Source organism: Chanodichthys erythropterus, chromosome 20, assembly GCF_024489055.1.
Source record: "Chanodichthys erythropterus isolate Z2021 chromosome 20, ASM2448905v1, whole genome shotgun sequence".
In the NCBI taxonomy this organism is placed as follows: Eukaryota; Metazoa; Chordata; class Actinopteri; order Cypriniformes; family Xenocyprididae; genus Chanodichthys; species Chanodichthys erythropterus.
In genome coordinates this window covers 9,124,632-9,268,810 of record NC_090240.1, presented here as the reverse complement: position 1 = coordinate 9,268,810, position 144,179 = coordinate 9,124,632, and the positions used below count along the sequence as shown (strand labels likewise).

Below are 144,179 nucleotides of genomic sequence, written 5' to 3'. Positions count from 1 at the left end.
AAAAATTGGTGTCACTGCAGCTACTTTCCAGTCGGCTGGGACTACAGAGTGTTTAAAGGACATGTTAAGGAGATGGGTGATTGGTCGTACAAGAGGATCTTTGAAATCTTTCAGAAAAATTGAGTTAAGACCAAATGCATCTGGTGCTTTTGAGTTTTTTAGGCCAGTAATAATTTTGGCCACTTCATGATATGAAATCTCAGTGATTCTGAACACAGCCTGATCAGAGTCACTGATATTATCAGAGCAAACAGATGGACTAAAATGTTGGGCAATCTCCTTTACCGAGGTTATGAAATAACTGTTTAGATTAGTATCTATGGAAAAGGGGTCATTAATAATAATGTTATTTACTTGAAGCTTAATTTTCTTGTTATTTTTGTTTGATTGACGGCCAAACAATTTGTTTAGATGTTGCCATATCATTTTTCCATTTCTTTTTGCGTTCTTTATTATATTTATGAAGAAATTAGCTTTTGCCTGTCGTAGACTTGCTGTTACTTTATTTCGCATATGAGTGAATCTCTGTCGGTCTATAATAAGACTGGTTTTCAGAAATTTGTCTCTTCTTGTCATCATATTTTTACATTCTTTGTTCAACCATGGCAAATAGCATCTTTTCTTTAGTTTGTTTCTCCCTCTAATGGAGTGTGTTGATATAACTTCTTTGACAGTTTTGTTAAGTTGACTGCAACACAAATTGGGATCATCACTGGACAGGATTGGCTCCCAGTCCACTGATGATAAAGCTATGGCCACATTTTGTCGTTGATTTCTAGGGAAAAATTCAAATGGCGACCTATTACTTGATGGATTTGAGAAATCATTATTGACCCTTGACCTGGTAAGTTTTCTAGAGAATAATATGAGGTTGTGGTCTGAGATACCAGTCAGAAAATTATAGGATTTAGTAATTCTTTCAGGCTTGTTAATGAAGAGCAAATCTATTTTGGTTTTTGACTGTCTTGTGATTCTTGTAGGTTGCTCAATGAGTTGAGAAAAATTGAGGGTGTCCATAGTACGTTTAAGTGTTTTTCTATTCTGCTTACAGTCCCAATTCACATCAAAATCTCCAATGACAATTATTTAATTGGATTTGTTGTATAAACTGTGATGTTTCAATAAAGCCTGAAGTTGCTTATAGAAGTTAATTTTTGCTGAGGGAGGACAATACAAGCAGATCAAGGTAAAAGCCATCTCTTGAGAGAGAGAGAGAGAGAGAGAGAGAGAGAGAGAGAGAGAGAGAGAGATTTTTACTGAAACATTTTCTATTTCAACCTAATCTGGTACGCTAAGTTGGGAGCATTCTAAGTTGTTTTTTTACATAGAGCAACACCCCTCCTCCTCTTCCCTTGAGTTTATCCCTTCTAAACACCTTATAGTTTGGGAAGACAACACCAGATTCAGCTGATGAGCTGGTGAGCCAAGTTTCTGATAGTCCTAGTATGTCAATGTTAGAGTCACTTAAATTATGATCCAGTTGCTCACGCTTAGACAGCATATGTATATTTATATGGGCACAGAGTAGCCCTTTAGGTTTGTTTTCAATATCCCAGATTAATTTAGCCAGGTTTAGTGTCTTTAGAAACTTTGTCTGTCTATGCCTTTTCATTACAGGATTTCTAGACTTTCTTTCAGTTTGGCAATGATTTAGGGGAGGCTGTGTTTGTGGTACAGACCCATTTATGTTCTCGTTGGGCATTGGCATCAGGTTGGCTGTCGCGTGTCCTCCGGTGCACGTTGTTTATAGCTTCCCAGCTACTCTGCTAGCCATGCCAGCCACAGTCGTGATTGTGTAGCTCGCCCCAATTTTCAATGACTGATCAATCCACATACGGGGATTTCTGCTCGGTTGCCAATCCACGGGCATAGATGAAGGCATCCCCACTCAATGCCCCTGTCAATGCTGGACATATCCCAAGCGAAGAAATCACACGCGGCGCCGCCACACCAATCACCACACCATTCTCAGTCACCAATGGCTCCCCACAGTTAGCCCCAGCGTCCGTCCCCACAACGCCCAACGGAAAGATGGAAGAATCATTCAGGTAAGTGCATTGCTCAGGCATATAGCTTAAGGTACATGAAGTGCATACCTGAAAGTTACCGGTGGTGCTCTTATCGGACGTTGGGATGTAAGGGCCATCTTGATCTTGTGCTGGAAGGTTAAACGGGCCGGGACATTGGTGTATGTCACCAGATAGCAGGAGGCAAAAGGTAATTATCAGTGCGAAGCTTTGATGTGGTTTTAAGATAGTTTTGGAATGTTGGGCTGCTCTGCTGTGCAAATATGGATGGATAAAAGTTGCAGCCAATACGTATCTTCCAAGTCCAAAAAGCTTGTTTATGTGGATCGGCACTAAATCCTCTGAGGTTCGACTATATGATTTATTTAAAATTTGACCGGTATCGGTATAGTTAAAAAACTTGTGAGCAGGATTAAGGTGACAAGAGCTACAGTTTCACCTGTAATACCCGGTGCTGCCATCTTGCCCAGTTCTGACTGCATCGCGGGCAAAATACAAACAACACATGTGCTGCTGGGGGAAACATACACACGGCTTGTGTGTTTGAACGCAGCTAGAGCAGGCAGAGGTGAATGAGCCGCATTTTTGTGACATTTGAATTCTCCGCTGTAATGCGATCTCACGCGAACATATTTTCCATTTGTGCTGGTAGATTACAGCAAAACAATCCACATGCACACAAACCTCTGATCTGGTCGCGTTGCAGTAAAAAACATTGTGTTGTAGCACTGAGGAAACGAACACCAATGATATGTCTCTGAATGACAAGAGACCGAGGTGAGAGAAGTGATACTTCCTCATGCATAATACCGCAATTATAATCTTATGCATACTACAGCGCAGTGATTGGATTAAATGAGCTTCATGTCAAGAATATATGTTGAGAATCGCTCGAAACGGTCTACGTCAACATGTTCGACCATGCCCATACTTGGGCCGAAAGTACACGATGACGTCAGATTTTGTGACGTTGCTCCGACTCAGCTTTTCAAACAGGAAGACAGAAATCGCTCTGAAAAAATGCAAAAATAACTATTTTTCACTTACGAATAACATTAATGAGTACCTTTAGTGTTTTCAATGATGTGCAGCCTATACATATCTGTTTACAGCTCAAAAAAAGAGTTTTGGGGTTTCATGACCCTTTTAAGTATGCTTGACTTATACTGACAGAAAAGTAAAGTATATTTGGCCTATACTTGGACTCAGTCTTTGATCGAGATATACTTAAAAAGTATATTTATAAAAGTATAGTATAAAAGTACATCATTTGAAAATATTGATTTATAAAGAAAACAGATATATTCCTAATTCCGAGTATCTGAATTTTTGTGTAAGCTAGTCCTCTGGTAGTGTACATAGCAATTTACTTCAAATCTTGGCTGAATTGACTGAATTTTCAGGCTATATACGGTAGGGGGCGTTGTTACGCATCTTCTGAAATAATACAGAATCTCCCTATCAAAATGCAGAAGAAGAAGCTGAAACAAGCGATAGAAGATTACTCACACAAATATAAAATAAAGTGATCATCATACATTAAACAGCATATAAATAAAAACTGGCAAACGTTATGTGGACAAATGAAAATTTGTTTTTTTTAAAGGATACACATAACCACTGCTTAAAAAACAATAGTGTACAATCTGACATTTATAGGTACACTATGTAACTTTTGGTGCTCTAGCGGTTAATAAACAGAACTGCATGCGTCTTGCGGAAGAACATTATAGCCGGAGCTACTTCTCTCTATGTCTATGACGAGTCACGCAGATACTGTGCTACTCCACAGCGCTGCCAACCAGAACCATTCTCAAATAGTCCCAATATGAACTCGCTTGTTACATACATTTTGAACAACAACAAAAAAAGTTATGTGTAGGCAAAAAAAAAAAAAAGTGCTTAAATTTTGCTAGCCAGGCAATATTTATTACATTTACTTACACAGGAGGAACTTCTTTGACACGTTTTGTGTCATAGCCCCCAACAGTTGCAAGGGATAAAATATAACAAAAATCCTGTCAATTTATTATAGTTAAAGGGTTAGTTCACCCAAAAATGAAAATAATGTAATTTTTTACTCACCCTCATGTCGTTCTACACCCGTAAGTCCTCCGTTCATTTTCAGAACACAAATCAAGATATTTTGATTTAATCTGATGGCTCGGTGAGGCCTGCATAGGGAGCAATGACACTTCCTCTCTATGATATAAAATAATGATCTGAAACAACATTACATGAGGTGGAGAATTGTCAAATGTAAACAAAAATAGGCTCAAACTAGTATACTAGAACTAAAGTTTACTGATACAAGTGGGTTTTTAAACTACAAAGTAGGTTGTGAACATAAAAAGTAGGTTTTTAAACTTTTACCCAATAATTTTAGATATGAATTTTGAAATGGCACAATTATTACATGTTAAAATCTGTAGTTGTGGACCATTATCAGTATTTGACAAAATAGCTGGCTAAATCAAGTTTAAAACAGTTTTTAATCTTACTTTCCTCAGATGTTTGGTAAAGATGAAATAGAAAGAAGAATACTCCAAAAACACACTGGTGGCACTTGATTGAGCTGTAAGCTGCAACAGAACACACACACACACACACAGTAACTTATTAATTATGAATTAATATGATATGAAATAATGATCTGAAACAACTTTACATGAGGTGGAGAATTGTCAAATGTAAACAAAAATAGACTCAAACTAGTATACTAAAACTAAATTTACTGATACAAGTGGGTTTTTAAACTTTAACCCATCAATTATAGGTATAAATCTTTTAAAACTGCACATTTATTACATGTTAAAAGCTGTATTTGTGGACAATTATCGGTATCTGACAAAAGAACTAGCTAAATCAAGTTTAAAACAGTTTTTAATCTTACTTTCCTCAGATGAAAGATGAAATAGAAAGAAGAAATACTCCAAAAAACACACTTGAATGAGCTGTAAGCTGCAACGGAACACACACACGGTAATTTATTAATTATGAATTAATAGGATATGAAATAATTATCTGAAACAACTTTACATATGACTATTCTCCACCTCATGTAAACAAAAAAATAGACTCAAACAACTATAAGTTCTGTGAAAAATAACAGGTAACGTTGGGCCTAACATTAGCTTATCTCGCCTGCTATTTTACTGGAAAGGGGTGAAAATTTGCGTTTAGGATTGGACTGAAACCCAAACAGTTTATCACCCCACCTCCCAGAAAGATAAAGAAATTCTGTCCAAATAGTGTTTTACTCAAAAGGTTATTTGCCAAATTATTTTTTACTCAAATCTAAGTGTTTGATCGGATTAGAAAAGGAATAAACCACCCCTTCCAGTCCAATCGAAATTTCATTCAGATCGATTAAAGTTGCCGTAGAACGTCTTTTTAAAAGATGTAATATAAGTCTAAGGTGTCCCCTGAATGTGTCTGTGAAGTTTCAGCTCAAAATACCCCATAGATTTTTTAATAATTTTTTTAAAACTGCCTATTTTGGGGCATCATTAAATATGAGCCGATTAAGGCTGCGGCCCCTTTAAATGCTCACGCTCCCGCCCACGGAGCTCGCGCTTGCCTTAAACAGTGCATAAACAAAGTTCACACAGCTAATATAACCCTTAAAATGGATCTTTAAAAAGTGTTTGTCATGCAACATGTCTAATCGCGTAAGTATGGTAATTATTTGGATGTTTACATTTGATTCTGAATGAGTTTGATGGTGCTCTGTGGCTAAACCTAACATTACACACTGTTGGAGAGATTTATAAAGAATGAAGTTGTGTTTATGCATTATACAGACTGCAAGTGTTTAAAAAATAAAAATAACGACAGTCTTGTCTCCGTGAATACAGTAAGAAACGATGGTAACTTTAACCACATTTAACAGTACATTAGCAACATGCTAACGAAACATTTAGAAAGACAATTTACAAATATCACCAAAAAATCATGATATCATGGATCATGTCAGTTATTATTGCTCCATCTGCCATTTTTCGCTGTTGTCCTTGCTTGCTTACCTAGTCTGATGATTCAGCTGTGCACATCCAGACGTTCTGCCCTTGTCTAATGGCTTGAACATGAGCTGGAATATGCAAATATTGGGGGCGTACATATTAATGATCCCGACTGTTACGTAACAGTCAGTGTTATGTTGAGATTCGCCTGTTCGTCGCAGGTCTTTTAAACAATTGAGATTTATATAAGAAGGAGGAAACAATGGTGTTTGAGACTCACTGTATGTCATTTCCATGTACTGAACTCTTGTTATTTAACTATGCCAAGATAAATTCAATTTTTAATTCTAGGGCACCTTTAAGGTGTTTACATGGACATTTTTCAATCCGATTGAGCCATCAATCCAATTACAAATGGATTATTTGGGTGCATGTAAACGTAGCCAATGTTAACTTCAGTGTTTTGAAGTGTTAATTTAAAATCGCAACAGTTACAATAAAATTAAGAAGGTACAAGTTTATTTTTAAATTAATTTTTTAATTGTTTTTATTTCTATTCAAAAGAATCTTATTTGTTTCTATTCAAAAATCCAGTTTCTCTCTTAAAGCCGGGGACACACCTAACGATTAGCTGAAACATTCTAAGACTGAACTGAACACACATACCGATTGTTTCCTTCGACTGGAGCCGATTTTAATCGTTGACAGTCGGAGAAGAACACAAACGTTTAAGATTGAGACCGCTCAATCAAGCAACACACTGTGCGCGGGATCTTGAAAATAGATGTAAACAAACAGCTGGCGCTCTTCATCTGCAGCTATATTTGTGCGGAAAATAACAAAAAAAGACGAAAAACCAAGCGGCAACCTCTCCCTTTCTCTCGTGAAGCCAATACAGAAGTAACTTAAACTGCGATTCATCGACTGGCCGCTAGGGACAGGCTCCAAAAGAGAGCAGAATCTCATAGAGTCCCATGTTAAATTGGCCAAGTTTATAGCGGAAAAAAACATGTTTACAAGTTGGTTCAAATTGTGGTTTTGGTCTGTACTGCTATTTTTGCCCTTCATGACAACTCTGAGGGGGGTGAATTTTTTTATAATTTATCTGTACTGTTCTCTTCATATGTTTTGCTTTCCAAGCGTGAAATATAAATAAACAGCAAGCCAAACTCTGTTCAAGAGCCAGGATATGAGCGCCTTGCTCCTTTAATATTTCAATTTGTGGTTTACACAGGCAAACTCAATGGCCATTGAACAGAGTAAAACTGTAAATTAAATAAAAGAAATAAGGAAAAAATATTACAATCAAAATTAAATTATGCTTATTAACAGTGATGAGCGAAATGTATATAGATACATCGCTAACTCAGGTTAAGAGCATTATCAATACCCCACGTTAGTACTGATCGCCAAAAACAAACATCTTGATTAGATCACGTTAAACTCTTGCAACATATCAAACAGATGGATAATTAAAATAAACTTACAGCCATCGCTTTCGACAGGGTTTAGAAGGATGATGAAATCAGATGCAACAAAAACATGTCAACAGTTTGCTGCACCATAAGCTCGCTATTTCCTGTTACCCAATGTGCGGTGCTCGTGGAAACACGTCAAAATAAAAGTCCTCCCATAGGAACTTGCATAAAAGCGACAGATAAAATAAAACTTATAAAGAATATTAAGCAATCATGAAAATATAATGTTTATACATGCAAATGTCCATCACAAATTATGCACAACCTCTAACAGAGGCAGAACACTCCCCGCCTGGCATTATTACTGCCATTATAACGATCTGTTTTTAGTCTTACTTAGTCTTCTTTAGCTAGCAGTAAGATCAAATCAGAAATTGGTCGTAGGAATGTTTTCATGTTACCACTTGAGGTTGTCTTAACCTCTACCTTGCGGACCTTTCCGTCACTGCTTGGGAAGACGGATGTGATTAAGCCCAAAGGCCAGTCGTTCCTTGAGGACTGAACTTGCTTCAACAGCACAACGTCTCCAACATGCAGGTTTCGGTGAGTCTCATGCCACTTGCGTCGGGGTTGGAGTGTACCGATATATTCTTTTCGCCATCGGCTCCAGAACTCGTTGGCCAATGCCTGTACTCGCCTCCACTGACATCTCAGGAGGTCTTTTTCAGCATAATTCTCACTCTGGGCAGGTACTCCTGGCTTTTGAGTTAAAAGCATTGCTGGAGTGAGTATGCATGGAGCATATGGATCTGACGAGACAGGAACCAGAGGTCTAGCATTTATGATTGCCGACACCTCTGCCATCAAAGTGCAAAGTACCTCATGAGTCAAGTGAGCATGTTTCTTCTGCAACAGCATACCGTCTAGAATCCTGCGGGTTACACCGATCATGCGTTCCCATGCTCCCCCCATGTGGGAGGCGTGTGGAGGATTGAATTCCCACGTACAGCCATTCTCATGGAGGTATTTCAGAAGACTAGTCTGGTTTTCTTTTGTTGGCTGCATGCCCAGTTCTTGGCTAGCTCCCACAAAGTTGGTTCCTCTGTCTGATCTGAGCTGCTTTGCTGGTCCCCTCACAGCAAAAAACCTTCGCAGAGCATTGATGCAGCTGGCAGTGTTCATAGATTCAATGACTTCTATGTGTACTGCTCTTATACTCATACACGTGAAGAGTATAGCCCACCTTTTGTTTTCAGCCACACCGCCTCTGGTGCGCCGAGTGACAACTGTCCATGGACCAAAAACATCTAACCCCACGTATGTAAATGGAGGAGATGTACTGAGGCGCTCAGGTGGAAGATCTGCCATCTTTTGAACTTCCAACTTTCCTCTGAGTCTGCGACACATAACACAATCCTGAAGGATGGAGTTTATCAGTCTTTTCCCGCCTACAATCCACAAACCAGCCAGTCGGATTGCTCCTTCTGTGAATTGTCTGCCTTGATGGTGCACCTTGGAGTGGTAGTAACCTACCAACAGCTTGGCGACATGACTTTGCTTTGGGAGGATGATAGGATTTTTCACCTCTGACTCAAGAGAAGAGTGTTTCAGACGTCCTCCAATTCTCAAGAGACCGTCATCGATGTAGGGGTCGAGATTCCACAGCGTGCTTGAATGGGAAACTTGTTGATCCTTCTGCAGAGCAGCATACTCATCTGGATATAGGTCTCTTTGGACATGTAGAAGTATAAGTCTCTTTGATGCTGTCTGTTCTTCGGGTGTACGTGCTTCGCTGCACTGATGCCATCCTCTGCACGTATGGGATGTGCTTATTGAACTTGACATGTGAGAACGTGCTTGATGAATCAGAAAAGAAACAGCTCTTATCAAAGATTCCCAAGTAGAAAAGCGCTGAAAACGTTCTGAGAAGAGGCTTCTTTCTACTCGAGTAGTGAAGCTGGCTACACAAGGTCTGACTTCTGCATCCGTCTCAGGATTTATCAGTTCGAAGAACTCACACTGTTGCACTTGGGGCGGTTCGTAGAGAAAGCTGGGTCCTGTGAACCATATGGTGTTATTAAGCTGTGATGCACTCACAGATCTTGTTGCCAGGTCAGCTGGATTCTGGACTGTAGGCACATAACTCCACTGTTCTGGAGAAGTCGAGTGACTTATCCGCTGAACACGATTGTGCACATAAACGAAAAAACATCTGGACTGATTGTAGATATATCCCAGGACCACTTTGCTGTCACAGTAGAATTTCACTGCATTTGGCTTGTGGTCTAGTTCGTCGAGAATGTGTTCAGCCATCTCTACAGCCAGCACTGCTCCACACAGCTCCAGGCGAGGGATAGAAGGTTCAGGACGTGGTGAGAGCTTTGCCTTTCCCAACACAAATCCCACTTTGACCTCGCCTTCATCAGTCTGAGCTCGGAGGTAAGCCACTGCCCCTATGGCCCAGTTTGATGCATCTGAAAAGACACACAACTCAGTGTATAAAATGTTAGAGAGTGAATGGTGTACATATGTGCGTGTGATGTGAAGGTCACTTATCTTTTGAAGTGAGGTTTTCCATTCTTCCCACTTGCTTCTCTTCTCTTCAAGAAGGACCTCGTCCCAGTCATGTACTTCTCTGGTCAGCTCACGTACCAGTGCTCTGCCCTGGATTGTCACTGGTGCCACAAAGCCCAAAGGGTCAAAGAGGCTATTCACAACAGAGAGCACTCCGCGATGAGTGTAGGGCTGGTCATTAGCTGCGACTTTGAAAGTGAAAGTATCAGTTTTTATGTCCCAGTATAAACCTAGGCTTCTTTGAGTGGGCCAACTCTCATTTCCAAAATTCAGATCTTGAAGGCCAGAAGCGAGGTCTTCTGGTGGGAACGCTTTCATCACCTCAAAACTGTTTGAGGCTATTTTGTGGAGCTTGAGGTTCGACTTGGAAAGTGATTCTTGGGTGCGTTTGAGCAGGTCAATTGCTTCGACTTCTGTGGGAAAGGACATCAGTCCGTCATCCACGTAGAAATGTCTGTTGACAAAGTGCAAAGTATCAGTACCATACTCTTGCTCACCTTGCTGTGCAGCTAACCGCAGACCATATATCGCTACTGCCGGTGAAGGGCTGTTCCCGAAAACATGTACCCTCATACGGTACTCTACCACTTCCTTGTTCAAATCGTTGTTGCTGTACCAGAGAAATCGCAAATAGTTTCTGTGGTCTTCTTTCACCAGGAAACCATAGAACATCTGTTGGATGTCTGCCATAATAGCAACAAGATCTTTCCTGAACCGTAGCAGCACACCCAACAAGGAGTTGTTCAGGTCAGGGCCTGAGAGCAGCACATTGTTCAGAGAAATACCTTGGTGTTGTGCGCTGGAATCAAACACCACTCGTATCTGTCCCGGTTTTTGCGGATGATACACTCCGAAGATGGGCAAGTACCAACATTCTTCATCCTCGTGGATAGGTGGTGCTCTTTCCGCATGATGGTTCTGGAAGAGTTTCTCCATGAAGGCAGAAAACTGTTCCTTCATCTCAGGGTTTCTACTTAGCGTGTGTCGCAAAGAATTAAGACGAGACAAAGCATGAGCACGATTATTTGGCAGTAATGGTCTGGGTGATTTGAATGGCAAAGGAGCGACCCAGTTTCTCTGTTCATCCTGGTGGAACTCTGCTTGCATGATCTTCAAGAAGATCTCATCCTCGAAGGACATGGCATGTTTGTTATCATTTTTGGTTCTCTCAAATACTTTGAGCCCAAGTTCATCTTCGACTTGCATGCAACGAGTGGCGTGATTGAACGAATGGGGAAAAACAACAGACTTATGCTCCCCGCCATGGAACAATTTCTCTTTCACTTTGATGTGGCTTTGGCATGGAGTGAGAAGAGACGGACGACCATTCTCTAGGATGTTAGTTTTAAAGACACTCACCATCGGCTTATGAGCTTTGTCAATGCAGACATCACCTACAATCACCCAACCTAAATCTAACTGCTGCGCAAAAGGTGCATTGTGAGGCCCATTGATCTGTTGTCTTGCTTTGTGTACACGGATCATGTCTCTTCCCAACAATATTAAGATCTGAGCATCAGGATCTAGCTTTGGGATGAACTGTGCCACACGTTTCAAGTGTGAATGAGCAAGGGCGACCTCTGGAGTAGGTATTTCACATCTGTTGCTCATCATCTCGTTACACTCAATCAATGGTGGGAGATCTAGACATGTTTTACCATCCAGTGTCTCTATTTGGAAGCCGACCGCTTTCCTTCCAGATATTTCTATGGAACCAGCACATGTTCTCAGCAAATATGGAGAGGGGTTACTCTGGATTTCAAACAGCTCAAAGAACTCTACTTTGGCCAGGGAGCGGTTGCTCTGGTCGTCAATTATGGCATACATCTTAATAGCTCGTTCCCGTTGCTCATGAGGAAATACACGCACCAAGCACATTTTCGCACAGGATCGCATTGGAGCACTTTCCCCACAAACTTCTGTACACTTTGAAGTTACCTCTGGGGTAGCATTGTCCTGCTGTTCTGTATATGGTTCTTGCATCTGAGGTGTTGAGCGAGGCAGAGCTATGTCTGGATGCATGACTGTGCAATGTCTATCAGAATCACACTCAGCACATTTGAGGATTGCGAGACATTCTCTGGCTACATGATTTGGAGAACAACACTTGAAACATCTTTTCTGTTCTTTCAGGATGTTCTTGCGTTCCAACAATGACTTTTTCCTGAAGGCTCTGCATTTTGACAGTGGATGTGATTTGTTGTGAATAGGGCAGTACTTCAACAAGTCTGTTTTGATAGTCTCTTTCGAGTTTGCCGCATTTGAATCATCATTTGCCGACACATCTGTCTTGTGTACTGACACAGGAACTCTGCTAGCACCATGTTTATACAGCAGTCTTTCACTTCTGATGACTGTATGGCTACTACTTGAAAGCTTGAAACTTGGATCATTCCTGGCTTTAGCTTCACTGCAAATAAAATGAGTGAAGAATGAGAATGGGGGAAAACTGACCTTGTTCTCTTCCTTGAAACGTGAGCCAGCGAACAGCCATTTCTCCTGCAAACTTCCTGGTAACTTCTCCACTATAGGATTAATGCCACGAGGGGTATCGAGATAAGCTAGTCCAGGTAAGTATGTGTCTCCTTTCGCTGCAAGTATCTCCGTGAGCAGGTCTGCAATCTCCCTGAGTTTGACATTGTCTTTTGGAGATAGACGTGGAAAATTATCCAGTCGCTTAAATAAGGCACTTTCTATCACTTCTGGAGTGGCATAACATTCTTGAAGTCTCACCCAAGAAAGTTGGAGAGCAGCTTGTGGATTAGTGACATATACAGCCCGAATCCTTCTCACATGATCTGACGATTCCTTCCCCAGCCACTTGACTAATAAGTCTAGCTCTTCACCAGCTGAGAGCTGTAAGTCTTGCGTGGCATTAACAAACGAAGACTCCCAGGCTCTAAAGTTCTCTGGATTATCGTCAAACTTGGTAAGCCCTGTGGTGACAAGTTCTCTACGTGCCAAGAATTTAGCAAAGTCTAACATAGGCTCAGCTTGGCTTTGAGAGTAATGTTGCGTATCTGAAAGAACTGCATACCTTTGTGAAGCAGGGTCTTGTTGGCGTTGGGATGCTTTAGATGCAGTATTCGGTATCGGATGAGGCAGATTATACAGTGAATCTGGATATCTTGTGCTCTGCAGACATTTATCATCACATATTCTGCTCCGTTCATGAACTGTATCACTATCATATGCAGCGCTCAATCTCTGAGACTTCTCGATCAAACTCGGAGTTGATTCCTTTACACAGGCTGAAGATATATTTAGAGGTAGGGTGGAAAAGTCAAGAGTTCACCTGAGTTTGGTGCTTTACATATTCCTCTGTTCTCATTGAAATCACATGTGATGAAAGTGTGCTTCTCTCACTGCAACCATCATCATGTTCCATTGCTGCTGCCGCTGTCTCTAATGCTTCCGCTTCTGCCAGAGCAGCTGCAGCTTCTTTTTCGATTTCTAATGCTTCTAAACTTGCTTCCACCATAGCTCTTTCCTGTTCCAGCCTAGCTTTCTCCTTTTTCATTTCAAGCTGTCTTTTTGCAAACACCATCTTGGCACGAGCAGCTTCTGCTGAGGCTCTAGCTTTAGCGGCAGCGCTAGCAACTGAACACTTGGAGGAAGATGATGATCGTTTAGAACTGACCTCTGAAGATGCTTTTCCTTTTCCTCCTTTCACTTCAGTTTGCATGTTTGCATCTGCATGTTCCTCTTGCACCCGCTGATCCATGGCTTTTTACTGTACTGTTCTCTTCATATGTTTTGCTTTCCAAGCGTGAAATATAAATAAATAGCAAGCCAAACTCTGTTCAAGAGCCAGGATATGAGCGCCTTGCTCCTTTAATATTTCAATTTGTGGTTTACACAGGCAAACTCAACGGCCATTGAACCGAGTAAAACTGTAAATTAAATAAAAGAAATAAGGAAAAAATATTACAATCAAAATTAAATTATGCTTATTAACAGTGATGAGTGAAATGTAGATACATCGCTAACTCAGGTTAAGAGCATTATCAATACACCACGTTAGTACTGATCGCCAAAAACAAACATCTTGATTAGATCACGTTAAACTCTTGCAACATATCAAACAGATGGATAATTAAAATAAACTTACAGCCATCGCTTTCGACAGGGTTTAGAAGGATGATGAAATCAGATGCAACAAAAACATGTCAACAGTTTGCTGCGCCATAAGCTCGCTATTTCCTGTTACCCAATGTGCGGTGCTCGTGGAAACACGTCAAAATAAAAGTCCTCCCATAGGAACTTGCATAATAGCGACAGATAAAATAAAACTTATAAAGAATATTAAGCAATCATGAACATAATGTTTATACATGCAAATGTCCATCACAAATTATGCACAACCTCTAACAGAGGCAGAAAATTATCCGTTAAAATTATCTTAAGCCTTAAAGTTCTGCATAATTAAGGGCGTGGTCACTTGAGTGACAGGTAGAGTGCGCTGCTGTCTGTGAGCTGTTACCTCAGCTGCCGCTGAATTTGGCATCTCAGCCGTTTTTGTGCTTTTTTTCTCGATTATTTTATACAATTATAAAATATAGCTTGCTGCATAATATTCGAGATGTGTGTCATAGATGTGCATGCATGCGGAAAAGACACAGAACACACGTTGTTGGATCGTGGCATTGGCTGAAAGTTTTGGTTGTGAGATTTACAACAATGACAAAACCAGGAGGATATACAACTCTGACAGCACTGCTTGGATATTATAACTAAAACTGCTGCACTATTTTGAAAAAAATATACTTTGGACACGGGCTCATTTGTTTGTTAGATACGCTGCTCAGATTGCATCCTTTCTTGAAGAACGATGACAGATCATTCAGAAGAAATGTGAAATGTTTTTTTTTTTTTTTTTTTGCAATGGACATTTATATCAGTTATCCGGGAGTGACGTGCGGTGACGCGCAGCTAAGATGGTCGCGGCCTCATTTTCGCTTCAAAACTGCTGTTCAGAACTCTATGGGTGACGTCACGGACGCTACGTCCATATTTTTTTACAGTCTATGCGAAAAACGCGCAGGATCCTGGCTGGAGAGGCACCATGGACTTTGTTCTCTACAGAGAGAATTTGAGGTGAGTAAACTTTGTTAAATTAATATTTTTAGAGCTTGCACTCCGGTGGTGTCGGCCGTTGTTAAGCAACGATAAGCTGCGATCCTCAATGAAGCTTGTTCGACTTGAAACGGCACTGTACAGACCATTAAATTACCACAGAAGTATACTACTACAATGCGACCTCAAAGGGCACTTTCACTTTCGCGATCAAAGGGTAGGGCTCTTTATATTCTCTCTGTATATTGTATCATTAACTGTTAATTTTGATCCTTATCTTTCCAGATAAATAATATATACAAAAACATGATAAAAAAAAAAAAAAATCAAACTTAGCCATTATCTTTATCACTTGTTGCCCCCCTAATGGCTGGTGCCCCAGGACACTCGCCCAATCCCGTCTATGGATAATCCGGTCGAGTATGTCCAGTACCTAACACGTTCAAAGCTTCCTTACATTTACATTTACATTTATTCATTTGGCAGACGCTTTTATCCAAAGCGACTTAAGTGAGGAAATACAACAAGCGAGTCATCATGACGAGGCAAATAGACAAGATCGAAGTGCTCATAATACAAGTTATAGGCAGTGCTCAGATTATCCTAAAATATAATAGAGAGGGATTAGAGGAAGTGAAAGGATAGGAATAAGAAGTTTTTTTTGTTTTTTGTTTTTTAAGATGAGGTTAAGTGCTCACGAAAGAGATGGGTTTTCAGCTGTCTTTTGAATATTGCCAGGGATTCCGCATTCCGGATGAAGGCAGGAAGATCATTCCACCAGCAAGGGACAGTGAATGAGAATGTTCTGGAAAGTGATTTCGTGCCTCTCTGTGATGGTACCACAAGCCTTCGCTCCTTTAATGAGCGCAGGTTTCTGGTAGGTAGTGTTGTAGTACTCGAGTCCGGACTTGGACCGAGTCCAGTTTTTCAGTCTCACTTCTTACCGATTCCGAGCCGATCTTTTTTGTTACCAGCGGCACAGGCAGTAACGTCAGCTGCGCATTCTCGCTCTCTTCTCTCACGGTGAAGTGACACACACTCGCGCGGGAACCTCCTCTCTCTCACTCGTCTCATTCGCTCCGGTTCCTGCAGGTTTCGTGCTCACACCGAAAGCGCGCGCACCACTGATCACGCGAATAAGCCACGCTTAGTCTCAAACAGAGTCACAATTACCAAAATGAGTGGCTTAATGCACTTAAAATATTAAATACATACAAAATTATGTCAAAATGCTCGTCTTGGCAATTATTCAGATAAACACAGTCAGTTTTGGATCGTTAAATAGCTAAGAGAATGCAATTCTTAAAGGGACAGCAGTCCAATATTCCTGCTGCTGTCTGACATGTTATTTAAAGAACAAAAGACAAAGAAAATCACTTTCTGCTCTTGACTGAATACGTTTTTAACTTTAATGGTAAGAATAAGTCTTTATTTAATATTTACAATAAAAAATACAGAAATTAAGGTAACCAACGTGGATGTGTTATTTTACATTTGATTACTTTAATTTCTGTAGTATTTCTTATCTAAATAAAAACCTACTTAACCTGAAAAACTTAGTTTCATTGCTCTCTATTCTATTGCATTTATTTGCTGTTTGGAATTTTTTTATTTGTTCTTATTTTATTACTGAGTTTTACTTTTTTTATGAAAATAAAACTTTGTGTTGAAGAAAGGTAGATTTTTGTTTGTATATGCTGTCAATTATAGTTCTTAGAAAGAAAATCAGAATCGGCAAAAATAGGTATCGGCAGATCACACTATTCGGAAATCGGAATCAGCCAAGAAAATTGAAATCAGCGCATGTCTAGTTCAAACAAAAGCCACAGCAGAACTGCAATTCATATCGATGTTTCTTGAACAAATCTGTGGCTGTGTAAAAACCATGAGAGTCAATGATTCAATTACCCTTTCAAAAATACATCCACTTGTGTCCTTACTGAATGAATGAATGAATGAATGAATGAATGAATTGAATGACTCGATGACTCACTCATTAAGACAGTGACTTACCGCCATCTACTGGCAGTTTTAGTTCAATTTAACAGTATCACACATTATAACATCATTGCTTATTTTTCTTTTGGACATTTTTAATTTAAAACATTGATTTATTTTATAAAGGTATTTATAGAGGTAAAAAAAAGCACTAATGCACAATCAGTTTAAAAGGGAAAATATTGTCCCTTAATGGAAAAGGTGTGATTGCAGCAGTCTAAGTGGAAGAGAAGGGGAATGCAGAAGAATGTTAAATGCCTCAGGGTGTACGCGACTGTAAAATGTTTGGGAACCACAGTTGTAGAGAATTTAAAAACGTAATAATGCAAAAAATAATAATGCAAAATTATTATTTTAGAATCTAAGATATGCTGTCTCTCACATCACATAAATTATCAATAGTTATGTACGAAGGTCTTGAAGAGGATTCTTTTTTTTCTGTCTCTGTCTTGACTGTCTCATTTGGACTCGGACTTGACTTGGACTCGAACCTTTTGGACTTGGACTTGACTTGGACTCGACAAAGGTGGACTTGACTACAGCCCTACTGGTAGGAGTGTAGACTCGTAAGAGTGAGTGGAAGTAGGAGGGTGCTGAGCCTGTGGTAGATCTGTAAGCAAGCGTCAACACCTTGAATTTGATGCGAGCAGCAAGTGGTAGCCAGTGAAGAGAGATGAAGAGAGGCGTGACGTGGGCTCTTTTGGGCTCGTTGAAGACGAGACGTGCTGCTGCGTTCTGAATCATTTGTAGAGGCTTGATTGTGCATGATGGCAGTCCAGCCAGAAGTGCATTGCAGTAATAAGCCTAGAAATGACCAGAGCCTGGACCAGAAGTTGTGTTGCATGTTCTGTTAGAAAGGGCCTGATTTTCCTGATGTTGTATAGTGCAAATCTGCATGACCGAGCTGTCATTGCAATGTGGTCTTTGAAGGTCAGTTGATCATCAAGGATTACTCCAAGATTTCTGGCCGAATTTGATGGGGTAATTGAGGATGTGCCTAGCTGGATGCTGAAATCGTGATTTAGAGTCAGATTGGCAGGGAAGACGAGAAGCTCAGTCTTAGCCAGGTTGAGCTGTAGATGATGTTCTTTCATCCATGCCGAGATGTCCGCCAGACAGCTTGAGATTCGTGCAGCTACTGTGGGATCATCTGGTTGGAATGAAAGGAAGAGTTGTGTGTCATCAGCATAGCAATGGTAGGAGAAACCATGTGCCTGAATGATGGGACCAAGTGATGTAGTGTAAATGGAGAAGAGGAGGGGTCCAAGAACTGAACCCTGAGGAACACCCGTGGTCAGCTGATGAGCTTTGGATACCTCCCCTCTCCAGGCAACCCTGAAAGACCTTCCTGTGAGATAGGATTCAAACCAGAGAAGTGGAGTACCTGTGATGCCCAGTGATGAGAGGGTGGACAGGAGGATCTGATGATTCACCGTGTCAAAGGCAGCTGATAGATCGAGCAGAATGAGAACTGATGATTTGGAATCAGCCTTTGCAATCCGCAGGGATTCAGTGACCGACAGCAGTGCAGTCTCAGTCGAGTGGCCACTCTTGAAACCAGATTGATTGACATCCAACTGGTTGCTATGTGAGAGGAAAGATGACACTTGGTTGAAAACAACTCGTTCAAGTGTTTTTCCTATGAATGGTAGGAGAGAAACAGGTCTGTAGCTGTCTACAAGAGACGTGTTTAATGTGGGTTTCTTAAGCAGTGGGGTTACCCGAGCCTGTTTGAATGTGTTAGGGAAAGTGCCAGTGTGGAGAGATGCGTTGATGATGTGTGTCAGTGCTGGTAAAAGTGTGGGAGCGATGGCTTGTAGAAGGTGTGTGGGGATGGGATCTAGAGGGCAGGTAGTAGGATGATTGGAGAGGAGAAGTTTGGATACTTCTGTCTCAGTGAGGGGAGAGAATGAAGAGAGGAGGTGTGTGGCTGTGTGTGTGGTTGGTCTGAGTTCCTGTGTGTGTGGAGCGGAGAACTGACTGCTGATGGTAGATGTTTTGTCAGTGAAAAATGTAGCAAAATTATCAGCAGTAAGGGATGAGGTGGGTGGTGGTGGAGGGGGACAGAGGAGAGAGTTGAATGTTTTGAAAAGTGTGCGTGTGTTTGAAGCGCTGTTGATTTTGTTGTGGAAATAGGAGGATTTAGCAGCATGAATTACAGCAGAAAAGGATGAGAGCAGAGACTGATAGCTACAAAGGTCAAATTGATCTTTGATTTGTGCCACTTCCTCTCTGCAGCCCTGAGTTTGGTCCGATGTTCACGAAGAACATCAGATAACCAGGGATTAGAGGGAGTGGCACGTGCAGGCCTGGATGACAGAGGACAGATACTATCTAGAGAAGAAGTTAATGTGGAACCACTTTATGCGGTACCACTTTTAGCATAGCTTAGCATAGTTCATTGAATCTGATTAGACCGTTAGCATCGCGCTTAAAAATGACTAAAGAGTTTTGATATTTTTCCCATTTAAAACTTGACTCTTCTGTAGTTAAATCGTGTACTAAGATCGACAGAAAATGAAAAGTTGCGATTTTCTTGGCTGATATGGCTAGGAACTGTGCTCTCATTCCGGCGTAATAATCAAGGAAATTTGCTGCCGTATAATGGGTACAGCAGGCGCAATGATATTACGCAGCGTCTCTCACAAACATCTCCATGGTTGCAAGGCACGTTCCCTGTGCAAGCAGGGGCTCACGGGCGCTGCGTAATATCATTGCACTGCTGCAGCCATGGAACGGCAGCAAAGTTCCTTGATTATTACGCCTGAGTGAGAGTATAGTTCCTAGCCATATCAGCCTAGAAAATCACAACTTTTTATTTTCCTTCGGTCTTAGTAGCCTACACGATGTAACTACAGAAGAGTCAAGTTTTAAATAGGAAAAATATCAAAACTCTTTGGTCATTTTTAAGCGCGATGCTAACGGTCTAATCAGATTCAATGAACTATGCTAAGCTATGCTAAAAGTGGTACCGCCAAAACTGGAGATCTGCTGAATGGATTTGAAAACGGTAAAACTCAACTGTTTAACTCTAGGGGAGTTGGAAAATGAGCCTATTTTCAAAAAAAGTGGAGTGTTCCTTTAATAGCAGCCCAGCTTCTTTCCTTATCGCTTCTATTATGGTATTCCTTCGAAGATATGTTGTATAGACATTCGTACTCTTGCCAGAGTTCAGCCAGTTTTTCTTCCATACCGGTTGTCCAATGTGTTTTTATGTTGCAAACTTTTTTGACGCCATTTCGCTGCTTGTTTACAATCGCCTGACACAGTCTCCAAGGAAACAGAGACGTTAGCGGTCGCAAATATTATGCTGCTTTCTCGTGCTCTCATCGTTATTGTAAAGATGACTTTCCTTGAAAAAAAATTGAACGCCCCCCCCCAGTTCGAAACCTGAATGCGATTTGTTCGTAATCACTAACGTTACTTCAGAAGTGGGAATTATCAAATTTGAGAAGAATCTTTGTGAGGAGGACTGGCAATGACTGTTTCTAAAATTCTAAGACTAGAATTTTATAAAACTATAAAAATAGTAATATTAATTATATACTGTAAATATTTACAGACTATTTTTATAGTTTTATTGTAACTGGCTAAAAGGTTTTGAATGATTTCATCATGTTTTATTAATATTAATAAAGGCAAACATTAAATGTTCAAGTTTTTATAGAGCAATCCAGTCTATCTGATGTTGGTCCATTAGATTTTAAATATTTCTGTATAGCCAGTTTTGGCCAGAATAGGGGAGAGTGGGGGCGGTTGCAACACTTTTTACATTTCCTTCAGTTTCTCAGTGATTGTTTGTATTAGAAAGACAAAAATATATATGTATATATTAAACCCATATATGTCACCTACCTGCCCATGCTGTTGCAACATGTGTACATATGATAATATGAAAGTAATTTGTACTTAAATGGACCCTGAAAAATGTTGCAACTGTCCCCATATATGGGGACAGTTGCAACAGTACCGAGGGGCAGTTGCAACAGTCATTTAGATGTAATAAAACTCATACTTCTGCATCATTTTTCAAATCTTTTTTTTTTTAGTTAACTTTTTAAAGTAAAAAACAAGTACACAACCATGTAACACCTTTGTCAAAATCCCACAAACTGATTTATGTAGGCCCAACTGTAGTAACAAGCAGTAACAATTTCATAACAACACCAAAAGCAAACAAACGGATTATTTCATAGCATCGAGTATTCACAATTCCCCATCTGACTCACAATTGTGGCAAATGTAAATGGAACCACCATCAGTGCAGGCTTCATGAGCCCATGCCTTGCACTGGCAACATTGAAGCCACACCTCTCCCGGTCTGGAGTAGCTCTCCAAACAGACAATGCAAAAATCTTCTTCTTTCTCAGAGTCACTGTCCTTCTCTGTATGCTTTTTCTCCTTGGTTTTGGTTTGTTGGCTTGTTTCCAGTGTGTTTTTTGTCAGTTTTCTCTTAACTTTTGTTGGCTCTCTCTTAACTTTTGCTTTCTCCCTCTCCAAAGCCTCCTTTTCGGGGGATGGACATCATCAGGCCTGGGTGACTTCTCATCCAGGTATCGCAAAATGAGTTGACATGACATTTTAGGGGGCCATACACAGTACGATCCAGTGGCTGTAATTTGTGGGAGCAATGGGGCGGAAACGACAGCATGACAATGCCCTTTTCTCTGCAGAAATCTATTCCTCTCACAGAAAGATGCGAGGAATGATTATCAAGGATCAAGAGGACTTTGGCATCCAATGAGGCCCTCGTGTGGTGGTGGAAATGTTTAAGGAACTGAAGGAAATGGTCCTCCATCATCCACCCTGATTTATTGGCGGCTCCAATGCATCCAGGTGGGCCATCGCGGATGAAATGGTCCTTAAAGTTAACCCGTGGGAATATGAACATGGGTGGAATCATGTTCCCTAATGCATTGCCTGCACATGCAACTGTTACCTCTCTCTCCGGAGGTTACTGCCCCCACCTGTCTGACGCCAGTCCGGCAACAACATTTTCTGGTTCTTGGACAGTTGTGATCCCGGTCTCATCCATATTCCAGATGTCCTTCCCTTCAAATTTGTTTTTGTCAAGCACATTGGCAAGATTGTCGTAAAACAAGGATACATTGTGACGGTGTTTCGTGTGAGACTGGTAGCTTGAGGGCACCGTATAGACAGACTGGGCTTTCTTTTCATGAACCCCATAAACCAATCCCGGCCAGCCAGGGAGCACTCATTCCAGGTTTCAGGGTAGGGGCACTTGTAGTAGACAGCCAGTTGGTAGGCCAATCTATGGACCTGTGAAATTGATGGTAAATGAAACTGGAAGTAGAATGGTAATTTATCTTATCTTATTATTTCGCAGCCTTAATATTCTTATATAATTCTCCCCACCAGCCCTCCCTTTAAGCCTACACTCTGCTTTAATACCTTCCTCATGCCTACTTCTTTAGTGCTGAGGCCATAGAAAAGATCAGCTGCTCTTTTTAGGTATTCTGCCAGACTATCTTCCTGTTGGACTGAGAAGACCCTCCTCGGGGTCCAGTAACCTGTCCTCATCTCCTCTCCTGGACTTAGCCTCTCTCTTTTTTTAATAAAGCGGTAGAGGGTTGTGTGGCAAATTGAATACTGTTTTGCCACAGACCTCACTGTCCTGCCATCATTGCTCACTACAGCAGCAAAGGACAGAATAGGTAGAGGGACACCCCTTTCTGTTGTCCTTTTCCTGTCTCGTGGCATACTGAAAAAAAAAAACAGAACAGAAAATGTAGGATACACTGCAGCCTAGTTTGACTTTTAAAAAAGCAATTTGCTGAAATACAAAGAGGAGATACCTGCTTACTGAAATATGTTCTTTATCAAACCACTGAATTGCCCTTTTATATCAATTTTATCTAATTGTCATTATTATTGTCATGTCCCACCCCCTGGCAGCCATCTTAAAACTAGTGATGCTAGCCTAACACATTAGCTTGAACACATTGTACCACATTGTACAAGTCTGTTAAGAGCTAAGAAACTGCACATTCAAACTATAAAACTATAAAAAACAATACTTAAAGGGATAGTTCACCCAAAAATGAAAATTTGATGTTTATCAGCTTACCCCCAGTGCATCCAAGATGTAGGTGACATTTTTTCTTCAGTCGATCACAAATGATGATTTTTAACTGCAACTGCTGCCCTCTGTCATTCAAATAATAGCAGTGATTGGGAACTTCATCTATAAGAGTGAATAAACCTTGCTTAGACAAATCCAAATGAAACCCTGCGGCTTGTGACGCCACATTAATGACACGAAACGATCGGTTTGTGAGAGAAACCGAAAAGTATTTATATAATTTTTTTACCTCTAATACACCACTATGTCCAACTCCGTTCAGCTTCCTGCTAGTGAGGTCAAAAAACGCGTTGTGATGACGGAAGTGATGTCTCGCCCATATACTTCAATGAGCGCGAGACATCACTTCCATTGTCCGAGCGCGATCTGACCTCACTCACCGGAAGCTGAACGGAGTTGGACATAGTGGTGTATTAGAGGTAAAAAATGATATAAATACTTTTCGGTTTCTCTCACAAACCGATCGTTTCGTGTCTTAGGACATTAATGTGTCGTCACGAGCAGCAGGGTTTCATTTGGATTTGTCTAAGCAAGGTTTATTCACTCTTATAGATGAAGTTCCCATCTACTGCAATTATTTGAATGACAGAGGGCAGCGGTTGCAGTTAAAAATCATCATTTGTGATCGACTGAAGAAAAAATGTCACCTACATCTTGGATGCACTGGGGGTAAGCTGATAAACATCAAATTTTCATTTTTGGGTGAACTATCCCTTTAAACAGTTTAGACAGTATGACAAAAAATCTAGTAGTGAAAAAAGTTACTTTTTTTCAGTTCTCCTATAAGGAGGTTTAGCATGTGACTGTTAACCTTTCAGAAAGAAGGAGGGGCATACTGAGCATGTGCAGTAGGAGTGTCATGACTCTAGCTCATTCCTGATTGGATAAATCAGCAATGTTGCAACTGCCACACGTTGCAACTGTCCCCACTCTCCCCTACTATTTCGAGAGTGATCTGAAAGGTATCCAGACCAAATGAACCACATAAACAGGTCCAGCTCGGATCCGCGGCGGATCAGCTGCTTCATAAACGGGTCCAGATCGGATACGCGGTGGATGCTTCTTAAACGGGTCCAGATCGGATCCGCGGCGGATTAACTACTTTATCGGTGGACACGGGATAGGACTTCACCGGATCTGAACTGGATCCACAATCCTTATCTGTTCCGGAGCTTGTGATACCTCCGGGGCGGATCCGTTGCGGAGTCAGTTTGCTATCTGGGTACCCTCTGTAGTCTTTTGAGGTCAGATTTGGTAGATGAGCTGAACCAGACAGATATAGAAGTGCAGAGGACGGATTCAAAGATGGCAGAGTAGAACTGTTTCAGCAGCTACTGTGATAGGTTGAACTTCAGCTGGCGAAGGAAGTACAACCACTGCTGGGCCTTTTTACAATGGATTTTGTGGTGTGTACTGCCGAATGTTCAGCAGTTAATCTCTGGTAAAACTGATCGTGTTTGAAAAACAAAAAACAGGAAAAACTAACAAAAACAGTACAAACACTGCAGAGCCGAGCATTGTGGCTGACATGCACGGCGCCATCTTACAAAATAGTAAACAACTACTTAGAAGTTCACTTGTAGTACAGATGCAGTACAAATTAGAAACCAAGCTGTGAACTAGTTGTGTACTTTTAAGTATACTATAAGTATAACAATAAACTTTAATGTATACTTCACTTGGGCCAATTTAGTCCCAAGCGGTATTAAAATACTACACTTACACTTACAAGTTTACTAGTAGTACACTGATACTAGTATACTTACTACATAAAGTATACTTAAAAATATACTTGAACATTACTTAAGTATACTGGATAAAATGAATTTCTTTTTCGTAAGGGTGTTTCGTAATAAACACCCAGTCAAGTTTAACGTGTCTGTGCAAAGCACTGTTTCATGTATAAATAATATTAGATTTAAAGCTTCAAACTAAAACAACATTTCTCAGGGGACCTGTATCTCCAAATGGTTTACAAATATTATCACCTTATATAATGCTTAATTTGCATTGAAATAATGACAAATGTCATTAAATATTACATATATATGTATATCAAAACATATATAAATATAAATTACAATTGTGACCTGTGGCTGTGACTTTAGGAAAGTTAATAATATTATGTTGTGTTCTGCTTTAAAACAGAGTCAACACCCTGCTTAAATCCTACCCCAGCATTTCAGTAGTCTTTAATCTGTATTTTTGATCACTGCATTTCAACCTTAAAAGGAAAATATAAGTAGTCTTCATCATGTGAAAATTGGTCTAAAATTGCATACTGTCTGAGTAGGTACTACATTTGAATTCAACTTTACTTTGCAATCGTTAAAACATCTCAGGTTACGCATGTAACCATGGTTCACTGAAAAGGGGAATGAGACACTGCGTCCTCTAATGGACACTTTGGTGAATGCTTCCAGCTTGATCAGTTTTCGAAGTATGTGTTTAAACGCAACAATGTCATTGGCTGATGGCAGTCTGTGACGTCACTATTGGTGTGACCATGAGTATAAAAACCTTTATTAGACGTCATTAACTTCTTTGTCTAAAGGAGATGTGCATGGCAGAGAGATGCAGTGTTTCCTTCCTCTTCTCAGGGAACTATGGGAACCAAATTTCTACTTCACTGCTAACACAAGGGATCAACCTGCTTAAGAACCCACTATAGGGGAAGGTAGTTACAACCTTGCAAATATGCTAAAGTTTGCATTTTAAAAGAACTTGAAACAGGAAAGGCAGTTTCTTCTAGATAAATGAAGGAGCCTCCTGCTTAGGGGACCCCAATTCTGGGGGAGGCAGCAACAACTTCATTACCACAAGGGAGATTCCTACTTATATATTCCTAAATGAGAGAGAGAGAGAGAGAGAGAGAGAGAGCTGCAACCTTGAAGAACGACTCTAGAATGAGAAGAGGCCAAACAATGTCAATCTTGAAGACAGCCTACCACAACAGCCAACACACTTGATGTCACCATCCAGACGGAGCTCAGGTGAGTGGAGACCTCAGAAAAACAACTCTCTAGAACAGTGGTTCTCAAACTTTTTTGTTCACACCCCCTTTAAACCTTTAAAGAAATCTGGAGAATGGAGGCCTCAGCAAAACATTTTAATTTAAAGGCTTATGTAATGATAAGATATCCAGGACACAAGAGGGCGTTGTTGTATAATGGAGGTTCATAGACTAGTAGTGGGCTGTGTGGATGTATTTTGGTTAATGAATTAAAGCATTACAGTCTAGCATCCGATGGAGTAAGTCTCATTCACATTACATAGTGTCAGAACGGACAAATCCTCGCCAAAATGGAAGCACTAAAAGCACCAGACCCGGTGAGATTGGATGGAAATATCGCAGACAATTGGAAGAAATGGAAACAAAAATTCGAACTTTACATGACCGCTACAGGCATTGAAGGAAAAGCTCAAAAAGTACAAAGCAGCACATTACTACACGTCATCGGGGATGAGGCTCTAGAAATTTACAACACTTTTGAATTCAAGCAGCAGGAGGACAGATTACAACTCAAGGTACTACTAGACAAATTCGAGGAACATTTTACCCCACACAGGAATGTAACGTTTGAGAGACATGTGTTCAACACACGTGTTCAGGCTCCCGGTGAAAACATAGACCAGTTCGTTACTGACTTAAGAACAAAGGCCTGGGGTCTCATTTATAAAGCGTGCGTACTTACAAAATGGGGCTGGAAGCGTGCGTACGCCAGTTCCTGCGCAAAGGTTGTGATCTATAAAAACAAACTTGACGGAAGAATGTGCGCACCTTTAAGCAAACTTTGAGCTGTGCGTACGCACATTCTGGAGACAAAAGTGATATGAATTGAGATAGTAGATGTGCTACTTTCGATCACTTTTCCAGTGACACGCTGTTTTAATGACAGTGAGGAGCGCGGGAAGCACAATAATTCCTCTTTAAACTAAACTGCAGATGTTATGACAAAATATTTTTTCGAGAATGACGATCAGTGATGCACACTTAACTTAGATATTATGGAAGACACTGCTGGATTCGGGGGTCAAACGGTCCGATGTCCAGTTTGAATAGGTCCAATGATAATATCTTACTGTACAACTACAGCTGCAGGAGGTGATGATGTCGTGTGAAGGATCTTCAAACAGTTACCACTGTATTTGAAGGATATAATTTGAGGAAAACGGTAAGATTTGCATGCTTTGTCAGTGACGCGCCGAGTCAGACAATTGTATTTACACTGCAATAAATAAGTAGGCCGATCTGTTTCAACTAAAAATAGCCTATAAACTTCCTAAAAGATATGTTCACCTCATCAGCAAAACTACATAAATTTGATTTGAATTGTTTAAAACTATTAAAATACTATCTGGCCAGTGGAAATGAATGAATCAGCTCTATCCTAAAACCTTTACCTGAAGTATTTTATACAATTTTGTTTTTATGGATATTTTGATATATTTATTCTAAAACATAAAGAGGATATTGGATGATCTTTATCAATATAATGTGTGGCACAAATGGCATTTATAGTCCATATATAATATTTTCCAATGTCTTGTACCTTTGACGGTGTTAACCGTGGTGTCACGTGGATGGGAATATGTATGGAAATGATATGCAGATGAGGTTATGCATAGTAAAATTAGGCGTCAAAAGCTCCATATATGGTGATGTCGGGGAGGAGACAGGGTGGAGATTTATAACTGACTGGGATTTATAAAGGGATTTGTACGCAGGCTCTGGCGTACGCATGGTTTTATAAATCTGATTTTTTTTTTGTGAGTACGCATAATCTAGCTTTTGCGCGTACGTACACTTTTAGTAGGGATCCTACGCACAGTTTTATAAATGAGACCCCAGGTCATTGGAGTATGGAGATTTATGTGACAGTCTAATAAAAGACCGAATAGTCGTGGGAATAAGGGATGACCAAATAAGAGCCAAGTTGTTGAGAACAATGGATTTAGATCTGCCCAAGGCTGTGTCTATATGTCGCGCTGCGGAGGCGAGCCGCACGCAAATGGACAAATTGCAAACAGCACAAGCCGAGTGCGTTGTCAATGAAGTTAAAAGGGAGCGCGCAAATAATCTCAAATGTCATTTGTCACGTCACGCAGGCAAAACATGATACAGGACTGTAAATACTGTGGCAGAGACCACCAGAGGCGGAAATGTCCCGCCTATGGAGAAAAATGCAAGAAATGTGGAAAAATGAATCACTTTTCAAGCAAGTGCATATCCAAAACATTGTCATATGCAACAAAAAAGCCAATACACATGGTAGACGAACATTCTGACTCAGATTCAGAAGAAATGTTTATAGACATGGTAAAATCAAATGGCGAAGACTGGGAAGTAGACCTCATAATAAATTACAGGAAAATAAGATTTAAAATAGACACAGGAGCTCAATGCAATATCATACCAGAATCAATCCACAGACAGACTGGTGCACAACTTGGGAAGTCTAAAGCAAAGTTAGTGACTTATGGAGGGCAATGTTTAAAGCCAATAGGAAAATGCCTGTTGCTGATAGAATACAAAAAAAGATTCCATCATGTTGAATTCCAAGTTATAAATCAGAGTGCAACACCACTGCTAGGACTTACAACCTGTGTTCGCCTTGGGCTCATAAAACGCATCAGTGAGGTAAAGACATGGCCAAGTCAAGATATACAGGAGAAGTATGCAGATGTATTTGATGGACTGGGCTGTTTTGAAGGAGAACAGCACATCAAGATTAGAGCGGACGCACAACCCATCATCCATGCTCCAAGAAAGGTCCCCGTGGCCTTGAGAGACAAAGTAAAGGCAGAACTGAGAAGAATGGAAAACCTGGACGTCATTGAAAAAGTAACAGAACCCAGGCAGTGGGTAAGCAGCATGGTCACGGTATGGCAACCAGAAAAACAGAAGATCTGGATATGCATGGACCCCAAGGACTTGAATGCTGCTATCGAAAGGGAACACTACCCCATGAGGACAATGTGATGGCTCAGATGGCAGGAGCTTAAGTGTTCAGCACACTAGATGCTCAATGTGGATACTGGCAGGTCAAGTTGGATAAAAAAAGTTCAGAGCTGTGCACTTTTAACACCCCATTCGGTCGCTACGCATACAAAAGGCTACCCTTCGGAATAAATACAGCTGGAGAAATATTTCAAAGACTCATGACTGAAATGTTCGAGAACATGGAAGGAGTAGAGGTAATAGTTGACGACATCCTTGTATGGGGGGAAAACAAAGAGCAGCACAACCAGAGGCTGAAAAGGGTGCTGGAGTGAGTGAGAGAAAAGAACATAAAACTCAACTCAGGAAAATGCACATTCACTGCACAAGAAGTCAAATACATGGGACACATCCTAACAGCTGAAGGAATTAAGCCAGACCCCGAGAAAGTAGAGGCAGTCAGGAAAATGCAAAAACCCACTAACAAGACTGAGTTACAGATATATTTAGGGATGGTAACATACCTAGGGAAGTTCATACCGCAGCTATCCACCGTAACTGCCCCACTCCGCATCCTGTTAGAGAAGACCACAGAATGGAGCTGGATGGAGGAACAAGACAAGAGTTTTGAGAAGCTGCAAAAGATGGTCACAGAAGCTCCAGTACTAAAATACTATGACGCATCAAAACAAGTTAAACTGAGCACAGACGCCTCCAGTTGTGGAATAGGAGCTGTGCTTTTTCAAGATGAGTGTCCCATAGCTTACGCATCAAAAGCCTTTACCGACACACAAAAAAGATATGCACAAATAGAAAAGGAGTTGGCCGCCATCATGTTTGGATGCAACAAGTTCTACCAGTATCTGTTCAGATGGGAGTTCGAAGTTGAAACAGACCACAAACCTTTGGAAACCATAATGAAAAAACCATTGGCCGAGACCCCACTAAGACTTCAGAAAATGCTCCTCAGGCTCCAGAAATACAACATGACTGTGAAATACAAAAAAGGAAAGGAACTTTACGTGGCTGATGCCCTGAGCAGAAACTTTTTAAAGGACACAGATGAAAATTAAGATAAAGATGATATACAAGTGTGTGCAGTGATGTGTTTACCCATAGCAGCCGCCAGACTCCAGGAAATACTCACAGAAACTGAGAAGGATTCAACCCTCACAGCAGTAAAAAAGTTCATCCTCCAGGGCTGGCCAGATAAAAGATCAGAAACACCGGACGAAACCAAAATGTACTGGGACTACAAGAGTGAAATGACAGTAGAAGATGGGCTGATATTCAAAGGCAACAAATTAAGCCGAGTTCAGACTGCACGATTTTAGCCCCGATTTTGGCTCGCCGACAGGTTTTGAGAAATCGCCGACAAATGCCCGAAATCACAGGCAAATCGGTGCTCGTTCACGCGAGTGACAATCACGCAGTGTGAATGAGCAAAGACGAGATCTGACAGAATCGCCGACGAGTCGCCGATACCCGTGAGATATTTGGCATGCTAAATATCTGGACCTGTCGGCGATTCAAAATCCTGCTGTGTGAAAAGTGTTCTGACTGAAAACTACATCGGCGATGACCGACAGCCAATGAGAAAGCAACATACAGAGCAGCGGGGAGTTCGGGGAGGAGTTATAGACCACAACATCAGCAAGCATGGCTTCATTCACATAAACATTACAATTCTATCAAACAGAAACAAAGCACAACCATTTACTTGACCATCCACAACAGCAGCACATTGAAAAGTTATGCATTTACCTCCAACTCTCATTGCAGAACACACAATCCACAGTCTCCTCAACCATTTCCTCCTCCATATTCTTCTTTTCTTTTTCTTGTTTTCGCTGCAAATCAGCGCACAGGCAATTCGTATTGCAAGCTTCTTGCGGGCTACCATTTTTAATAATAATAATAACTCGTCTTGCATGCATGATATCGCATTGTTTCCTTGTAACATCTCGCTTGTGTTTGGTTGTGAAACGTAGTTTGCGTGCCAGACAGAGTTGTCGGCGATTCTTCCTATTGTAAAGTCATGCAGTGTGAAACCTTCTGTCGCCGATGCATCGTGCAGTTTGAACACAGCAGCGACTGAATGCTGGCCAAGATAGTCATGCAGTGTGAAAAGAACAGTGACCCGACTACTTTGAAAATCGTGCAGTCTGAACTCGGCTTTAGTGATACCAAACACCCTAAGAAGGATGATGCTGAAAAAAGTGCACTCCAGCCACCAAGGGATCGAAAAAACGAGGAGATTAGCAAGAGATGTCATATTCTGGCCGGGGATGCAAGCTCAGATAGCTGACACAGTCTCAAGATGTGCTATATGCAACACTTACAGAAAGCAGAATAGAAAGGAGCCCATGATTGGACATGACATACCGGAAAGGCCATGGCAAAAAGTAGCTACTGATATTTTCGAACTCGATGGAGAACACTATCTCGTCCTGATTGACTACTATTCGAACTTTATCAAATTAAGCAAGCTAAACACGATAACAAGCCAAGCAGTCATAAAAATCTGCAAACAGCAGTTCTCTCGGCATGGCATACCCGATGAAGTTTGCTCTGACAACAGCACACAGTATTCCTCCACCGAATTCAGGACGTTCAGTGAAGAGTACGGATTCAATCATGTCACATCATCTCCCACATACCCCCAATCCAACAGGAAAGCTGAAAAGGGAGTACAGATAGCAAAAAGCCTTCTCAAGAAAGCCAAGGCTGACAAACGAGACCCTCACCTTGCACTCCTGGACTATTGAAATACACCCCTGGATGGACTACCCTCACCTGCACAGCTGCTTATGGGCCGCAGAACAAAGACAAGACTGCCCACAACACAAGCACTGCTCCAACCTAGAACAATAGAAGGGGTGCAGGATAGAATGAAGGTCAACCAAGAGAGAGAGAAACACTACTATGACAGAGGATCACGCGTGCTGCCAGCCCTTAGCCCAGGAGACACCATGAGGTTAAGGGAGGGCAAGCAGTGGCCACCCAAGCCACGGTCATACCTAGTGGAAGCAGACGGACAGCAATACAGGCGAAATAGAGGAGAGCTCATCAAAACAGAGGAAGACACCCCAGCATGTACAGAGGGGAAAGAAGAGAACACTGAGAAAAAAGAAAGACGATACACATTCAGAAAACCCAAACCAAAAGAAAGACTGAACTTGTAACAGAGAGAATGAACTTAACTGAAATACAAATACTTGAGAACAGGTTTAACTCATAACATTTGTTATGCCCTTACAGGTTACCTATAAACATTCTTACTTAAATAATGCCTTCCTGAATGTTTCATTTATAAATGTTTTTCCTTTACAGGAGGTAGTTACAGAAAGCATCCTGACTTTTAAATGCTGCCATTTCAAGTTCAACCTTATGCAGTACTGTTGCCCTATATCTCTGTTAAAGGTGCCCTAGAATCAGAATTTGAATTTACCTCAGCATAGTTGAATAACAATAGTTCAGTACATGGAAAAGACATATAGTGAGTTTCAAACTCCATTGTTTCCTCCTTCTTATGTAAATCTCATTTGTTTAAAAGACTTCTGGAAAACACTCGGATCTCAACATAACGGCGACTGTTACGTAAAATTCGGGATCATTAATATGTATGACCCCAATATTTGCATAATGCCAGCCCATTCGACGCATTAGACAAGGAAAGGCAGTATTAACGTCTGGATCTGTGCACAGACAAGGTAAGCAAGCAAGAACAACAGTGACAAATGGCAGATGGAGCAATAATAACAACTGACATGATCCATGATATCATGATATTTTTAGTGATATTTGTGAATTGTCTTTCTAAATGTTTCATTAGCATTTTGCTAATACTGTTAAATGTGGTTAAAGTTACCATCGTTTCTTACTGTATTCACGGAGACGAGAGTCGTTGCTTGTAACGAGATTAGTAGTTGTGGGAAGAAGGAGGCGGGAACCGGCGAACGTTGAACACAACTTTAATATAAAATAAACAAACAAAACAAAAAGTAATGCCGGCAGACCCTCGTGGACGTCTGCCGGCCACACAAACATAATAAAACATAAAATAAAGTCCAGGCCTGGTCCTCTCTCGTCCTCCACGGTCGTCGCTCCTCCTTTTATGCTCCCTGAGCTCCTCCGTGAGAGACTCAAGGCCGGTGCGCCTCCCAGGTGATGCTTGTTATCACTTGCGTCACCGGCCTCGCGCCGTTCCCTCACGGCTCTCGCCCGCCCTGGTCGCCACATTGCTATTTTCATTTTTAAACACGTGCAGTCTGTATAATTCATAAACACAACTTAATTCTTTATAAATCTCTCCAACAGTGTAGAATTAGACGTTAGCCATAGAGCATAGCCTCAAACTCACACAGAATCAAACATAACCATCTAAATAAATACTGTACTCACATAATTCGAAGCATGCATACAGCATGCATGACGAACATTTTGTGAAGATCCATTTGAGGGTTATATTAGCTGTGTAAACTTTGTTTATGCACTGTATTATAGTCGAGAGCTCGTGGGGCAGAGGAAACGCATCTCTTAAAGGGGCCGTGCTGAAAAAATCAGTGCATAGTTAATGATGCCCCAAAATAGGCAGTTAAAAAAATTAATTAAATAAATCTATGGGGTATTTTGAGCTGAAACTTCACAGACACATTCAGGGGACACCTAGGACTTATATTACATCTTGTAAAAAAACAATCTAGGGCACCTTTAAATCACTTTAGAAAAGGGGAGATGTAATGATACAAGATATCCAGGACACAAGAGGGCACTGTTGTATAATGGAGGTTCATAGACTAGTAGTGGGCTGTGTGGATGTATTTTGGTTAATGGATTAAAGCATTACAGTTAGCATCCGATGGAGTAAGTCTCATTCACATTACAGCTTATAAATGAGCCACCTGCTTAACCCCTGCACAATGAGCATTTAATCCCCTCGGGAGATAATCGTGCTAAGTTCAAATGCCAGATTCTGTCACTTTGAAAGAATCATATGAGAACAGCCATGAATTCATTACTATTAGTGCCTTTAACTCCTTCAAGAACCAGGGGTTTCCAATCCTGCTCCTGGAGGGCCTCTCTCCTGCAAAGTTTAGCTCCAACCCCAATTAAACACACTTGAACCAGCTAATCAAGGTCTAATTAGGCATACTAGAAACTTCCAGACAGGTGTATTGATGCAAGTTGGATCTAAACTCTGCAGGACAGTGGCCCTCCAGGACAGAGTTTGGAGACCCCTGTACTAGGCATACTAGAAACTTCCAGACAGGTGTATTGAGGCGAGTTGGAGCTCAACCCTGCTGGATAGTGGCCCTCGACTGAATTTGAACACCCCTGTAGTAAGAGGGAAGTATTTTGATTACAGATGCAGCAAAGGTATTCAGAGTTACTAGTAAATTACAGGTAGTTTGTTTGATTAGGGTTTGAGCTAAAATGTCAGTCTAATACTTTATACTCTGTTAATCCCAAACCTCAGGTATGATCAATGGTAGGTTAATTCTCATTTAGTGAGAATGTGTGACGTGTGTGCGTGTGTGTGTGTTTGTATACATCAATCATCTTAAAGCTGTTTAACCAATGATGCTTTGCTTCTTGTCTTCCTTCCAACATACTTAAAGTTTATTTAAGCTTATAAAAATACCAAACAAAATCATTATGCTGATTAAAGTCTGTGGTTGACACACAAAAAAGGGTGTGTACTGAGAAAAAGGAGAAAAGAGAAATAAAGAGATGCACTTGTGACAAAGAAATGTTCCTTAGTATTTTAAGAGTATTTACAATGGCAGTATTTACAGTACAATAATGTCTTCATGCCAGATAGATGGATAGATATATTTCTGCGGGGTTGTGTGTGTGTGTGCACGCTATTTGGCAGGTATCGCATCTGTTTATTAGGCTGAACTCTTGATCAGTCCCATATGTGAATCTCTTTTGCTGCAAAATCATCATGGCTGAGAAACTCTAGTCTAAGCAAATTATCAATGTGCAACAATCATCAGAAACATTATAAATCTCTTTATAAATGACTGGCATATTCTACCCCATCAGCACAAGAGGAGGCATATATATATAGAGGCGACTAGCCTCGGTTGCATGACAGAATCCCTCCTCCACCCCAACTCCTCACTCAATTATTCCTATCCCAGCCAGGGATGAAGGGGGAGCACTCTGGGTTCTGGACCGATTCCGAGCTCGGAGCCCTACCCAGGACAGCACACCAAATACGCATACTCTTTTACTCTAATTATTTGTTAGTGTGAACTCATGAAAGTCATTTAGCAGATGCTGTTACCTAGAGAGAGAACAAAACTGTTTTAGCATAACTTATGAAAGCATTGTTATCAACAGATGGCAAGCATGCAAGCTGGAACACCCTTTCTGTAAAGAATATGTATTCACTTTTGATTAATTCTTCACAAATGAATCATTCATTAAGTAATTCATTAAACTTCACAGACACATTCTGGGGACACCAGAGACTTATATTACATCTTGTGAAATGGTGTTCTAGGGCACCTTTAACATATATGGGAATCAATTAGCAATTACCCTCACACACCTGCAGGTAATAGATAGGTGCATAGGAGAATGACCAAAAAAGTAAAAAATCAAAAATAAAAGAAAGTCACGCATACTATCACTGCTTACAAAAGTATATCTTATTAGTCAAAAATATCTTCATTAGTCACAACATTTCGGTCCCATGACCTTCATCAGGCATATCTAGACAAACTATTCAAAGCACAAAAATATATAAAACCAACTCATGACCAATTACTGCAAAGAACCATCAATTATCAATCACAATCAGTTACTTAATGGATCATTACAACCTCATCATCATCAAATGGGCCACTTCAAAAATTAACACACACACACACACACAACATTTTACATAACAACACATTGAATAATAATAAAATATTCATAGTAAAATATTAAATAAAATATTCAAAATATATTCAATAAATATTCAATATATATTCAATAATTATTCAATATATATTCAATAAATATTCAAGTAAAACCACAAAAACCACTCAAGTATAATCACACACAAAAAAATCACAAGAAAATTATAACTCTATAGCATCACATTGAATGATTCATCATTCATTCACAAAGGTGATAAGATCTGACGTGCAATAATCTGATAAGATGAGATAAGAAGCCTTTATTATCATTGCATTTAAAATACAATGAAATTTTGAGTGCCCTTCCAACTACATAGCACAACATAAAATGCACACTAACATAAATACATACACAATCATATAAATAGATTTGCACAGATACTGTACTGTATATTGTACAAGAACATAAATAGAATGAAAGATGACGAAATAAATAAACTAGGAAATATGGGGTGCATGGACATTATGTGTATTAATTAAGAGTGTGTACAGCCTTAGGATAAAAACGGTTTATGAATCTGGAAGTCCTTTTATTGACCTGTAGCATCTTTCCTGAGGGCAAGAGGTCAAACAGGGAATGGCCGGGTGGGAACAGTCTATGACAATTTGTTTTGCTCTTGAAAGGTATAGCGGGTTTTCGCAATGTCCTGTAGTGAGGGAAGAGGACAGTCAATGATTTTCTGTGCTGTATCAACAACCCTCTGTAGTGTTTTTTTTTTTTGTTGTTGTTGTTGTTGGCTGCTGAGCAGCCAGTGTACCACACTGTGAGGCAGTATGTTAAGATGCTCTCTATTGTGGAGTGGTAGAAGGTCACCAGCAGTTTCCTACATAGATTGTTCTTCTTTAGGACACGCAGAAAGTGCAAACGCTGCTGAGCCTTTTTAACAGTTGCTGTGGTATTGGCAGACCAGGATACACTATATTGCCAAAAGTATTGGGACACCCCTCCAAATCATGGAATTCAGGTGTTCCAATCACTTCCATGGCCACAGGTGTATACAAATCAACCACTTAGGCATGCAGACTGCTTCTATAAAGATTTGTGAAAGAATGGGTCACTCTCAGGAGGTCAGTGATTTCAAGCATGGTACCGTGATAGGTTGCCACCTGTGCAATAAGTCCATTTATGAAATTTTCTCACTGCTAAATATTCCACGGTCAACTGTTAGTGGTATCATAACAGTATGTCATATCATAACGAAGTGGTAGGCCATGTAAAATCACAGAGCGGGGTCAACGCATGCTGAGGCACACAGTGCACAGAAGTCGCCAACTTTCTGCAGAGTCAATAGCTAAAGACCTCCAAACTTTGTGTGGCCTTCAGATTAGCTCAAGAACAGTGCATAGAGAGCTTCATGGAATGGGTTTCCATGACCGAGCAGCTGCATCCAAGCCTTACATCACCAAGTGCTATGCAAAGCGTCGGATGCAGTGGTGTAAAGCACGCCGCTACTGACGTGGAGACGTGTTCTCTGGAGTGACAAATCACGCTTCTCTGTCTGGCAATCTGATGGATGAGACTGGGTTTGGAGGTTGCCAGATTATGGTGTGGGGTTGTTTTTCAGGGGTTGGGCTTGGCCCCTTAGTTCCAGTGAAAGGAACTCTTAATGCTTCAGCATACCAAGACATTTTGGACAATTTCATTCTCCCAACTTTGTGGAAACAGTTTTGGGATGCCCCCTTCTTGTTCCAACATGACTGCTCACCAGTGCACAAAGCAAGGTCCATAAAGACATGGATGAAAGAGTTTGGTGTGGAGGAACTTGACTGGCCTGCACAGAGTCCTGACCACAACCCGATAGAACACCTTTGGGATAAATGAGAGCGGAGACAACAAGCCTGGCCTTCTTGTCCAACAACAGTGCCTGGCCTCACAAATGCACTTCTAGAAGAATGGTCAAAAAATCCCATAAACACACTTCTAAACCTTGTGGAAAGCCTTCCCAGAAGAGTTGAGGCTGTTATAGCTGCAAAGGGTGTGTTTGTTCACTGTGACTGTGTCAATACAACTTGTAATATAAAACAGAACACTTTGCATATACTCCTCTAATTCCTCTAATAACCGTTTTTGTAATGGACTTTATTTCTTCCGGAGGGGGATGTAAACTGGGATGAGGACATTTCACATTGAAACTGCAGTAAAATGTATGTACTGGTACACATTTTGCGACTAGCGAAAACGTTCCCACAGGTACATTTTTCTAATGAGACCAGGTTCATGTTTATCTATAAGGCGGCTTTGTGAGCACCAAGCATAATGTACATATATACAAAGTCCTCCACTTCTACTCTTACCAGTGTTTCCATCGAGATCTTGCCGGTGCATAGTGCGGCCTGCTAGCTCTACAGCAGTATCTGGGATTGCTTGGTGAAGCAAGGTCTCTGTTATTGGCTGAGTGCCAGGGCGGTGCTGGAGGAATAGTCCAGGCGGATTTCAATGGGTCAGACGGCCTGGGCAGCGGCAGCAGGGCAGAAGGCCTGGGCGGCGGCAGCGGCAGGGCAGAAAACTTGGATGGCGGCGGCAGGGCAGAAAACTTGGATGGTGGCGGCAGGGCAGACCAAGGGGGCTCAGTGAACATATCAGGAAGAGCGGGCTCTGGAGCAGACTCACAAGCTGGAGCGGACTTACGGGCTGGAGCGGGTGCTGGAGGTCTCCGAGTCTGCCTATTCTTACGCAGGTAATTGGCGAAATTCCAGAAATTGAACCTCCCAACCAGCTCCATCTCCCACTGCGGCAGAGGATCATCGAGACAATTGTTGAATATGTCCTTGAGGACCACATCAGGGAGATTAAACTTCTCCGCCCATGACCAGAACTTCTGGGTGAAGGCCCTCACCTCCATTCTCCTCTGGCGAAGTGTTGCCAAATAGGCCTGACCCTCCTCAGCCCCAGCAGATGGCCAGCTCCTTCCGCTGCGGGATCTAGGCATGATCAAGGTTTCTGTCACAGATTGGCACGGAGAAAAGAAGGTTAGATCCAAATGCAGCTTTAATTTAGAAATCCACAAACATAATTCAGGCAGGTGAGGGTCAAAGTTCACAGAGCAGTCCACATAAAGCAAAGAAAACAGAAACAAAAGCCAGTGACAAAAAACGAAACCTCGATAACAAAAGCAGAAACAAACCAGGTATAAATAGACAGAACTGATGATCAAACACAAAACAGCTGGGTGCAGTGAACAGGATAATGAGTCTGGGAAGTGGGTTATGGGAAATGCAGTCCAAGAGTGTGGTGAGGAACAGTCCGGGTTGGAGTGCCCTCTAGTGGCAATTTCGGGCACTGCAACTGGTGCTCATGACAAACTCTATCAATAAGAGTCGAAAAAACTTGCATAGACAAATCCAAATTAAACCCTGCGGCTCGTGACAACACATTGATGTCCTAAGACATGAAATGATCGGTTTGTGCGAGAAACCGAACAGTATTTATATCATTTTTTTACCTCTAAAACACCACTATGTCCAACTGCATTCAGCACTCGCTTAGTGAGGTCTGATCGTGCTCTGACAGTGGAAGTGATGTCTGGCACTTATACTTCAATAAAGTGTTGAACGCAGTTTGACATAGTGGTGTTTTAGAGGTAAAAAATGATATAAATACTGTTCGGTTTCTCGCACAAACCGATCGTTTCGTGTCTTAGGACATCAATGTGTCGTCACGAGTCACAGGGTTTAATTTGGATTTGTCCATGCAAGTTTTTTCGACTCTTATTGATAGATTTCCCATTATTTGACTGACAGACAGTGACGGTTGGAGTTAAAAATCATCATTTGTGTTGTACTGAAGAAACAAATTCACCTACATCTTGGATGCGCTGGGGGTAAGCAGATAAACATCAAATTTTCATTTTTGAGTCAACTATCCCTTTAAAGAATCTACAAAATTTAAGCCCTGCATCAGTTATCTGAATCCATTTTTGGCAGGAGAGAACAACTTTACCTTATGAGTATTACATTGGTGACAATAGTAGTGAAGGGCAGTGTACAGTGTGCCACATAGCTTGAGACAAAGACAGCTCACTGAAGAATGGAAACTTCTTCATATACTTACCAATACAAACACAGTTGGAACATCTTTTTCAGAGAGAAGGTATTGCAGGTTGTCAGGAAAAGTGAGGAAATGGCAAACGTAATTCTGAATATTATAGGGACATATGTAATGGTACAATGTACCAAAATCTAAACAAAATGATTTACTCTTTGGCTTGTGGTTTGGCAGTAAAAAGCCCAATGTTATATTTTTAAAGCCATTCACTCTAGAGTGTCAGAAGTTGTCAACTTTTCCAGGTGAAAAGAAATGTTGTTGTAGAACAAGGTACAATGGGGGCAGCTCTTATGATATGCGATCCAGTTGTCAGGCCTATACTACAAAACATGACCCAGTTTAATGGTCATTGTGCAGCTTTTGTCTACATCCTGGAGAACAAGCTCAAAAGGGAAATGGTACTGTTAGGACATACCCATACAAGGATTACCCAAAAAGGGACCAGGCTTCAACCATAAGTGATGCAAGGGAGTCTCTGCGTAGCACAAAAACTGTGAGGGGTGTTAAAGGGCCCTTGTGTCTTATAAAGATTCTTTGACATCATATTTGGCATGCCTCCTGACCATATGTATAATATACATCTTGGTTTGCTTCGGCAAATGGCTGAACAGTGGTTCAGAAACTGGTTACTGTTTTATAGTATTGTTGTGCTAAAAGAGAATTCTGCCCCAGGTGTTTTACCAGCACTGGTTAATCCTTGTAACATTCTTGTTATTACAACAGGGGAATTAAAAAGATGTGGAAAAAAATGGTTGTAGATTTTGTCAAAAAGTTTGAAATACTGTATGGAAAGCAAAACGTGTCATTTAATGTACATTTATGTCTCCGTTAGCCTGAATCTGTGAATAATTGCCCTTTGTGGGCACATTCTGCATATATTTCTGATTAATTTAATGGGGAAATACTAAAAATGGCACTCATTGTGTTCCTTTACAGATAATGAAAGAATTCACACATTGCCTTTTTTGAGGAATGAAGCACTGAGAAATGCTGTCTAAATGCATCCAGCTGTATAACAATTTAACTGGTCAAAAAATACTGACAAAGTTTGAAATAGTAACAGATCAGATTGTTACCCCTGGTTTGCATAATTCAAAACTTACTAGTGAAGAGATACTGGCCGTGAGGGAGCAGCTTTCAAATCACTGTGGATACATTTGTGGAAATATTCAGTAACTTCTAGTCTAAGGACAACTATTACAATAATTCTCTATAGCGAAAAGGAGCAGCTTCACTGTTTTGTTTCAGAATGGACACATAATCACTGTTTACAATTACATTATAGTAACAAGTCAACAGAAAATGCTTTGCTCTTAGAAGAGAGTATAATAGATCACACATATGCATTGATCACTGTAGAAAATGTAGTTGGTCTGAAACGAGTTTTGCAGGTCAGGAAATTATTTGATGTGACAATGTTCAAAGAAAAATGTGTGCTAATTGATCTGCCACAACATGCAATCCTCTTTGCATGCATACCACCAAGATACAGTGTGGAGGACTAAAATGTTTAGGAAAGATGCACGTTAAAAAACAAACAAACAAACAAAAAAACTGTAGATTTTGTCCAACAGTTTGTAATTAGAACAGATGGAACTTTTTGTTCTGTTGAAATATATGAAAAGCAATTTACCTTTGTAGGCATATTAGGAATATATTTTTTAGACATTTAATGCTGTATATAAACCCATGTGTTAACTAATGAAAGTGAAATTATTTGAGTGTTTCAATAAAGCTATTACATGTAAAAATGTTTGTCTTGTTATTGCTATATAGGTATATATGGTTCATGCATATATTGCAGAATATTGAAAAATATAAGCACTAGATTCCCATATACTTTATGAGAATGTATTATTTAATATATCACATTATAGCATTTTTACATATAAAGGTGACCCGGTCTGTTCTGATAGGGGTGCGGATGGCAGAGAAGAGAACATTTCTAGAATAAAAATATAGATAAAATAAATTTTAATAAAATTAAATGCAAATGTTAAAACTCACTGAGCAAACTGAAGACATATTCATAGAGTAAGTGTCCCATTGATTTTTGGGGAAAAAAAGAAAAACCAATATTGTCTGTTTTCTTATTCAGATTGTCATGTTAATAATTTTGCATGTTGTTTGACCTATTAAGTTCATGTTAATATTACCCTAATGCACTTCAGTGTTTGACATTTCTGTTCATTTTTGTTTATTGAGAAGTTTTTGATACTGTGCTGATCCACATATTCTGTAAAATATGTGTATTGATGGAAAACCAGTTGTTCTCAAATTAAGGCTGAGAGTTGTATGTGTTTACAAAGATGTTCATATATTCTCAACTGAGGTGAGAGTTAAATGGAGAAACTGTGATTATGTAAAATGATAGTGTCCTAAAATGAGCACTCATTTGGGTGTTTGTGTTTGAACTTGATAAATGGGAAGATTCTGCCAACATTGTGTGTGTGTGTGTGTGTGTGTGTGTGTGTGTGTTTGTGTGTAAGAGAGAGAGAGGTAGAGAGAGAGAGGCAATGCAATCCCATATTGCAAAGCAATATAATAAAAAAGATAGTTAATTTTTTTTTCATTTGCAGAAAAACATGAGTGCTATCCTGTGCAACACTTGTTGTACTAAAGGTATACCACCCCAAATCTCAATGATATAGCTTGGGTCCTCCAAGTCCTCACCTCAACAGGTCCTCACGGATTTGAGGTGTCATTCCTGTATGTAGCGCGTGTAGAGTAGGACGAGTTGCATGCTGAAATGTTCTACTTAGGGTGAGGGATTTGTTGGATACCCAACCCTTATCACACAACATGAAATACAGTTGTTTCTGCTGGGACAGTCAATTTCAATCATGTCAATGTTTGCAAAAAAGAATGTCAATAATAGTAAAACAAACAAACAAAAAAACTAGCCCATTCTCTTCTAATAAGCATCATGCACATGTGAGAATGAGTGTTTGTATGTCAATAATGATGCAGTGCTTGAGGTCGCTGAATCACAAAGAACATTCTCATCATCAGTACTCCTGTAATTCATCTTCCTCTCTTTCATCACTGACAGTCATCTAAACTGTGATTAAGCACACGTGTTGTTCATCAGCTATCTTGTGTTTCTCATGCTGGAGTGGAAATAAAGAGAGACGAATTACAGATCTTGCTGAGTCTGTGTGTGTCACTTGTCTGTCTGGTCTTGGTTTGGGCTTTTGGGCCACGTATACAAGTTTTGTGAGTTTATCACTTACCCTCAAGTTGTTCAAAACTTGCATGAGCTTCTATCTTCTATTGAACACAAAAAAAGGTATTTTGAAGAATATTGGTAACCAGACAGTTGACGGTTGCCACTGATTTCCATAGTAGGAAAAACATTTCTTCTTCTGTGTTCAACAGAAGAAAGAAACTTGGAAACTTGTACAGGTTTGGAACAACTTGAGGGTGAGTAAGTGATGACAGAATTTTCATCAAAGTTACTAACCCTTTCATCAAAGTTATATCATGATTTTCTGAGAAAATCTAGTTCCTTGACAACACTGGATCCCTGGATTTGTAAAATCTGAAAACCCCTGACCGGAGGGGGGCCTGATTGTATGGAATACAGGAATAATCATAGCAAACTTTTGGCACCTCACTGCTATAAACAAGAAACATGGATGACAACAGTTTAAGCCGCCCAGTGTTAGCTATTTTTGACAAAACAAACACCAGAGATGTGTTATTATTTAACAATTTTTAGTAAACTACCATCAACAATGTGCTGAGTTTTGTTTAGGCCTATGGAGCTGGTTCTTTTAAATATCATGCTCTCTCTGTACTGTTATGTTTTGATTTGTCCCAAGAATGCAGGATTGGTGTAAACAACTACATTACCGAATCAAGACTTGTACCACTGTTTCTGTGATTTTATAGCACTGCATCTCAAGTGACCAAAAAAAAGAGTGTTGTTTAGTTTGGTAATGTCCACACTATGTGGATATGTGGACCCCATCTTTATCAAAAGCAACAAATTAGGGACATAAGTAATTTATCATACAAGAATCAACAAAATGTGCAGAGTGGGAATGCAAGAGTGGGACTTAAAAAATAGAGAAAAGATAAACATTTATAGGATTAGCCTTTAATTAAAACAAGAGGAAGAGATGTGTTTTCAGCTGATTCTTGAAGATTGTAATGGTGATCAGATGAAGTATGAAAGCTTCTCCACCACAGGGGAGCAGAGAGAGTAAAGATTCTGGAATGTGGCTTTGTGTATCAAATCACTAGGCAACGCTTGCTCACTGACAGTAGGAGCAGGGAAGAAACTCAGATTTGTAGGAGTGTGTTGAGGTAGGAGGGTGTGATGCCAATGGCAGTCCTGAAGATCAAGGTCAGAGCCTTGGATTTGTAGAAGCGCAGCTACGGGTAGCTAGTAGAGTGAAACCAATAAGGTGTGTCATTAGACTTGTATGGTTTATTGGAGATCAGATGCACAATCATGTTCTGGATTATCTGCAAAAGTGGGTAACGCTTTAGATTACAGCCCGGAAAGTACTGCGTAATTACAACGAATTTACAGCATAACTTTCAATAATTATAGTGTAACTATACAGTAAATATGTGTAAGTATAGGGGAACAATATGTAAAGTATTGGGAATAAAGGGGGAACAACCAGGAAAATAACAAATTATTTATACTGTAAATATTTTATATCTAAGGGGTACCTATGACATATAACTAAGGGGTAAGTATGACATTACGGGCCGTAAATTAAAGTGGTGCTTGTTACCCTCTTATTTCATGTAGTTACAGGGTAAGTATGACATTACGGGCCATAAATTAAAGTGGTGCTTGTTACCCTCTTATTTCATTTAGTTACAGGGTAAGTAATTAATAAAATGCAAACAATCTGATACCACTGACTCCGAAACCTTTATTTGAAAAACAACTTTATTAAAAACAGGTCTACAACACTTATTATTCATTTTTTTAAATCAACTTTTCATTTCAAACTCTAAAGTCCTGACAGAAAGTAACAAGTTTTGTCCGTTTTTTGGTTGTTGTTTTTTCTCGCTTGGCTTCCACCAGCTCTTGTTTCTCAGCTGATGAATCTTAAGAAGGAATCCCGTTGCTATTCTGTATTAAAAGAAAATACAGTAAGTTACACCCCGAAATTTTCTCATGGTTTAGGCTATTCATCTTTTCGCTTCTGACCAACTGTCACCAGTGCCTGCATGAGAGTCGACTTCGCGTTCGATGTACGGTTCGATGAAGCAGCGTGAAGCTTTCATGACGTTCTCGCGGGAGATTCGTGTGAAACTCGCGCGAGAACTGCCGTCTCTGTTGTTCTGTCTTGTTTGTTTCTCATTCTCATTATCTGTTATTCTGTGTATTTTGTTGTGAGCATTACTAAAATAATAATAATGAAAAAAAAAAAAAACTGACGGCATCCAACATCTGCGTGAGTTTCTCGGCATGCCTACGTCACGCTTCAAGTTACGTCACGCATGAACTCTCAACCCTCGCATGCACGCGCAAGGAGACAGTTGGTCGAAAGTTTTAAAAATATTCAAATATTTGGCATTTTTCTTACAAATACGTATCGTTTCACTTCAGAAGACATCGATTCATCCATTAGGGTCGTATGGATTACTGTAGTTATTGCTGTTTGTGCGGTTTGATGCTTCGACTTTTAGGAACATGTGAGCTTGCATTATATAGCGTTCCCAGATGATTTATTTTTTTCCTAAAATCCTTTTTGTGTTCATCTTAAGAAGGAAAGTCGTATACATCTCAGATGGCATGAGGGTAAAAGATGAGTAAACAGTGAGCACATTTCCGGGTGTTCTGTATTTTTTAAATACAGAATAGCAAATGGGATTCCTTCTTAAGATTCATCAGTGGTAAGAACGAACGAAGAGGAACAAGAGGAGGAGGAAACCAAGCAAGAGAAACAAATAAGAACTGTTGCAACTTTAAATCTGTTTTGAAATAAGTTGTTTTTCAAATAAAGTTTTCCAAGTGATATGACTGTTTGCGTTTTTATTTATTTATTTATTTATTTATTTTTTATTAATTACTTACCCTGTAACTACATGAAATAAGAGGGTAACAAGCTCCACTTTAATTTACGGCCCGTAATGTCATACTTACCCTGTAACTACATGAAATAAGGGGGTAACAAGCACCACTTTAATTTATGGCCCGTAATGTCATACTTACCCTGTAACTACATGAAATAAGAGGGTAACAAGCACCACTTTAATTTACGGCCCGTAATGTCATACTTACCCTGTAACTACATGAAATAAGAGGGTAACAAGCACCACTTTAATTTACGGCCCGTAATGTCATACTTACCCTGTAACTACATGAAATAAGAGGGTAACAAGCACCACTTTAATTTACGGCCCGTAATGTCATACTTACCCTGTAACTACATGAAATAAGAGGGTAACAAGCACCACTTTAATTTACGGCCCGTAATGTCATATTTACCCCTTAGTTATGTCATACGTACCCCTTAGTTATAAAATATTAAAAGTATGAATAATTTGTTATTTTTCCTGGTTGTTACCCCTTTATTCCCAATACTTCACATATTGTTCCCCTATACTTACACATACTTACTGTATAGTTACACTATAATTATTGAAAGTTACGCTGTAAATTTGTTGTAATTACGCAGTACTTTCCGGGCTGTAATCTAAAGTGTTACCCAAAAGTGTAATTACAGCCAACACAAAATTGCAGTAGTCCAATCTTGACATAAAGAGCCCGGAGACAAGCTGTTTGCCTTTATGATAGTGCCCAGTGAAGTTCTGTAGATAGAGAAATTAGCGGACCAAGCACTGAGCCCTGAGGTATCCCAGTGGTTAGCTGATGTGCCAAATCATTTTGAAAATTGAAACCACTCATAGTAATTTTAATTTTTTCAGATTACCTCCATCTTGCTGATACTCGACAACAGTGTCTGACAGGAGATGGATCACAAGCTCAAATGTCTTGATTTCTATTGGTAGTCACTGCATCATTGCTGCATATAAATTTGCAGTGTAACAATATTGCAATGAAACAAACTTTGTTGCAATGTAACAGTTTTAATACTGTTGTTGCATCACAGAACTTGCCTGCAACACATAGCCAACATTCGTTGGTCACCGTCAGATAGGTCAACTCTCTTTGAGTGACTTTGTTTGTCAGCTTTGTTGCTCAAAATCATTGTATGTGAGAGAACCCTTAAGTCATTCCTATTGTAGTCTTACATAGTGAGATTTTTGACTCAGGGCAGAAGGTCTAGACCTTTTCACAGATCATTCTGGTCAACAGCCACCCACTTATACTGTATGACTAACATCTTGAGTAAGCAAACATAATTTGCTTATTTCAATGTGTTGCTTGAGGCTTGTCTATACCAGATATTGACTACAGTGTCTTAGCAAAAATGGAGACAATATTGATAGAAACAAACAGGAACATCCATCTGTCTTATATGACCACATTCCTCAGTTTGACCCCTAAATGCTTTTGTTGGTGATAATCTGCCCCAGGCACATGCACATTTGCATGGGATAGACTTTTAGTGACCTTTAACTTGAAATTGTGTGTAAGAGAGAGAGAATTCATAGCATTCACAAACAATCAATTTGTTTTTCTTTTGGTCTTTGCCTAGATAAACTGAATTTGAACTGGACCGAGTTTAGTTTTTCCTGGCTGATAAACTAATATTTGTTCATTGGTGCTATTGTGCAGACTTGTATAATTTTCCTGCATAATTGATCCTTTCATAGTTTACTTTTTAGTGAATAAACAGAAAATATATAATATACTCAGATACACTCTGAATGAAACCATATTAATCAAATGTTGAAACAGGTGAAACTGATCTAAATACTCACGTATGTGGTTCACACAAGCCACTAAACAAATGAGTCTGATTAATTTTTATTCAAATAGAGGTTCATAAATCATGAAGAAATTTGTATAAGTCATTAAGTGTGACGATGACTCAGAACAAAGCAGCACTGCCACCAAAACCAATATTGCTTTTGGGCAATATAGCATATATTCTAAAAATATATATATATATATTTATAAATAATGAGAAAACTAATACTTATACCATGAAAAATCAAATAAAAGAAACCACTCTCATGTCTGTTCTGTGAATGCTTTTGAGTTCTCTGTCATGCTTGCATGCTCCCGCATCAGGCAAATCTCAAAAATGTGTTTTACGGTTTCATGAACTCTCAAAGTGTGTGCATTGTGTGTGTGTGTGTGTGTGTGTGTGTGTGTGTGTGTGTGTGTGTGTGTGTGTGTGAATGTTTAATCTTTCAGATGAAAGGAATCTTTCTGAGAAATAGCTGTTTTAGCTATTATTTTAATCAAGAGAAGCAGGCATGAGAAGGCCACAAACTTTTATTCATAAACAAGTCACACTTGTTCCTGATTCTGATTATATGAGTCATTTTCCTTCTATTTTATGAACTGTCTGTTTAAATCAAAATTCCAAACAGATTGATTGAACCTGCAAAGTTGTACTGACAATTCACAGGCTCATAAGACATAATCAGTTGCAGACAAAAACATCAGTATTTATGCTGTAGCCTGAGGCTGCAGTTGCAAATATTCACATAAACAGATGAAAAGGATATGTATGTGTCAATGCATCTGTTTTTGTGGTATTTTGCTAGCCTCTGCAAAACCTGTTTATGTCTACTAAATACAGTCAAAACAAAAATTATTGAGACACTAGATATTTTTTTATATATATTTTTTTAATAGTGGGTGCAGGACACTATAGTTTATCTGACATAATTAAGTTTCTCATTCAGCATGTGCCATGATTAGGAACAGTGAATCTTGGTTATGTTAATGGTTCTTGAAAGTTTGTCTATGTGGGCAAAACACCAAAAAAATGCTCTAATAGACCTGCTGTTATGATAGGACCAGACAGGAGACAGAAGATAGATAAAACAGGTTTGTTTATTGGACACAAGCAGAGTATATGATGCAGACAGGTGAGTAGCAGATGCACTTTGGTGATGTACGAGTGATATGGAGAATGACACAGTCCTTTGTAGTTGCAGAGTGACAATGGAGAATGATACTTGCTGAATGGAGCTGATGACTTCAGACAACACTTCACGCCAGACGAGAATCGTAGGAAGGAGCTTAGGAAACCCGGAGAACAGGTAGGTAGTCAGAAGAGTCCTTGAGGTAAGCATACAGGCAAGTCCTTTGATGCAAACGAGACCGGACAATGTGGCTGAGTGCGAGTGTGTCTTAAATAGTGCTGGTGATGAGTGCGCTGATGAGGTGCAGGTGACAGTGATCAGTACTCAGGGGAAGGTGTGCACTGTGATTGGACGGTGCTGGAACCTGGCGTGTTTGTTACAGTACACAGTTTGTTACAGTTTGTTACCTGCTCCGTGAACGGGCCAATGAATCTGGGACTCAGCTTCCGGCAGGGTAGACGCATGCGGGTGTCTCTGGTGGATAGCCATACCTTGTCTCCAGGTTGGTAAGCTGGGGCCTCAGAGCGTTGCAGATCCGCTGCCATCCTACGTCTTCGGAGAGCCCGTTGAAGTTGATGGTGTGCTGAGTCCCAGACCCTCTCGCTCTCTCGGAACCAGTAATCCACGGCAGGAACATCGGAGGGTTCCCCAGACCAGGGGAACAGTGGGGGTTGGTAACCGACTACGCACTGAAAGGGTGTTAAGCCGGTGGTGGATTGTCGGAGGGAGTATTGGGCGTACTCGGCCCAACCCAGGAACTGGTTCCAAGAGTCCTGGTGGCCGTGACAGAAGGTACGGAGGAAGCGCCCAACTTCTTGGATCTTGCGTTCCGTCTGCTCGTTCGTTTGGGGATGGTAACCCGAGGAGAGGCTTACGGTCACACCTAGGAGGGAGAAGAAGGCTTTCCAGACTCTTGAGATGAACTGTGGACCTCTGTCAGATATGATGTCTTCTGGGATACCAAAGTATTTGAAGATGGCGTTAAACATGATCTCCGCTGTTTCCATGGCCGTTGGCAGACCTCGTAGAGGGATGAGACGGCAGGACTTTGAGAATCTATCAACGACCACAAAGATGCATGTATATCCATCCGAGGCTGGTAGATCAGTCACGAAGTCCACTCCCAGGTGTGACCAGGGTTGGTTGGGAACGGGCAGAGGAAGAAGTTTGCCAGCTGGTAAATGGCGTGGGCTCTTGGCCATGGCGCACTCCCTGCATCCCTGCACGTACCTCCTGACGTCGTTGGCCATGTTGGGCCACCAGAAGCGCTCTTTCAGCAGCGAGAGGGTTTCATTGACCCCCAGGTGGCTAGTGCCAAGTGAGGAGTGTGCAGAGTGGATCAGTGGGGTGCGTCGTGCTCGGGTGATATACTGTAAGCCCTCGGGACAACCCGGCGGAGTGTTGGGGGAGGCATTGGAAGGAGGGAGAGTCTCTGGACTCCAGGTTATGGGGCTTACGAACAGGTTCTCAGGCAGGACGGGTTCAGGTTCTTCATTGCTTTCCTCAGGAGCATGAATTCGGGATAGAGCGTCATCTTTGGCGTTTTTTGGACCAGGACGGTAGGAGATGGAGAAATGGAATCTGGTGAAGAAGAGGGCCCAGCGGGCTTGTCTTGGGTTGAGTCTTATGGCAGCTCGAAGGTATTCCAGGTTCTTATGATCGGTCAGTACGATGAAGGGATGTTGAGCTCCCTCTAACCAATGCCTCCAATCTTCTAGGGCCAGCTTGACGGCGAGGAGTACCCGGTTGCCGATGTCGTAGTTTGTCTCCGCCGGGTTGAGCTTACGGGAGAAGAATGCACATGGATGGAGGCGGCTCGGGTTCCCCTGCTGCTACGACAATACCGCTCAAACTATGGTGGTCGAGGCGTCGACTTCCACGACGAATGGCTTGTCGGGATCTGGGTGCACCAGGAGTGGAGCGGTCGTAAAGGCTTTCTTGAGTACATCGAATGCTTCAGTGGCAGCTGGAGTCCAGGACAGAGACTTGGGCTTGTTGCAGAGAAGACTGGTGAGTGGACTGGTTATGGAGCTATAGTTCTGAATGAATCGTCGATAGAAATTGGAGAATCCGAGGAAACGTTGGAGCTCTTTGATCGTGGTGGGTGTTGGCCAGTTTTGCTTGTTCATTCCATCCGCTCCGAGCAGCCAGGGTTCTGAATTGCAAAGCATATTCGTTAACAGACAACTTTCCTTGTTTTAATCTGTAGAGTCTCTCACCAATGGATGAATCCCAGGACGGTTTTCCAAAAACTTCTCTGAAGTGTTCAACAAAGCCAGCATAGGTCTGTGTTACCGGATGCTTCTGGGTCCAGATAGAATGGGCCCAATGCAGCGCTTTGCCTGAAAGATGAGAGATAACGTACGCTACCTTAGAGTGTTCGGTGGGAAATAAGTGCGGTTGCATCTCCAGGATCAGAGACACTTGCAGAAGAAAGCCGTTGCAATCCTCCGCCGCACCGGCGTAGGGCGCTGGTTGGGCCATGGGACTGAAGAAGGTGAAGGAACGGTGGATGCGGAAGTGGCGATGGGTGCTGGAACTAGTGGTGGGCTTGAGACCGGTGGTTGCACCGCAAACATGTGGCAACAATGTGGCTGAGTGTGAGTGTGTCTTAAATAGTGCTGGTGATGAGTGCGCTGATGAGGTGCAGGTGACGGTGATCAGTACTCAGGGGAAGGTGTGCGCTGTGATTGGACGGTGCTGGAACCTGGCGTGTTTGTTACACCTGCACTGCTGTTTCCTGTGGTGCTTGTCTGTAGTGTCACAGGAAAAACAAATCAACATACACATGACCAGTGATTTGTGAACACATTATTCTTAGGATTTAGTTCTTTAAATAAATTGGTCAAAAAAAGTTTTTGATTTTGGTTACTATCTCACTCGTTGAATCAGAATGAACTTATTACTGAACAATAACTTTTCATCATGTTTAACACATAAAATGGACCATGAACTGATACTGTTTTATGTGTACTGAGAGTTTCATTGAGGCCTAAATCTTCATACCTAAATATGTGTAATTACGGACTTGTTGCTCATATGACAACATGAAATTAAAGATGATATGTTAGGAAAGGATGTGTCCTTAAAATACTGAGAGAACCGTGAACAGATTTTCATTCCTACTACCCCTGCCATCTATTTCTCACAGTTGTGATGTTGCTTGTTTGATATTGCACTGATAAAACTTGATCCAGAAAAAAATGCCCTCACATTTAGATGAAAACATCAAATTCAAAAGAATGTTCTGCTTAGTTTTGTGGAAATTTATGTCAAAGCGTATCTATCTTTTTATTCAGCTACATCGATAGCTGTATTAGGGATTTTCTGGAATGTCATAAGTTATTTTACTTCTGTGAGGCATATTTGGACTTTCTGCATGAGGGTGCCCTCCAGTTTCCAGTATGAATTATTATACATAATGTGTCTTTAGTGGATAAAAATATGAAAACATTTGAATTAAACATATGACAATACATATATTTTTTTCTCTAGTGTAGTGTACTGAAGTGTTCCTTTCAAATGTTTTTTAGTTATATATAGTTATATATATATTAGTTATATATAGCCTGCATCCCCCCCCCAAAAAAATAAATAAAAGTTTTCTGTGAAGTAAAATTATTATTTTTTATTATTTTATGCAGCCATACAAGTACAACAAACTAGGTGTTCTTTACATGATGATCCACACCCTTCCTGCATAAGCCTTTCTGATACAAAACATGTATTAAAAAATTTAAATCAATATATTGTTTTATGTGAATGAGTGGGCAGGATGATTTTCACATAATTTTTGAAGCATATGTTCTAGGCTACAAGATACAGTTTTCAGAAGTCTTGTGAATAAATAGTCAGTGTGGGTTTTATGGGCTTTTTTCAGTGACAATTTTTTTTTTTTTCACAAACCACACATAAACGTAATTTTCTCAAAACTACAAACTTTTGCATACATGCTTGTGGCAAGCAGGATGAGGCTGAGGGCCGTGAGAATGGGACGCACTGGTCTCGCCCCATTTTCACGGCCCTCTGCCTCGTCCTGCTTGCCACACTGCTGCTCACATATTATTGTAGCAGACTTTATGCTGAATACAATGTAATCAGCCTTTAGGCATTAAAATGTTATAAGTAACAGAAATAAGCACAAGTGTCAGGGCATATCAAAACATCTCCAGGGCTCAGAAAACAGCTCAGACCCCAGAGGGATAACCCATGCCAGAGCACTATGACCTTTCTCATACAGAGGGAAACGCACACACACACACACACACACACACACACACACACACACACACACACACACACACATAAAATAAAAAAAAATAAAAATAAATATTTTAATAATATCAATTGAAATAAATATTTTTTAAAATATTCTATTGCTAATATATATATTGAAAATATGTATTATATTATATATAAATATATTCTCAATATGTTTCAGTTATAATATACACTTATCAGGCATAACATTATGACCACCTTTCTAATATTATTAATATTATCTAGACTCCACTAGACCCCTGAAGGTGTGCTGTGGTATCTGGCTCCAAGATCTTAGCAGCAGATCCCTTAAGTTCTGTAAGTTGCGAGGTGGGGCCTCCATGGATCGGACTTGTTTGTTCTGCACATCCCACAAATGCTCGATTGGAAATTTGGAGGCCAAGTCATCACCATAAAATCATAGTTGTGCTCCTCAAACTATTCCTGAACCATTTTTTTTTTTTTTTTTTTTTTTTGTGGCAGGGCACATTATCCTCCTGAAAGAGGCCACCAGGAAAAACTGCTTCCATGAAAGGATGTACATGGTCTGCAACAATGCTTAGGTAGTTGGTACGTGCCAAAGTAACATCCACATGGATGGCAGGACCCATGGTATCCCAGCAGAACATTGCCCAAAGCATCACACTGTCTCTGCCGGCTTGCCTTCTTCCCATGTGCATCCTGGTGCCATGTGTTCCCCAGGTAAGCGACACAAACGCACCCGGCCATCCACATGATGTAAAAGAAAACATGATTCAACAGACCAGGGGCCAGTTGCACCAGCTGTGCGCAAGTTACAACGTAGACTAGTTTTCACGTAAATGGGCACTAAGTTACAACTTACGCACTACTAAATATTTTTGTGTTGCACCATTAAACTTAGTTGAAGCGTAACTCTACGTACACACTAAATATTTACGGAAGCCTCCTATCAGGAGTAACGGTTGGAATAAAATAGCAGACTGACTGAACTGCATCAATAAGCTCTTGTTTTACCTGACAGACTTCATTCTTTACACATATATGATGCTGCTGACATTTACACTCTCTTAAATTTTAAGAGAGAGAACGTCTCGGTTACAAAGGTAACCCTCGTTCCCTGAAGGAGGGAACGGAGACGTACGTCGGACAGACCGACGAATAGGAATCTCGCTAGAGAGGCCAATCTACTTCGAGTGTAACTAAACGAGCCAATGCACATTGGCATGCAATCATATGCATCAGCTGCTCGCCTCGCAGCGCGGGTATATAATGAGCAGCAGGTGCGTTGCATCTTCAGGTTTTCGCTGAGGAGCCGAACCGGATAGGCGGCAGCATCAGCGGGGTACAGCGACTGTGGCGACGGGACGTACGTCTCCGTTCCCTCCTTCAGGGAACGAGGGTTACCTTTGTAACCGAGACGTTCCCATTCAGTCGGTCACGTTTCGACGTACGTCGGACAGACCGACGAATAGGAATCCCTACCAAAGCGCCACAGGAGCTGCCCCTTCCAGCGCTCTGTTGCAAGCCACCTGAACCCCCTTGCCTGAGGATGGTGGGACAGGGCTAACACAGAGAGAGTCGATCACTGCTGTTCCCCAAAACCCATTCAGTGAGACTATTGGATAACGCTGGGAAAGCGTACCCTTCGCTGGGAAAGGAACGCTGCGGAAGCCACATCCTTCCCCGAAGGAGTTATGTGGAGAAGTACATATGGACTAACCCTGTAGGGCTGTGCTACATATGGAAGAGCTGGGGTGACTCCAACCCGATGAAGGGTAGGTTCTCCCAGAGGGAAAGACACGGGCTTCGTTTAGGAGCAACCGTGGAACCAACCATATGGGATCCCCGTAGGGTCACACATATGGAACCCAGCCTAAACCCGGTTCTCAAGGATACAACGGAGTATAGGCCTGGCGCCAGACGCTCCGCCACGTCGGCTGCCGAAGGGATATCGGAGGACTCGACAGGGTCTGCCTTGTAGGGACTCTCTGGAGAAAAGAAGCGCATGTAGCGCAGCAAGCCGACACTAAGCCGGGGCCTCTCCGTGCCTCTGACCTGTGGCGAGAACATGGGAGGAGACCGGCTCGACACGAAGGCTATAGTATCTAGCGAACGTGTTAGGTGTCGCCCAGCCCGCAGCTCTACAAATGTCTGTCAGCGAGGCGCCACGAGCCAGCGCCCAGGAGGATGCGACACCTCTCGTGGAGTGAGCATGCAACCTGAGCGGGCAGGGCACACCCTGAGCTTGGTAAGCCAGGGCGATGGCATCCACTATCCAGTGGGCCATCCTCTGCTTGGAGACAGCCTTTCCCTTCTGCTGGCCTCCATAACAGACAAGAGCTGGTCTGAGGTCCTGAGGCTTTAGGTTCTGTCTATGTACAGTCGCAAAGCGCGGACTGGACAGAGTAAAGCCAGGGCTGGGTCTGCCTCCTCCGAGGGCAGCGCTTGCAGGCTCACCACCTGGTCCCTGAAGGGACTGGTAGGAACCTTGGGCACATAGCCAGGCCGGGGTCTTAGTACCACGTGGCTATCACCCGGCCCGAACTCCAGGCACGATTCGTCGACCGAAAATGACTGCAGGTCCCCTACCCTCTTGATGGAGGCCAATGCCACCAGCAGCAAAGTCTTCATAGACAGAATCTTTAAGTCTACTGACAGCAAAGGCTCAAAGGGAGCAATCTGAAGTGCTCTCAGCACCAGAGTGAGGTCCCAAGAGGGTATGGAGAGGGGACGAGAAGGATTTAACCGTCTCGCCCCCTAAGGAACCTGATGACCAGGTCGTGCTGACCAACAGATTTGCCATCTAAGTGGTCGTGGTAAGCGGATATAGCAGCAGTATGGACTTTTGAGGGTGGAGGGGGACAGCCTACGCTCCAACCCTACTGCAAGAAGGAAAGCACGACTCTGATCGAGCATCTTCGGGGGTCTTCCCGGCGAGAAGAGCACCACTCGACGAACAGGTTCCACTTTGGAGGCGTAAGCACGTCTCGTAGACCGTGCACGTGCCGAAGTGATGGTGTTAAGTACCTCAGGGGGTAAGTCACCTAGAACCTCCGCATCCCGTCCAAGGGACCAGACATGGAGTTTCCAGAGGTCTGGACGCGGGTGCCAAAGAGTGCCCCGTCTCTGAGAAAGAAGGTCTTTCCTCAGAGGGATGGGCCAGGGAGGGGCTGTCGCGAGGAGTGAGAGTTCTGGGAACCAGGTCCGGTTGGGCCAGTAAGGCGCAACTAACAAGACCTGCTCCTCGTCCTCCCTGACTTTGCACAGGGTCTGTGCAAGTAGGCTCACTGGGGGAAACGCATATTTGCGCAGGCCCCGGGGCCAGCTGAGAGCCAGTGCATCTGTCCCGAGTGTCCCCTCGGTCAGAGAGTAAAACAACTGGCAGTGGGAGGTTTCTGGTGAGGCAAACAGGTCTACCTGAGCCTTTCCGAATTCTCTCCAGATCAGCTGAACCACCTGGGGGTGGAGTCGCCACTCTCCTGGCAGCGCAGCTCGTGATAGCTCGTCGGCCACACGGTTGAGCACACCGGAGACATGAATGGCGCGAAGCGACCTCAGATGCTTCCGACTCCACAGGAGGAGATGGCGGCGAGTTGTGACATGCGACGGGAGCGTAGACCACCTTGACGGTTGATGTACGCAACGGTCGCAGTGTTGTCCATACGGACCAGTACATGCTTGCCCTGAAGCAGGCCTTTGAGGCGGCTCAGAGCAAGGCGTACTGCCAGCAACTCGAGGCAATTGATGTGCCAATGCAGATGGGGTCCCGTCCAAACCCCTGAGACTGCATGCCCGTATTACGTGGCACCCCAGCCGGTGGCAGAAGCATCTGTGAACACCACAGCATGCCGGGACACCTGTTCTAGGGGCACTCCTGCCCGAAGAAACAAGGGGTCCGACCACGGACTGAAGGTTCGGCGGCACTCCTGAGTGATTGGCACCCGGAATGTGCCGCGCTGCCACGCCCATCTCGGGACTCGGCCGTGAAGCCAGTGCTGAAGCGGTCTCATATGAAGCAGACCGAGCGGTGTTACAGCCGCAGCAGCCGCCATATGCCCCAGGAGCCTCTGAAAGAACTTCAGTGGGACCGCTGTCCTGCCATTGAATGTATTCAGGCAGTTCAACACTGACCGAGCACGTTCCTCTGTGAGGCGTGCTATCTGCTCGACCGAATCCAACTCCATACCGAGAAAAGAGATCCTCTGCACCGGGCGAGTTTGCTCTTTTCCCAGTTGACCCTGAAGCCCCAACTGGCTGAGGTGTCTGAGCACCAAATCCCCTGTGTTTGCACAACTGATCCCGGGACTGTGCTAGAATGAGCCAGTCGTCGAGATAGTTGAGAATGCGAACACCCCGTTCTCTCATGGGAACAAGGGCTCCCTCCACGACTTTCGTGAAGACGCGGGGAGACAGGGCCAGCCCGAAGGGTAGGACTCTGTACTGATATGCTCAACCTTCGAACGCGAATCTCAGGAATGGCCTGTGTCGCGGAAGAATTGAAACATGGAAGTACGCGTCCTTCAGGTCAATCGCTGCAAACCAATCTCGGGGACGGATGCACTCGAAAATGCGTTTCTGCGTGAGCATTTTGAATGGTAGCTTGTGGAGGCTCCGATTCAAAACTCGCAGGTCCAAGATCGGTCGTAACCCGCCGCTTTTCCTGGGTACAATGAAGTAGGGGCTGTAGAACCCCGACCTCAAATCGGCTGGAGGGACCGGCTCTATCGCGTCCTTCGCCAGTAGGACTGCGATCTCCGCACGCAGGACAGGGGCATCGGCATCTTTCACTGTAGTGAAGAGGACGTCCCTGAACTTGGGGGGGGGGAGCCGGGCGAACTGAATCGCAAAGCCGACCCTGATGGTCCGAAGGAGCCAGCGAGACGGACTGGGGAGCGCTAACCCGGCTCGCAGAGACCGTACAAGCAGGACCAAAGGGACCACCGGTGTACCCGCAGCAGGGCAGCGAGGTGGAACACAGGGACGCGGCTCGGGGGGCTCTCTTTGTGAGGCGGCCCGAAGCGGCGTCACAGTGTGCTAGGCAACACTTACCTGGCTCCACGGATGGACAGAGGGAGCAGTCGAGGCTTTGGCTGCCCGCTGCTCGCTGCTGTCCACTGGCGACAGAAGAGGGGGATGAGAGTGGTGAGGTTTCTCCTCCCACTGCTCTCCAAACCCTCTTCAGACCTGGAAATGGAGGAACTGCTCTTTAAAATTTGGGTACCGCTGCCTCTTGGGTCAGTGGCGGAACAGAAACAAACCCAATAAAGGATTTACCACCTGGCCCTCCTCCAGGGGTGGAAGAGCAGCCCCACCCATCTCTGGGTCGCCCGTCTCAGGGGTGATTCTCACCAACCAGTTAAACAGCTGCAGAGACGGGAGGCGTCATCTCCCCGCAATGGATACAGCAGAGCCTGCTGGGCCGGAGTTTCTTGCAGGGGACGACACCCTTGGCGACGAGCAGACTGAGGGGCGGCCCAAGAGGAACTCAATGGTTTGTCATGGGAAGCTCCCCTATCCGCTACTAACTGAGGAGAACCGCTGGGCTCAGTCCTCGACAGTGTCACCGAAAGGCCACCTCGTAAGATGGGAGCATTGAGAAAGCATTTAGCTTGACAACCTCTCACACCTCACAAGGTAAGCCAGGGGGCACTTCTGGACCACGGAGGTGGACATCGTCTGGCTGAGGGCCTGCGCCGTGGACTTTGATCACGGTTAGTCAACAAGCGCAGCTCAACCCCAGCACAGAACTACCCTCATGCAAAAAGAGTGCCTTGGCCTCACATGCAGGGTGGGTGTGGTCTGTGTACAGCCACCCCATCCAAGAGGGTAGTGAGAGAGGAAAAACTTATGCAGATTGGCACCTTTGGCATTCCATATTTATGGCACCAATATACCCCCATACTGCCAAGTTTTCCATGCACATCTGGAAGACCCAGGAAAGCATGGCTGTAAACTCTGAATCTGAGTCAGCATAAGCACACACCATTACAGTGGGCAGCGTCACCCTCATTTCCAGAGCATAACAGCACTCTCTCCGATGCTGCAATCGACGTCTGTCCCTCAGCTGGAGCTCTGAATGAAATGCTAGGTTCCCTATGAAAAGGACCAGCAATCCAATCCAGAAACTGCACAGCTTGCAATGCGCTAGAGAGGGAGGGGCCCTAGGGGGTTGGTTCCCCGAAGGAACCCCTCAACCTCATGTCACCCAAGCCATATCAGCAAAGTAGACCTCTTCTGGTGCACCAGAGAGGGCGCTACAATGGAGATTACGCAAGGGAACCGCGCATCTAGAGCGCCGAGCGAGCGCTGGGTTGCCGTGACAACCCGCGCTGCAGCCCGGCAGCTCGACGGCACACGACACGCAGAGGAGCGAGAGGTTTGCTCTCGCTGATCTCCGCGGTCTCCCAGAGTGTCGGGCAGAGCCGCGGCTGTGCTTTTACACACAAGCGGCAGCTGGCCAACAACAGAGGGGACTCAAGCTTCCCGGAGAAAGAAGAGTCACGACCGGCGTGTCGACGTGATCATGTTCTCATATGAAAACATGAACACCCACGAACATCATTTCAGCACGCGCCCAGACATGCGAAACGGTGATCGTGGCCGTCAGTGAGGACAGGAACGATCGCATCCAGAAACACAAGTAGGATGTCGTCTTTAAAAAGACGCGAATCTACTTGTGTAAGCTCTTTCAGGGACTTTACTCTTTTAGAAGTGCTGAAGCACGCAGGGGAACGGCCACCGCAACACAGACAGGGATTGTGTGCAGCCTGTCATGTGCTTTCTCTCTCTTTGAAGGCGCTCACTCTTACCAGCCGTAAAAACGGCTTTTCAGCGCTCAAAAGCGCACCGTACCGGCCGTGAGAACAGCCTTCTGACGCTGTCAAACAGCTATTTGCTCAAAAACGGCAAACGAAACAGAAAAAGAGAGGACGTCGACCCCGCTGCTGTGCTGTTCGCCCGCACTCGGAAAAAAAGAGAAGTTCAACCAAAAGCTTGACTCGTCTTCTAGCAGACACTCGCTTGCAGAGAACAGGAACAAACACCGTTCGGCTCCGAAGCGAAAAGCTGAAGATGCAACGCACCTGCTGCTCATTATATACCCGCGCTGCGAGGCGAGCAGCTGATGCATATGATTGCATGCCAATGTGCATTGGCTCGTTTAGTTACACTCGAAGTAGATTGGCCTCTCTAGCGAGATTCCTATTCGTCGGTCTGTCCGACGTACGTCGAACGTGACCGACTGAATGGGAACATCATGTGAAAAGATTACTTTGTTAGACACTCTTCAACACGAACCCGTTAAACAGCGCACCGCTGTGTGCATCGGTCCTATCACTCCGTGTTGTGCATGTCAAATAAAATCAGTCATAATCAATAAATGTAATTTCTTATGTTTTTGTTGTTGTTTCAGTATTTATTTATTGATCCTTATTAATTTCGTTTCAAATACAGTTTCTGAATGTTATTTACATATAAAAACATTTATGATTAAGTAGTAGGCTATTATATTTAATGGAAACTTATTTTTACTGTTAGCTACGTGAGGCAAAATAAGTCAGAATGAAGGATAAACTGAAATTCACGGAATTTCAACAACTTCTGCTCCTGTATTTGAAGGATAACTGAAGGTAAACGTCATATTATGCGACTACGCATTACTTTACGGAGACCTTACGAGCTACTAGCTACGTTCTGCCTTAAGAACAAATGGTGCAACCGAATACAGGCCACCTTCTTTTTATTGCTCCTTGGTCCAGTTCTGATCTCACTATTGGCGCTTTCGGCGGTGGACAGGGTCAGTATGGGCACCCTGACTGATCTGTGGCTATGCAGCCCCATACGCAACAAACTGTGATGCACTGTGTATTCTGACACCTTTCTATCAGAACCAGCATTAACTGAGCTACAGTAACTCGTCTGTTGGATCGGACCACACTGGCCAGCCTTCGCTCCCTACGTGCATCAATCAATTCAGCACTACTCCTTCCTTGAACCACTTTTGACAGATACTGACTACTGCAGACCGGGAACACCCCACAAGAGCTGCAGTTTTGGAGATGCTCTGACCCAGTCATTTAGCCATCACAATTTGGCCCTTGTCAAACTTGCTCAAATCCTTGGCCATTTTTAACTTCTAACACATCAACTTTGAGGACAAAATGTTCATATATCCCACCCACTAACAGGTGCTGTGATGAAGAGATAATCAGTGTTATTCACCTCACCTGTCAATGGTCATAATGTTATGCCTGATCTGTGTATAACTAAATGTATATTTAAATATATAAACATTATATAAACTGTGGCGAGGGGGGCGTGGTTCAGCGAAGTCTGCAGCGGGAGAGAGAGTCGGGAGACGCATGGTGAGTGAGTGGGTTAAACGAAAATAATGAACACCTGCCTCTTGTTTCAGTAATTGGCGTGGAGACAGGATAAAACACCAAGAGAAGCAGGAGTGAGAGAGAGAGAGAGAGAGAGAGAGAGAGAGAGAGAGAAGGACTGCTGACTGAGAGAAGCCTGAAGCCGTTTGGAATGTTTGCACTGGAGTGAAAGTTATTTTTGTGACTTTGTTTCTGTTTTATGTGCTGATGCACAGACTTCTGTTGGTGATTGAATAATCTGAATAAAGCCTCAGTCAGCAGTCAAAGCCGACCCTGTCCTCTTCCTTCCCTAAGAACTTTGAACCTTGTTACACAAACATTTTGCATTTACCCAAAATGCATTTTAAAATCCCACCCAAAAAACAATCTCATTATCTTATCATTTACTCAGATGAATACACAAATATATTTTTTAGAAATATAATTCATCTGTGTGTCCATACTGTCACAATCTCACACTGTTTTCGGTTTACACCGTTTCCCTAAGTTGTATTTGTTGTCATAGTTGCTGATTTGTTTCGTTATTCAGTTCAGGTGTGTGATTAATTATCCTTGTTTGCCTGTGTTCTCAAGTGTGACATATAATGCAAGTGGAATCAATGGTTTAGCTGAAAAGGTTTAAAATATTAGTATTTTTCTTACATCTATTGTTTCATTTTAGAAGACATTGATTGATCCACTGGGTTCCATGAGTCACTGTTATGTTCATTTGTGTGGTTTTTGAAATGTCAACATTTTGGTTACTAGCCACTTGCAATGAGAAAATTGATAAGAAAATGTTTATTTTACCTTTATACCTTTAAGTTTGGAAATGTATTTTCTAGCCCTTGAAGAACATTTTGCCATGTATTTTGTTATTTTAAGGTTTTAATGAAATATATTTTCAATTTGAAACATATTTCTTTAAGCTGAGCTATTTAAAACATACATATTTAAAATTTATTTTGGCTTGATTTTTTCTTCTGTATGGACTATGCAAGAAAAATGATACCTGTACAATATTTCAATAATTTCTTTGAGACAGCAATAAAACAACAATGGGAAATGTCTCCTACTTCTCAGAAATTTTCTGAACTCTAAATAGCAACCTCCCTCTGTACTAGGGGTGGGCGATATGACCAAATAAATAAATCACGATATAGTTATTATGTGTTATTTTATCTAATTTCTGTTATTAAAAATAAGATAAAAGAAGCAAATTATAAACAATTGGACAAATACAATATAACAAAAATATGAATTACATTTTCCAGGTATGTTAATTTACCATATAGTTAGAATTAGTACAGAAATGTAATTAAAATAAAATATTGCAGTCTTCACTGTATGATATAGAATGAATACATATGAATTTATTCTTATTAAAGTTAAAAAGTTATTCAGTTGAGCAGTAAGTAATGTTCTTTTTTTTTGTGATTTTTTTGATGTTCTCTTTTGTCTGACAGAGCAGCAGGTATATTAGGCTGCTGTCACTTTAAGACTGAATGCACCGATCCAATGTACTGATATACATCCGTTTGGATGGTTCATAAGTATTATTATCATTAACTTTTCATTTTTGCTGAAAAACAACCCACAATCTAATTAAACAGAATAACTGATGTCTTCTGGATATTTTATGATCTGGTTTCTTAAATAATAATTAAACTAAGTTTGTATTGTTGAATTTAGAAAGGACAGAATTTATTTTGGTTTTCAACAATGAGATTCCGGTCAGTTAAGAAATAGATGTGCGTCAGCGAAAGTTGTTTTTTATGTTCATGGGTGTGTGCTGAAGCCCATGATAGGATTTAGTTGATGATTTAATATTGATTGTAGAACAGCTTGAAGTACATACTAAACATATGCTAAATACAGTCAGAATTATGAGCGTGTATACTGTAGGTGTTGTGTATAGACAAATCCGGCGAAACACGGAAGTAAAGCAGCGCCGCCATTACTGCGTGCCTTGTAGCAGAAGTAGCGTGTTGGTCCCGTAGGCTGTAGTAGATGTTAGCTATATAGTTTTTTTAGTTCGTATGCTGTCCAGTGATGCCGGGAAGAGCGTGTTGTGTGGTTGGTTGTTTTAACAACAGCACAAAACTACAGGCCTGGAATAAAACCGTTTGTGTAATCCACGAACCTTTGTTGCACATTGACTGCCCATGTTTATGGCCATACGGATTGCACAGAGTTCCTGGTCGAGTGGAGGACCAAGATGTGCGTCAAAAGTGGATGAAACACATAACCGAGATGCTCATTGCATGCCAGATGATTAATAAAATAATCTTGAATACCTGTAAGAACATGTATTTTATTGCTACAACTGGTCGTGGCTAAGGCCATCCTTAAAAATATTTTGGTTTGCCGTAACAGCCAAAAAAATGGTCGGTAGGTCGTAAAAAATGTAAATATTTTTATTATTGCATCAAAATAAGTGTATTGTGATTGTCAAAACATTTTAGTAACTAAGCTGAATTTTATTAGGTTTAGTGACATGTTACAATGTTTACATGGTAGGCTACAATTTCTGGTAAGCTACACTTTTTTATTATTTTTATTCAATTATTATTTGATTATTATTGTGATTTGATTTAATATTGACTCATTTGGATAAATATTAGGTAGGCTACACAAGGTAGGCATTAATTTTTCTCAAGAAAAAAACAACACACCTAACTTAATGCTGTAAACATACAGAGAGCCCTATCAGCTTGCAGTAATATTTAAAAATAACAATTTAAATATAATGCATTTTTTATTATATTATAATAACTTTATTTAATGATATAGGTAAAAATATAATAAAGATGTAATACAGTACACATATCAGCCAAAACAGGTTCTGTGTGAGGGGCTGCTAGCTGACAGCGTTCGGTCATTTCTGAGAGATTTACCTCAGACGAAGGTAAGTGTGAATGCATAAATCCATTTTGAAAAACATGTTTACAAGAAAATAACATTATACGTTGTCCGATGTTGTAATATTTTTTAATCTGTATTTCTAGCATGTCACATTTACAAGCACCAAAACGGTATTTATTGTTTGAATTTCGTAATAAAATTGACAGAATCTGAGAGCTGAGATTTTTTTCTATCATAAGTAACCTGCTCTGTCTAGTCTGTCGGTCTCTCTGTCTTCTTCGCGATTTTTTGTGCGTGAGAAAATGGATATGTGGCGTGAGAGCGTGTGAAAAGCGTCAATTGCGTGTGTCTCACATTTTATTGCATTTGTATTAGCTGTTTGAAGAGTAAAAAAAAATATCCGTGGGTCTTAACGCAATTACAGTCGGCAAGTCAGTCGGACTAAAAGGGGGGGAAATAATTAATTGGGTCGGTCCTAAATTGACAGGGTCGGTCGGGTTATGGCAAACAAGAATATTTTTAAGGATGGCCTGATAATTATTTGAAACTTGTGAAGCTTTTGAACATATTAGCAACACAGCTAGTAGTTACAGCGTTCAGTTTTATTGTTGTCATCAATTAATACACTTCTTAATTACATTACATTTTTATATTATTGTTACGTGTACTGGTAGAGAGATGAGGCAGATGCGGATTTCCACAATAATATACTGCTTTTAATGTAACAAAGGTAAGGAACGCCAACATACACAGTAAACAACATTCAGAACGGACAAGGAGTGAAGGGAGTGAGTGTCATATAAAGGGAGTGCTAACAATAGAGTCCAGGTGCAGGTGATCCGTGATGATAGGGAGATGACGAGGGAAGTGAGTGCAGGTGTGGAGAACAGGAGGATCTTTGGAAATGGAGTCTAGGAGAACAAGGGATCTTTAACAGTACCTCCCCCTCCCGGTAGGCGCGTCCTCGCGCCGTGAATGTAACAACCGGGAGGGGGGCGGGCGCCCTGGAGACCTCAAACCGGAGCAGGGGGAGGAGTAGACTGGAGTGGAGGTCTCCAGGGCAGGCTCAAAAACCATGGCGGGTCAGGAGCCGTGGGCAGCCATGGCGGGTCAGGAGCCGTGGGCAGCCATGGAGGGTCAGGGGCCGAAGGCAGCCATGGAGGGTCAGGTGCCGAAGGCAGCCATGGAGGGTCAGGAGCCGAAACCTTGAAGCCGTCGAGCCCAGGCGGCGCTGAAGGACCGGCGGGAGATGGCGGAATCCACGGCTCCGCCGATCGAAGCGCAGCCGGGGCTCCAGAAAGCCGCAGTAGAAGGCAGACGACATACAACAAAGTGAACACCGGGGAGAGTGAGGAGGCCAACTGGAACTGAGGGACGGAGGGACGGAGCAGAGACGGAGGAGTGCAGTCCAGAAGTGAGGGCAGGCTGACGAAGGAACAAGGTGTGAACGGGGGCAGGATGGAGACTGGTGAGACTAGTGGACTGATGGGCCATGGTGGAGACGAGGGAGGTTGGAGCCAGGGTGTAGGTAATCGCCCAGAGGTCCGAGGTGGAGATCTGGGCGAAGGGGCTGAGTGGATGTGACGAGTGGAGACAAATGAGAGGAGGTGGGAGAGGGAGGCAGGGAGGGGAAACAGTCTTTGGGCTGGAGGGTTCAAAAACACAGTTCATAGGAGCAGTTGGTTCGGCGTCAGCGGCGGCTGGAGCGGCTGGCTCGGCGGCGGCGGCTGGAGCGGCTGGCTCGGCGGCGGCGGCTGGAGCGGCTGGCTCGGCGGCGGCGGCTGGAGCTGAGGGCTCGTAGGCGGCGGAGACTGGAGAACTTTGCTCGGCGGCGGAGACTGGAGAACTTTGCTCGGCGGCGGAGACTGGAGAACTTTGCTCGGCGGCGGAGTCTGGAGAACTTTGCTCGGCGGCGGAGACTGGAGAACTTTGCTCGGCGGCGGAGACTGGAGAACTTTGCTCGGCGGCGGAGACTGGAGAACTTTGCTCGGCGGCGGAGACTGGAGAACTTTGCTCGGCGGCGGAGACTGGAGAACTTTGCTCGGCGGCGGAGACTGGAGAACTTTGCTCGGCGGCGGAGACTGGAGAACTTTGCTCGGCGGCGGAGACTGGAGAACTTTGCTCGGCGGCGGAGACTGGAGAACTTTGCTCGGCGGCGGAGACTGGAGAACTTGCTCGGCGGAGGAGACTGGAGAACTTTGCTCGGCGGCGGAGACTGGGGTTGAGGGCCATTTCATCCCCTCAAACACAATTAAAATCCCCACAGGCACTGGAGCTGGCTCTGTGGGGACTGGAGCTGGCTCTGGAGACACTGGAGCGGGCTCTGGAGACACTGGAGCGGGCTCTGGAGACACTGGAGCGGGCTCTGGAGACACTGGAGCGGGCTCTGGAGACACTGGAGCGGGCTCTGGAGACACTGGAGCGGGCTCAGTGAAGGCTGGAAAGGGCTCAGCGGCAGGTCTTTTCCTCCTCCTCCGCTTTCCGGACCCAGCAGGAGAGTGTGGGCCCAGCGTGGGGCAGGAAGGACGTTCACTGGAGGGGTAAGCGGAGGAATACGGAGGCTGACTAACTGGCCCAGCCGACCGTGTTTCTGGACGGACTGGAGACCAACACTCATCCACATAGAATTTGGAATTATTCAAAAACAAAATAAAATTGATAGTTTCACTTAAGGAGAGACGATAATCAGGTTCATGGAGACGGAGAGTGTTGTCATCCAGACCGTCCAAAAACAGGGCGATTAAATTAGCATCGGGCCAGTCAGTCAGATAAGCCAGCTCAACGAACTCCTCCACATACCTCTCCAGTGAACGACCAACCTGAAGAAGCCCGATGAGGCGATCGCCAGCAGAAAGGAGAGTGAGAGGCGTTGGAGGAGCGGTAGCCAGGGAGCCGGGGAGTGTCTCCATATTCCTTGAATGTGGAAATCCGGAGTTTAGGTCCGTTCTTCTGTTACGTGTACTGGTAGAGAGATGAGGCAGATGCGGATTTCCACAATAATATACTGCTTTTAATGTAACAAAGGTAAGGAACGCCAACATACACAGTAAACAACATTCAGAACGGACAAGGAGTGAAGGGAGTGAGTGTCATATAAAGGGAGTGCTAACAATAGAGTCCAGGTGCAGGTGATCCGTGATGATAGGGAGATGACGAGGGAAGTGAGTGCAGGTGTGGAGAACAGGAGGATCTTGGGAAATGGAGTCTAGGAGAACAAGGGATCTGTAACAATTATTACATTATGTTGTCAATAAATTACCTTTATCGGTAAGTTTTGGCCACTGCCTGACATCTACCCATGTTCCCTTTCACCAGACGTTTTCTTTAATGAGCAGGATGCGCATTTCATTGAAATGTCATTAAAGGGCACCGGCAAGTGTCACACCATCACACTTCGCAGGCACGCAGTAATGGCGGCAGGCAAGATGGCGGTGCCCATAGAGTTCGCGGCGGATTTGTGTATAAGGAGAAAAGTATGTTTGTAAGTGGGTTGTATGGTTGTGAGTTACCATCAATCAAAGCTGCAGTGCACAAATCCTAGTTAACCTGAAAATAAATGGTTACAAAGATGAGATAGCAATAGCTCGGATAACCAAGCAGTAAAAGTGGTCAGAAGTGCCTGACAGATGCATACCTCTACAGTCCACATGAAAACAGGTAGTGGTCAGGCCTGGCTCTCACAAGGCTGAGTTTAGTGGTCAGGACAACAACTGGACACATTAGTTTGACGACATCTTTATGGCTGCAGACAAATGACGGTGAGATGAAAAACGGTGGACAGAGAGCAAAGATAGCTGAGCTTAGGTCACCATGACTGAATATGTGAAGTCGGTACCAGCAGGGACTACACACACACACACACATAGCCTAAGGCCACATTAAAAACGTCCTGCCATGCAACTTTTAAAAAGTGGACAAAATAGAGATAGATAACAGTCAGAAAAGAAAAACATGTCAATTAATTGATACAATTTTACAGTCACTCCCTCCCATAAACAACGCAGTAAAAAACACACTTGCAGCAGCGTTAAAGAGATAGTTCACCCAAAAATAAAAATTTGATGTTTATCTGCTTACCCCCAGGGCATCCAAGATGTAGGTGACTTTGTTTATTCAGTAAAACACAAATAATGATTTTAACTCCAACCATTGCCGTCTGTCAGCCGTATAATGCGTGGCAATAGGAACTCCATCTATAAGAGTCAAAAAAACATGCACAGACAAATCCAAATGAAACCCTGCGGCTCGTGACGACACATTGATGTCCTAAGACACGAAACAATTAGTTTGTGCAAGAAACCGAACAGGGTTTAATTTGGATTTGTCTGCGTGTTTTTTTTTCATTCTTATGGAGTTCCCATTGACACGCATTATACGGCTGACAGACGGCAACGGTTGGAGTTAAAAATCATCATTTGAGTTCTACTGAAGAAACAAAGTCACCTACATCTTGGATGCCCTGGGGGTAAGCAGATAAACATCAAATTTTCATTTGTGGGTGAACTATCCCTTTAAATCGTTTTTTTTTTTTTTTTTTTTGTATTTTGATGCAAAGGTAAAATAATACAAAGTATAGTGTTTACAGATTTATTTTGTTAATAATTTTTAGGTCATTTACGATCATTTACGATGCTGAAGACCGTTAAAAAGCATAATCACAGTCTGTGAAAAGGGTCAGTCAAAAAAATAAAAAAATAAATCAAAATCAGTTGTTGCTTGATGTGACAATATTCCTAATATTGCACTTTACAGTTAATTAAACAAAATAGAAATCGTCCTAGACCGTCTGAAGAAGATTCCAACTCAATTTTTATTATTTATATTATGATATTACTGGTAAAACATTTGTAAGAGATATCAACTTGCTTTAACTCATGTATAATTAAAATAACTGCCCGTAGCCTCGTTTAAACGGCTTGGGTGGTGTGCTTTCCACAAATAACTAGTGTATAGTTATTCGCTCGTTCCCGCCCCTCTCTCTCTCTCTCTCTCTCTCTCTCTCTCAACAGTCTCGTGCAACACAGCAGAGCGCGCGCTGCTCCTCAACACATTCATCCGATCAGTTACAGAAGAGTCCACAGCTTCGCAGTTTATGTCTCTCAGCATAAAGTTTGAGGGTGAGTGCGTATTTTAAAGCTTTTTTTTTTTCTCAATTGTTGCATCTAAATTAGAAACATGCAGCGCAAAACGTGCCAATTAGGCGGAGACAGTTAAATCCATATCTTTTCACAATAGTGTTTATACTCGCTGCGTTGTACATTATGCCGAAGTATCAGCGGTTTTCTTTACCCTTTCTCACTAAGACTACTTTTTAAATTCAGCAATAACACGATCCTCATCTCTCTACAGAACTGTCTACTCCGCGTTATTCATGTTTAATTCAGCAATAATACGATTCTCTTTTCTTATCAATGATGGCTTAGTAGACACTGTACAATTTAAAACATTTAAACTCCCCCACTGCAGGCAAATATAAAAAATAAGTAATAAGAAATACATCTGTAAAAAAGTAGCCTACTAGCAGCTCATCACACAGTACATTATCCATCAATTTTACGGACATTTCCGTTAACTCTAAAACACAACGCATGCAGTATAAAATTCAAAATACAGGTAAAACGCCTGTAAAAAATAAATGCGGAAAATTCCTTCAAATTAGTACAGTACAGTACAATAATAAAGTTGTGTCCTATTTTCATGTATTTTAGTGTAAAGTAGAGCTGTTTGGAAATGCAGTGCATTAGTTTGTTTACAGGTGACAAAATGAAGGCTGTGTAAGAAAGAAGAACACCCTACCCATCATACTGTGGGGCACTGAAGGCATTGGATGTATCAGTGATTAAATCAGATTACCAAAGCATTTTAAAGTGAAATGTGTTACCTAGTGCCAAATCATTAAGTTTGAGGTCTTTCAGCAGGATGACGAACCAAACACAAGCACCAGCACCAAAGAATGGCTGAAAAGGACAAGATGGAGAGTTTTAAACTGGCCAGTTTAAACAAGTCCTGACCTAAATCCATTGAAAACCTTTGGAGAGAGTAGAAAAATGACTCCTGTAAACATAAAAGAGCTAAGAGTTTGAATGCATAGCAATGGAAAATAAACACCAGCAGACAGGCGGAGGAAGCTTCTGTATGGATACAAGAAACGTTGAGTTGCTGCCAAAGATTCTTCAACCAAATATTAGTAAAGGGTGCCAATAATTGTGTCCAGCATACATTTTTTGTCTGTTTTTTTTTTAATATCACTATATGGAAGCTTTCTTTTGTTTTTGTTGTTCAATAACTTTCGACATGTCATTAAAATATTCTGATTATACAAAATTGGTTTATATCAACAATCAGGCATACCTCCTTACAAAAATAAACAAATGAGTCAGATTTTTATCAAAATAATATTATATTTTATAATAAATTCGTAGACCTTTCTATTTATTTATAGGCTACTTACGTGTTTAACAGGTAACCCCGCAGTTTTCCATACAAGTTTTCTGTAAAATAAAAATATTATTAATATTATTTTCTATTTATTATAGTTATATTATCATTAAATACTCTATTTTTTATTTTTAATAATGAAAGTTATTACAATAGTAATAATTCTTATTTGGTTTAATATTTTTATTTAGCAATATGATAATATATGATAATAATTAAATTTTATTCAAATTGATATATTAGCATGAAATTTTCGGCCAAATTGTGCAGCCCTATAACCAAGCAAAACAAACCTGATATTGTTTATATATATATATATATATATATATATATAATTTTTTTTCATTTGTAATTTGTAGTTTTATAAAGCCATTTCCTCTCTCAAGATCCATTAATGTACTAAAAACATATTTAAATCAGTTCATGTGAGTACAGTGGTTCAATATTAATATTATAAAGCGACGAGAATATTTTTGGTGTGCCAAAAAAACAAAATAACGACTTATATAGTGATGGCCGATTTCAAAACACTGCTTCAGGAAGCATTATGAATCAGTGTATCGAATCCGGGAGAAGTGCCCATACAAGGAATTCCGCCCCCGTCGACGTCACTCAGGCCAATACTGTGAAAAAAAAAATCTGAAACCTCTGACGATTTGGAAAAGAACTTTTGGAACAGAAATACTCCGTCATACATCCAACTCATGTTTTGAAACTTTGGCCATGTTTAGCATGAGAATCCAACTTTTTAACAGTGTAAATAAGTCAGAATACATGAAATAGCATTCCATCTTGGATGAAATTTTAATTCTGAAGTGAATTAATCCTTTAAGAACATTCAGTGAATATGATCAATTCCTGTGATGAGAGAGTCAATGGGAGTGTCTCTCTTCAGCAAAACAGACATCTGTTAACTGTTTACTGCAATTGTCGAAGTAACCTCCTGCTGTTTTTAATTTTCATTTGCACCAAAATTTTGTAGCCCTGCATTATCCCTCCCCAAAGTGAAACCAAAGTTGAATTTGTGTACAAATATCAGGAGTATAAGTGTAAATGGATCGTGCAAACTCAATCAGAAATCTGATCGATCGAGACGCATGAAGTGAGTAAGTGTTAAACCCCCCTTTGTCAGAGTAGACGTCAATACAGTACTAAAGTCTAGTTTGTTCAATGACTTGGATTGGCACCTTGATGTTGATCGTTAAGTTGATGATTTTTTTAGCTTCACTCCTGAACGTTTGTCTCCTTTACCTTCAGGAAGAGAAAAAAATGGCATCTTTGTGGTTCAGTCTGATTACACTGGCTGTGGCTGTATCTTTGGTCTCTACTGGTGCTTCTATCCCAAACAATGAAGAGGAATGCCACTTGACACCGATGAAAGTCCCAGTGATCCTGGACGAAAGCACAGTGAGGCTTCAAAGCCCAGAATTCACTGCTGGCGACTCGAGTGAGCCAGGAGTGATGTGTGGGATCGAGTGCCAGCGAAAGCTGCCAGAACCGAGGCCTGCTGAGCTGGAACGACTACTGTCTTATGAAACGATCTACGAGAATGGAACACGCATCTTCACCAAAATAAAACTGGAAGGGGTCACTGAATTAAGAAACACGTCCTCTTCCGTTGTCTGCAAGACGGGACACCTTAAACGCAGAAAACGGCAGGTATACGGCATGGACGGGCGGTTTGTGATCACAGACAAACACTTCACCACTAATTACCCATTTTCTGCATCAGTGAAGCTCTCTACGGGTTGCTCAGGCATCTTGGTTTCTCCAAGACATGTACTGACTTCCGCCCACTGTGTCCACAATGGCCAAGACTATTTGAAAGGGACCAAGAGGCTCCGAGTGGGTATCATGAAGCTTCGCTCCAAACGCAAGGGAGGGCGCCAACGAGGAGGCAGGAGAGGAGAAAAGAGAAGAGAAAGTGAAGCAGGAAATGAAAGAGATGTTGCCACTGAAGTACAAGTTAGAGAACACAGGAGGAAAAGGAAGAACCGTTTTAGGCGAGAGACAGATTCAGACCAGAACAGACAACCAGCTTTCCGGTGGACACGTGTCAAACGAACTCAAGTACCAACCGGTTGGATGAGGAGAGCAGGCGAGGAGGTCTCAGCCGACTACGATTACGCCCTTCTGGAGCTCAAACGACTTCATAAGATGAAGTTCATGGAGTTAGGTGTTGTTCCTGTAGTCAAGGACATACCAGCTGGAAGAATCCACTTCTCTGGTTTTGATAATGACCAGTTAGGAAAGGTGGTCTATCGCTTCTGTTCAGTCTTGGAGGAATCTAATGACCTAATGTACCAGTACTGTGACGCACAGAAGGGATCAAGTGGAGCCGGTGTGTACGTGAGGCTACGAGATCAGGCAGGAAAAGGGAAGTGGAAGAGGAAGGTAATTGGTGTGTTCTCTGGACACCAGTGGGTGGATGTCGATGGGATACAAAAGGACTATAATGTGGCAGTCAGAATAACACCCAGCAAGTATGCCCAGATATGCCACTGGATCCATGGAGATGCTAGTCAGTGTGCATTGGCCTGAGAAAGCTTGATTAAAGGTTGAAGTTACTTTTTTTTGTAAGTGGAAGTAACTACATTCATTACATCCAACTTGTCAGTAAGTCTTCAAGACTGCTGGGATGGTCTAGATGCAAACTTGTCATATGACTAAATGGAAAGTCCATAGCGAGAAGTTGCGAGCACAAATGGAGCATCTGTACAGGAAATGCCTTTTTCACAAGATGAATTTTGAATGCTGTATATTTATTTGTTTTTATTTGAGACTGCAGGCTTTGTAATGTCATGTTCAGGCCATGTTTATGTTAAAAAGCCAATTTCACCAGCTGAGGCCAAGCAGTTAACTACTGAAAAGCAAAACAACTTGACGTTCAGTATGATTTTTGTTTAAGTTCTTGAAGAGTTCACCCGAATATGTCAACAGTTACATGAAGAGCAGCCTGTTTTCCATGGAAGAAAAGTGGCTGGTGATTCATAATACCTCTGAGAAGTGCAGATTTGTGAATAAGAGCTTATAAGTTGGAGAATAAAATGATGTAAAGTTCAGTATGATTTTATGTAATGCCATGTCAGCATCTGAGGCTGTTTTATGGAGAAAAAAAAACAACTAAATTACAAAAAAAAAATAAAAAAAAATGTAAATTGCTGTATAAATCACCATCCAGTTTTGCTGCATGGAAAGAAGCAGCTCAGACACTCAGAGCTTGAAAGGATGTGGAGGTAATTCATAACTGGGGTGATTGTTTTGGTCTTACTGTATTTATTTAATAATTGCCTTTGTCTAATAAAGTCCATTCAGTTAAAATATTACAAAAGCACTAATTCATAAATGTACTGTAAAGTCAGCTTCTGCTGTTTTAATACATTGTTTTAACATCTTTCACAACAAAATGTCAGAAACAATTTTCCTTTTTTACACCATTCTGGTTTATTGTTTTTTGAAATGGCAGAAAAAGGAATATTTGTTACATTACATGTGACCAATAGCCATGTTAACAGCAAACAATAAGTGACCCAAACAAAGTGCACATTCTACACTAACAGCTCATCTGTTGGATCCAAATATAAATACAAAGCTGAGCGGAGTGACACCAGAACCAGCTAACTGATGATTTGATGCAGCTGGATTTAATCCTCCAGAGAGCCTGATTGGACGGCGTCCTGGTAGGAGGGCCCGCCCTCTTTCTGGTCAGGGAAGAGCTTGATGAGGTCGTCGATTCGAAGGATGGTGATGGCTGCCTCTGTGGCGAACTTCAGACTCTTGGTTTTGACCATGGTGGGTTCATACACTCCCGCCTGCTTGTTGTCTCTCGGCTTTCCATTTACCAGGTCCAACCCGATCCTAAGTGCAGACACACGGTTAAACAGAGTAATCCATCTATTTTTAAACTGCATTGGCTCTCAGTTGAATCCATAATTGGCCATATAATTTCCAGATTACAGTCTGAATAAATCCTATCAATCTACAAAGATATTTAAAAGACATTTCAGGCAAGTAAACCAAAACCTTGCTTCTAAACACCACAATCTTTATTCCTGATTGTACGTTTGTCTGCTGTTTGACAGTGCAGTCGTATTTCTAAGACCTGATCAGGTTCCCGGTGTAATGACAAGAGAGCAACACTAACCATTTGAGGTTCTTGCGTTCAGGGTTGACTTGAGCCTCGTTGTGGAAGGCTCTGAGTTTGGCCACCAGGTCAGTGGAGTCTTGTGCAGCGTTGACTGCCAGAGTCTTGGGAATGATGAGCAGAGAGCGAGCAAATTCAGCAATAGCCAGCTGCTCACGGGAACCCTACACACACGCACACAATAGTTATATCACAAGTTCACACACAAATTATCAAAAAGCACAATTACTGTGTATTACCAACACAGTGCAGCAGTGACCACCTGATTTCCCCCAGAACATTTTCAGAATATTGAATAACTTAAATAGACTCTGCTACAATTCCTGTTTTAACACGAGTGATGAGCGCGACACACGGCTTGCACACACGCGAAACACTCGTTTATCATATAAGATACATTTGAGTGTGTTGAAAGTTGTTATAATGCTACTCTGTGTGTTCGCTAGGTGGCTACTATGAGATTTCTACAAATCGAGGGTAATGCGGGTATGATGGCATTGATAGGCGACGCAAGGTCACGCTTCGTATTCTGGTAGTGCTGGGCGGTATACCGGTTCATATCGAATACCGGTATTTATTTTTGTTATGATATGAATTTTAATGATACAACAATACCGGTATGTGTCTGTCGCTTAACCAATGTTCGGAATGCGGCGCAGCCCGTCACTATTTGAGGGGGTCCCGCTTCACTGTTGCACTGTAGTGAGAGCACAGCTGAGATTGCATCACAGCCTATGGTAAGTCCGAAATCACCCCCTAAAGCCTCATTCACTATTCCCTACTTTATCCACTTATATTGTTCACTTGAAAGAGTGAATGAAAATGAGTGAGTCAATCCATTGTGTGTACATCGGCTGTACACTCGTTATTGTGGTGCAATGTGAGATTGAATGAGTGCACTCAACGTCCACTTTGGTTTCGGACACCACTACAAATGGCTGTCGCCTCAAATAATGCCCTATGAGGTTATAGGGGGCGATTTCGGATTCAACCAACACGCGGCGCGCGCGAGAGCGCTGTGATGAGATTAACAACGTTCTCCATGTGGATCACATTACATAGACTGGAGTGAGCGTGTTTAAGTTTTTTATGGACCCATTTCATATACTCTAGTGCTCTAAACATGAACCAGCGCACATATTTCATCATGTCTTCTTCAAATGAAATGTAATGTTATGCAAAGGACACTGAACTGTACGTCTGATCACGACCGCGATGTCACGATGGGTTATTCTGATACACAGAAGGCGATGTAAGTTAATAAATAGACTGACAATTCAAAGAAGAATGGGCAAAAATTTAACCGCTATATTCTTTCTGTGTTAAACTTACGTGTGTCATTTGTTCAGAGACTGTAGTGCTCTTAAATGTACTGAAAATATCCTTAGTTTAAATGTTCTTCTGCATTTTGGCAGTTTGTTGTTATATAGGGTTAGATTTTTAAAATGCTTAAGGTGCCAATCTCCATGGTCATATTTTAATATTCATGTGTCTGTAATGAGTGTGTTGCAGGTCTGTGTTTTTCGGTAGAAAATGTGGGTAACGCCTGGTCATGCATAGAAAAAAAAAAAAACCTGTTATATACCGTTAAACCGATATAATTATGAAAAATAACGAGATATAAATTTGTCATACCGCCCAGCACTACATTCTGGTTAAAATTGCTTATTTCTCTGGATTTAAACATTCTTGGAAACATTTAGGATAATGTAAGTACACAAGTCAACAAAATATATAACCCTGTTCTAGTGGTTTTTGGATATTAATTTTTAATCCAAAAATCTTACAAATTGGGCCTTTAACTGTTCTTTGAGAGTTCAGCAACCAAAATGTGAAAAATTTATTTCACTGACCTATAGATTAATTTAACCTCAGAGCTTACAGTAGTCTGTCTAGAAAGGTTTACTGATAAGTCACTACAAATCTATTTCTCAATGGAGAAAACAGTCTGTAACAGATCACACACAGGCCTAGTGAGGGTTAATAAGTGTCAATGATGAATTAGGCATGTTTGTTCTGAGCAGGATGAACGCAGCTGTCAGCAGAGCGGTTTCTGTCCCTTTCCCTCTCAGCCTCCCACTGCACAAGCCATCCAACATATGGGAATGTGTTCATACATGCAATCACACACAGTAAACCATAGAAACTGCTCTCAACTTCATTCAGACAATAAAAGCTTGACTGTCTTTTGTTGCTTGCATTTATATATCAGCTATAATTTACCCATGTCAGTTTATTATAACATAACATGTCATGATGACTTGATGTACATCACATAAAAATACAAAAACAAGTTCCCAGCAGCTGTCAGACTGGCTCCTCACCATGCTTGTGGCGTAGTTCTCCAGATAGATGGACAGTGCCGCCTCCACAGCGCCACCTCCTGGTACAACAGATTTGGACTCCAGCACTCTCTTGACCACACACAGGGCATCATGCAGCGAGCGCTCCATCTCATCACACATGAAATCATTTGCCCCACGCAAGATGAGAGACGCACACGTACGTGCCTTTGTGCTGAAATACAAAGAGGGAAATGAGAAGTTAATAAAACAAAGTTGTTTGCAATGCAAAACACTTCTACAAGGTTCCGTGCAATGAAATTAAGTGCAAAATGTGCCGAATACAAGTCACACTGTCATCAAATGTGCTGTGCTTATGATCCAACACAAATTACATAAGGAAATTAAGGTCAAGCACACACAAACAACATTTCAGTTCTAGCATTACCATGTTTATATGGAAACATTTGCATTCATGTCGAATGAGAGGTACATGAAGCTCTGTCCTTCAGGTTCTGATGAGAGAAAAGAAACATGATCTCACTTTTTGACCAGGATGAGCTCATCGTCACACACTCTCTCCTGCACCACCTCCTCTGCCTGACCCAACATGGCTGCCTCAAATGTCTCCTCTCCCTCCAGGTTAGACAGAGATGAGCAAACAGTGGCTGTAAGAAGAGTGAAAACATTGTTCATCAAAATTAAAGACTGAATCTAATCTTAAGGGTAGACAAAAGCAAGTGTAGTCAGCTGACCGCCAGTGGCTTTGGCGATGCGTTTGAGGTCCCTCTTGAGCACTCTCCTCACAGCCATGGCTCCAGCATCTACAAAGTACTTCAGACACATGTCATCAACGCCTCCGGTGGTCAGAATCACGTTTGCCCCCGATGCCAGGATCTTCTGAATGCGCTCCTTTGTGATGTCTGATTCCCTGAGAGACCGATGCAGGAGAGGCAAAGAATTAAAATGGTGCTAATATCAATCATACAGTGATAGCTTGAGAGCAAAATTTATGACAGCAGCGTTTCCCTATCAGTTACCAGACTGGTGACCGCCAGTTTCTGAAAATAACAAAAGGTTTATGTTGTATTTTGCGATATTGCTTTGGCAAAGTATCTGTCAAAAGAACTAAAAATCGAAAGTGTATGTGGCTTTGTGCCCTTATCAATATGCTGTGATATAGCTTGTTGCACAGTGTTTCAAAGTGAAGCTCACCTGATCAGATTACATTTCCAGTTATCAGTAGCTGTTTCCATTAGCCTTCAAATTGCGCAAATTGAAAATACGGCCAATGGAAACATCAATTTCACAAAAACTCCCATATAGATCACAAAAAAAAGTTTAAAAAAGTGGATTTTCAAGCAATTAGAAAAAGGAATAAGCAATATAAACACTGATATTAACTAATTAATTGATAAACTACCGTGCAAAAGTTTAGTCAGTATGATTTTTTTTTAAAGTAGTCTTTTATGCTCACCCATGTTATATTATTCATCTATATACACACACACACACACACACACAGAATATTAATATTTTATTACAAAAATCATTTAACGTAAATGACCATTCACTAAGGCTGCATTTATTTAAAAATATAGTAAATAATTATAATATTGTGAAATATCAGTACAATTTAAAAATAAGAGCTTTCTGTTATTTCTATGACAGTAAAGCTGAATTTTCAGCATCATTACTCCAGTCTTCAGTGTCATATGATCCTTCAGAAATCATTCTAATATGATGATTTGCTGCTCAAGAGACATTCATGATTATCATCATTGTTGAATAATATTATAGTAGGGGTGTAACGATACGCTCAGGTCACGATACGGTACGCATCTCGATACGGAGTTCACGATACGATACGTATCACGATATTTTGAACAAAATGAAACTGAAATTCAAACAAGATTTATTAAAAAACATTAATAAATTTCAATAATTTTCCTTGTTGTACATACAAGATCACATTTCAATAAAATAAATAAATATACAATTTTAATAAAAACCTTCTGTATTCAAATTAAGAGTTGAATAGGGCTGTCTGTCACTGAAAAAAAATGTTAAATTTAACATGAACTTAGAATTATGAATAGGGGCCGTTCACATATCGCGTCTAAAAACGCGTGGAAGGCGCGGCCGCACTGCTTCTCCTTTCCAAAGCACTTGCGCTCCCGTAGCGTCGGTCGTTGCTATGCAACCATGACCTCAGCTCTCCAAGAGGATCAGGATGTTTCTGCAAAGGATAAATGATTTCTAGCCCTTGCATTAGTTTTACTACGAGATATATTTATGGAGATATTATAAAAACCACCCTGTACAGCTATGATCAGCTGTTCGGCTGAGCTTTTGATGTGTTGTTACGGAAAGGCCATAGCTGATCGGTTGATTCTTGTCACACGACCTGCGGTGCGCTTGCGGCATTCTGAGAAGTTGAGAATTGCATGCGCGTCGCGACCGCGTTGATCCCATTATGAGCGCGCCTGCCGCGCGGCTACATTTGAAAATAATAACTGACTTGCACGTGGAAAAGACGCAATATGTGAACGGCCCCACAGAACTTCTTAAAGCAAAGCATCGCAAGTGTCTTTTGCTTTTTTTTCGCACTGCGGTGAAAGAAAGCCACGACTTTTCTCACGTGATCATGCAAGAGACTGACATGAGAAACGTTTAAACCTGCTTGCAAGATTCAATGTGTGCCCGAAACACTTACTGAACTAGAGAGCTGATTGAGACACACCATCTACGATAAATCGTTACACCCCTAATACTTATAGTAATTTAAAAATGTGGTAGCATTGGATCTGGACAGGAAGGATAACTCTGGGAGTTGGAAGGGGTGTGTCGCGATTCTGCCTTCTCACATCGCGATACAGGTTCGTGGACCTGCGTATCGCGATTTCGGTTTCATATCGCATATCGTTACAGCCCTATATTATAGACCCCAAACGTTTGGCGGAACAAAATAAAAGACACGCATGTGACTGTGACACGCATGTATAACTCCAAACAATACAGATGTGTGTAATTTTCAAGGAAGGGAACATAATGTGACCTCACCTCTGTCTGATTTGGTCAAGTTTCTCTGGATCATTGATGACCACCTGAACGCCCATCTTCATCTTGGTTTTTTGCAGGCTGAAGTCCAGACAGGCGATCTTGGCATTGGGCACGCGCTTTACCATTCCTAAACAAATACAAGATGTTTTATCACAGTCACACTAGCATATACTAATGCAAAAAAAAACAAGCAGTGCACAAACAGACCTTGTGATCCCACAGTGCAGTTCAGAGCATATCCGTTGACGAGGAAACTCTCTTTCTGGCTGCGTCCGTGAGCCTTCAGCACATTAACAGAGTTGATTGGATAGCGAGCCACACCTTTACCATCAACAAACTTCACAGCCAGGGCAGCGTCAACCACCATATTAGCAAAAAAATCAGCATCACTAACACAGCGTCAAGGAAAGCTACTCAAAGACTTACAAATGTCAATAAAAGTATCACAGTATTATGCTTTTTAGATACCATGGAGTGGACTTTGTAACATAAAATAATTTTTTTGGACTCCACCATGATGGCAATCCAATAAATAAATATAACACACAAGTATTTATGAATATAAACCTGTGTGTATGTAAACATTACATCACAGGAGTAAATAACATTTTAAAATATATTTAAATAGAAAACATTTTAAATTGTAATATTTCACAATATTGCAGTATTTACTGTATCTTATACAATTATTAAATATTAATATCATTAACTTTGTATGCCAACATGCGTGTAATCAAGATCACACCTAACATTAAAGTTATTATTTTTTTATATTGTTATAATTTCAAATTTAATCTCCAAATTAAAGTAGAAACATAAAGACAGTGTATTTGATCTACCAGGTAGGAAGTATCCAGAATCAAAGCGGTTACCAGGCACTTCACAGTCTTCACTGTATAAGTTAGATTAAAATATAGATGATATTTTATTAAAGCTACAAAAGTTATTCAAATTTTCTTCTTTTGTTTTTTAACATTAATGGCAGACAGCAGCAGGTTTATTAGTCTGCTATAAGATCTGAAACACATCCAATTATGTCACAGCTCTTTATGTTCATTTAAGACTCTGCTTACGAGGATCCTCGACAAAACGGGCAGTTTGGCATCATTTTGTGTTTTTGTCCATTCAAGCGTGAAAGATCACATATACATATAACTGCAAATAAATGCAGTTATTCCTTATTAACAGCGGACAGCCAACAGCACAACACAGAGGATACACTCCGATGATCTTAGAGGACATGGAGGTCTTGGCAGCATTGATGAGACACTCTCTGCCCAAGTCATCTGTGCTGATGGTCAGATTCTCATTGATGTATCTGACTGCCTCCCTACAAACCACAGCAAACATAGATTAATGCAAAAGTCCTGCTGAATCATGCTTCAACAATAAGGCACAGGAAGTGACTCTTACTTGCAGGCCAGTCTGTATCCACTGATGATGGAGGTGGGGTGAATCTTCTGCTTGACCAGCTCATCTGCACTCTTCAGCAGCTCAGCGGCAATGATCACCTACACACAAAAACACACAGATGAGTGGTTTCTACAACACAATCCTTTTCTGAGATCCAGTCAACGCTGTCTAATGTACGGTCAGACATGTGCTGGAGACAGACAGCTTCTGTGTCCTGTTAGCACAGCTACACACACTGACACAGCCCAGAAGGAAGAGTTTATATATAATAGACACTCATTTGAAGTAAGAAACATCTCACCACTGATGTTGTGCCATCTCCAACCTCCTGATCCTGCAGCTCTGCCAGTTCACAGAGAACCTTGGCCGCAGGGTGCTCCACCTCCAGCAGCTTCAGGATGGTGGCCCCATCATTGGTGATGGTCACGTCCTGAAACACACATCCACCAGCATTAGCAAAGGAACCGGCTACACGCTAGATCTGGACTGACAACAATAGAACTTCATGTGATGAACAAGATCTTTTAGTCTGTGCTATTTTCAGTTGAAAAGCACGCCTCCCATCCAACAATCACAATAAGCTTTGTGCTTTACATCTGATTCAAAAAGTCTGAGCTTCCAAATGATGTCCAATTTATAACTTAATTTAAACAATAAATGTGGTTTTGGTGTTCTTTAATGTGATGCAACAGATCACTGTAGTGCCTCGTGAACTGTTCATCTCTTTCTCTTTACTAGAGATGCACCGATTGCAATTTTCTTGGCCGATTCCGATTTTTCAATAGTGTGATCCGCCGATACCAATTTTTGACGATTCCGATTTTCTTTTTTTTAAGAATTATAATTGACAGCATATAAAAACAAAAATCTACTTTTCTTCAATGCAAAGTTCTCATTAAAAAACCCAAGTAAAAGTCAGTAATAAAATATAAACAGCTCAAATAAATGCAATAGAATAAAGAGCTATGAAACGACGTTTTTCAGGTTAACTAGGTTTCTATTCAGGTAAAAAGAAGAGGAGGCGCCAGCACGGGTGCGTGTCACTTCACCGTGACAGAAGAGAGCGAGAATGCGCAGCTGACGTTATTGCCTGTGCCGCTGGTAACAAAACGGATCGGCTCTGAATCAGTAAGAGGTGAGACTGATCGACCGATGATCGATCGGCCAGGGATCGGAATCGGCCGATTTCCCTCATGATCGGTGATCGGTCGATCAGTCTCACCTCTTACTGATTCAGAGCCGATCCGTTTTGTGCAGCTCTACTAGTTACAACAGCAAATACACATGAACATCAGAAGGAATGTTCTGTCTCATGTAAATGAGGACGCATGAAAGTACCCGGATGTGTTCTTGATATCGAGGATGCATCGAATGCAAACTTGAGGGAATCGAACCATTAAAAATCCCAGAAGACGCTGCGGCGGTCGTCGTACGGAAGCCTGTAAGCTTTGAAGTTCTCGTGAGATTCCAGCTACAAGCTCGCAAATACGTGACGCCTCGTGAAAGTAAACCATTTGCTTTGCTTAATTTTAATAAAATGATAACCTGAAGAAAGCCTGCAGTATTTTTATTGACATAAAAAATAATCTTAACATTGACAAAGCATAACAGCCAAAGGCTTCTCATTTTCATAAATACACGCGGTGAAATAAAAAGATAATTATATGAAAACAATGTCTATAATTATGAAATATTTTTTTGAACAGGTTATGACATTTGTTTGTGATGTTATGTTGTATTTACTGTGCATTAGCCACTTATAATATGCTGGGACGGTCAATTGGTCAGTTGAGCAACAAGATCGCAGCACATCTCAATTCTCAAATGATGCGTTCTCTGTCCTCGCGTCCTTCCGAGATCGTTCTTTCAAGGTCGCCTGGCAAGACCGGACTCCACGAGAACGCAAGTCCGTTCTCTGCGTTCTTGGAATTGAGAAACAGCCATTCAATGACCATAAACTCGATTAATAGAAAAATAACTTGAGCGTTTTTATAAATATGTGCGATATATTACACATTCATTATATTGTCACTTAACCTGTTATCTTCATTAATACTTTTAAATGTTTATATTTCAACCACAAATAAATAGTTAAAATGTTGATTTAAAACCTGCCTTATTTGCAATTAAAATATTTATATACAACAAGTTAAGTGTTGATTACTAAAAAAAATTAATTGTTTATTAAATAAACATTTATATATTCTATTAAATATATTTTATATCTTCAGCTAAATGAAAACTTTCATTTCCATGTCTGTAAAAATAATAATTTAATAATAAACCATTTCGGTGCATCACTATTCCTAATGTTTCCAATCCAAACAAAATAACGACTTATAAAGTGATGGCCGATTTTCAGAACACTGCTACAGGAAGCTTCAGAGCATAATGAATCTTTTGTGTCAAATCAGTGGTTCGGAGCGCCAAAGTCACATGATTTCAGCGGTTTGACACGTGATCCGAATCATGATTCGACACAGAAGATTCATAACGCTCCAAAGCTTCATGAGGCAGTGTTTTGAAATAGGCCATCACTATATAAGTTGTTATTTTGTTTTTTGGCACACCAAAAATATTCTTGTCGCTTTATAATATTAATATTGAACCACTTTACTCACATGAACTGATTTAAATATGTTTTTAGTACATTAATGGATCTTGAGAGAGGAAATGTCATTGCTGGCTATTCAGGCCACACAGAGCCATCGGATTTAATCTAAAATATCTTAATTTGCATTCCGAAGATTAACGAAGGTCTTACGGGTGTGGGACGGCATGAGGGTGAGTAATAAATCACATTATTTTCATTTTTGGGTGAACTAACCCTTTAAGCAAAAGAGTTCATTTCTCTAGCAAACTAACAAGTTGTGAACACTGAATGACTTTTCTGGGGTTAATGCTACATGACATTGTTTACAAACCATTTTACTGTGATGTCTTTCCGCCGTTGAAACACTACAAGCTACTATTGTTACTTCTTCAAACCGGAAGTGTCTTCCTGATCTAAAACGCAATGGGCTCGTCAGGAAAGAGGTGAAGATCACTCTGACAGACAGAGAAACGTGTGTAAACTTACTCCAATGTCGTCCACCAGCATCTTGTCCAGCCCGACAGGACCGAGAGAGCTCTTGACGATGTTAGCGATGGACGCAGCGGCCATGACTGAAAATAAACACAAACCATATCAGCACATGATGAATATTGAACTTTTCTGCTCAACATGTTTATTCAGTATAGCATGCAATCCGAAACAGTGACTATCATTTAATGCTTAATTAAAACACAAACGGTTAGAGAAGCGTAACTCAGTCACATAAGTGTTTGTTTATGCAGTGTGGGCTTATATGGCAGTATAAACGGGGCGTGGATGATGCAGCATCACACAAAAGAAGAAGCCTTCAGTCACATGTATGTCCATATATGCATGTTTCATATCTTTCTTCCACATTACTGTATCGTGTGGTGCAGGCAAGCACTTTTACCCATCATGGCATCACTCATACTTCATATTTCACATGATTCAGTCGTCTGATAGAGTAACACACACGAGCTGCTTCTCCTGCACAGCCACAGAGTGATGGATCATGTAAGTTAACGTTACCGGCTCACGCCTCAAGAAGCATATTCACTGCGCCGACAGCGATCAGAACACAGAAATCACCTATAAACTGAAGGCTTAGCTCGTCTTTTGTTACAGATTGAGTATTAAATACACTGATTCCTCTGAGCCGCACGTGCTGCTTGAGACACCGGCCGCCACAGCGCTTCCGTTTAATCGTCGCCACAGTGGGCCGTTTATCGCGCGCTTTGTTTTATTGAGGGTAAATATGACAAGACTCACCGTTCTGAGTCCTAACGGACTCGCCGCTCGTCCTCTGGCCGAGCACGGTTAACGGACCCTCTGTCATGGACATGTTCGACATGTTGGAAAGAAAGGAGTCGTTTCGCGGTGGGTTATGGGTAACGTTAGGGTGAGCGCGGGAGGGGCGCGTGTGGAAAGTTCCAGATCAGTCCTGATGAGCAGCTTTCTTTCAGTTCACACTAAACACATACATGAGCCACTTAACCTTCTTCAAGACTATATATATTTTTAATGTCTGTAAAGAACTATAAAACAACAAAGATTAATCAAAAGACCGTTAGAGATATAAAAACTACAATTCCCTGATTGAATCCGGTAATTCATTCGATGGGTTTCGTCAAAGCATTTACTAAGATTGAGCGACATCTAGTGGACTGGAGGAGCAGCGGCAGTGCTTTTACGAGAAACGAAGCTTTGAATCAAAATGATTCACTGTTTCGAAGCGTTCGAAACGCCACTCGCTGGTGACGCCTGCTGGTCAGAACAGTGTAAATACAACAAAAGCTCTGGCCAAATATGCATAAAAACACCTTTTACAAACATATCGCAAATGTTTTATTTAAAGTAAAATCAATCAAATGCAATTGACTTATCATCTAAGATAAATATCAAGTGTCTGTATAATATGTGTTCTTTTATCAATTTTCAGGGTTTGTTTTGTTTGTTCCATGAATGGCTCAGCTAAACAGGCCAGCAAGAGACTATTAACTACTATTATTCCTTTTAATTTTACTAGACACTTCTTCAGTGTTCAGTTGTTCTTGTTCATCTCATCAGTGAATCCGCAGAGATCATCAAGGAAAAACGTCATGTAAGTAGACAAGTGGTCAAGTGCTAAAAGCGTAAGTGTGGATATTTGGGACAGTTCCTCAGATTGATTCAGCAGATTTAACACATCAAAAGGCTTATTTGTTTGTGAATCAGACTGGTGAATGAACTGGGAAATGGCAGTAACTGTATACTATAAATTGCTATGCAGATTACATTGTTTAGAATGAATAAGTAAACTGTGCATGACAAAAATATACTAAAATGTATTTGAAATACATTTATTTTATGCTAAGTATACTACAAATAAATTTACATATTTATGTGCTAAATAATAAAACCCTGCAATTTGTATACTTTTGGTATATGCTAAATTGGAAAATCTAATTTTGTATTTAATGCACTTTAATTGTGTGGAAGTAGTGCTGAGGTCCAGCTAAAGATATACTTAAGTATATTTGATTGTACTAAAGAAATTATTAAAGAAATTAATACTTTTATTCAGCAAGGATGCATTAAATTGATCAGAAGTGACAGTATATACATTTATAATGTTGCAAAATCTTTATATTTCAGAGGAACTAGTTGTGCACTTAAAGTTTACTACTGTTACACTTGAAGTGCACTTAAACATATACTTTAGATACTAAAAAGTGGACCAATTTAGTCCCGATCAATCAGTACTGAACTAGTACCCTTACAAGTTTACTACTAGTAGATTGATATTACTTATTACATAAGGTATACTTAAAATATACTTGGACATTACTTTCATTTTCGTTACATTCTTTTTGTAAGGGACACTTTAAATATCTTGCATTTGAAGATATTATTCAAAGATCATACAATCCTTCATACAATCCTTATTAATAGTGATATTAAACACTTTTAGGCATAATATTAAGAAATGTGCATTTTGCAATAAAGTACTTCAAATAAAGTTTAATTGTAATTTTACAAAAGTTTTAAGTGATATGTCAATAAATATGTTAATGGATTTAAAGTATACTCAGTATGAAATAAATGTATTTTAAATAGATTTTAGTATAGGTTCGTTTTTTCTTTGTTTGTTTGTTTGTTTTTTTCACTAGGGCAGCCCTTCACATTTTCAAATTTGTCAGAAAAGTTTTGTTTTCCCCTTATGGCTGGTTACATAGGCTAGCTTTTGCTCACAATCCTAAATATGCTTTCAGTCATGCAAAGTATTTACCATACCATAGCAACGTTTCTTTTATGCCTACTTTAAACCTAAGTGCTATTTAAATATAAATTAATCTTGAGTGTGAGCATAAGTGTTATCTAGAAAGACATCTAACGGTGCTTGTATTTTTTTTAACTGCTTGCTTTCTGATACTCTTCTGTGTTGTTCTTTCTCTTTCTATCTCTCTCAAAATGTGCAAATGGCTTCACACCAGATCTGTTTACAGTTGATAGAACTGTATTATTTGCAGGTTGTTTTAAGTCTTGCCAATTTAAACATTCAGGTGATTTTAATCCGTTCAGTAGGCTACTCAGACGCTCTGATGGATTTCTCTGCACTCTCAGCCAAAGCACGCACATGCACCTCTCGCTTAAACGCAAAATTATGTCAAAATCCCTGTTTTAGCGAGTCTTTCATGTAAACACAGTTGGTTATGTCTTAAATTAATGTTAACAGTTGAGAAAGAAAACGTGTGTTTATCAGTGGATCCGTGCTTTCTCTCTTAAAGTGACAGAACCCTAATATAACTGCTGCTGTGATTAACGTTAATTCATAAAGCATTTCAGAAAAAAAAAGGACAGTGTGATAATGTCTTAAAGGTAGGGTAGGCAATTTTGGAGCAGCTAGCCATAGCAAGCTAGCTCTGAAAGCATGAGATCCCACCCTCCCTTCAGAGCGTCTTCACCTCTTTCAAATCACATGAACGCACACAAAAGATTCTGCAAAGCATCACAAGAAATCTTGTTGTTTTGGTTCAGAAGGAACTGTAAAAGGTGCTGCTGTTTGTTTGTGGCGCCTGATGACTGACGTCTGTCTACAATGCGCTGATGACGTGTGATCAACAGCAAAATAGAGCAAGTTTTGGTTAAAACTAAGTGAATATTTAATTACTACAATAGTCATTTCAGGAACACTTTACAATAAGGTTCATTTGTTAACATTAGTTAATGTATATTAACTAACATGAAATAACCATGAGCAATACATTTGTTACTGTATTTACTAATCTTCGTTAACATTAGTTAATGAAAATACAGCTGTTCATTGTTTGTTCATGTTAGTTCACAGTGCATTAACTAATGTTAACAAGATTTTAATAATGTATTAGTAAATGCTGAAATTAACATTAACAAAGATTAATAAATGCTGAATAAGCACATATGTAATAACTAATGTAGTTTACTAAAAATGTGGAAAAAGTTGGTTATAAACAAAAATTTAACTTTGGCAAAATGAAGGCAAAAGCAGTTTTGTTTTAATTGAAGGTTTATTTGTTGCCTACAATACATCTTCGACCAGTTACTACAGGGCAGTTATAAAAACAAAACAAATGTCAAAAAATTAAATTAAGATCATGAAAATAGGTAAATGGCAACATTCATAAATATGTACATCTTTACAAACAGAATGTTTAAAAGGAGGAAAAGTGCAAAAGTAACAATTCCAATGGATAACAGTCCCCACCAGTGAACGAAATGTACAACTAAATAAAAAGAAAGAAAAACTATATAAACATACTTCATTCAAATCTTCCATCCATATTTAAATTCAGTTTATTTACACTGGTACTTTTATGTATATCATTTACTCCTGGTTTCAGGAGGATTCCTGTAACATTTTGTTAGGTAACATTTTGAACATGAACAATGCTCATACAACAACAGAGCTACACATTATAAACTTTTTTTCAAAAACCATACTTGCTGAACAACCAGTCGAAACATATAATAAATATTGTTTCATCAAATCGAAAGCGAAATTTGAAAATGTGGTGGGGGGCTGAAGTACATAACATTTACCCAGAAATAAATAGGAAAAATAAACTGAAATGTGCTGTGAAAATCACTAATAAAAATATCAAAATCTTTGGGGTGACAGACAGTCTGTAGTTTGAATGTGGAGACAGGGTGGGGACAGCCAATGCTGAATATTTTAAACACTAAACACAATTAAATGATCAGACAACACATAGTATTAAACTCAAATTTACATCAAATTACAGTACGTTTCTGACAACTCAAACTCCTCATTCTGCAACATGGTCCCCTGAACAGATTAATCTAAAATTAACACTATAAATTATACTTTCCTGTGTTTTTTTGCCGATATTCTAGTGGTGGTCCAGTCATGATGCTAAATTAAATTAAATCTAAAAACATTATTGTAATTTTACTCCATATTTACTGATATTATGCTAATTTCTGAGACATGGTTGATTGTAACTAGGATTTTAGCAAAACTTGACCACCTTTTAAATATGCTTATGACTTTGCAGTCTGATAAATCTATATCTATATCTAATGTACAGCATAGTAAAATATATAGTGATTCTATGTATTCTTGGCCTGGAGAAAATGTGGCATGCAAATATTACAAATTACACACTGAATGGCCATTGGCTGATGTTAGCATAGTTTCCTGTAGATGAAACCACCTACATAACCAAATTTACTAATGTCTACACAATTAAAAGGAAAATATTTAATTATTGGCTTAAGGAACTGTCGACATGTTTACACAGAAATTATGGCAGATAATTTAATTAACATCACCAGGCATGTGCGCCTTATCTTAAAGCTTGTATGGAAACATTAATGTACATGTTCTAGAATATTATAACCAGTAGTTTGAGAATATTGTAACATTTTAAGAGAGAAATAAGTTTAAGTTGTGTCTACGATTCAAGCCTATGTAGTTAGTGTTCTTTCATTTTCTTTCTTTTCTGAATTACAGTTCCCTTTGAAACTTTGTAAAACTTAGAACCATGATCTTACCTGTACCATGACCTAAGTCATTTGACATAATTCTTGGGTCTTAATGTTAAGGAAAAGAAAGATATAATTCGAAAGATGTTGTGTACAGTGTTCCTGCTTAGATCAGTATCTTACTGTGTGAGTGTGATGAGAGATGAGCAAAGTAGCTAATGCTTGAATCCATAATTTACAAATTGTATGGTGTTGTTGAGTGTACTGTAAAGCACAATGTTAAAATGTTGTATATCACGTGTTTTGTGTTGTGTCTTTAAGTTGTGTAACATGTTCCATGTGGACGTTTAAGTTTGTTGTGTCTCATTTCCTCCTTGTATGAGCTAAGCACGTGACATGTTGTCCATCATTCCTGCTTCCTATGCAAAACTGCTTGAGCTGAGACACTGGAACTTTTCCCTCAGTGACTGGACAATAGTGGGCTGATTTACATCTTGCTGGCTGCAATCCGGATCATTCCACAAGTATCCCTGCAGAGCCATATCAGGGTTAGTGGAAGCCTGCTGTTCTTTTACGAGGGTTTGCATGTTGCCTTGAGGAGGGCCGCAGTACTTTACTGCGGTTTCTGTCAGACTGTGTGGCATAGCTATTTCTTGCTTCTTTTCTTCACCCTCATCTTCAGAACGGATCTCTACATAATCGTCATCATCATCTCCAGTGTCTTTAAAGTTGGCCAGATAATTCTCAGTGGCACTTTGCGCATTCAGTGGCACATTTCTGTTCAGCACAAGTATTTGTTGTGAGTCCCGCAGTGTGATATCACATGGCGCTGAGAGGTCTGAAGTCCCCTGGACTGGGCATTCTGGGAGGCTGTGCTGTCGAGGCACTTTGCCGTCCACTTCCCACACCCGATTACACTGACCCCTGCCATTTTCTGTTCCAGTCTGGTCTATCAATGAAGATGAGGACTGGCAGCGATTATAGGATGGCACCTTAGTGTTTCGTGGTCCAATTGAAGTGTAAATGTGATCAGAGTCATCTTTACTTGTTGTCACACAAGCACTCCAACGCTGATTGGGTGGAGTACTAGGAGTAGGTGGGAGGTTCTTCAAAGCAGGTGTAGAACTTGCAGGAGTCAGTCCTCTCTGTGGGGTTGAAGTGCATACTGCTCTTTCTGCTGGCCAGGACACAAAATCAGCAAGTTCCCCATTACTGTACGTGCAGTTCAACCAGTCAGACTCTTGTGTAGAGCTCTCAGATAAGGAAGGGGAGGAAGTGGTGCTGGGAAAAAGTGGATGAGGGCCGGCAATGCTGATAGATGACTTCAGCACTGGAGTACTGGTCGGAGAACCCTTAAAAACCACCTGTTCATACAAATGAGAGTACTCTGCTATTCTTGCACCTAAGCAGAAGAAAGGAGGAAAGACAGAGGCATTCATAAACCAATATACCAAATTTGTTCAATCTTTGCATTTATGTAAGAATAACATAAGCAATAAAGTATGTCTTACCTATTGCAGTGCCACCTTGTTTCTTCTCCTCCAGTATAGCTGCCAGGTCCTTCTGTTTGCTTAGCCTTAGCTTAGCACAACTGGGTTCATGGTCCATGCTCTTCATCTTCAGTAACTGGTTGGCCTTTTTGATCTTCTGACTGTACTGCCTAGCCATGAGGAACACTCTGTTCTTGCCCCTCTCCCCAAGCTCAAGAACCTGGTCCCCAGCTTCCACACCCAGCAGCAGACTGGAGGAGCCAGAGTCCATGCTACTAAAAAGGGCATGAAGCTCTGTGTCCTTTGGTGGAGGGATGTCCTCATCATCCATCCGGAAACTTCCGCTGCTTAATCTTGCCAGTTTATTGCGAATGCTCTTCACTGTGCCAGGTTGAGGCTCTGGGGTAGGGGGTAGAGGAAGGGAAGGGGCTACAGGAGAAGACAACGCTCCGTCTTTCTCATCCAATGTAGTTTCTGGGAGGTCTGGAATGTTGAGGATAGGGATCTGGAGACCTGGAGGGGGATTAGCGGGTGGGTTAGGTGATCCAGGTGCAGCACAAACAACAGGGGTTGTTTTTAAGGGTAATTTACATGAAGAATCACTTGACTTTTGTGCAGAATTAGCTTTCTTGCTTGGAGATTCTGGTGTTTTACATTGGGAATCATTATTTCTCTGTTGTGACCTGTTCACTTTACTTGGGGAGTTATGTGTTTTTCTTGGAGAGTCTTGTGCTTTGTGTGAGGAATCATGTCCTTTTTTGGGAGAGTCATGTGTTTTACATGCATTGTCTGTTCCGCTTACAGGAAATGCAGCTGGAAGTCTGTCTGGTTTCTTTTCATTTTTCCGGATGTAGTTTTCCAAATCCGTCCAGATCTCATCCACTTTCTCCAATGTATGATCAGCTGTGGAAAGCTGAGATGTTTCAGGGTCTGAAATTGCAGCAGAGGGAATGTGGTTCTGATCCACCTCTGTCATATTTGTAGGACAGATTTTTTCCTCAGATATAAACCCTCTTAAAATCTGGCTAGTCATGAGATCTACCTCAGATGTCTGCAAACCCTCTGGTTTTCCACCATCCATCTCATTTGCAAGGACTGGGGGCTCCTGAAAGACAATGGTGTCGTAGACATTCTCCTCATCCTCAACAATTTGCAGCTCACATGTCTCAAATGGCTCCCCCTCTTGACCAGAAGACCTATTGCTCCCACATGAACTCTCAGTTTCAGTTGGAGTTATGATGACTTGAGGAGCTATCCTAGATTTGACCTCTGCATGGTTAACTTGATCCTTGCGGATAAGCCCCATGGCCTGGAGCTCCTCGTAACTAATGTTGTCATAAACATTCTCGATATCATCGATTGTTAACTGCTCGGCAGATGATGACCCTGAGATTTCATTGCTTGAAGACTCAGACTGGTTGTTGGTCTCTTCCTCTTGTAGGGCTCGCTTGGTAGGACTTAGTTGCTCACTCTGGTTTTCTCCAACACTGCTGGCCCTGCGAAGTATTCTTTTCCCGCTTGTAGGAAGATCTAGGCGTGATGTTTTATTCTGTTCAACATGCCAGCTACAGGGTCTTTCTGGATGGTCAGCAGTTTCATGGTCACTCTCAGCATCATGACTGCTTACATCATTCTCCGTTGGAAGGAACATCTGATAGATGTCTTCATCATCATCAATTTGGAAACTCTTTTGACGAGTGGGAAACATAGCCCTCCGGACTCGATGATCTGTCCATATGTTGCGGAAAGAAGGTTCCTCTCCAGTTGCCAGCCTGTTAGACATGTGTTCATTTCTGTCTGTTTCAGGAGGTGCAGTCACCCGTAGGATAGGGGGGGTGATAACCTTATTTTGCAGGGACTCTTTAGCAGTCTGAATGAAAAATGAATGATAAACATTTACCATACATTAGATTATTGCTGCAGGAACTAAAATAAAATATTGATAATGACAATTGTGAGACTGATCAATTTTTCAAAGCATGAGAGCATTCTAACTTTTATTCTTTTTGTAATGATCTGTTTGCTTTTCTAAGTATAAATGCAAGCAAACTCCATTCGTTGAGACGTTGCTAAATCTCAAAATAATCATTTAACAAAATAATTAGTGGTGTGAACTATGTCCCAGCCACATCATGTGTCACCATGTCCTTACCTGGAGGTCTGCATGAGTAAGGTTGTGGTTTCTCCACTGGTCAATGCTGTCCACCGACACTTGCTGGTTTAGTCTTTTCCGGCTACCCTTCCCTGGCACTCTCAGCTTGCCCCCAGAGCTCTGGTTGTGCAAAAGTTGTCTCTTAGAACATTTTTCAAAATCATCTTTATATTTGAAAATAAGAGAGGTGAATGTCCTTAAAAAGATTGCAGGCACAATGGTAAGATGTTGTCTGGATACTGTTATACAGCTAGGATTTTCTGGGTGGCTTCTAGATATATTTTGGTCTCTAGATATGCTTTTTGTCTCTTGTTCAGTTTTTTCTTAGCAAGCACCACTAATTATTTTACAAACAATTGTACTTCTGATTTAGAAAACAGGCTAGGACTAGTATTAATCTGGAGTGGCTGAAGTTTGACATCATTATGTAGGCAGCTCAGAACCTACACCCTTACCCTACTAGCACCTCCTTGTTTGCTGCTATTTTAAAGGCTTAGTTCACCCAAAAATGGTGTCATTAATCTGTCATTAATTACTCAGCCTTACACTTGTAAGACCTTCGTTCATCTTCAGAACACAAATTAAGATATTTTTTATGAAATCCAAGAGGTTTTTTTTTTATTATTCCCCATAGAAACCAACATAAATACCACATTCAAGGTCCAGAAAAGAGTAAAGACATCATTAAAACAGTCGACATGACTACAGTGGTTCAACTTTAATGTTTTGTTAACTGACAAAAATACGTTTTGTGCGCAAAAACAAAACAAAAATAACAACTTTATTCAACAAATTCATCTCTCCCCTGTCATTCTGCTACGCAATTTACGTTGTAGAACTTCCGTGTTTACGTCCGAACACCGGCTCATTATTGGCCAGAATTTCAACAGAAGACACAGAAGAGAGAATATTGTCAAATAAAGTTGTTATTTTTGTTTTGTTTTTGCACACAAAAGTATTCTTGTCACTTTATAACATTAAGGTTGAACTGCTCTCATCACGTTGTCTATTTTAACAATGTTTTTACTTACTTTTCTGGAACTTGAATGTGGACATTTTCCTTGCTTTCACTGGAGGATAAAAAAAACCTCTCGGATTTCATCAAAAAAATTCTTAATTTGTGTTCTGAAGATGAACAAAGGTCTTACGGGTGTGGAACGACATGAGGGTGAGTAAGTAATGACAGAAATTTCATTTTTGGGTGAACTAACCCTTTAACAGACCTCTACGTAATTATTAATCTGGTGAAAAAAAAACATTAAATGTCAATTCAGACTAACCAAACCAGTATCATCCTCATCATCAGCATCCTGTGGATGCAACTCTTCGTCTACATCACTGTGGTCACCAGGGTCCAGAGATTCCTGTGATTCGCTGACAAGGCTACGGGATCGGCCAATAGAACCCAGATGGGCCACAGGTGACAGCAGAGTGACTCCAAAACTAGAACGCTGTTAGGAGCAAATACATTTAATTTTTTTTATTTTTTAGATTTGCATAGACCTTATCCACACCCCCCCACCCCCAACTTTTTGCTCGTTGTTTTTTGTCTTCAGGTTTTTATATCCACAGTGATCTTATGATGTTATGAATTTATGAATGAACTGCTCATTTTAAAATCTTCCCTGTCTACTGACATTTGTTAAGACATCTGCTTTAAACATTACAATGCTCACAATAACTTTAATTAACTCTACAATAAGTAAATCCGCTTCACTGGCTAATTATTCTTTGAAAGCGATGCCATAGAAATATACAGAGCTACCGCAAAAACAGACGTTCAAAGATAATATTATAAATATGGTGGCACACTTGTTTCTCTGGTGCATAAGGATTATAATGCATTGATGCTTGCATGTTATGGTGTTCTTTACCTTCTGTATATCTGGACTGGATACTACAGCAACAATAAGGAATAGAGAAAGAAAAAAATCATAACATATCAAAACATAATGTCTAAATTACATTATAATGTCTATCTATTTGCAGGCATAATTTTTTCTCAATTATTATTTTTCAAGCAAATTCTACTTACTTATATGTTTGGAGTTTTTCAATAACTTAGATAAGGGCTCTGATGAGACAGAAAGACATGTACAGCAATGAGTGAAATGATGATCAATGAAAAACAATGTTTGTTTGTTTGTTTGTGCTGTGGGTCTCACCTGTCTTCCTGCGTACTCTCCGGGGCGAGGGACCCTCTTTGTTCACTCTCTTGTCATCAGAGTTGAAGTTTAAACTTGGGTGGTCTGTAAAAAAGTTAAGAAAAGTATATGAAATCTAGTCATTGTAAACACACGTAAAGTGTGTGGCTTTCAATTTAAAGTTTAGATAATACTTACTTGCGGTATCCATCTCCAGAATGGCCTGCTTAGCCTGTGGAGAGACAGAAAGAAAACTGACTTCCTCAAATACAACTATTTATTCATATGTAGTTTTTGATGAAATACCTTGAATTTGTGCTAATATATATATATATATATATATATATATATATATATATATATATATATATATATATATATATATATATATATATTATATAAAAATGTATTATTATGCAATTATAACTTTTTAAAATATGATTGGAAAAAAAGTGTTACGGTTGTATTATTACAGTGATGAGAATTTGGGTGAATAATAAAAAATGTCACAATGCAAAATATCAGAATGGTCCTAAAAATAGACCATGTTTTTAATGCAAAATATTATTTTCTTTTTTTCTTTTGATTTTGAGGTGGTTTACATGTGGTTTACCCTACTAAAGGTAAAATAAATGCGCATAGAAAACAATTCAGGATCTTGAAATTAGTAAAAATCATTTAAACGAGTACCTTTGAGTATACCTTAACATGAGTAAACAGACAAGTGCATCTTTTCTCTGTAAAAATTTGAATTTTAACAACTGAATGGCCTCTGGGTGGTGCTATGCCTTCACTTCTGTAAGTACAGAAACTTCTCCTTCACCTTCGAAGTTCTTTCATTCTCTTTGAGATGTGAACTACTTTATCATGACATAGTTGAGTGTGAATAGCCAGATTTGGCCACAACTGCCTAATCACTGAGCACGCTGTACAAAAGCAGAGTTAGGACAGTATGTGTATATGCGTGCTCTAACCTTGGCCGGTATTTTGGCAGGATGGTTTTCAAGGATCAGTCGTTTTAGATGCAGGACCCACATTCTCTTGTCCTGTTGAGACTTTGCCTGAAAGTGGATTAGAGATATATCAGCACAATCTGCAAATTTAGGATAATTTACTGACACACCTCTATAAAACTGCTGTGACCGAGTCATCCCGCAATCAAAGAACATCAACACCAATCATCAAAATCAAAACAAACACTTTCATCAACCGGGTGAACGTCAGCACAATCAGTTACTAACATACATGTGTGATCGACTGGAACTGCCACTCAGCAGTGACGCACTTGTACGCAGTTCATTTAAAAAGAAAGTAAACTCTATCATTTTTCATTAGGGTAATACATTTAAAAAAAAAAAAGTTTTATTACAAACACACAGGGTCATGGGTGGATGGATGGATGGATGGATGGATGGATGGATGGATGGATGGATGGATGGATGGATGTTCTATCTCATATTCTCTTAGGGTTAAAGGCAAACAGAAAGGCATGTATTATTTGCTAAGATAACAGTGATGATTAGGAGACGAGGTGATTTACGGCGTTATTTTGGTTCAGTCTTCTGTGGCACACACTGCATCATATTTATGACTACTCGGCTGAGGTCCAACATACAGGTCAGATGTAACAGCACTGGCTTTAGGCTAGACTCGTACTGTCACACTTATGTGTGCTTATATTCATACTTGCTTAAGCCTGTAGGTAGTTGGGTGTGGTTTTACTAGGGTAAAGTTCAAGGCAATTGGCTGTCCGTCAGAAGTCTGGCCTCACACTGAACATTCCACTGTGTGTTAACATAACCTGCTGATCTTTGGTTACATGATGTGTATGTATGTGCGTGTGTATGTGATAAATTACCTGCACAGTGTGTTGAAGTTTGGGGTTCTTGTAGTGAAACACGCTGAAGCTTAGAGGTTCTTTAGGAATGACTTCTACCAACATTAGGTTACAGCACTAGAAAATTGTAGAGATGGGAATAAAAATAGAATAGAAATTATACACAACAATTTATGCACACACTGTCAAAAAAAAAAGGAAAGATATTATCTTTAAGCCCAAAATATACTTCACTTTTTACACGTATGCGAGGGTCAGCGTACAGTGTGGGTGATGCGAATTTCAACATCAGAAGAGTATGTGGGTACTGTACATGTAACGCTGGATTTTTGTAACCAACATGCACATACATTTATTTTTTTGCAGTAATTAGTTTATCCACAAGGTGGCAGCTGTGCCCTAGTGGGGCGTCGATTCACAAGGTAGTCAAAGAAAAACTGCATAAACAAAACAGACCGGAACACATGCAAGCTAAAGCGACAATGGAGGCCTACATAGACGAGACATTGTGCGAAGAGGTTAGAAAGTCCCCTCATTTGTACAACTCTAGCATGAAAGAATACAAATATATTTACATGGGCTGTAACTCATGGCAAGAGATAGTTCAAAACTGCGCATGCGTCAAATGCCTGTGTTTGCGTACGAGTCAAATGAAGTATACTTTCCAAGGCTGTGCATTAGACTGTGCGCGTACACGAGCGTACACGTAAAAAAAACTAAGTATACCAAGGGCTTTAGGGATACAACAGCTTCTCACTGGGGCAGTACCCTCAAAGTGACACCTTTGCACCCAAAGGGTGTATATTAATACATTGGAGTAGTAATACCATATGTTCATAATAAGGTAGTGATATGTACACTTATGGTACTACTACGAACCCTTGAAATAAGATACAAAAGGTGTCACTTTGAGGGTACTGCCCCAGTGATAAGCTTGGAAAGTTCAATTAAACCCAGTTTATTTTTTGAGCTAGTTAATTCAGTCAGTGGATCAGTTGCATGATCCTATGATCCTAGGTTCACCTATGATCCTATTTTCACACTGTACTATTTGGGTCCAAACCATAGTATGTTCACATCATCATTGTGAGTGCAATCTGGAGCTGTTTACTGTAGTAGCTACATAATGCCTTTTTGTGTCTTTGGATTTTCCACCAAACTTTACACACACAGAATGTCACTTGTGTTTGCCAAGGATACACTGCAAGAGATGCAAAGAATGCAAGCTGCTCTCTGAAGGTCATATTTCGGTGACAAGCAACAATGAGAATTGCATTATGAGCAGGAGCGTTCAAAAATCAACTTGTGCATCCTCATTCACAGTTTACTTGCGAGAGTTTGCTTTTTTACCGATTGTGAACTGGATTCATTTGAACCCAATTACCCTATACCACCTTTTGAAGTGGCAGTTTGTTAGTTCACACCAAAGTTTAGAAAACCATTTCCACACCTTCAAGGACATTGGCTGGTCCAAGTTGGTGTAACATGTTAATCAGCTGGAGTTCTGGCAGGTGAGGATGAGGCTGAGCTGGTAGAGCACCTTGGCAAAGTCTAACTACCAGCAAAAAAAAAGCTACCATGAACCGATAAACAGCTTGACCACCTTGACCTGGTTGTCCAGCAGGTGAAACTACACTCTAAAAAATGCTGGGTTAAAAACAACCCAAGTTGGGTTAAATTTGGACAAACGCAGCATTTGGGTTGTTTTAACCCCACACCTGGGTTAAATGTTTAGACATTTAACCCAACCGCTGGGTCAAAACAACCCAAACCATTTTTAACCCAACTTGGGTTACTTTTAACCCAGCATGTTTTAGAGTGTAGTAGGTATACAGTACAGGCTCTCACCAGGATGTGGGCCTTGTAGGTGTAAGTCTCCTCGCGTTTCTTGGTGATCAGCAAAAGTTTGTCGAACAGGAAGAGCGTTCTCTCATTTTTCGCTCTCTGGATACGGAATGTTCCTTCGAGAACCAGCTCGCCATAGCCAATCAGATCAGGGCCCTTCCAGTTAGTCAGCAAACTCTGAATCTCCTGAGAGAGAGAGAAGGGAAGAGCAGAAGAGGAGGAGTGTTACTTTCCACATACATGACTTTAGCCGGCAGGCAAGTTGGGAATGACGTTTATGCCTGATGAGTCTCAAACCTAATGTTCTATTATCTGTTACCACACACCCATAAAAATGTGTGCACCCTGCAGCTAAAGCAACTTAAGGGAGTTAGTAGTGGGTTTGAACTGATCCACGCTGGTCATTTATGGCACATTTTCTATTCAAGGACAGAGTCTCAGTGTTTAATCAATGGACTACTAGCTAGTGGTCTTGTGTGGTGCTGACATAGTAGACTAGGGGTGTCCAATCCTGCTTCAGGAGGGCCACTTTCCTACAGTTTAGTTTCAGCCTGCTCCAACACATCCTCCTGGAAGTGTAGTCATCCTGAAGACCTTGATTAGCTGGTTTAGGTGTGTTTAATGAAGTTTAACCCCTCAGGAAGATTGTCCTCCAGAGGTAGAGTAGGGCACCCTTCTTGAAGACCATCTACACCAGCTTGTGCAAGCAAAAAACAGCTACCATGTTCTAAACAGATGGTAGATGTTAACTAAATAGATGGTAGAATCTACTGGCACCAGAGGTTTCTATGAACTACAGTACGGTTGGAAAACGCGGCCCAATGTGTGTATGAGTGTGTGTATGGTACACAAACCTGCAGCCTCACTGCATGCTCGTGTTTTCTCTTCATGTCATTGATGTGCCAGGCCACCCTCTGCATGGTGTCGATCGCCTCCTGGATCACGTCATACATCTCTGAATCCTTCTCCAGATGAGTGGCGATCTCCTGCAAGACACCAGTACACCTCAAACTTCAGATCTGTGACCATCTCTACGTGCGTGTCATTATGTACAGGTGGACTAAGAAGGTCATTCTGTGTGTGTGTGTGTGTGTGTGTGTGTGTGTGTGTGTGTGTGTATACTTACATGCAGTAGTAGATGGTACTTTAGGATCCTCTGGACAGGTTTAAGCAGGTAAGAGCCGAGAGGAAGGGAGTGTTTAAGACTTTCCTGGCGCTCTCGCAGAAACTTTGCCACCATTTTGTTCCGCATGCACTCTGTCAAGACAGCAACGGACCTGCAGATGCACACAAACACACTGTCAATGAAAACCATTCTACTCACAGACTTCTACAGACCATTCTACTCACAGATGTGCACAAAGATGTGCATAAACAGGTCCCACACATACTATTTATTATATATCTCTGATGCAATGGCCAACATACACTTAAGTGCATTTAAAATGTCTGAATGACATTGCATTAGATACAAAATAACTTTTAATCAGCTGATCAGGTGATGTTTGTTGATGTATGAAGTCAGTTCCGCTCACGTTCACACAGGTGTCCTAGAAAATTAACCATATTTAACCAAATTTCTGTCATCATTTATTCATGTTGTTGGAAACCTGTAAAACTTTGTAACTGTTATTATGCAGACTGTTTTTTTTTTCCTATACAAAGAAAGCCACAGCGGTCCTATGTTGTTTTGGACCCCACTGATTTTCATTGCATGGACAAAAACAGTTGAAACTTTCTTCAAAATATGTTTTTTTATGTTCCATAGAGGACAAAAATACAAGTTTGGAACAACATGACGGTGAGTAACTGAGGTTTTATTTTTGGGTGATCTAGTCTAAGTGTCAAACTTTTTTGGGGCCAATGTACTGTATATTACTGCATACATAAACACACACACACACACACACATACACACACCAAAAACTCATGTACACATGGTTGAGAGCGCAAGGTCGAGCCCTTCTGTTAAAACACAGATTTTACAGTTTATTGGATCTGCTGCCACACCTCAGTAAGCACTAGGACAGATAGATGTGTATGTGTGTGTGTGTGTGTTTGTGTGTGTGTGTGTGTGTGTGCACGCGTACGTGTGTGTGTGTGCGCGCATTCCAGCATCCTGCTCACAGACTTCACATTGTCCCAATGGGAAATATGACCCGAGTATCACTGAGATACAGCTATTGCTTTCAGGAGTGTTACTGTATGTGTGTGTATGCGTGCCATATGACCTTGGTTAGGGTCAACAGCTGTGTGAGGGTGTGGAGAGAGGCTCTCCATGGCCCAGACAAGAATCCATTCACACACACACACACACATTTTTCAGCATCTGATGAAACTACTACTGAGTCATGTCACTTTTAATTTCTCTTAACATCAGAAGTAGGACTCGTGACAGCACGTGCTGCACCAGTGTGTGTGTGTGCTTGATAAAAATGAAAAGAAAATTGGGTGTGTGCGACATTTTTCAAGGGAAAGGTGTTGTATGTCAGTGCTTTTGTTGAACTTTGTCAAATTTCAGGCTTATGAATAGATTCAAATCTCTGCACACATACAAGCACCCAAAGGCAAATATATCTGACACATATTCACATTAATCTCCAATAACATTTATTCAAGGCCTCAGCACTGTTCAGCTACAAAAACAGCGAATTACTCTTTATATTTCCATCTCTGATTCTCGTTTGCCCATTCACACACCAAGACAAATGTTTGTGAAGTTGACCCAATAAAGCTTGCTAACCAAGGAATGCTACGCTATTTCTTATCTCTAGAAACTTATCTCATGTTTATTTTAGTATGGAATAAAACACTAATTGTAGTGTTTAGCTAGTCTTGCATAAGTTTTGACTAGTCTTGTCCACTTGGTCCACAGTAGTGTCAGTCTCCAAAAAAGAAATGTGAAAAAAAAGTGTGCAGAGTTTGTAATCAGAAATTGTATGTGATTCACAGAAGTAACTCAGAAAACAGTTCTGCTCATGGATGTCTGGTTTATTCGCTATTAAATGTCTCAAACAAGTATCTCTCATAGATTTGATGCACTAATTTGGCAAACTTCAAAATCCAGGTAACCATATACTCAATATATACTTAAAACTAGCCCATTTGCCTTTCAGGTGGGTCCCCCAGTAAAAATCACATTCTGGGGGTAAAATCTGTGTTTTAGGAGGGGCTCCCCTGGTAAAATTCGCATTCCAGGGGCTAAATATCATGTTATTTGGGGTCGCTTCATCTCGCAGACATGCCTCTAACTACTGGAAGTTGTGTGACAGTCTTTGCACCTGCAACTTTTTTGTTAACAATGCCATTTTTCTCTATTAACAAGCATATTCATCATCCATTATTAATTGTACAATGCATTATTGGAGAAATTAACTATCTAGTCATGACTGTTTCCTAAAACTCTAATGACTCTGTTGCACATATGTTGTGCAAAACACACTGGATCAACAATAGAACTGACGTTAGACATCGTCACATAGATGGTGGAGTAAAACTGCTGCTAAATAATTGGCTTGAGATCGAATTAATGTCAGCTTGTTGTTGTAAATAATGAAAATGGAATCTGAGAAGCACTCTCTGTTGTTTTGCAGATTTCTGATTCATTCACGGGTATTCACTCTAATGTCATACTCTAGGATTCACATACACATGCACACTCTTCAAAAATGGTGCTTTCATTCAACTGACAGAGTAAAAGATGCTGAATGAAATTTGTATATGGAATGAACGCTATAGATTGTACTGCATGTCAGCTTATTTTACTAAAGAGCATGATCTATTTCAATCCACATACTAACAAGAAATGATACGTCTGCGATTATAACTTTGAGATGCTGCTTAAGGCTCTGATATACTTCAAGAAAAGCCAAAGAATGAACTGGTGTGACATTGTTTAGAACAAAATTAGATCAAATCAATACCACTGGTCAAATACTTTGAACTTATTTTACCCCTAAGCAAAGAACGAAAAAGAACTTCGCCTTGAGTATATTGGGGCCTTTATGAACGTTCATTGCAACTATGTTTTCAGTTAACAGCGTTGAACTATGATGGTAATGATGCAATTGCTATTGGGAAGCACACCCTGGTCATCTTGGCGGCCACCATAACTATAGTCTTCATCTCATTTTTAGGGGTAAAATAAGTCCAATAGGTTACTTGGTGCACTTTAAATGTAATAAACTAAGGGGGGTCAGATTGAACAGGTGATAGAGAGCCAGACAGGCAGAGAGGGGGTTTCCCTCAGGGGTCAACATATAGAAACAGACTCCTAGACTCCAGTGGTGTTATACACATGCACACACACAACATATAATATGACCACACACTCTCAAATGTCTCACATTCCACACACACACAGGCATCTGAGACGGCCACTGCTCTTGAAGTCTTATAAAGCTCTGTACTGAGTGAAAGATGGCGACACATAAACCACAGGAAGTGAACTACAACCACAAACCACAGGATGTATTTCTTACCTTGGATAATTTGTGCAGTACTGTGTGTAAATGTGGAAGTCTTCACTCTGAAAAACAATAAGGAAATTAGGGTTAGGAAGATATGGCAGTCAGCCAAGGAAAAAAAGCTAGATAAACATTAATACCTTGATGAAAAATAACGCAGAAAGGTTTCGGTGACGGTAAAGGACACTTGTGCAGGACAAGTAACATGCTTAATTTAATACATAAAGGGTTAGTTCACCCAAAAATAAACATTCTGTCATCATTTACTCAACCGCATGTTGTTCCAGACCTGTAAGACACATTCATCAGATATGGTAACCGGAATCGGAATACCTTGTTCTCAAACACGTCTCACTGGCACACTTGAGCTTTGCTCTTGCGTGTCAGGCAAGTTTGGCTGAGGTTCCCTGTACCATATTTGATGAGCTCTATGTATGTTTATATCTAAATCAATCCTAAATTTGATAAATGAAAGCACACACAAAACAAAAGTGACTGACAAGAAGTCTGTAATCACATAATATATTATTAAAATAAAAGGCAGTTTAAGTATAGCACACTTTCATGATTAAGTAACACTTAAGTCCTCTTTTAAAATATGCACTTTGTAAACTACATAAAACTACATTTTAAATAATTATTTTCAATCTTTTGTCATGCATGATTATAATTTTAACTGTAATGTGTTATTCAATATTAAATTTAAAATTAATATATTTAAAATGTACTAAATTGCAACTTTATTGTTACAAATGTGCAATTACAAATATATTTAATGACATAAGTTTCAATAGAAATGACAGTTTTTTATAAATGCTTGTCAATGCATGAGGAAATACACTTTATATTGCAAAGATAATCGAATTATGAAAATTACATATAAATATGTACTTAAGTCCTACTTAAGTGGGTCCAAAAAAAAAAAAACATTCTACAGTTCGCCAATAAATCTAAATTTAAACTATAATACATTTTCATTTAACAGCAATTTAAGTGTCCCAAAATATTACATTCCTTTTGTACTTACAGTAAGTATTTTAAGTGTACTTCTTTTTCACAAGGGTATATGTCCAGATGTAGACGGCTATGTCAGTGTGTGTGTGTCTGTTTCTGCACATAGGCTTGCTCTGAAAGGTCACATCAGGATGATACGTTACACTAAAAGATTCACAGGGCCAGCGCGCACACACACACACACACACACACACACAAACACACACTGTACACATGGTGACTGTAATAGGAGTCCTGATGTTGTGTTTATAGTAATGCTAGATGTGAGTGTGCTCTGATTAAATCTCTCTCTTCTCCTCCTTCATCTGAGTCTTTTGCTCTCTCATTCCGCCTATATGAACATCAAAGAACTTGGAAAAGTACAGAGAGTCTGAGTATCAAAGAGCCATTTATCCTCTTCCTCTAATATCCCTTCTCTAGGCCGCCCCCGTCGGCTTTCACATCTGCACACACACACAACCACACACACAGGTAGCTTTATTAATGAATGTGTCCCTGCATAAATGCTGTGACTCAAACACACACACACACACACACACACACACACACACACACACACACACACACACACACACACAGTGAGTGGAAGGTTCTCCATGGGAAAATGTCAAAATACTCTCCTGTTTTCTAAAGTCTGAAGCACAACCAGATGTTTGTTTACTGTTTGATAATGCTATAGACTTAGAACAAAAACCACAGTCAGAGCCGAGTCATAGCCTGTAGCACATGTGCTCCAATATCAATACTTATGTCAACTTAGTTTCGTTTCAGAGCTGTTACTATATTTGCATTTTGGTGTTTATGGGCAACTGCATTGACCAATCAGCATCCAGGACCAGAACTCTTCTGTTTTAGGGTTGTAAATACTTCTTTCTAAACTGCAAACAGCAGGTGGAGGATCCTTACTGTTCTCAGAGAAATACACTAAGTCAGCGTTTGTCCTCAACAGAATGAGAGAGAAAGGGCAGTGTTCTCAGGAAAGCTTTGATAGGAATCAGATGTAATAAAACCTCTCGCTCTTACTGGAATCCTGAAGCTCCTTTGTGATATCAATACCACAGAACCGGCTGAGTAATGCCTTTAAACACACACACACACACACACACAGTTCTGGGAGTATTCGCTAATGATGACTAACCTTTATCGAGAGCACTGACCAGTAAGCACACACTGATCTTTATACACTGTAAAAAGTGGAAACCTACAATTGTCACTAACCCTTAACCATAAAAAAATAATGTTATGTTGATTCAGTAATATTAAATAATGTTTATGACTGGAATAAAACAAGTTCATTTAGATGTTACCATACCATGAAACAGCACAGTTCATTATTGTTATTAAATAATCTCTGTAATTGAAATATAAAATAAAATTATAAAGTAAAATAAAAAATATTAAATTAAATACTTAAACTTAATTAATGTAAATGAACATTAGAAATATTTGCTTGGCAGCTAACTGAAATAAGTTCACATTAATTTACTCAAACTAAAATGGAAATAAAAAATAAATTACAACTGTAGAAATATTTAAAAAAAAAACTAATAAGAGACATAACAAAATTACTAAAATGTATTATATTAATATCATATATTATAAGAATATTATAATAGTATATAGTATACATAATAGTAAATGAACACTAATATAGTTTAGACTGATTGGATGAGGAACTTAAAATTAATTTATTTGTTGTATTCCTCTCTGTAAGTTGCTTTGAATAAAAGTGTCATCATATATTTCTAATAAATACAACAGTTACATAACTAACTTCATTAATAAATGAATTTCTAATTTTATATTTAGGCCTATTTAATTTTCTTAATTCTTTTCAAATGTATTATTTAAACTTATTGACATACATGCCCTTTAAAATCAGCTGCAGGTGGCAAATATTGAAATATTAAAAAAGATTAACATCTGACAACAACTACAGACTAACCTGTATTTATTTACATAAAATTGATTTGTTTTGTATATATTAATATATTTGACTTTTTTAAATTTACCTTTGAGGACAGTGTTTTGTCAGAATTTGATAACTTCTAGGCACACACTTTTTTTTTTTTTGTGCACTGTAAACACACACAGATTTAGATTCCTTTTGTAAACTCTGAGCCATATGATTAATTACCATTGTTCATAAATACCATATTTGATGTTCTGTTTTAAGGGGCTGGTCTGGATGTGTGGGTTTTGGGCTTTATATGAGTTCTCGTAAGCCTCAGTCATTTGCACCGTGTAAATTGTCAGCCCCCTGCTAACGCCACATTAGCACAACAATCACCCCAACAAAACAAAGCAGTTACCACACAAAACCACAGAACAGAAAACCACGGAAACCAGCTGCATTCCAGCAGCTGTTAATTGGAGCTATAAAACATTGAATACACACTCAAGCATGTGTTATTACGCCAGTCAATAGAGACACTTGAGGTCGGAAACTAATTATAACACGTAATAGGCATAATAGAGTTGATGATTGTTTATGTGTGTGACCATGTGATAGCTTTGAGCCTGACAGCATGAGCATTCTTCATAATTCCTAATTTTGCATTTCATGAAGGAAAGAAAGTCTTAATTATGGTTTGTAATAACCCGAGGGTCATTTTTAAGTGATCTAACCTTTAAGGTTTGCTGAGTGAAGAAAACAAAATCACAAAGAAAAGAGTTTTTACCTTGGCTACGAAACACTTGGCAATGGCAACTGGGTTGGCGTTACACTTCTCCAGGTCATGAAGCAGATCACTGAAACACACACACACATTCATTATATATTGTTACTCACATCCATGTAGCCGGACTGAGCCATTATGAAACTATTCAAAATCTTTTGCAGTTATGCGGTGTATTGTAGGCCATGGGCTGCAAAGGAAAGACCCACTTCCATGAATTGAAAAGCATTGTGAATGTATGTGTATGTGTGTGTGTGTGGTCACTTCTGCACTGCAGTCATGTGAAATAACACTCTGTTAGTGTGTGTGGGCTGAATCTGGTGTGAGTCGGGCAAAATGTGCAGGTGTGTGTGTGTGGTCCAAAGTGAGATGAACTGAGGAAAGACATGACATCAAATACAACAGACAGTGTAAAACAGAAGATCTTCCATAAAGGACAGTTTCTCTGAGTAGGGCACTGCACACATGATACTCCTAAACAAGACATGTTGTTCTTTTTCGGCAGATGATCAGTGAAGTGAGATGTTTAACCTTCAGGGAATGTATTAGTCAACCTCGGGAGTTCAAACTAAATGTTAAATGAGCTGTTTTGTTATCTTTATTTTCATTAATATATTACCAATTTAACTTAAAGTTACCAAATGTGAGGCATTGTCTAGATACAGTTCACACTATTTAAAACTAGTAGTTTTCGAAATACACATGAAAATATAGCTGCAAGCAGCAAATACGGGGTCAAGCCAAATTATGGCAGAAAAGGAAATATGTGTGGACATCTGTGATCATGACGTTGGGATAAAGTTGTTTAAATTACATCAGTAAAAGCACTTATAACAATAACATGGTTTATAACTTATTGTCAATAGGTGGCGCTACAATGAAACTCTGCATGCACCCTCAAGTCATGCCTGTGATGTCAATACACAAAACTTTTGCAAAGATAAAGCCGCATATCCATTTTGGCGTGCTCGCAGTCAAATTTGTTGACATAGTATAAAACAACGGTTGGGTCTATAAAAAATATTTTAATAGCTTTTTGTCATGAGTGTCTGCAGATGTTACATACCAAATTTCATACAAAATCGAACAAATTTTGTAGGAGGAGTTAGAAAGACTCCACCAAAAGTTTTGGTGGACAGTAAGTTTGATAGAATATGGATAATTTGGTTTCGTAGGACTCGGCATAAGCCAACAAATCTAATGATGTAAGTTAAATGACAATATGTTGAATTTTTCATGTTATATTTCATTATATCTCGACTACTATGGGGCACTGATCTAAAACTTTACAGGTCCTCTCAGAACATGGCCTCAAAGAATCATACAGAGTTTTGTAAGGATACGTTCAATGCATTCGTAAAACACAGCATTTTATGACAAAATTCAAAATGGTCGATGCCCAAATAGCCGACCAAAGAAAATTGCATATCGTTCAACTCGGCATGCCTCTAGGAATCTAAGGAGACAATGATTGGGTTGTCCTCGTGATTTTAGGACAAGGCATTCAAAAGTTATAATCAAAAATAGCCATTTATCCTATCTCAGCACCAGTAGGTGGCGATGTGACGATACTTTGCATGTACCCCCAAGTCATGCCTATAATGACATATACCAAGTTTGGTGTCAATACATCAAATCATTGTGAAAATACAGCATCAAATCCATTTTTACATGCTCGCCGTCAAATTCATTCACGTGCTATATCAGAATGGATTGGCCGATCAAAAATCTTTTAATAACTTTTTGCCTTGAGTGTGAGTATTTCGCGCAAATTGGACAAATGCTCTAGAAGGAGTTTGAAAAAGTAGTTTTTTCAGAAAATTCAAAATTTTCATGACGGAAATTGGGTGAATGCATTCAAATCAGCAAGAGCCATGGAATCAGAGGGAAAAAAAAAGAATTTTGTTTCTAGGACTTATAACATAAACATGCATAAACATGAGTGAATCTTTGAACTGTTAGTGGCGCTGAAGGGTTTGAGGTAGAGACTCCAAATTTGCTATGGCAACATTTCAGGCTGTCCTCTATTTGTGTGCAAAATATCACAACTTTTAGAATAATCTGAATAGCAAATAATCAAGTAATCATTTTTATTTCAATTATGACGTTGTATGATTTTAATTGTTGGAAATGACTGAGACGGTCAAGACCTCTGGTTTGGAACGGGCCAAAATCACCATGCTAGTTGCATGCTAGTTTAATTTTATGTTACAGAATAGTTTATCTAAAAAAACAAAACGTGTGCCTGGTTTTAAAACTTGTATTTAATGTAAAGTGGCAAACACCCATTGCACTTCTCTAAAGAGATGCCTTTGTCACTAGCAGGATGTGTCTGTGTACCTGTTAAAACGGTAGATGTCACGGATGTTTCCAAATAAAGAGTTCCTCTCTTCATCTCCCAACAGCAGCAGAGACTGATTGCTGATGCAGTCCATGTAATCCTGTGGAGAGACAGATGAAAGGATGAATAATCACATCAGCGCTCATGTGAGATAGGCAGCACAAACCTGGCATCAGACAGGGTCCTGCCCTGACCGGCCATGAGTTCTTCAGACAGACAGACCTGCTCCAACTCTCACAATAACATTTGCACATCAGTAGATTGGTTATGTCCGCCAGTTATGTAAAGTACTCTGGGAGCGACACTTTGATGCACATAGTAGCATCAACGAATGGCATTTGCCATTCCCATTATGCAAATTATACAGTGGCCAGGACGGTTTGTGTATCTTAAACATATTTATTAAAAAGCAAAGTTTTCTGAGATATACTTGTGACATAGTATGTATATAAAGATATAAATAATGAGTTTTCTTTCTTGATGTAGCGAGATATTAACACAAAGAAGAGCTCAAACAATCTGCTTTTGCTATAGTTACCTCTTCAATGAATGCAGGTTGTGTGAAAACACTGTTGAAATGTTCATGTCAGAAATTAAAACCTTTGTTATGACTTCCTTTGGTGTTTCAAGGCTTAATTAGGGGTCAATTAAAAATAAACTATTTTAATAGGGAGCCCCGCACATGACATGCGGGAAAAAATAAGATATTGTGGCCATGAATTAAGAGTTTGTTCCTACGACTTGTTTCCTCATTTTAGGTCAATCGTGGCCTCAATTACTAAATTAAAATGATGAAGCAAATTTGTACAACATGGCCATGATTGACCTAAAAGGACCAGGGAATTAATTAATCAAACGTGGCCTTGTTTTAGCCGACTGGAATGATGATAGTGATCAGCATGAACAATATTCAAAATGGGAAGCCAGCGCTGCTTTGTTTATGGTTTGTTTATCTGCAGTCCTAGTTTCGGTTTCTCTTTTTGAATGAAGAATATACTGATACCCGCTGAAATAGACAGTTATTTCCAGAACGCATGTGCCAGTTGACAGTCAGCTTTTTAGTTCTTTTACATTGGCTTGGTGTGTCACAGCCTTAAAAATTGTATGAACTACAGAAGCCCGAAGTGAGCTCTCACATGCACAAATATAAGCATGTCAGAATCTGTATTTGAGCTGCATCTCCTGCTCTGCCCTGGTTGACAGATGAGATAAGTGATTCTTTCACAGAGATACAAATCTTTACCTGAACACCCTCAGGCAGTGTGAAATAACCATTCTGTGTCTGCTATAATACACGCCCTGTGTCAACACCCCGCTCACACAAACGCAGACGTAGAGGTGTCATTTTCAAACTGAAAAATAATCTAGTTTCACAACATTATCATTAATAAATCTGGAAGAGCCTGCTTTACTTTCTTTGGGTTTTCTACTTAAAAGTGTAGAATATGTACTGAGGTAATAAACACTATAACAGAATCAGTTAATTATATTTTAATCATGTCAAACTTGTCAAAATCACCATAAAGAAGTAATTTCAAGTGCAATAAAGTGTGTGATCTATGAAGTGAAAACGGTACACTGAAAACATGAGAACTAACTTTTCTAGGTGGTTCCTAAGGTTAAAGAGTCCATGTACAAGACATTCTGGCCCCTAGATATAGCAGTAAGTTATATCACAAGACGTTTGCAAACACCACTTACTAATGGACATTCAGCTGGCATCAGTGTTATTATAGTATTATTTATATACTATAATAGTGTTTTTTATATTTTGATTTAGCTTTTATTTTCAGTATTCACTGTCATTTTATTTTGTTTTAGTAATTTTATGTGCTTTTAATAATGAGCTTTTGTCATTTTATTGTTTTTTTTTTTTCAAATGTATTTTTATTAAGCTTTAATTTATGTCTATTTCAGTTTAGTTGTAGTAATTTTAATACTTTGACTTATTTTATTTCAGATAGTTGCCAGATAGAAGTTAAAACTTTTAGAATGCATCTGGACGTTTCTGAATGGATACAGGATAAATTTATGTAGTTGCTGTGGAGTTGATTCAATTCATCGACTAGCATGTGTCGTCATGTTAATCTTTTGTGCAAAACCCGTATAGATGCCCACTATATCTAGCGTACCTGTTTGCCAAACAGAGCCATACACACCAGGCTAAAATTTATGATTGCTATCAAATGCTGTGAATGGTCTAATATTTCTTCCAAAATATCGCTTGGATAGAAACGCTACTTTTTTAGCAATCGAGCTTGCCAGGATCAACTTGCAGGCTATCCAAACTAACGAGATTCTAAATAGTGTTCAGTTAGCACGCTTTGCTCAAACTTTTGCCATGGCGTTAGAACTGGTACACTGTTGCCGCTTGCGAAAACAAAATGGCGGCGCCGTGGGTGGAAACATGCAGATTAAGGGGTGGTAATATTATAATAAGATCCCCTTCCTACATCACAAGGGGAGTGAAATCTGAGCAGCTTTTTTTTTTTTTCACATGCTTGCAGAGAAAAGCTTACCAAAACAAGTTACTGGGTTGACCTTTTCACTGTTTTCTGGGTTGGTAGATGCACCATGGACCCGATTACAGCATTTAAACACGGAAAAAGTCAGATTTTCATGATATGTCCCCTATTTAAGTTTAGTTTTAGTTAACAATAACATTAACAAGCCATACCATTTGCATGGCATTTTAAACTTTGCTGTCAGATTGGGAGGGGAGCAAAAGGGGAGCAAAAATATGCACATTGGATATAAACATGATGAACTTGGTTAAACCAGAGGTCTTCAGCAGAGGATAGATGATTTATAGGGTTTTTATTGTTGGATCTCAGACTAATTTTAAGTTAAATTTAATCAAAGCTAAAGTTCAGCTAAATGTTTCAGTGCCCCTCACTCATTAACATATGTAAATTAAGTAAGATTACAATGTAAGGGGTTCTTGAGCTTTATAAGGTGGGAGACCATAGTGAAGAATACTAAATTCCTATTTCTAAAAGAAAACATCATCAAATTACACCAATTATAGATCAGCGGGAATAACCAACTAACAGTGCATTATGGGTAGTGGCTTTTATTACATCCTTTAGCTCACAAATATGCTGTAAATGAATCAATAGAAGGAGAAATTATTACTAAGTCAGAATATTTTGCCTTCAGAGCATTACTTTAAAGACACAATCATGTGTTAGCAGAACAGTTTCTTTTAAAGTTGTTTTCATAGCCTACTTTCCACTCCTTTATCTGTCCTCTACATCCATCCTTCCTGTTTTTCTTTTATCCTATTCTCTCCTCAAACCATCTATCATTCTCTTAGTGCCAGGGGGTCTGTGAATGTATAGAGGAGTAGGTGGGGAAGGGGGTTGTGAACCCTAAAACTCTCCATCCCCACATTAAGCGAGAAAGAGTGAGAAAATCAGGGCAAGGGTGAGACGATGAGTTTAGCATTCATCTCCTCGCTCTCTAGGTCAAATGACAGCCATGTGCACTTTACATTTGACAGCTAAATAAATCATACACAAAGAAACACACACACATGCCTCTTACTCAAAGAGCTCCAGTACTCATGCTTTATGGGGAGTGGTAGCCTGATGGTTAAGGACAACGGTTCAAGGTTTGATCCCAAGTATGGGAAACACACACACTGGACAATCACTACCATTTGTGCCCATGAGTACTTTCAGGGACAGTTTACCCAAAACTAGATGCTTTTGTCATCATTTACTCGCCATCCTGTCATTGAACAAAGCTGCATGACTTTCTTCCATGGAACACAAAAGGAAATGTTCTGAAGAACATGTTATATGTTACAGATGCTATCAAGCTATAAAATGATCCATAATCCAAATAAACCAAAGAATTGAATTTTAAGTCTTTATCAGGATCTGTCAAACCAGGTCAGGTCAGGTCAGTGACAACAAACGCCATTGGTTATTGCATATACATACATATTCACAACACTGCAAGTTTGAAGAATGACTTAAAAGCTTTCCTTTTTGCTCAATAGTAAGAATAGCCATCCATTTACAATGTATGAAAAGAGCAGTGTAAACATTCTTTAAATGTTCTCCTACTGTGTTCCCCAGGACAGAAACGTCATATGATTTAAAAAAATATTTTTTTTAAATAAATCTTGTCAATGAAATTACTGAAGAAAATGTTTGTTTATTCGTTCATTAATTAAGCAAGTGGCTATATTCATGAATGGGTCATTGAATCATTGACTCGATACGTTCAAAACCGCAGATTCATTCACGAAACTGCTGTGTATATACAATATTGTGTTTAAAATGTACATCACTTAATATTACCCTTTTTGATTGTTGAGCTGTTGTATAAAATCAGTGTCACATTTGCGATCGCGTGGATATTTGGGAAAAATTTGCATTCTTGCTCATATAATATATGATCAACATTAAAAACAAGATCTCACACAGGGTTTGTTTTTGTATCGAAGAGAGTTTGATCACTTGTTCTTCATGCTAATAAGTATTAAATCCCCACTTTTACAAAGGTACACTGAACCTACTACTACTTCTGGTGAGATTCTAAAGTGTGCATTTGATGAACGCTTTACTATCCAATGAGGCCACGGGAGAGGATTTTTGAATGACAAATGACAACAAGCCGGATATAGTATGTCTGAATTTCACATCACATTGTACATACTACGCACATCCATACTATATGGAACATACTTTTTAATGGTCGTGTAGAAATTTTCAAACCAAATGTAACACCATACTATAGTATGTGATTTCTGACACAGTGATTGGCTGTCATGGTCAGGAAGTGACGGCACATGCTTTGTGTCTTTCATACCTGGACTATACTGCGAAGGTCCTGAACGTAGGTTTTTTCCGTTTCAAGAATTTCCTCCACCACTCGGTCCACATACTGGATTTTACGTCCTTCTGGTGACTGAATATCTGCGTCCCCCTGATTGGTCGGTGTAGGTGTTTGTCTTCCTGTCTCCTCCTCCTCCTCCAGCTGTCGGGCAGGCACCAGCTCCAATCGGATGGCACCAGAATCATGATCCCGCTCAGGGGTGGAGCCTAATACCGGCCGACCCCCCAGCGAACAGTGACTGTCACGGGAGGAGGCGGACGAAGACGTGGAGCCGTAGCTCACCGGTCGGTCGTTGCAATGCGTGGCGTCCATGCTGCGTGAGGAGCAATATCTTAGGGCAGAGTTTCTGATGGGACTTCCCACCTGGCTTAGGACCGCCCCTCCAACAGGGACCTCCGGGAGTGGCGGCAAAACATCAGTGGAGAATGGATAATCTTCTGAAAGATAATAAGTACAAATTGGTTAGATGATATTGAAGAAAACTGCAATATGCCATATTGCGATAATAATATAACCAAAATACACATTTCAAATTCTTCACATTTCACAAAAGAAAGCATCACTACAACTTCTGAAAGTGAACAGCAGTATATTTACTTTAGCACTAGTAATGTCACAAATCTGACAATGTCATACATTCCAAAAACACACACAAAAACTACAACCCCCAAAACCCAGCCACTGAAATTACATATTCAATTCCCACAGACTCAGATCTCAAGAGGGAACTTACACAAAAACATCCTGAGAAACCCACAGCAATCCCTAGCATTCCTGTGCGGTGTTCGCCATACACACACTGTTTTGGAGTTTGTTCTTCAGACAACAGTGCTTTCACAATTGAGGAGAAAGCTAAACTTTAATCTTCTATTAGATACTAGTAGCTATAATCAGTGTTGAGGAAAATTACTTTTAAAAGTAATCCGTTAAAATATTGCTTTACTCCCTAAAAAAAGTAACTAATTTCATTACTTAGTTACTTTTTATGAAAAGTAATGTGTTGCCTTACTTTTTCTCACCTAGGCCGGGCTTGCTTATTTTTTATTTTTTTTTAAGTTATATTTATGGGCTTTTTGTGCCTTTATTCAGAGAGGACAGTAGAGAGCAGACAGAAAAGCACTGGGTGGAGAGAGTGGGGTGAGATCGCCGTGAACGCATTTGCACACTACCCACTAGGCAAGTCGGCACACTACCCACTAGGCTATCGGTGTCAACGCTTATTTGTTTTTTAATAGCAACAAAAAGTTATATTTTTGGCAAATGTTAAGGCCCTTTCTCACCAAAAGTAAAATGAATTAAACCTGCAAGCAGCGATGAAAGGGCCCTCGCACCCGGGCTCACCACCATCCGTTGGCCTCAGGAAAACAGCTAACAGTGGGCGACATGTATGTGAGCAAGTAAATACAGGAGAATTATGGCAAAATCATGTAAAAGTGCCACACTTCCTGCTGCCAACAGGTGGCGCTATAGCTACCCGAATATTGTCAAATAGATGTCTTTAGGCCAGGACTTTTATCACTCATGTGAAGTTTGGGGCAGATCAGACATAGTATGCCTGAGTTACAACAGCTTCCTCTTTCATGGCGAAACATCAGACTTAGTCAGTCCGCCACAGACACGCCCTTCAACGAAAACTCAAGATCTTTGCAATTTAACATCTCAAAGGCTTTAAGATTAGACTGGCTATATATGATGTTGATCTGGTTAAATCTCCATGAGGAGTTAATCACAGTGTAAAAACATGTCATTTCCTGTTGCCCCCAGGTGGCGCTATGACTGTAACTGAATATTGGCATATAGATGTCTTCAGGTCAGGACTCTAATAAAACATGTGAAGTTTGGGGCAGATCAGACATTGTATGCCCGAGTTACAACAACTTCCTGTTTCATGGCGAAACATCAAACTTTGCCAGGCTGCCACGGACTGTATTTTTGCTTCAGCGAAAACTCTAGATCTTCGCAATTTAACGTTTCAAAGGCCTTTAGATTAGACTGACCAAATATGATGTTGATCTGATTAAAGCTCTAGGAGGAGTTCGTTAAAGTACAACATGAAAAAAACTGCCAAAATTTTGTAGAGAAATTTAAAAATATCTCACTTCCTGTTGGGTTTACAAACTTTGCACCCAAGTGCTTTTTTGTAGGTATTGGGCTGTTACATCTGTCTACTGAATTTCATAACTGTACGTGAAACGTAGCACGAAGGGCGCTTAATTGAAATTTTGTAGGTGGCGCTATCGAGCCATTTTGCCACACCTAATTCTGAAACCCATATCAGATGTAAATTTTCACCACTTCTGACACGTGTGCAAAGTTTCATGAGATTTTGAGAACGTTTAGGCCCTCAAAAATGCAATTCATTTTGGAGATGAAGAATAATTGGCTGAGCAATTCCAATAGGGTCCTTACACCATCGGTGCTCGGGCCCTAATAAGCCTCAGGCTGAAGGAAATGCATATTCACACCTGTACAGTAGAGGGCGCTGCTCAAACAAACCTTACAGATGTGCTGCCATTCTGGATTGGATCTAAAGTAATTTTCGCTTATTAGTATGGTTGAATTGGAAATAAAGTGAGATTAAATACTTAAAGTATATTTATTAAGTTTAATATATTGAATTATTGCAGGTTTGTGCAATATTCTGAGATTGCATTTCACAGTTTTTATTGATTTTAAGGAATGCCGGCTGTTTTTGTGCAAGTGAGATGAGTAAATGCTCACATTTAGTCTAAAACTACAATAACCATCATGTTCACACAGAGCACTTCTCTCAACATGGGGACAGTAGAGCTGTCAGTGAATAAATGAGATGGTTCTCACTGCAGAACACAAGATCCAATCTAGATTCAACTCCTCCCACGTTCCATATCCATAAATCTAGCCATCTCCACCCCCTGGATCTGGATCCAGCTCCTCCCACTTTCCATATCCCTAAACCTACCCGACTTCACCCCCTGGATCACAAGTGTTCTGCAGCAAGGGGCTACTGGAATAAATGCGAAAAATTAACTTGCATTACTTAATTGAAAAAGTAACATATTTCGTTGTAAATTTCAAAAGTAACACATTACTAGTTACTTGAAAAAGTAATCTGATTACATAACTCAAGTTACTTGTAATGTGTTACCTATAACTATTCTTAGTCTCACTATCTCATTATTATTGGTGAAAAACCAATAATAACAACATAAAACAGAATTCTACAATACATTATTTTTATATTTACTAAAAAAAAATGCATGGAAACTTGGTGTTGTGGGTGCTTCTATGTGCTTGCTAATGAGTTTTAGCATAATGCTAAGTGATAATTTGGGTATTTGGAGAGTTTTCTAAAGTGGGACTCAAATCTACAGATCAGATATCATTGAGGGTGACTAGAATCTGGACTTGGGAAAGTAAGTAACTTCCTAAAAACCAACCGCATATCAACCCCTACAATAGCTTAGCATTGTGGTGGAGAGAAGCATGACAAGCACTATTCATATTTTCTTGAGAAAATTTCAAACATTAGTGTTTATTTTATTTAATTTTATAAGCTTTTACTGCTAGGTAGAGTGTTTGCATGTGTCTCTGACGTTGGGCACGATTCAGCTGTGTCTTAAAACAGCAGTTGACAGGCACTCACCACATCACTTCAACTGAATTACCATGGGAACACACACACAGTCTTTCATAAAAAGAAAGGCCAGCACTGAAAGAGAGAGGCTTTAATGAGCAGATTAATGTGTAATGGAGACATTTTATTCTCTGGGTGAAATGAAAGAGAGCTCTGTGTGACCGTGTGTGTGTTCAAGCAAGTGTGTGTGTGTGTGTGTGTGTGTGTGTGTGTGTGTGTGTGTGTGTGTGTGTGTGTGTGTGTGTGTGTGTGTGTGTGTGTGCGCGCGCATGTGTGCATGTACATGTGTGTGCGCGTGTTCGTGCGCGTGTGTGGTTGTAGACTGTCTATTGTCAGACTCACTAACACAACACTGTAAGACCATCCAGGCGCACCCACTCCACACACACCAGCACAGGTGTGCACACACAATCAACTCAGTGTAACATGGTCATTTTTACACTCCGTTCACACAATAGGTAGATTACAGCAGTGGAAAGTGGTAATATATATACTGTACGTATGGGACAAAGTGAAGTGTTGAATTACAATATTTCATACAGTTCGCACCACATCACATCATGGAAGCCAGTCGAATGCAACAAGTAATCGCTCTCTGACAACAAAACCATAAAGGGATTCCAGGGAATCTAAGACTTTCTTTTTGTCTTGCAGTCAACCACATGTCTCCTTCTCAGCTGCCAGTTATGAATAATCACCGTCATTACTCACTCAACACGGAGCCATCTATATTATCCAGGACTCCAGAAAAAAGCCACATGATTGGCTCTTGATTGTCTGAGCAAGCCTCTGATTGGTTAATTCCTGCACATGCCAAACTCACACACTGACCTACTTTCACTAGACAAACAAACACAAAATGAGATGCGGCCACCAGCAAACACAATCTCAAGTAAATACATATGCTTTTGTGTAGCATGTTTACTTCAGTTTGAACTATTGGAAATATAAATGAATATGTCTTTATATGTTAAAGTCTGCTCATGCCTCAGGTTCACTGCTGATGGTGTTTGGTGGGTGGGGTCATGTTCAAGTAAAATAAACTTCTGTGGGTGTGTTTGTACACTGCTCATGCATCAGTTTGTCTGTTGTGGTTCAATTTGAAACTTATTTGCAATGTTTTACCTATTAAAAACACAAAATGTCAGCACACTGTTGCTTTCAAATATGCAAATCACAAACAGAATGCTGGTTGTGCTGGTCTAGGGCTCCTGGGATTCCCAGAGGTCTGAAAGATGTTTCTGAGTGTCTGTGGACAACCTGAGATTTCACAAAATGTATGTTTAGTTATGTAAAGCTCTTCTGGAACAATATTTATTGCAAAAAGCTTCATACAATAGTTATTACTATAGTAACTACATGTTTGAAACAAGGACACTGTACAATAAAGCGTTATACTAGATTTCTGAACACACTTAAGTGCACTTTGTAATAATGTCAAATTACATTAAAAGTTCATTTTAAATCATTATGTTTTAATCTTTTGTCATGTTTTAAAGAAGTACACTTATTTTGATGTGTTGACTAACATACTAAAGCACATACCTGATTATAATTTTAACTGGGTTACACTTTATTTTAAGGTGTTTTTGTTACAGTGTAATTACACATTTAATTTCTGAGTAATATTAATTAACAAGTACTTCCTATAGGGTTAGGATTAGGACGAGGGTTTGGTTTAAGGTTAGTTGCATGTAATTATGAATAATTTATAGTTATTACTAACTTTATGTAACGTGTGTAATAAGGATACTGTAAAATAAAGTGTTACCTTTAACTGTAGTGTGTTATTTGATATTACTTTTAAAATTAATATATTTGAAATTTACTAAATTGCAACTTAACAATTGCAAATGTGTAAATACAAATATTTATTTAAACAAGACATAAAAGTTACCATAGTAATGTACATTAAAGTGCACTACTTTGTCAAAAAGTTAATGCTATTTTTTCTTTGGCTTAATGTACAGTAATAAAATAACAGTCAATAATTTCATTTATAACATGTTATCTTCTTTATATCTGTCTTACTCTTACTTTCACACAGTATAAATGTTATATATATATGAAATCATATACCCCACAGGTCAAAAGACTGTTGCACAAGGGTATGTGGCCAATGTTAGCAATCCACAGGCATAAAAAAGTACACCATCCAGGCACCTTTGGCATTCCAGTAATGATCTCACATACTATCCCAGACTCACAACAGGAGTGGAAATGCAACCGGTCAAGTGTCAAGTATCACAGCACATAGAGTTTCATCAGTTTCCATTGACCATTAGAAGAAAAGCCAACGATTATTAATCATTATCATATGGCCTTGTAAGTGTGACTGAAAACATAAAGAGACTCAATCTACAACAATAAGATTTACAACCACAAATGCATCATGGCACAAATTAAAACAGTTCAGTTAAACAATCTATCTTTTTATGTAACTGACTTAAAATTTTGACCAGTCATAAAAAGATGACTAACTTGTAAGAGTCTAACCACCACTGATCTTCCAGCATAATGGGGACGCCACACGCCTTTCTGCTTTTCCAGCTCATCATAACCATATAATACTAATGTCAGCTGTAGTTCATATATATTGAAATTCACTGTATTTTTGCTATGTCTGACATGTCAGAATTCACAGTGCCATTTTTATAATCAGGTAAAAAGCAAATCTCGCAAAGAGGTCACAGACAAGAAGAGCTCAAATCCTGGGTCAGTAGACAAACATTTAAATAAATTAAACCTTGATTTACCTTGATTAACTTGACCTGGGCTGATACACTGTACTTGTACAGTGCTGATCTATCATCTGATCTAGCAGGTGAGGAGACTGACAGCAGGAGAGGTGGGATGGGACAGTGTGACCCCGATCGCACAAAACTCCACTGAACTAGAAAACTGTACTCTTCTGTGCTGATTATCACAGGATAAGCTACAACAGCGGATTTGGTTTTCGGTTAATAATTTTAATAAAAGTAGTTCTGTCAGATTTGTCTGAAGTACTCCTGTTCCTTTCCAAATTATTTGCTGTCATTCATTGAAAAACACTAAAGACCAATGTCAATCCAATCCAACATGTCAAATGAAACCATATTAATCACAATTCAATGGTTTGTCATGCTGGGGTTGAATAAAGACTAAAATAAAAGTGCTGGATCTATTTGCAAGCAGTTATTTTAATAAAAACAAACTCAAACTCACTTCTCTGGAATACAGGAAACAAAAACACGTAATTATAGATGAGATCTGACAAAGAATAGCTGAAAATGAGCGCTATATCTACAGAGAGAAACACAAGGGACTAAACGAGGTAATTAACAAGACACAGGTGAGACACATGAGGGCAAATCAAAACCATGGCAACATAAGAGCATGAACAAAGAAAACACCGGAAACTGAACTGAGAACACTGCAAAACTAACTCAAAGTCCAACTGAAGCAAAACACAAATGCAGATCAAGCGTGACACAGTTACCATGTCCATTAGGGGTCTCTAATGCCGAGTTCAGACTGCACGATTTTAGCCCCGATTTTGGCTCGCCGACAGGTTTTGAGAAATCGGTGACAAATGCCCGAAATCACAGGCAAATCGGTGCTCGTTCACGCGAGTGACAATCACGCAGTGTGAATGAGCAAAGACGCAATCTAAGAGAATCGCTGACGAGTCGCCGACACCTGTGAGATATTTGGCATGCTAAATATCTGGACCTGTCGGCGATTCAAAATCCTGCTGTGTGAAAAGTGTTCTGACTGAAAACTACATCGGCGATGACAGACAGCCAATGAGAGAGCAAGATACAAAGCAGCGGGGAATTCAGGGAAGTGTTATAGACCACTCTCATTGCAGAACACACAATCCTTGTTCCTCGCGTCTCCCCAACCATTTCCTCCTCCATATTCTTATTTTCTTTTTCTTGTTTTCGCTGCAAATCAGCGCACAGGCAATTTGTATTGCAAGCTTCTTGCAGGCTAACATTTTTTATAATAATCCCAGTCTCGCGTGAGAACTCCAGTCTTGCGTGATATCGCGTTGTTTCCTTGTCACATCTCGCGTGTGTTTGGTTGTGAAACGTAGTTTGCGTGCCAGACAGAGTTGTCGGCGAGTCTTCCTCTTGTAAAGTCATGCAGTGTGAAACCTTCTGTCGCCGATCCATCGTGCAGTTTGAACACAGCAGCGACTGAATGCTGGCCACGATAGTCATGCAGTGTGAAAAGAACAGTGACCCGACTACTTTGAAAGTCGTGCAGTCTGAACTTGGCTTAACCCTGCTCCTGGAGAGTGAGCTTCCCGCAGACTTCAGATCCAGCACTGCTCCAGCACACGTCGTTTATTTCCACATTACCCTGAACACCTTGATTATCTGCTTCAGGTGTGTCTGATTGTGGTTGGAGGTGAATAGGATGGTAGCTCACCAGGAAAAGGGCTGGAGACCCTGATGTACAGATTTAGGGTGCTTTCACACTTGGTTTGACTGCCTGAGTTCGACTGCTCCCCCTACTCCCACTGGACTGTATTCACATTATATTATTTGGATCTGAACTGCGGTGCGTTTGCACCATCACAGCAGCAGCTGTTGCTTAATAACAACGACTCAGGAGAAGGCCGCAAAATGCATAATGTTGCTCGCCTCACTTTTATAATTTGATTTTGTTTTCAGTGTCAGCACATAACGAAACTTGCATCTTTTTGCTGCAAATGTACTGCAAAGTTAGTCATTTTCTTTTGCAGTGCGTCAGTCAAGCTTGTCAGCGAGACACACACAAACACAGTTTTTTCCAATCATGCGTCATCAACACCAGTTCACTTACAAGTTTTAGTATGATTGCGTTCATATCAGCAGTGAACCATACCGGAGTTCACATGAACCGTACCCCACACCACCCTTTCATTGAGGACTTCAGTACGGTTCACGGGTCACGCATTAGTTCGGGAGACAGCGTTCAGCTCATCCAAACAAACCGAACTCTGGCGTCACACTGGGTGCACACTAAAAGTGCTAGTGTGAAAGCACCCTGAATCTCTTCACAGAAAGGCCCTTTCGCACCAACAACGATAACTATAGAGATAATATTAACATCCATGAACAGATGATAACACACATTCTGTTCATAAGCACATTCTGCAGTTTTGTCGTCTGCCACTGTAAATGCTCAAGCTCTTGAAGTCTCTCTTCAAGTCTGGTGGATTCTGATTGACTGTCAATGTTTTTTCCATTCAAAAAAAAAATCATTTTGGAAAGTGATTCCAATGATATTGTTCCTTTGTGTCTTTATCATTATAGTTGTGGTGTGGACTTCCATGAGTAAAACACAATAAGTTCAGAATACTCAAAACATTTGAGGAAACTTATTACCTCAAAACATTAAAGTAAACTAACTCTATTTTTAAGTTAGTAGAACTTTTTTAAGTAGAACATTTTTGTGACAACCCATCCTCAACCTTACCACAGGCTCTACTCTTCACCACAATGGTAACCCTACAAAACTAACATGACAGAATCCAACATAACACAGCATTAAACACTAACTTATGTCTCCCTATGCTAATCTTGTCCAAAAACACACACAAAAAAATTACAATTAATTTCAGCCTTTATTTATACAGTCTGATGCAAAGGATGCTGGGATATAGAAATCCGCTGCAACTCAACTCAATCATATTAGGTTCAGCTTACTATAATGACATTTTGAGTTCACACAACTTTTTTTTCTATTAAGTACAATGAACTTTCATTATTATTTGAGTGAAACAAACTCATTTCATTTAAAGGTGCTCTAGAATTAAATATTGAATTTACCTCGGCATAGTTGAATAACAAGAGTTCAGTACATGGAAATGACATACAGTGAGTCTCAAACTCCATTGTTTCCTCCTTCTTATATAAATCTCATTTGTTTAAAAGACCTCCGAAGAACAGGCGAATCTCAACATAACACCGACTATTATGTAACAGTCGGGGTGTACACCCCCAATATTTGCATATGCCAGCCCATGTTCAAGCCATTAGACAAGGGCAAAACGTCTGGATGTGCACAGCTGAATCATGACTTTACAACCTTACACACACACAGAGAGAGAGAGAGAGAGAGAGAGAGAGAGAGAGAGAGAAATGCAATAAACACAAGCATGGCGTGTGCAGTTGAACTTCAAAGGCTAAGAAGCTCAGAGGTAACCATGAACCAAGCAATGGTTTAAGAAGAAAATAAGGCTCCGTGTGTGTGTGTGTGTGTGTGTGTGTGTGTGTGTTTGTGTATGATAAATGTGTGTGTGTGTGTGTGTGTGTGTGTAGGTGTGTGTGTGTGTGTGTGTGTGTGTGTGTGTTTGTGTATGATAAATGTAAAGACATTTGTATAAGATCATGTTCACTTTGATCATTGCAACCAAACACATTAGAGCTCTAAGCCTTTGGTTTATTTAGCACAGGATTGTGGGTTTCACCAGCTTAAATTTCAGCTAAACCTGATATCCAGTGTTATTATATTTACACTTTGATCTGCGCAAGTACAGTGATATAGTATATAAGATATAGTAACATATCTGTTGCTACACAGTTGCTAGGATTCTCTGGGTGATTCTAAGTGGTTACTAGGGTGTTGCTATGCAAAGACATTACTAGAGGGCTGCAAGGGTGTTCTAGGCGATTGTTAAGGCATTGCTATTTGGTTGCTAGATGGTTGTCAAGGTATTCTCATCCCATTGCTAAGTGGTTTCTAGGGTGTTGCTTATTGGTCAAAGACTATATGGTCCAGTTCCCTGCTTTAATATAATAATAAGCCTTTGGGATTTTTCACCTGTTTTATCATTTGGCAAATACATTACTGCAGTTAAGGGTCTGTGCAGGTGTGTTAAGTTATTTGTTGAAGCCTTATGAAGTTCTATGTAGTCTTATGAAGCTTCATTGCTTACAGTGTGACTCAGAGGTAAAATCAGAAGGTAGGCAGCTGGACTCAATTTCCCACTCTCTTCATATCACAATCCTGGCTTAGAAACACACACACACACACACACACACACACACACACACACACACACACACACACACACACACACACACACACACACACACACACACACACATATCCATTCCTCACAGTGAATGATAGAAGGAGGATGAAGAAGGGGGAGAGAGTAACTAGGGGGGTTTAAGGCGGATTAAGCCCCCTGTCTGCCCCGTCTGAGCGCTACTGCTGAGAGACTCAAACATGACATAATTCAGAGGAGACTAAAGGACAAAGACTTCTCTCTCTCTCTCTCTCTCACACACACACACACACACAGCCTCGCTCTCGTCTGTTCATCAGACAGACAACATCAAATAGTCCCCCAACAGCCCTCTTCAGATGAATGCTGCACATTTTACAGTGACACACACATTCAGAGGGTTGAAGGAGTTCAGGCCTGTGAATGCAGAGCTTTTGTAGTTTACTGGAGGGAGAAAGAGATTTTGAGAGAGTCCCAAACTTAAGTCATGTGTGTGTGTGTGTGTGTGTTTATATATAGCTGGATGTCAATAAAGGTTTTAAATACAGACTTTGAGCTGAAGTCCATCCAGCTGTGAGCTAAGCGGTACAGTTGAGCATTTCCTGAGGCCTGGACGCCTCATTTAAACCTATTTTTACTCTATCTTTATTCAAAACACACTAGTGGTCAACCAGTATAGGGTTTTCAATGGCTGATATCATATATAATGCAGTTATAAATACACAATACATTATAATTAATTCACAGTAAATGAGATGTCTATCACACACTTTGCTGCGTACACATAGTAAAACTACGAGTGTATTAGTTTTAAATAAAAGACAGAGTAATACTCACACAAAGTTTTTTCAAGCACCTTATTACGGCCTATATTTACATTTTAAAGTCATGCGCCCTATAGCTGGTGTAAAAATAATGACAGTGTCTAGTTACGTCTGTCATCATGAAATGACGTATGACCGTCGTTACCAATCAAAATACGTGTTCATTTAAATGCAATGTGTGGACTTTTTACACGGTTCCTTACCCACCATTTGTCCTATTTCCATTTAGCAAAACTCATTTTTTTATTAACGACTACACCTACCCCAGCCCTAAACCTACCCTTAGTGATTTATAGTGCATATTCTCTTTATGAGCACATGCGTTCCCTGGGATCGAACCCACGATCGCATTATCACATAACTGCATATTGTTGGATATTGCAATGCTCTATCAATTGAGCTATGCAAAACCCAAAGCATGATGCAGATAAAAGGGTACAATGCATTAAAATGAAAGTGTCCTTTTGTTGATAGGGGTGCAACTTTAGTAAACGCTACTATGGGTATGGGTATGAATGGATGTAAATACAATGTTTCTGTGCTGTTGCTAGGTTTTCTGGCTTGTTGCTATGGATGGATGGACAGATGGACAGATAGATGTTTCACAGATATGTACAGTATACACACAGTGATAATGTGCGGTGTGCATGAGCTGGAGTGTGACAGTCGGATAACTGCAGACTGTGTATATTTCCGCCCTGTCATTACGCACAGTAAGCAGTTCCTTACCACACATACTGTACAGTAAACATAATTGTTTCCAAACACACACTCATAAACATGTCACATACTCTTCTGCATAATCGTATATGTACAATCAGATGTATCTAAAGTGAGCAGCTCCAAACATGCTCCAAAACACACGTCCATCTGCAGGGAATGTGAGCAGGTGAGGTGTGTGTATTTTTGTTCTGAGCAGTGAACTGTGCTCCACTGGAAACTATTGCAGGAACTGAAATTAGAAGCTTGTGAGAACATCAAAGCATTAACATTATCATCATGAACATATTTAAGATGGTTGACTGCAGATGATCTTTGAATGCTTCATTTAGCACTAAGTGAGTTCTTATGAAGTTCTGCTGTCATCTGTGATGTGACAGAACCATTTTACCTGCACCATTCTGATTTAACATTTAAGAAGTGGCTTACTCAAAAATTTAAATTCTCATACTCATTTACAAGCTACAAAAGGTGCATGGAGCATTTATACTGTAAATGATATTTGGGAGCTTATCGGTGAACTTCGATCTTCACACAAAGCTGTAATATGGCTCCAGAAGACTTGTAATAACACATGAATTATATGGACTAGGTTTATGATTATTTTATGGTGCTTTTATGGTACCTTCGTTTTCCTTTTGTGTATGTGAAAGAAAAAAAAAAATCTGATGTCGGAACATCAAGACAGTAAGTAAACGATGACATAATTTTTTTCCTTTAATTATCTGTAGCATTTCCATGTTTATACTTTTTTTTGGTCTAAGCTTTGTAGTGTTATCTGTTAGACTCTATTCACTCAGACTGACAAGGTCAATCTTTAATGGTGCATTCAGTCTGAAGAACTCATTATCCTATACCCTAAAAAATGTTGGGTAAAAAACAACCCAAGCTGGGTTAAATATGGACAAACGCAGTGTTTGGGTTGTTCTAGGTTAAATTTTTTGACTCAACGTGCTGAGTAGTTTTATTTAACTCAACTTTTGATTAAAAATGACTATATGGCTGGCTTAAAATGAACCTAAAATATGTTGGAAATTAAAAACCAGACATATAATTACTAGACACAACAATAATAATCAAAAGGTAATTTTTTGAACAATAGTTTAGTTAATTAAAACTACCCAGCAGGTTGGGCGAACATTTAACCCAACCCAACTGGATTAAAACAACTCATTCACTGGGTTAAAAGAACCCAATTGCTGGGTTAAAGCAACCCAACCGCTAGGTTAAAACAACCCAACTGTTAGGTTAAAATAACCTATTCACTGGGTTAAAACAACCGAATTGCTGGGTTAAAACAACCCAATCACTGCATTAAAACAACCCATTCGTGGGGTTAAAACAACCCATTTGCTGGGTTAAAACAACCCAACTGTTAGGTTAAAACAACCCATTTGCAGGGTTAAAACAACCCATTTGTGAGGTAAAACATAAAACAACCCATTCGCGGGGTTAAAACAATCCAATTGCTGGGTTAAAACATCTCAATTGCTGGGTTAAAACAACCCATTTGCAGGGTTAAAACAACCCATTTGTGAGGTAAAACATAAAACAACCCATTCGCGGGGTTAAAACAACCCATTCGTGGGGTAAATCATAAAACAACCCAATCACTGGGTTAAAACAACCCATTCACTAGGTTAAAACAATTATACCTTGGTGTTCTGTACCATGCAGTGAATTTTCAGTCTCAAACACTGTCATTTGTGTGTATTCATTATAAACGAATCCAACAGCGTAAAACATATGCAAACACAACGATTTTACACTGTCACGTCTGCTTTAAGAGATCTCTGATCACTGAACATGAAAAGAATCGGACATATGCACAAAATTAGACAAAGCTCTCACGGTCTTGATATCTCCACGACAGTGTGTGTTTTGCAGCGAGAGCTGCGTGTCCATAACCAACGGGATTATCTCTCTCCAGCACGAGAGCGGCACACACACTCACGCTCTGCTCTCTGAAACATGTTGGAACGCCACCACGACTTCTGGAGCTGGAATCAATGGATTCATAACATTCCCAAACGTCTCCTTTTCTTCAGATCCTGAGAAAAACCCTGTCTTATCTCTCAATCAAACATAATGACTCAGAGTAATCATCTCTATAAATAGCTCTTCTTCACTGCCCATTTCCTGCAATCAGACTGGCTCATTATCTCTCAAAAATCATCAGGCCAGTCGGAGATCTGATGCAGAATGTTCTCACAGTTAGACATTATAAATCAGTGACTGAAAAGATGGGTCAGAATGAATGTTCTGTGTAAAGACCTGATGCACAGTAGAAAGAAAGAGAGTTACTTTCTCAGACAGACTCTCTATCTACTATAGAACATCAAAGAACGAGAGAAGACGAAACAGCCTGACTGCAGTCCAAGGAAAATCTTAAACATCAATTTATCTATTCCATACGGGAGGAGGACAGACTCATTCACGCTCTTGATGGATGGCTGATCATAGATCAGACTTTCTCTAATGATCTTTGCAGTCATCTGCTGTCCGGTATGACATCTGAACTGTGTCTGCCCTGTCTGGAGGACCAGGATCTTTTATGTATGTGCTTCTATTCCCAGACAGCAGCAATGTGATATCATTAACATGTACGATTCACTTTTTCCACCTCTCTCGGATAATATATGCTTTAATACACATGTGTAACACAGTGTGCATTTAAGTACAATGTGGTAATTACACATTTATAACAACCAATTACTGACAGGTTGGTAAGAAGTTCTCGAGGACTGAATGCATTTAAAGAATAGAATGTGACAAAGGGATTTATCCTGCATGAATGAACATATAACACACACACACATAGGGGTGAATGTCTGCCGGTGACCCACTGCCCCAGTGCTACCCACAGATTAGATTTCACTAAGATGGATTTGCTTCAGAGAAACCTAAACCTGACATTTATATACAGCACACATTTATAAACCAGCACACACATGTTCACACACAAAGGATGCAAACTTCCTGATTTGCAGTGAAAAAAGTGCGCTGAACTTTAGAAGTACAGCTTGTCACTGGTGCAGTACCCTTAAAAGGGCATCTATGCACCTTATCAACCCCTAAAAAGTGCATATTGGTACCTCAGAGTTGAAATATGTATCCTTAAAGTACTACTATGAACATTTTAAGGGTAGATGAGGTACAAAGTTGTACATTTAGTGGTTCTGGCCCTGTGACAAGCTGTTCTAGCCCTAATAGTACACTTTTTGCACATTTCTATCAAAATGCTGTTTCTCACAGAAGTGAAATCTCTAACGTGAAGCTCTGAATGAGGGAGGGTAAAACCTCCTAGAACGACTGCTTTTTGAACTTTTGAATCAAGTAATTGTTATCTGCAAATAAGTTCTGACAGGTTTTGACTGAATTCTTCCATGCCATTTTTCAAACACACGCTTCAAACTCTTTCTCGCCATCTCCAGCTGGGTCGTGTCCCGGGGGGTGTATTGCTCTCGGGACAGATGTCCTGAGGGGGTGCTGGTATTGTCTAAAGCAGATTCTAAACTGTTATTATCCCCCCAAAAACCTCAACCCATGGGGGACTAATTTAGGTCAGGGGTGGGGGAGAGCGACAGAGAGACAGAGGTTTCCTCACAACAACAACAACATGAACGAAACATACACCTACTTATTACAATACACACATCTGGCATTAGCACTTGACAAAAAAATTAGATATACTTTAATATAGTTTTCACTTCAAACAATCCTTATTTACAGTGTAATACCACTGACATTAATTTAAAGTCTTATACAAACACATGCTCAAAAAAAAAAACAAAAAAAAACAGATCTACTTTAGCTTTTAAAATCACTTATAATGACTTCAAACTAACACAAACCTTCCTTTAAAAGAAAAAAATATATTTTACTTTATTATTTAGTTTTTGATGATGTCTTCAAGTAAAGGTTTTGTCTGATCTAGCTAATGTCTGGAGGCAATTTTGTACCCAAAGTACGGCTATGTAAACCAATACACACAAACACATGCACTTACAAACACTTCAGTCAGAGAGGTTGTGTAGAGGACTTCTGTTTGATACATACGCCCACCAACACATACCAAGCCAAATAAACACTCTCAGTTCACAACTTGCCAAAACACACACACACACACACACACAGATACAGACATAGCAGTATGTTTAGTTAAACAGAGAGTGCCCTAACGGCAGGACTTGGGCGGTTTACACACACACACACGGCTCTATCATCAATCAGAGAAGTGTTCAAATGTTGCTACACACATTCACAGAATGGTTTCAAGAGCTGAAATGACATTACAAGCCATAAAAACATCTTTAATCTGATCTGTACATAACCAACATGTCTAAAGGAATCAAGTGTACACAAAAGTAACACACTCAAATGATAACAGTATCAATCTGTTCATGATGCTTATTGCAAGTGTGATCTCTTACCCGTAGGCATCGCAGCTCGATCCAGATTTGATTACATATCCACTTAGTATTCCAGACCAGTGCCACAGACACACACACACTGCTCTAATCCTTCAATTCACTCTACATTCTCCCTGAGACACACAGGACTGCTCCGTCTGCGTGAGTGATACTGAGGGTATCTGCACTCAGACACACACACACATTCAGTATATCCTGGGTTCACACACACACAAGCGAAGTCTTGACGGTCTGCCTGTCACTCACACATTGAGTAGTCCTGGATTCTCTTCCCAGATCTCCCTCCCTGTGGCTCCTCCCTCTCCCACTGCAACAAATTACACTTCCACAGAATGCCTCTCTCTCTCTCTCTCTCTCTCTCTCTCTGCCTCTCTCGCTTTCTCTTTTGACTTTCTGTTAAGTCCATGAAGTTTCTTTTTACTTCATATCATGTGCCTTATTTTAAGTATTTGTATTTTGGCACAGTAAAAGTTTGTCATCATGTGACCTGCTCACTGCTCACACTGACAGACAAATAATTGCAAAAAAATATGTCTCTGATAAAGTTCTGACAGTCTTAAAGTAAAGTGACGGTAACGTGAGATGGGATCTCACAAGTGACCGATGTAGAACACACTACAAACTGTAGGCAGCAACTCTTTCATCATACAAATGGTACTACTCAAGAGAGAAACTACTCACAATTAGAACTGAGCCTGGCATTAGCACAATTCTAATAAACATAAAATACACTGCACACACAAATACTGGGTAAATTAAAAAAAAAAAAAAAAAAAAAACATCTTTTCAATACAGTTCACTATCTAATAAATCATATTTAAAATTTCTCTTGCTTAGTCCACCAACTTGGATACCTTTTTCTTTGATCTCATCCCTTGTGAAAAAGTGTGCTTAATTGTATTGAATATGTATTTGTAGTGTATTTCAAATCTTAAAAGTATATTTTAAAACTGTAGCCTACTTGTAGATAATATTAATGATGTAAAAGGCCACTTAAAGGCGCAATATGTACGATTTTTATATTAGAATATCCAAAAAACACTTGCACAGTGTTATATATTTCGTTCAGCTGTGTACTAACATTTTCCTAAATGTTTCCAAGAATTTATAAATTCAGAGAAATTCACAATTTTAAATAATGCCCGTCGCTCCCTTGTCACTTGTCGCCTGTCAATGACGTAATATCTGAATTATCCCTGGTTTCCTTGTACTGTATAGTAACCATGACAACAGACGCGGACAGCTGCATAATGTCTAGTGACACGCTGTTGTCTTTTGTTCAAACATTATGGACTATGACAAGCTAAATTTGGGACAAAATGAGAATAAAACGAGGATCAATATCGCCGTGGCGTTTCCGAGATACAACTTTGACTTGACAGAACTCAACAACGCCGCTCTTGCACGTTAATAGACAAGGTAAGCAAATGTAGGCTACATAAGTCTAATCAATATTATAGCTCAACGCGATGAAATGTTAGAATATCATCAGTATGATATTCTAATGTTGATCTAGCTTACTGTTAAGTCTCATACAGCCATATAATACATAGAATAATAACATTACAACTTTCAACACACTCAAATGCAGTTTGATAGTGTAACGTGATACCAAGTTACCTCACGATTTTAATTAGTCAAATAAACTGACCTGTATTAGTAGTATTTCAGCTTTGTGAGTAACGTTAGTTCGGTAGAATGAAATGTCCTCATTCCTTTATATCCACTGGGAGTCGCGTGTGGCACTGATATCTGTCTCTCATTAGCGATCGCGCCCGCGATTCTCGGCCACGCCCTGCTTTATACCACAGTCATGTTAAAAACATGAATGCATTCATTCATCCATAAACATTATTTCGCCATAAACATTATTAAATCCATCTGCATGAGGACAAGTTTCATGATTCCACGCTCATTCACTGCGTCATCAATCTACGCCGTTGTTATTGTTTTGAAGAGGTTAGCAATTCCTAGCAGTGAAAAAAAACAGTGCCCAAGGATTTCGACCGGAAGTTGAAGTCGGCCGCATGCCGCCATCTTGTAGCAGAACTTCACTTGCGTTAGCATCCCATTGACTCCCATTCATTTTTGGCGTCACTTTGACAGCGAATAACTCTGAGGCGTTTAAAGACTCCATTTGTCCATTATTTATTTCTAAAGATACACGACAATGTATAAAGGGCTCCATTACCTTCTATGTTACATTATGGCCCCGTAGAAACAGTTTTTGTAAAAATAGGCTAACGATTGCGTCATAACCACTCGACTCAATATAATTAATCAGAATACTTACTCCTGCTCACTCACGCCAAAGAACTCCCCGCTCTCTGCAAGATTAACGATGGCAGTTTGCACGCACAGCTACTAGAAGATTTACATCTGTCAGACAGATTGCTGACGTCATCAAGCTTAGTTTGAGTCTGCGCGTCAGAAACGGAAGTGCTAAAAATCGCTAAAAATGGGCTTCACTTGTCTCAATTGAGTTCCAATGGGGTCGCTGTGTATATTTCTTTTACTGTCGATGGAAAAAAAACATACTGTGCATTTAAGTGTACTTAAAGAGAGCACACTTTAATGTTTCTTAACAAACGTAAGTACACTTTTTAAAATGTGCACTTTATAGTTTTGTTTAATTAGAGATTTTACTTTAACCCTTAAATGCATGTTTCGCCAATCGTTCTTACATATTTGGGTCTTGAGCGACCCAGATCTATATCTAATACGGATGGATCGCTGTCACGATAATATAAAACTCTTCCGATATTAGAGTAACAGTTATAGACATATAACAATATACATTTTGTTACATTTTAGAGCTTGGAAGGGTTCATTTTGAGCAGATGTTTTATGCCATCATCACTGTCCTCGTCAGAGCTCATTTCCCTGTAATTCAACAAATGATGGTTTTGAGAATATGTTTGAGATTGCGAATATGAGCCCATTCGCGATCTAAAAAAACAATATAATTTTCTACATCTTCAAAATCAATATTCTGATCGCTGACAGCTTCACCAGATCCATCAAGTGACAATGAGAGTCATATTTGATTGCATTCAGTACTTGCTCTGCAGTAAATCGCTGAGCCATTTCACATTTTGCTAATGCTAACTTCCTATTCTTTCATTTTCTGTATGAATGAAACATCACTTCATCATTGTGTATCAGACATTGCCACCTTGTGGGACTCAGGACTAGTGCATCTCTGAACCTACATTCAGCATGAGTAAAATACTTAAGTACTGTTAAAATCAGATACTTTAAGACTTTTACTCAAGTCATATTGGAATTGGTTACTTATAAGTTTTCGATGTAAGGTATCAGTACTTTTACTCAAGTATGACTTTCAGTTACTCTTTACACCTCTGGAATTGATTGAGGAATACTAGAAAGTTGATGTCTATCTTTAAAAAATGAATGAGGAGGAGGGTAGTGAATGACGTCCAGGGTATAAAGACCCAAGGTATGCATTTAAGGGTTAAAATGTACTTAAATCATGTACCTTTCACTTATTTTAGTTTGTTCATTATATCTAATTATCTAGATATCTGTATATTATGTCGTCTAACCCTAACCCTAAACCCAACACAGAAAACTATCTGCATTTTTACATTAAAAAAAAACTCATTCTGTATAAGCTTGTCAAAAAGTATTCTCGTCGCTTCATGTCGACTGTTTTAACGATGTCTTTAGTGCCTTTCTGGACCTTGAAAGTGTTGATGATATTGCTGTCTATACCTCAGATTTCATCAAATATATCTTAATTTGTGTTCTGAAGATGAACGAAGGTCTTACCTGTGTGACATGAGGGTTAGTGATTAATGACAGAACTTTAATTTTTGGGTGAACTAACCCCTTAAGCTGTGCTGTTTACAACATTTAGCAAATATTTAAAATACATTTTGGCCAGAATTTTTTTTTTTTACTAACTGACAAGCAATCAAACAAATAAACAAAGCAAACAAACTGACAAATGAACACACCAAACAAACTAAGTGATGAGCGAGCAACTGAAGGAGGGTATGGCCAACAAACATCAGCAAATACCAGCATCACATCATTGTCTCATACGTCATACAGACGTCTGTGGTCAAAACTAAAGATTGAGTCATGTTCAGTGTTTCACTGGGTAATTAGTAAGTGTGAAGTAAACAGATTTGTGGCTTTGAGTTCATTCACAATTGGCTTGAGTTAAAGAGAGACTAAGACAGAAGTAGATAACAGAGGTACATGCTAGTACAAGTGACTCTAACACACCTTAAACACACACACACACACACACACACACACACACACACACACACACACACACACACACACACACACACACACACACACACACACACACACACACACACACACACTCTCTCTCTCTCTCTCTGAATGCCTAAGAAACACACTGCTATTTTACGCAATATGATAGGCAACTGTGAAAGTGATTATACCTTTTAATGAGCACTGGTGGAACGCGCGCACATACACACACACACACACACACACACACAGTAACTAGTTTGACTATCCTCAATCGGTAGGGCTATTCATATCCAGTGACCCAAATTAAAGAGTGACAACCTCTCAGCTCATCACAACACACACACACATACACACACACACACACACGCACACACACAAGTTTTTGCTATCAAAGTGAGAACATTCCATAGGCGTAATGGTTTTTATACTGTACAAACTGTACATTCTATCCCCCTACACTACCCCTACTCCTAAACCTACCCATCACAGAAAACATTCTGCATTTTTATGTTTTTAATAAAACATTGTTTAGTATGTTTTTAAAGCTATTTTAAATATGAGGACTCATGAAATTTCCTCATATTTCATGTTTACGTCATAATACCAGTGTAATACCCATGTCATTATACAAATTTGTGTCCTCATTAATCACAAAAATGTGCGCACACACACACACACACCTGCAAAACCTTGTTGAACCACCTCTGTTTTCACTGACAGTAATCTGGAGTTGTCAAATGGTCAAACATTTATATATAAATGTGTGTGTGTGTGTGTGTGTGTGTGTGTGTGTGTGCGTGCATGTTTTTGTGACATATCAGGACACAAATATGTATAATGACATGGGTATGATATAGTCCCCATCTGTCCCAATGTCCCCATTTTTCAAAAGGCTTATAAATCATACAGAATGTTTTTTTTTTTTTGTTTGTTTTTTTGTTTTTTTGAGAAAGTAAAAATGTGCGCAGTTTTCTGTGATGGAAGGTTTAGGGGTAGGAGTAGTGTAGGGGGCAAGAAAATACGGTTTGTACAGTATAAAAAACATTACGCCTATGGAATGTCCCCACAATTCACAAAAACAAACGTGTGTGTGTGTGTGTGTGTGTGTGTGTGTGTGTGGTGCAGTGTAACAGAAGCTATAAGAGCTTGTTGTCAGTTAGAACTGATGGATTAAAGTCTCTCTCACACACCCAAATCCAGCCCCATTCACAGTTTCAGAGTATAATCCCTCATCACTCAAACTAACTGAACAAACCCCTCCAGTTAACAGGGAGAGGGTGAGATTTCACACAAACACACATGCACCCATTCACCCTTATATCCTACAGGGGTAGTATACACACGTTCAGTGTTAACTGAGGACAGCTCTATGCCATTGTGTGCTCAGTTCTATTTGCACGAACAGATATTGCATGAAAAGGATGTTTGTGTAAACATAATAATAAAATAATTAGCATAATATAAGGACTGCATTTTTTAAAAGTGCAGTTTGGACATTTGCATTATTCCAAAAATGTTTGCATATCAAAGCTAATGTTCCAGCAGAGACTGAATCATGCCGCATGCTGTAGGAAAGTGAAGAAATTACTATTAAATACATAATCATGGAATGCGGCTCTTGTGGAAGCTACATATTTTACTTCATAACTTGTTTAAATATGGATATATTGCTTCGATTTAGAAGGCCTTTATTAACCCCCGGAGCTGTGTGGAGCACACATTTATGATGGATGGATGTGAATGGAAGCACTTTCTTCAGCTCATACTCATTGATCCCTGTTCACTGCCATTATAAAGCTCAGATGCGTCAGGATATTTATTAATATTTCTGCCATTATGTTCATCAGAAAGAAGAAAGTCATTTACACCTAGGATGGCTTGAGGGTGAGTAAAGCTTGGGCTAATTTTCATTTCAGAATGAACTAATCCTTTAACTAAAGTTAACCAACTGAAGCTGACTGTAAAGTGTTTTCATTTTTTATATATATAAAACAACTAGCTGCAGTCCTGGATTCTGACTGGTAAATGTATACCTCCAGCTGTGCTAAAACTATGGACGAATTCCAAATGGCGTTTCTGTACCCATGAAGGGCACTTCGGGAAGGGGACGTCATTTCTAGGGGCTTTCCAAACGAAAGTAAACATCTAAATCCCCTTCATGAAGGATCCTTTCACAAGTCCTTTAGTTAAGGGAACATGCGATGGTCACTTCAAGAAAGTAATTTAATCGTTTATGGTCATGGGACCCAATGTGGTGAATCCTGAGCTTTAAGATTCATTTTAAATCTAGATGACGGAAGAGTTTGAGTTAACATGTAAACAGAATAATTCAAATGTTTTTTTTTGTGACATATTACAAACATTTATGTCATGTGAAGTTTAAATACCTTTTATATGTAAGAACTGTGTTAAATAGTAAATGTGATGCAGGGTCCAAAGAAAAGACGTCAAGTTTTAAAATTGAGAGCAGAGAGGGAATACACTCACACACACACACACACACACACATATAACCAGGGTTATATAAAATGAATACATCAAATATGAGTAAAAATCAGTGTTGGTGGGTATATGAAACTGTGTCAATCGTTAGTTGGCCAGGCAGCGCTGCATCATCACGAAAGTTTAAGCCTTGCCGATTTAAATATTCAAGCACAAGAAGACGGGAAAGGGACCTTAATTCGTTATTTGCATGCATGCACGCACGCACCCAGAAATCCCCATCTCAGACAGCATGCGAATACTGAATTTCACTTCTTGTGCTTGAACAGACAAATTCACAAAAAAAGATGTAGAAAATGTCTCAGCATGTCTCCTAGTAAACATAATCAGTTATGGCTTAAGTGAACATAAACAGTAGAGAAAGATGTGTGACAGGATCAGTGTATTGGACCTGTGCATTGTGTTGAACTGTTAATATTCCTGCAGCTGTCTGTTTTTAATATTAATAAAACATTAAAGTACAAAGGAAAAAAAAAATTCATCATGCTCTTGTCTGAATAACTTATGTAACTTTAAGAAGGATTAATCTGTTTACTTTATAAGACTATTCAGTGTTATTTTACATTTGATTACATTATTCAATGTCTCTGCCTGAAAACGACTGTTACTTGCAGGAACTAGATCTTCCAGACTAGAGGAATTTGTTTATTGAAATCAAATTTTAGTGAAAGGCTAAGGGTTGGGGTTTCGGTTACATTTGGGCTATATTAAATAATGAATATTATTTATTAATCCAATTTGCCAGATTAAGCTAAATTCTGGGAACAGTTTGGTACCCCAGACTATATCAAAGTAAAAACACACACACAATGCAGACGGGTGGGGTGGGGGTTGCCAGGAAGACAGCTGACAGCAGGTTTGGTGGCAGGCCCTGCAATGGGATCTGAGGGTCGGGACGGCCCACACAAAAGAAGATGGTTAATAAATGAGTTGGTCCCTCACTCAGACAGAGAGGGTAAACACTCTGCTCTCACACTATATGGGCAAATACAAGTTAACATTTGTTGTAAGTTTGCATACATGAATATCATCACAATCCACCTGATGCAAATCTAAAGCAAATGTTCTCATATACATCCTTATAATAGACAACATTTCAGCAGGTGCCTGTGTATGCATCTGTCTTTCTGTTTGTCCTTGCATGATTATGATCAAGTGTTAGAAGTTGTTTTGACGATAAATTTAGTAAACTGTGCTAGTTTCAGGTCCCTTGTGTCATTGCCAAAATTCAACTCAAATCAATGTTTAATGGCCATGTATACTGTGCTTAAGGGGTCAGCGTCATTGTGTGTGTGTGTGTGTGTGTGTGTGTGTGTGTGTGTGTGTGTGTGTGTGTGTGTGTGTGTGTGTGTGTGTGTGATGGAGGAAGTGCTGTTTGGCCTCAGATGATCACGCTGGGTGAGCAGTCAACAGGAGGTGGAAATGGTCTTCCTCTGACTAACACTACAGTATGTGTGTTGAAGAAAAATGAAAAAATCAGTTGCAATTTATTTTACCATATGTGCACTTTCAATGTTACAGAGTATTTACCCACAGAAATACTGAGTAATGTAATGGGTTAAGTTAGGTTTTGGTACCTAGTTTAGTACCTAGTTATTACCCAGTTAGTGTCATTACTACAATTAGCACATAGTATGTACATGCAAAATAGGGCTGTAAAATACAGTGCTACTGAAAAATCTAAAAAACATCACAGATTCAAAAATATAACAATAATTATTTTAAATAAAAAAACAAAACAATACTTTGTGTACAACCGCACATTCACACACTCATAATATGTTTGTAATACATTTTTAGTATTCTATCTCTTTGATATGTAAATGATAACACAACGTTGCGTATCAAATATTTGCTTATAGATACACACAGACTGGTCTTATGAAACTCCAGAAAACACAACCATACAAACTCAGAAGAAAGAAGAAGAGTTATTAGCATACATGGGGAAAATATATATATATATATATATATATATATATATATATATATAAATTAGATAAGAAGAATCTCATTTTCATAAAATTTAGTAATTGTGGATATGTGTCCAGTTGGATGTTCATGAATAGCTTTACGAAAAATAAGCTTTCTAATTGACATCTTAAAGCTCAATAATACCATGATGCCTCCATCTATACAAATAAAAACACATAAATACTCCTACAACTACACATATCAGTACAACACGCTCACAGCAAGAACCTGATAAACATGAAACGTTGTCCTACAACCATCTGCACAGGCATCATTACAATAAAAAACAGTATTTGGTTGTTGTCACTAAACATTGAGTCTTTATAAAATTCATTCCCATTGTGAATGAATAAATAACAGCCATCAACTCACCTTTTAAACAGCTTTGCCACTGTTTCCTGCCCTTTGGATGAATTCACACAGTTTTCTTGAGAGTAAAATCCTTCGTAAGTTTAATTCCATGTCCATGGGCTCAAGCAGTCCTGCTTGCTGTCAAACACACACACACACAACTTGAGACTGACTCTCAAAGTCAGGCTGAGTGTCCACCGCGTCCACACCTCTATGAGATCAGAGAGAGAGAGAGAGAGAGAGAGAGAGAGCAAGCAAATATATCTGATGATCTTTCTCCTTATGCACCATCATATCACAAGACACACACAGTCAATCACATTTTGTGGATGCAGTAACTGGATCACGGTAAATGCTGCAGGCAATGCAAATTGTAAAAAAAAAATGACTGGAACAAAAGGAAGAGTTTAAGAGAAAGAAAGTTAGAGAGAAGCTGAGGGGTTAAGAAAACTAGAAAAGAGCCAAGGGCGAACCGTCCTCCTCTCTACACACATATACACACAATTGGGTCACTTTAAAGAGGCTACACTTACAGAAATAGATCTGAAAACAGTCTGAGATAGATGTAGAGATGGGATTTCTGCTCAGCACTCAGGAGCTGATGCTTTGAAAACACGTGCACTCAGGGTGTAACTGTAGAACCATACACTTTGTTGACCTTCAGTCAACATAAGAGAAGAAAACACTTTACCTAACACACATAAACACCAACACCACCAGAGGAAATCAGCGAAATTGTATGAGACGTGGTGTAAAACTTTGGCATTGTTTTGATAATTGTTGCACACTCTTGAGGAAAGTCCCTCAGAGTCCAACGGTCATTCCTGCTTCCTGAGACTTAAGCGTTTCCATCACAGTTCACTTTTATACTAAAACACACACACACCTAACATATTTATGGCCTTATTCATGACAAAAGATACAATGCAGCATAAATAATAATAAATGTCCTTGTAAAAATGCCATAAGCACATAGACACACCCGCACAGGGCACACAGGGGCAACACTGTTTGAGTTTGTGTGAGATTTAGGTCACTGTCTGTTATTGTGAGGTCTGGCCCACCCTACAAGGGGAACATAAAGCTAATTAAAGCTGTAAATTGATTTAAAACTTTTAAATAATTAATCACATTGGTTTCTGTGATTAATCATAGATATATTTTGCAAACATAAATATATTTACACATTGAATTCCCAAATTAATGTAGAACCAACATTAAGTATATTTTCAAAAATATTTGTTTAATAGCATATTCTTACTTAGTTCTATCAAGAACTACCCATCAACAATATATCTGAATCATTTCAATTTAATAAGCAATCTGTTTTTGGTTTATCATTAACAACAATTACAGAACATGATCAGTCTTATAACTTTTTTGTGTCAGAGCACATTCCATCAACACAAAGCAGAAACTGCTGTTCGGGCACACCTGAAGCTCATCATAAGTTTGGCATATAAACAGGACTAAAGAAGGAAGAGGTGAGTTTCAAATCCAGACTAAGCTTATGCTGTGTTCTTCTGTCTCCCCTTCCCAGGAACCACTGATAAGTAAGCCCAATCAGCACAAGACTCTTGCCATCACACACCTAAGGAAGTTAATAAGGAGATTGGTTCACCCAGGTAAGTTTATCACAGCACAACACAAGTCACAGGCAGCACTGCAGTCACCAATCACACCAACCAACTTAAAACCTAAACCCACTGTCTAATAAAGAGCCCTTTTGGGTAAATTCTTCTGCATATCGTGTCTATGCTTCATTTCTCCTGACACAAGTGGTGGAGAATGTGGGCAGCACAATGATGAGAACATATTAAGAAAATCATGAAGATTTTTTCTTCCAAGATTAGCTCTCTCTCTCTCAACTTGGATGACATTGTCCACAAACTGACATTACCCTCCACCATCAGCAGTTCACTGAGCAGATGGCAACTAGGCAGGAGAAGGCGGAGTCGATTAGAAACAGAGCTTCATACTGCGATCCCCAAACTCAATGCCTGAGCCAATGAGTTCTTACAAAGAATACTCCCTTTCAGGAGAGTGCAGTGTGAAGGTGACCAACTGAGGAATTGCTGGATGCTCATCCCACTCCGCATTTAATTGTGGAAAATGGTTGTTTTACTGTTACCCAGAGGCAGGGGAGGAAGAACAACTTTTGGTAGTTCCAAAAACAAAGAATGTGATTGAGCTTGTGAACACAGCCAACACATAAGCGTTCAGTACCACCAGCCTGGCAGGAGGTAGAAGTGAGATGCTTTTGCCAGACTTGTGCAGTTTGCCAGAGAACAGCAGCCCGGCAATGTCCCTCCAGCTAACTTATTCCACTGCCTATCATTAAGATGCCCTTTGAGTGCACTGGAATGAATTTGGTGGGTCTGCTGTCAAGTCAAGTCACCTTTATTCATATAATGCTTTGTACAATACAGATTATTTCAAAGCAGCTTTATAGTGATAACAGGAAAATTATTCAATGATGCAAACAGAGTTCATTTCAGCTGTACAGCAGCTCTAAAAGAAATCAGTGTCATTGTTCAGCTGAAGTCAGTTCAGTGTGCTATCTGTGCTGATAGCTGTCATGTTGACAAGATCTCTGCTGACTTTCAGGGCTGCAATGTGATAATGTCTTGGTGCAGGTCCACCATCTGATCTGGATAAACCGAGAGACTAATATTAGTATAGATGCCATTCTTCTTATGTTGTAACAAGTACACTGGGTGTTAAGGGAAGTATTCCTAGTTCCAGCTGACTTAATTTATCAAGCCTAACAATCCTTTAACGGATGTGAACTATAGAAATGTGATAATGTGTTATGTGTATGCCAGGTTAAAGAGATATGTTTTTAGTCTAGATTTAAACTGACAGTGTGTGTCTGCTTCCCGAACAGAGCTAGGAAGACTGTTTCAGAGTTTGAGTGCTAAATGACTCTAAGATAAGTTTGCTTGGGGCGATGAGCACATCCTAGTCATTGTGGATTACACAACCTACAGGCAGTCCCACGGAAGACGGCTACATCAAAGAACATTGCTAAGAACTCTTCATGCTGTTTAGCTGCGGCAATTAGATTTTCACAGACCATTTTCTTTTGTATCCTGGCTTACGGTGGTCCTCTATAAACTGTTGCAGGTAAAACAACTCCTCAACTCTGTGTATCACCTCCAAATGGATGGCCTGGTAGAAAGGTTTAACCAAACTTCGAAGAGAATGCTGAGACAGGTGGTCACTGAGGATGGCCTCATGCACACAATATTTGTGTCAGACAAATGCCCCAGGCCTACACAGGATTTACTCCTTTTGAACTGCTGTTTGGTCAACAACC

General features: G+C 40.1%; 3 protein-coding genes and 1 long non-coding RNA gene across 7 annotated transcripts in view; 2 read left to right on the top strand and 2 right to left on the bottom strand.

The window, feature by feature from the left end:
• Window positions 1-62,114, top strand: part of LOC137008691 (uncharacterized) — a 65,982-nt gene extending 3,868 nt beyond the window's left edge. Inside the window, exons 2-3 of the long non-coding RNA XR_010892798.1 lie at window positions 53,784-54,002; window positions 61,696-62,114. This is a non-coding gene — a long non-coding RNA (uncharacterized lncRNA). The remainder of the gene's footprint in view (window positions 1-53,783; window positions 54,003-61,695) is intronic.
• Window positions 62,115-69,573: 7,459 nt separating this feature from the next.
• LOC137009730 (inactive serine protease 35) lies at window positions 69,574-74,207 on the top strand. The gene is made up of 2 exons (XM_067372187.1): window positions 69,574-69,624; window positions 72,203-74,207. Exon 2 carries the CDS (start codon window positions 72,215-72,217, stop codon window positions 73,484-73,486), a length of 1,272 nt encoding a protein of 423 aa, XP_067228288.1. The 5' UTR covers window positions 69,574-69,624; window positions 72,203-72,214; the 3' UTR covers window positions 73,487-74,207.
• A 177-nt stretch (window positions 74,208-74,384) lies between these two features.
• On the bottom strand, window positions 74,385-85,850 carry tcp1 (t-complex 1). The gene is made up of 12 exons (XM_067372185.1): window positions 85,692-85,850; window positions 84,927-85,012; window positions 82,149-82,277; window positions 81,848-81,945; window positions 81,654-81,764; window positions 80,642-80,823; window positions 80,435-80,561; window positions 78,127-78,302; window positions 77,916-78,039; window positions 77,414-77,606; window positions 75,090-75,253; window positions 74,385-74,803 (listed from the first exon to the last, which is right to left on the bottom strand). Exons 1-12 carry the CDS (start codon window positions 85,771-85,773, stop codon window positions 74,590-74,592), a joined length of 1,686 nt encoding a protein of 561 aa, XP_067228286.1. The 5' UTR covers window positions 85,774-85,850; the 3' UTR covers window positions 74,385-74,589.
• A 3,089-nt stretch (window positions 85,851-88,939) lies between these two features.
• On the bottom strand, window positions 88,940-141,128 carry LOC137009504 (pleckstrin homology domain-containing family G member 1). 4 transcript variants are annotated; one of them, XM_067371783.1, is made up of 18 exons: window positions 140,882-141,128; window positions 115,175-115,638; window positions 110,353-110,453; window positions 108,016-108,085; window positions 104,336-104,382; window positions 100,981-101,131; window positions 100,709-100,840; window positions 99,858-100,040; window positions 98,031-98,126; window positions 97,147-97,233; window positions 96,371-96,404; window positions 96,194-96,277; window positions 96,064-96,102; window positions 95,903-95,925; window positions 95,309-95,479; window positions 94,029-94,148; window positions 91,898-93,746; window positions 88,940-91,788 (listed from the first exon to the last, which is right to left on the bottom strand). In XM_067371783.1, exons 2-18 carry the CDS (start codon window positions 115,511-115,513, stop codon window positions 90,806-90,808), a joined length of 4,509 nt encoding a protein of 1,502 aa, XP_067227884.1. In that variant the 5' UTR covers window positions 115,514-115,638; window positions 140,882-141,128; the 3' UTR covers window positions 88,940-90,805. The 4 variants fall into 4 exon arrangements, with proteins under 4 accessions (XP_067227884.1, XP_067227885.1, XP_067227886.1 ...); XM_067371784.1 differs by having other exon boundaries at window positions 115,175-115,635; XM_067371785.1 differs by lacking the exon at window positions 140,882-141,128 and adding an exon at window positions 139,344-139,553.
• Window positions 141,129-144,179: the final 3,051 nt, after the last annotated feature.

Coding starts and splice junctions, on each gene's coding strand:
- tcp1 (XM_067372185.1), bottom strand. CDS start 85,773: ATGTCGAACATGTCCATGACAGAGGGTCCGTTAACCGTGCTCGGCCAG. Junction 82,278..84,926: donor TGCTGGTGGACGACATTGGA/GTAAGTTTACAC, acceptor TGTGTGTTTCAG/GACGTGACCATCACCAATGA. Junction 80,562..80,641: donor CTGCACTGTGGGATCACAAG/GTCTGTTTGTGC, acceptor GTATTTGTTTAG/GAATGGTAAAGCGCGTGCCC.
- LOC137009730 (XM_067372187.1), top strand. CDS start 72,215: ATGGCATCTTTGTGGTTCAGTCTGATTACACTGGCTGTGGCTGTATCT.
- LOC137009504 (XM_067371782.1), bottom strand. Junction 96,103..96,193: donor GAGAGTACGCAGGAAGACAG/GTGAGACCCACA, acceptor CTGTCTCATCAG/AGCCCTTATCTAAGTTATTG. Junction 95,926..96,063: donor GAAAAACTCCAAACATATAA/GTAAGTAGAATT, acceptor TTGTTGCTGTAG/TATCCAGTCCAGATATACAG.